General features: G+C 30.9%; 2 protein-coding genes across 2 annotated transcripts; both read left to right on the top strand.

The window, feature by feature from the left end:
* Nucleotides 1-43,887: 43,887 nt before the first annotated feature.
* On the top strand, nt 43,888-114,881 carry LOC122272635 (nose resistant to fluoxetine protein 6). The gene is made up of 15 exons (XM_087163427.1): nt 43,888-43,906; nt 61,438-61,667; nt 63,386-63,494; nt 65,155-65,242; nt 67,998-68,095; nt 71,548-71,727; nt 73,665-73,749; nt 80,165-80,257; nt 85,754-85,919; nt 88,011-88,090; nt 89,728-89,850; nt 96,695-96,815; nt 100,759-100,933; nt 111,685-111,827; nt 114,619-114,881. The coding sequence occupies exons 2-15, from the start codon at nt 61,485-61,487 to the stop codon at nt 114,808-114,810; spliced, it is 1,836 nt and encodes a 611-aa protein (XP_087019553.1). The 5' UTR covers nt 43,888-43,906; nt 61,438-61,484; the 3' UTR covers nt 114,811-114,881.
* LOC147808593 (uncharacterized) lies at nt 52,256-55,660 on the top strand. The gene is made up of 2 exons (XM_087162629.1): nt 52,256-52,361; nt 52,410-55,660. The coding sequence occupies exons 1-2, from the start codon at nt 52,256-52,258 to the stop codon at nt 55,658-55,660; spliced, it is 3,357 nt and encodes a 1,118-aa protein (XP_087018755.1).
* Nucleotides 114,882-122,347: the final 7,466 nt, after the last annotated feature.

Raw genomic sequence — 122,347 nt, 5'->3', positions numbered from 1 at the left:
AAAGACCTAATATGTATTTATTTCAATTACTTGAGATTTAATTCTAATGAATTAAAATATTAATATTATCCACTAGAAAAAAAAAATATTTTCCGAAACTACGGAGAATCAAGTGACATAGGAGTCTCTGATTTTAACCTATTTCCAGTAATATTTTGAAGTGTCAAGAAAAATGAAAAATAACTGACTTCAACAAAGTTATCTTATAGCATTGAATATATAAATTTATTTATTATAATAATGTATTAAGTTGGGCAGAAACATTTTAACTATACAAAACAAATTAGATGATGATGATGATCATCATTATCATTAAAAATTTATATGGGTGTCTGAGGCCGTTAGCGGCCCTTTTCTCATGCATCTTGAAATTTTATCTTTAAGGTGGCTCTTTTCAGTAGTTTGATTGCAATTAGGAGTGAAAAGAAAATCAAATATTTTGTATTTTTGATAAAGTTGCATTTCTACAAACATAATACTACCATGGCCTGAGGTTTATGTCTTCTCTTTAGTTTTCAAAGGTAAAAATTTTCTAAAAATTCTGCGGTGTCACAATTTATGGTCTTATCAAAAAATTTGCAATTAAGTTTTGTAATATGATAATCTAAAAAATCTATGTTGAGATCGCGATGTTGGATAAACCATCTTGCAACAAAAAAAGTAACTTTAAATTATAACAAATAAAACGTAAACTGATCTTTAAGATCATCTAAAGAATCGAATTTACTTAATGCTTGAACATTCTAATCGAAATATATTCACATCAAGTATAAAATGTTATCTAAATATATCGACTGTCAAAGTGATCTAAACAACTAAGAATTTGTGGGAAGTCAACTTGCTTTCCAAAATGGCAGTCAGCGAAATCTATCAAAAACATTTTTTACATTTGTTTTGATTTTGTAGTCAAAAATAAAACGATATTCTACTGCTTTAGCGTTTTCAGAGTACGGATTTTTATGAAACCTCTTATTTTCTTTTACGTGAGTTTGATATTTTTTCAAGGCTCATGCTCATTTTGCCAGAACTGAGGCATGCGCAAAATCGTACGTGAGAGTACGGAAGCTAACGTAAATTTGAAAAATCTCCCTATTTTAACCTTAAATATCGTCTTTTTAAACTGATTAGCATATTTAAGATTTACCTATGAAGAACTATTAAGACTGCATCATTTCAGTCCGATTATTCCTATTATTAGTCCGATTATTTGACAAAACATTATTTAGCAGTAATTTTTTCTTCCCTTTTGTGTAAAACTTTACATAAAAAAAACTGAGAAAATAATACATTAAAAAAAAAGTAAAATGTGTTGTTCCATACTAGCTGCCAAAAACACTCTGGAAGTTGCTGTTGCACTTTAAAGTTTGTTTTAAAGTGCAAAACTTTTTTAAATTCAATAAAATGGTATCGTTCTAATCTGACTCTTATAGAAGAGTTCGCCTTCCAATATGGTGAACCGGGTTCGAATCCTTGCAATGGCTGGCTGCATTCTTCTCGCACTGACTGCAGTGTCGCCGTAAAATATCCTCAGTGGTAGACGGATCACGGGTTAGGGTCCCCTTGTTATCAGACAAACATGAGAGGTTTTTGTGCTTTTCCTCTCCATGTAACGCAAATGCAGGATAGTTCAATCAAAAATCCTCCATAAAAAACAAATTTCTGCCAATGCTTGATTCTAGAGTTCCCTTGTCTTCTGGATTGGGATCAAAATTACAAGGCAGCGGAGTTGAACGATTAATTATTTTTTAACTACCAGTATATCAAAGAAAATGCCGACCAGTCTGTGTAGGGGGCAGGGAACTGTCCTTGCATCAGAAAGGTTCTGGGTTCGAATCCCGGGCAAGGCATGGATGTTTCTTTCCCTCTATCTGTGTTCTATGTCCTTTCTCCTTTGTGTGTGAATGTGTGAATGTGACCCGCCCTATAAACGGGTTGTGGTAGTGTGGCGTGGGCGACGCTGTTCCACCGCCGTGGCTTAGCCACAGGTGCCCACTGGGTAACGAAAAGAGAATTAGCAGTTCTGGCACTTTCTGTGGCCAATGGACAATAGCTCCAAGTGCCCGCCATTAAAAAAAAATATCAAAGAAAATTATATTACAACTCTGCGTTAAGTATAAGATATTTATCAATAAAAATTTATTTACATAAATTCAGAATAAGGCTCGTGTAAAGCTAAATATAAATTTATTTATTATACGGGTAGCTCGAAGTTCTAACTAGGCTGAGTAATTTGTGCAGGTGATATTTTAAGTTCCGAAATCAGTTTCACAAACATTCACTGAATAAACTTTTTTTCACAGGATTCTGATTCTTAAATCTAAAATAACAGGAAGCAGTCGCAATCTGCAAAGCAGCATGATTCCCATTGTTTAGGCGGGAGAGCAGTCAGAAGTTGTTATTATAACTTTTTGCGGATTTATTATACCTCTAGAAATATTTAAAAGAGCAACAACAACAAAATTGCACTCTAATGTAAGCCTCGTTAACTAAAAGATAATACTTAGAAAAAATTTTTTTTAAATAATTTATTCAATAAGACTCATAAAAATGTCAATTCTCTCACTACATAAAAAATTATAACAAACATTCCCTGCCCATTTAAATTTTAAATGTCACAGTCCTGTTCTATCAAGAATGTTGTCCTCATCAATGCTTGCAATAATAACTGTTGTTTTACTATTACAGACCTGCTGATACCTGATACAATTGTGGTTTTCCTCTTTAGGTAAAATTCTTAACAAATGTGACTACTTTCTAATGTTACTATAATTAATACAGCTACTTCAAAAACTACCTAAGCTTAAACTTTCAAATTTTTATGTTACTCAGATTTCTTGTAATCGCACTTGTATCTGATCAATTATTATTCCAACATTTTTTTTTGCATATATCACACATTTTACTGTTCTGTATGTTAGTCATTCGACCACATTCGCCCGTTGAATTTGGCAATTTAATCTCAGATGAATAGGCTAGAGACGCAAGACAGGTACCTCGATCAAACACTTACATTGAAGCATTAGAAAATGGAAACGAAATTTCATTATCTACCACTACAAAATATTAATTATATTTAATAAAAATTTTAATCAACTTCATGTATTCCAATTAGTTTGAATTTTATCGGTCAATTAAATGACACATCCGCCAGTGAAAACTTCAGCTGGTAGATGTAATGAGTACATTATGAGAATTTATTCCTAGTCAGCGGTAAAATTCAATGCATAGAACTGGACTCGTCGGCATGTAATTCAAATGTTACATGCGCTGAAATAGAAAAATTGTGTAGGTTTCTTTAAAATTGTATGTGGACACTTTTTGTGAGAACGCGTCTTTAATACAAATAAAGCATTACTTCGATTTGTGTGTGTAGAATATAATGGATTAACACCCAATTAGAAGGTCTTCAATCTTTTATTTTGAGTAGCAAATCATGAATCAAAGATTTCTACAATAAAGATAATTTTGAAATGTACCTTTGCAGTGTTTTTTTAATGTAAAATGTTAACACATTTGTCAAACTAAGGCAATTTCTTTTAATGTTTCTGACTGCTTTTTAATCTTATAATAATGTCACTTCAAATATTATAATAGTCTAAGACTTCCAAATAGGCTGTTTCGCTACCACTAAAAAAATCTCCAAATGAAAGTGCTGTTGTTGGCAGCTCTGTTCTTGGAGCTAATTCATTGTCTATTAGTTAGTATACGATTCAAAAGTGTCAGACTATTAATTTCAATGGGCAGAATTTGCATAGTATTAATTTTGAGTAAGCGTTCAAAATACATCAGAAACAATACCTCTCTTGCCTATCTAGATGAAATTCCAGTTTTTCTCTCAAATCACTCTCTCAAACATCTCTTTAAGAAAAGGGGGAGAAGCCTGCAGAGGGGGATTGGGTAGTTCTGAGGTGCGGGGACATATGCTGAGCACAGGAAGGCAAGAGCCTTGAAGCTATCAAAAAAAACGAGAGCGATGCTTCTCTCTCATGGTGGCTTCCTCGACTGCCGCCAAGTAGGCAAGCGGAAAAGAGCAAAGTGAAATGCGGTTAAAGTTAGGGTGGGGATAATCGATAAGAAAAATTAGTTGATCAAGTTAAAGTAGGGAAAGGCTATTGCGGTTAAACGAACGAAAACTGAAAAAACTATTGAGGAGTAAAAAAACAACGCACGTGTGATGTAGTTACATCACACTATCCCCCTTAGGAAGAGAAAAAAACTTACCTGACATGTTAAAATTAAAATCGATTGATAAAACCAATTACTTAAAGTGAGTGAGGACCACGAGGAGCCAGCAACATCCTTTTAACCTGCCAAAACAAAGAATACAAAAGACAGTATTGTTGACAATAGCAACATAGCAACAAAATTATCAAATACAAGCAATGTGTAGTTCTTGGCTATACATAAAACCTGAGTTCCATATCACATGCAAAATATCATTAAATGCAGAATATTATAACTGCAAGATTACCAAAATTAATTATCAAAAATTAATTTTCAAATGCATTTGTACATACATTCGTTACTTAATCTACATAATTGTGTTAAAATAGTCACATAAATTTCAGCTTTTTTTTTCATTATTATTATTCTTACATTGGCCTTACATAACACTGTAGAAAGCTGCATAAAACTACTTACAATTTTTGTACAATAATTTGTTTTGTGAAACTATCAGCCAAAAAGAAAATCCCTTTCTTTTTCCAGAAAGTAAAACATCAACACCATACTTTATCCAATTCTTTAACACATTTTTAAGTAACATAATGCTGTACATAAATTACATATTTACATATATACAAAAGGAAAAAATAGAAAAAAATGCATGCATTATCACATGGCTTTATAACATTATAAAGCTTAAATACTGAAATTGGATAATTGTATATTAACATATTATACCTTAGAAATTTGGGTGGTGGATTGTTTACCTACTCAAATAAACATATGCATGCCAAATTTTTAAATAAATTTTGCAAGCATCTATAAACATGACATAAAATTTATTATTACAAGTTCAACATATTAAACTAAGTTAAGATGAAAAGGCTTAAAATTGATATATATATATTAAAATCATCTATATTAAAATTGATATAGCTGATACACTTTGAAAAAAGTATTATTATATTAAATTTAAAAGGTTAAATCTAGCAAACGTTAGCTTAACCATTAAAAAATGAACACTACAAAAGCTTTTCAGTTGAAGAAACCGATCGTATTTCCTCCAACAAAAAACTACACAACCGAAAGAAAGTATGCCAGCATACTCACTTTAAAATGAGGTAGTACAAATGATTCACAGGTAAAGCTAAGTCGAAAGACTGGAAAAATAACTTTTGCGGAAATTACTGGAAAATTATTTTTTGTCTTAAAGAGTAATGATAAGGAGCAGTGCTCACAACAGGATTTTGATCAGATACAACTAAATGAGGGAGTCTTGGTAAACAAATCCTTAAACGGCTAATATTAACTTTAAATGCATCTTGCACTGGGGAATTTAATCTCTTAATTGAGACATGGATGTCATTATGAGCTTCAGTTATGATAAATAGACCCAAAAATTTAGGTTTAAACGTACTACCAGAATGTAAATAAACAATATCCTTAACATTAAATATCCTATGTTTTGCTTTAAGCTGAATTTCATTTTGTCGTTGTTGTTGTTTTTCCAAATTACTAAAAGTTTGTTTATATATAATATTTAAATCATCCAAAAGGTTTTTTGACATATTGGGTTTTATCTAACTGCAGAGTTTGAATTTTAGGGTCAAAGGTATCAAAAATTAAACTTAATTCTCTTCCAAAATGCAAAAGATTAGGGGTAAAATTGGTAGATGGGTGTACAGTACCATTATACAAATTTTGATGAACTAGTATAGAATTTTTAAATGACACACCTGCTTCATTTAAGGTAATTAAAGATGTTTTAATAGACAGATTAATTCTTTCTGTCGCACCATTACATTTCGGATTTTTGGGAGTAGTATGGGCCACATGAATACCAAGTGTTTTATTTACACAATGAAAAATCTCACAATTGAATTGTGTTCCCAAATCAGATAACACCATAGCAGGTCTACCATTATTAGCAATATAATCAATTAAATGTTGAGAGACAGTTTCAGCCGTTAAGCTGTTCAACGGGTACAATTTTACAAATTTAGAGAAGTGATCTAAAATGGTGAAAACATATCCACAGTTTTTTATGGGGCAAACAATATCAATTGATATAAATTCATTGGGTACCTTAGGAATAGGTAAAGACTTAAAAGGAGGCTGGGGTATGCTATAATTTTTGGTACGTAGACATACATCACAAGAAAGAACAAAATTTTTAGTGTCTCTATACATATTTTCCAGAAATACCTATTAGTTATAAGCTCATATGTTTTTTTCAGACCAAGATGAGTAATGTGAGCAATCTTTAGTATCTTGGCCTGTAAACTTTGAGGTACCACAATACATTGAGATAAATTTTTATCATTGCAAACATGCATTAATAACTTAGTATCTGAATCAATAATAAAATTTTTAGTTTTCTTAGCATTAATTAATGAAGGTGAGTGAATCATATCAACAATTTCTGAAATATTTGGATCCTTTAGTTGTTCATTAAAGAAAGTGGTTATAGAGATTTCATTTTGAGGGTCAATGTTTTGAATAGAATTTACAATTTGGTCATCAACATTAGCATCAACAAAAGGTAAAATTAACTCATTCTCTGAGAGTGGATCAAGAGCAGGGGTGTAATGGTCAGGGTCTTGACTTCTACTAAAGTAATCGGCTAATTGATTCTTTGGACCAGCTATATATTTTACTTCACATGTGAATTCTGACAGCTGTAGAAGCCAACGAGTAATAATATCAGCAAGGGATGTTACCTTTTTATAGTGAATCAATGGTTTGGAATCAGTGAGGATAGTAAACTTTTTATATGCCAAATAGTGTTTAAATGCCATTACTGATCTATAAATAGCATATAGCTCAAGTTTTATGGGGGGATAATTACGTTCTGATTGGGATAAACCTTTACTAATGTAAGATATGGGTTTAAGTTGACCATCAAATTCCAGCATTAAAACACCTGAAATAGCAGTACTACTGGCATCAGTATTAAGGATGAACTGCTTATCCCATCGGGGAAGATGTACAAAAAAGGTTCAGAGAAAAAGATATTTTGTAATTGATTAAAGGCATTTTGATGGTCTTCTCTCCACTGAAATTTTGAGTTTTTAAGGGTTAATTGAATTAGCACACTAGTTGAGCATAATTGGGAATCAGGTGGCGGTAAAAACCACAAACACCAAGAAACTTTTTGACATGTTGAGAAGTTTCAGGGGGCTTAAATTAAGTTATTAATATCATTATAGGAAGCATTTAAGGCACTAATGGCAATGTATAATATAAAAGTGAAAACATAAAATGTGATCGTATATTTAAAAACAGTGTTCAAATGAATTTACCTGATCCTTCGTTCCAGAAGGATCTCCAGGATCGTGTGGTCTAATGGTGCACCTTGGATTTGAAACATTTAAGAGAGTTCTTTCAGGAAATTTTAAGAAACTTTATTTCTACTGGTTCTTTGATGCAGGTGGCTCCGGACAGGTGGTGTTAACACATACGGGATCTCGTGGGAAAAAACTCACATCTTAGACGAAAAGGATAATTTTCATTTTGAATGAAGATGGATTCCAGTTCTTATAAAATCAAAAAATTATCTGAGTCGTGCGGCATGCACACTTGGGCTGTAGAAATCGCACCACATCAGGAACACGTGTCAAACTTCATCGTTTTATATTAATGGAACGTGATAGTGTCTTGAAATTATTTTGTTAAATTTTGACTTAATGAATCTCCATAGTTATTTCTTGTAAAAAGGGACAATTGCTGAGCAGAAAGGCAAGAGCCTTGAAGCTATAAAAAAAAAAAACGAGAGCGATGCTTCTCTCTCACGGTGGCTTCCTCGACTGCCGCCAAGAAGGCACGCGGAAAAGAGCAAAGTGAAATACGGTTAAAGTTAGGGTGGGGGTAATCGATAAGAAAAATTAGTTGATCAAGTTAAAGTAGGGAAACGCTATTGCGGTTAAACGAACGAAAACTGAAAAAACTATTGAGGAGTAGAAAAACAGCGCACGTGTGATGTAGCAACATCACAAGGGGTCACTATTTTAACTAGATAAAGTTTTTACTCATAAAAGTATAGCAATTTTGATTTATCAGCAAATAATAGAGTTTACTTACTAAATTCATAACCATCCATGTTTAACAGAAATAATAGGAAATTTGTAAGTCCGTACTCAATTTTCATATAAGGCATAAAAAGTGTTAAATTTTACAAATAAGTAAACAATATTGTAACATTACATTTTTAATCCCTGAAAAATGTTTTAAATCACACAAGAATAAAGTAAAATCATTTTTCCCACCACTGCAGAATAAGGATTTAAAAGTTGATATTGAATTCTTACTGTAATCTTATTCAGGATTCCCTCGGTCCTTGAAAAAGTTTATTAATGGTAATAAATTAATTTTAATTCTGGAAGATATTTAATAATTTAATTTACTTATTTAATATACAATTCGTTTATATTCATATAATTTAATCATTTTGTCAATATGTGGTTTAAAAGATGGAATACTCATATACGATGGTTTTCTTAGCATCAGCTCCACTAGGGGCTTTAACCCCTTGGGGACGGGCAATTCAGAAAAGCATTCGTACAAAATCAGAATCAAGTTGTAATTAAATAAAAAACGGTAACTTAAATGTAGTCGTTGCTAATTTGACAGACATACTTTGCTTTTACGTTAATTATTGTTAGTTTAATCATTTATATAATCAATGTTAATTCAAAGTATAACTAAATAGTTTTATTTTGAACAAAATAATGGTGAATTAAATAAATCAAACAATTATAACTCCGCCCACAAATAAACTGCTAAAGAAATACTTTGATTACCAGTTTTATATTTTTACCCTGATTGATACGTTTTTATGCTGTCACGTATTTGTGACAGTCGGCGCGAAAAAATTAACTTTGCAAGTATACTTTCTTACATTATATATAATTTTTTTCGGAAAAAAATTTTTAGTGGTTGATACTTAGAAATTAAATTGTTGCCATTGTTTAATTTCTTAAAATTTACAAGGCCCGCGGGAAGAGTGTTTTTAAATTGCTACAAAATTATGCAGCATTATTCTGACGTTAGGTTAAAGTCGTTACCCCATCATAATTTATTTTATGGATAGTGACGCATTTACACTTCTTCGAGAGATTAAATCTTCTTTAATGAGAGTAAAAGTAAACAATTACGATTTTCGGTATTTTATAATTTATTGTATGAAAGGCAATCATTTGCTATAGATTTTATTTTATTTTAGTTTATCGATATTTACTCATACTATATTATACTCACACTCACATGCTTTTCAAATGGTTCATCCATTTCAGCAATTAATTTGTCTTGCCATTGTTGGTTCAAAGCCAGGGCATAAGCCACGTAAGCTAGTGTTGATGCCGTAGTTTCATGAGCAACAATGTAAAGTAAGACACACTGTGCTACAAGCTCAACTTCCGAAAGCCGTCGAAAAAAACATTTAATATATATTTATTTTTTTTAAATGCACGCAAAAAGATATTTTACGTTGTTATGAATATATGCATGTAAAACTATTTTTTTCCCTCCCTCCGTTCATTTCATTTCAACTTAGCCCATTTCTTGAGGAATACATAAGTTATTTGAAATAGAACACATAAGTTAACCACCGAAAAATAGGAAAATAAAAACCTGGAAAAACAGCTAAGGAACCACAACTATATATGTATGTAATCGTAAATAATCGAAATCAAGATAATGTCGACTTTCAACAGTGAAGTTCAACTATCACATAGTCGATTTAGTGAATGTCCGAAATATTTATATCTGATATGATATTAATTTATTCGTGAATATTTTCAGATATTTGAATTTCTGGTTAGAATAGATAAGGTGAAACATCACTGTTCGCAGTACTGGTTAAATACATACTGGGCAGTGGCACTTGATCTTAAAAAATATGTAAGGCATATCGGGCAAATGTATGCCGAGTAGTGGCACTGAACCTTTAAAAAAAGTTTAGGGTATACCAAGCAAACGTATAAAGGACAGTGGCACTAAACTAGAATTAGTATATATTTTGTACATCTACCAAAGCGACAATGCGATTGTCAACAACATTCGCTAGTGGAAGTCAAGAACCACCAGTGCTTTATATATATATATATATATATATTAGTACTAGTTGAAATGAATATCTTGGTGCAATGAGTGCGATCCTATTTTCTTTTCTTTAATATAAATGGCATAAAAGTTTAGTAATCACTATATGATATAATAATAATAACTGTATTTTACCTGATAATAACCCCAGAGATGTATAATTCATTGCACGGTATTCCTTACACTGATTTCCGGAATTCCTATAAACTGACAATATTTCTAAACGGCTATCATTATTAATTACCAATTGAAAATAGTTATTGATTGAGTAAAGAAATTTTTTTTTCCTTGAGCTGGAGGAGAGCTTGAGCTTATTGGGAAAAATTTGCCTTTGTGGAGGACTTTGGATCAAACTAAGCCGCATTTGCGTTACACATGGAGAGGAAAACGACCCACGGTTAGTCTAGTGACAAAGGGACTTCTACCCATGATCCGTATATCACTAAGGATATTTAACGTCTGAACTGTGGTCGTTGCGAGCAGGGTGCGAAATTCGTATCCACTAGATATTACTGGAATCCAGGTCACTTCATTGAAAAGTTAGAGCGATATCCCCTGAGCCACCATGCCTTGCAATACTGGCATTGTCGACAACACTTAAACGAGATTGAAAATCATGCTATGGAGTTATCAATAGTTTTTAATATTAAGAATAATGAACATTTTTTGATGCTTTTACGCTGTCTCTGATTTATCACCGTATAAAAATTGCAAAACACATAAAATTTTAGCTTTTTACCTATAAGTGCTTAGTATGCCTTGGAAAATTTTTGTTTTCACTAATATTATTATTCTCTCACAGATGTATTGATAATGGTTAGCTGATAAAGTATATATACTTACAAATATATTGATAACGAAATGGTTACCATTCTTTTATTTATTTGCTTTTTTTCCAAACGGTTCGCCACTTAATCTTGTAAATAGTTGTATATATTTTCACTTCTTGAATCAAGGCTCCTGTCCTGTGCACCAATGAAGCCCTTCGGGGGGGAGGCGAGGCAGGTCAGGAGTTGCGATTCTACTCTTATTTTGTATATACCCCTCACTTAATGTATTTATATGTACCTATCTAATCAAGTTCTATTTTCATTCATTGTGTTTACGTACTAAGGCAATTTTGCTACTTATTTTACCCCTTTGATTTGAGCTCTAGCTGCATACACTGCTACCCCACTCAGATGAATGAGTTAGGGCCCCTTCGGGGCCGATACTTAGATACACACCTCACATAGGCATAGGCATAGAAAAGGAAAACGAAATTTGTTTATAGTTCGTTCACCAGGAGTTGGCATTTGGCTCCGCCTTCATCACGTGGTATCAGATGATACTATTTCGCATTTTTGGGGAGAAGGATGTGAACAAGGCTGCTATTTGGCGATCGCATGAAAGAAATATTTATTTCGCAATCTTCAAGTGCATATTTTGAACATGTGCATTTTATTTTTTTATAAACTTGTTGATATTTCTCTCTTTTTATTGAATAGTTTGTTCTTTTTGAGATATTTTGAAGGGAAAAAGTTTTTAAATATAAATTAGCCAGAATAACGAAAGGTATAATAGCTGACGATAAAGCGAAGTAAGTGACTGAAAAAGAAGTCACTGTTTGTGTTTGACCATCACCATCTACATCAGAAAGAATCCACACGGTTTCTTATAAAATTAAAAAAAATTTTTAGACATATATTTGCTACCACTTTCTTATTTCTACTAGATTTTATATTAAAGGGCTCTTTCGTTAACTGGTTTGCTTTCATAGTGGTCTGATCGGACTACATATAAAAGACCGTGTGGAGGCTTTTCGCGCATTAGAGGTTATCTCGAGTTCAAGCGGGGAAATGTTTTTCCTGTTACTCCCCCGCGCTGAAATGAAATCTGCGTCCGAGGAGGTGGAGCCAAGTGCCAACTCCTGGTGAACGAACTATATCTACCGCACCAAAATATTAATTATAATGAACATGTATTTTATTCTACCAAAACGTGTCTGAATTTTACTTGGGTGTGGAGAATTTAAATATTACATCCGCCAGTGAAAACTTTTGATGGTAGATGTAATGAGTACGTATTGAGAATTTAATCTTAGTCAGCGGTAAAATTAAATGCTTAGAACTTGACTCGTTGGTATCTAATGCAAATGCTACCTGCTCAGAAATCATATAATTGTTTTGGTTTCTTCACAATCATATGGTGGACACTTTTTATTGAGTACGCGTTTTTAGTACAAATAAAGCTTTAATTTGGTTTGTATTGTGCGTGTAGAATATCATAGATAAACCACAGTTTGAATGCCTTAAATCTTTTATGTTGAGTTACATATATATTGAAAATATATATATGTGAAACCGTGAGGGATCAGTTGTTTGCTGACATTGCAAAGATATGCTGTTCAATTCTCAGCGGAGGCTTTTCACAATGACAGTTGACCACTAAGGAGACATTTGGGACCCTCAACCTCCATGTCCTGATATTTTTGCAGGAATGTTTATTTTTACCAATATATGAAATCTGGAATTTTATAGCATTATATAGAATGCCTAAAATTGACCAACGAAGTTCAAAATGATTATTCTGATACTAATCCGAAATAATATATGATGTACTTATCCGAAATGTACTATATGATGTACTTATGTTTGTATGATGTATGTTTTTATTGCGGATAAACCATCTTGCTTTTGTTATTTTCCTGAGGATTTTATTCTGGCATATTTTGAGTTTTTAAATGAGTGATGTGGAGATGTTGCACCAAGCTGAACAGTGTTACCAACAGGCCTAAAATTCCCTATATATAAAGACGGAAAAGAGTAAAAACAGGTAGAAAATAAATTTCGTTTTCAAGTTTTTTTCGGGAATATTAAAATATCCATAGCCACCAAATTTTTGTCACGGATACAATTTATATATTGAATTACTTCTTTCCCTAGAAAAAATCAACAACAATGATTTGTTTATTGCTAAGAATAGATTTACTCCTCCCGAAAATTTTCTATCATTGAAATAGTATTTCCACTACCAGTATTTCCTCTTTTCCGTCTCGCTTTCAGGTGTGGTTACCAGATTTAGAATCAGATATTTTATTAGATAAAATGTAATATTGTTTATCGCAAACTCTATCGCTAATTCAAAGATGCATGGTCAAAATTAAAGATCAATCCCTGCATGTTTAACACGTTGGGCGCCACCAACGCTTGCGGTAATATTGCGGTCATGGCTTGAAACTTGTTAAAACTGAAATCAAAGTACTTTCGCGAGGGAAAAGTCGCGGGTAACAGCTAAACGAAGAAAATATTTGGCTAATGCATTGTTTAAAACTAATTTACTTGTTAGGATTGGAAAACGGGTTGAAGAATTAGAATATTCAATTAACCTCAGTTGTGTTGTACGTAAGACATGGATATCATTAAAGTTTATATATTGTTAAAGATTGCTTTGAAATTCTACTAAATATGATCACCGAAGGCGGTTGCTAAAATATTAAGGTATATATTAAGGCTTGATATAAACCTTAATGAAATCCCTAAACAAATTATTAGACGCACTGTAAGATTTCATGTAAAATCTTAATTATCATGTGATACTATACAGCTTTATTGTTTTTACTCTGGTTTGGCACTTGCAACCAGCGTTCGTGTATCATTTGATTAAATTAGACGATATATAATAAAAATTCGATGAATCGATAAATTTAGACGATATATCATATAAATTTGAAATAATTATTATATTAAGTATTATATTTGTATATAATAATTAAACCAAATTATTAGATGCTCCGTAGTGTTTTAATAATTGCATGTTTTGCACAAGTATTTTTAACTTTTATATTTAAACATATAAGTAATGGGTTTTTATTCAGGAGATTTTGTGTATACTTCTTATTTGTATTTATTTTTAACGTATTGCATTACAATATTAACCAAATGATACACCGACATAAGCAAGAACAAACCGGTTATATATAAAATTATTTATTATAATAACGCATGAAGTTGGGCAGAAACGTTTTAACTATATAAAACAAATTATAAGGATGATGATGATCATCATTATCATTAAAATTTATCTGGGAGCCTGAGACCGTCAAAGGCCCTTTTCTAACTCATCTTGAAATTTTATCTTTAAGGTGGATCTTTCTGGTAATTTGATTGCAATTTGGACTGAAAAGAAAATCAAATATTTTGTATTTTAGATAAAGTTGCGTAGCTGCAAAAATAAGCTACCGTGGCCTGAGGTTTATGTCTTATCTTAAGTTTTCAAGAGTAAAAGTTTTTTTTTAAAACCTACGGTGTCATAATTTATGGTCTTTTCAAAAAATTTGAAATTTAGTTTTGCAATATGATAATCTAAAAAATCTATGTTGAGACCGCGATCTATGCTCTTATTTGGGATAAACAATCTTGCAACAAAAAAAAAACTAAATTTTTATTATAACAAATAGTAAGTAAACAGATCTTTAAGATCATCTAAAGAATCAAATTTACTTAATGCTTGAACATTCTAATCGAAATCTATTCATATCAAGAATAAAAAGTTATCTAAATATATCGATTGTCAAAGTGATCTAAATGAGTAAGAACTTGTGGGAAATCAACTTGCTTTCCAAAATGGCCGTCAGCGAAATCTATCAAAAACATTTTCTACATTTGATTTCATTTTGTGGACAGAAATAAAACGATATTGAATTTTTTTTTATCTACCACATCAAAATATAAATTATAATGAATATAAGTTTTAATCACATGGACTGGTAAATACTTTGTAAATATTTTGTAAATAATTTTTCACTTGTTTCATTTATTAATTTTCACTTGTACTTATAATATGTTCAATTGCGATATACCTACGTACTTAACCCAGATTATACACTGTTTTCTTTATTTTAATATACTGTCATTAGTGACTAGGCACCCCCCTTTTCCGCCCCACCCATTATTTATTTCAATGCGATGAAAGAGCAGATATCCCCTAGGGGATAGGCACTCTGTAAAATATAATTAGTTAGTTAGTACTGGTAAATTTTTAAATAATTCATTTATCAAATTTAAATAATGCATCCGCCAGTGAAAACCTCAGCTGGTAGATGTAATGAGTACATTATGAGAATTTATACTTAGTTAACGATAAAATTCAACGCGTAGAACTTGACTCGCCGGCATGTAGTCCAAATTCTACCCTGTTCTGAAATCGGATAATAGTTTAGGTTTCTTTAAAATTTTGGGTGTACACTTTTATGTGAAAAGGCGTCTTTAATACAAATAAAGCATTACTTTGATTTGTGTGCTTAGAATATCATGGATTAACCCCAAGTTCGAATGCCTTATATCTTTTATTTCGATTTACATATGTTGCAAATAATACATTAAGAATTTCTAAAATAAAAGTAAGTTTGAAATGCGCCGTTGCAGTATATTTTTTACTGCAAAATACTTAACGCACTTGGCAAACTCTTTGGCCAGGGACTGTACCTAAGGTGGTTTAATATATACCGTTGGTAATATATTTAGGTGAAATATGTTAAGCTAATATATATTAAGGTTTAATATATAAGATAATATATAAGATATCTCTTATATATAAGATTCTCACTTATAACTCCAAAACCATTCTGGCTAGCGTCCTGAAATTTGGAAACCGGTACAAAAATTTAGAATAAGAGAATATAAAAGATAATAGCTGTGATGTTTTCTTGCTTTTAATTTTGTACATGATTGCGTACTTCAAGATAAATACCGATTTAATAATTATTTACTTTTTTTCACACCATACCAATGAAAGGTATTCAGCTTGTACTTTAATAAACTCGGAACCCGCTTCGTGCTTACAAAACAGCTTCACCGTGCGAGGGACAAAACATGGTATCCAAAACTATTTGTAAGAAAAAAATAATTATTTCCCATAATACACGAGTCTTTTTTTTTCTTTCATACTAAAGTAATTTATTTCCTGAAATGACTTGAACCATTCACGTTCTAACATGTTTTCTCTGCCATCATAGAAGACACGCAAATGCGGCCCTTTTGTTAGAGACAGCTGCATTTGACTACGCTTTTCGCTCCCTTCAGAAAGATTTTCAAGATGTTTTAGGGAATGGCTTAACATATTGAATGTATGGAGTCAAAGTGGTGATGGCCTCATTCTTTTGTTATTATAACGATAAAATCATGCGGTGGAGTTGAAAGAAGAAAATATAGTGGTAGTTCCAGTGGATGGACCACGTGGGTTCGCAGGATCTATTCTGAAAATATCAAATAGATCGATTCTAGTGTAGTCACATAAGAATGACATTTTTGTTAGAGAATTTATGATATCAGATTGCTTTTAATAGACAAAATATTTTTATGCTTCATACCTGAAAAATATTAGTAAGTATATAAAAAATTTTGATGTTTTTTTTTTAAAAATAATATATTAAAATACATATTTTTTTTAAAAAATGTGTTTATGAATAAAAACACTTAAGCATATGTAGGTAATATTTCATTACAATTGACACATTTTCGGGTTTGTTTTTATTGAGGTAAGGGTAGTTTTGTAATGGTGAACTTAACCCAGAAGACGAAACCCTTGGATTAAGCAAAGGTACAAATTTCATGGAGGAATTTTTTTGATGGAACAAGCCCGCATTTGCGTTACATGGAGAGGGAAACCTCTCTAAAATCTCCTGCGGTTAGCCCGATGGAAAAGGGATCTTAACCCATAATCCGTATACCACTGAGGATAGCTTACGTCAATACTGATCAGTCTACCACAGAATTCTATGACGGTGCGAGCCGAGAGCAAAAATCGAACGTGGATAACCTCATCGGAAGACGGATGCTCTATCCCCTGATCCCCTCCCGGCTCCAAACATGCATGATTGTTACCAAAATCGATATTATCATTGAAAATAAAGACCAGAAAACTAAAATATCAAGCGAAGGAACTGTCATGGGTGTTTAAACGTATACATTAAATGATTTCTGATTAAAAATACTTTTATCGCAAGGGTAATGAAAAGCAGAAACGATCTGAGTTATAAGTTGGGTAAAAATAAAAGCCTAAAAGCGAACAATTCACATAAAAAGAAAGTCCATTCCATATTTTTTTGCCCAATTCTGAAATTACGACAGTCAATGTTTAACCCCATAATCTTGTCATTTAAACACAACCCTGTAGACAAGAGAACTCCAAAATACAGCATTGGGATCTTTGTGGAGGGATTCTTGCTGGAATTAACCCGCATTTGCGTTACATGCTGAATAAAACCACGACGAACTCCCAAGGTCAGCCCGATGGCTAAGGCATTCTAACTCATGATTCGTTCACCACTGAGGATATTTTACGTCAGCACTGTGATTGGTGCATACTAGAAGCAGAATTCGTATCAACTAGGTTTCGCTGAGGTTCAAAACTGCTTCACAGCATTGGCAGATGAACGCTCTATTCTTTGCTCGTCAATTATAGTACGGCAATATTTACGGCTACTCTAAGCCATAGGTTTCCTGCCCTTTTTTAGTCCACAACCCACATTGTAAATCAATAATTTTTTACTCCCCCCAAAACAAAATGTTTTATGAAAAAAACTTCTTAAACAATTCAAAAAGCTTCTTTTTTTAAATTCCTTAACATTTTTTAAATGATTCACATATAATAATTATGATGATTCACATTGGAAATTCCTATTGAGCAATGATTTTATATTTCAATTTTTATTCTGCCAATTTTATTGTTTGAAATGTTTAAATATAAAAAAATAAAATAAATAAATGCTTACTGCGCGTGTGCGGTATAAAAAAGCTGCTTTAAACTATCATATCTTGCACAATTTTAATGATTTTTTATCAAAATAAAATCATAAATTTGTTGCTAATTAAAAATCAATCCAAAATTCTCATTTAATTTTACTGAATACTTTTAAAAATACAGCAAAAAACATGAGACAAAAAATTGTTTTTATAAAAATATCCGTATATCTATAATTTTTTCAACAAGCCTTATTAAACTTTGTGCAAATATTAAATGTAATAAGAAAATAAATCAATGCAAATTATAAGTTTGATGTCCTGTTTTCTGAAAAGGTTGTTCGAAAACAATTTTTTTCTTTCTTAATTTTTCACCGATCCTCCCCCCCCCCGTTACCTAATTAATTCGTAAAAAATTTTATCATAATCGAATTTCAATACTATCTTTATTGAAATGAAAATTCGTTTTGACCAATGAATTTATCTTTTAACTTTTACTTAAACAATTTTTATCAAAGTTGTCCTCAAAAATATTACGTGTTTGCATGGAAATGAATTAGATGTTTGAACTATCTATTTGAATTAAACGATCAACTAATTATTATAAATGATTTTAAATATTAAACTACATATTCTTATAGGTCTCGGGAAGAATTACGAATACTCTCGTATTTGTGTAAACTTGTGACTGTTCCACGTTTCCAGTAAATATATTAAGCAAACGTTTTTAACCATCAATTCAGACAATTCTAATTTATATGCTAGTTGCAAAAAAATCGAAATTTCCAGATATAAAGGAGTACATAAAAAGTTTAAGTACCTTTCGATTTTTAAAAAAAATTTTAAAAAAATAGTGAGTTTAGTTAAATTAAAGACTATATCAGCTGTGTGGCTGAAATTGTATACATTGTCTATATGGAAATGTCAAATAGATTTTAATTTTATTAGAATATCGCAGGACACTTAAACATAATATATATATATATATATATATATATATATAAAGAGAGAGAGAGAAGGAAAGAGAAAAACGAAGAAAATTAATAAGTTTTATTTACTGCGCATAAGATTCAAGCGTATAGAACTCATAAAATAAGTTACAAAATATCGAGAAAAAATGGAAAATATTAAAGATCAATGAAAGGAGAAGAGAAGAAAAATTACGGAAATTATTTTAATAACTTTTCCTTTTCTCTTTTAATTAATCCTTAATATTTTCAATGTTTTCTCTATATTTTTATCCAATAAATGAATCATTTCAGGTCAGATCAGTCACTTTTGAACCGACTTCTCTGATTCTAATGAAATGTAGTGGAATAAACACTTATGATTAAGTAAGTACTTCTACCAATTTTTGGATTTTTAATTTGAAAGTCGTCTAAATTATGGACATTTGAAAAAAACAAATTTTCATAAAAAAGGATAAACTAGCATACATATAAATTGCTGTAACTTTTTTCTAATTTTCAGGCTAAGTGATGCAGATTAAGTTCAGCGCTTAAAGTTATTACTTGATTGTTTGACCCTCTCACAACAAGTGATCTCAAAAAAATTATTTTTTTACTGTAACATTCTTCTACAAATTTATATCCTGGAGTCTCAACAGGAAGGGTATACAGAACTAATAAAAGTGAAATACTGTATAGTTAAAAATGTTATGCTGTGCACACAGCAAATATTTCTTTCTTTTCTTGACTGAAATAATTTGAGTTTAATGTTTAATAATTTAGAGCAAATATTTTGTATCAAATCAACAGACTTGACACACTATTTGCTACAATAAAGAACTAATTTAACATGATCATCACAATTTCTAATCAATATGCAAATAACAAATCTTTTAAATAAACAATTATGAAAGCATCTTCCCTTTTTTCAAACTTCTCATTTTTGGTTAAAGTTCTTCCTTTTCTTTTAGCTTTCTTTCAAAAAATAAGATATTGTAGTCCTAAATTGTGAGTTATTAACATTTACTAGCTTAATAACAAATTTTTAGATGTTTTAAAAATAACAGTGAAGTTTCTTTATTAAATAAAAGCAAGTATTGTAAGCAATTCTAAATGGAAAAATAAAACACCAATACAATTAATGAAATAAACTTGTACTTTGTAGAAAGAAAAAAAAAGGAAAACATGAATCTTAACAAGATAAATTTTAATTATGTTTTGATTATACAAAATTATCATCTGATGTGAGTGTAGATTTTTGAATTTAAAATACAAGCATCCTGACACTTTAGTTCTGTGTGTTTCTTTTTCTTTGTGTTTCTTTTTCTTTGTGTTTGCACATTTATTTTTTATTCATTCATTTTTTTAATAACCTGTAAAGATTTTCGAAAGACTCTTTTAGATTTCTCTAATTTAGATTACGATTTTGAGAGCTTAATTTTGCTGTATGAGATAATTGATTCAATTTCCGTAATGAAAAGTTTCATTTAAATTGGGGTCGAAATTTAGATCGCTAATGCCATTCCTTCTTACACCATCACTATAAAGCATAGCAAAGACACAATAGCAAAAAACAATAAATGCAAAACATAGCATTAAAATCTTAATAGAGAACACTCTGTTTACATAAATAAATTCATTACAAGATTTTTTTTTTTTAATTTACCGCCAAAATAGCGATTCCCCATTGTAAATTAAATAAAAATGTTTTATTTAAATTTATTTGATACACTATATTATGCAGACTAAAACTTTCTCTTCTTTAACGATATTTTAGCAAACAATTAAATAATTTGATTTTTGTTAAACTATGAGCTAAGTAAGAAAATTTAAATTCTAAAGAATATTTTCATTTTCTTTATTTATATCATCAGCAACAAAGAAATCTAATTTGTCAAAAGCTTACTTTTCTTCACGTGTTTGTTTAAACTCAGATAAGATAGCTTAATGATCTTTCTCTATTGTTATCTAAAGTCTCTGGAGCAGTGGTTTAGTTATTTACTTTCATTTTAAAATTCTGATTAATTGTAAGGAAAAAGAGATAACTCCGAATCTTTCATACTTAAAATCGAAAATTCACAGCTTTTTAAAAGCGTTCTTTAACTGAATTTTTCTGGTTGATAATATTTATTGCAATTTAATTCTTATTATTGTTTCTCTGCATATCAAAGACATAAAAGCTATTAAACCGTTTATTACTATTTCTCTGGCGAACTATTGATTGGATTTCTTATTTAACTGAGATAATTTAGATTTATTTGGTTGTCATAAGCATAAAGCCTCATATATTGGTCTTACATCACATGATATTTCGGCCAGGTGTAGTATTATTCACTTTCTTATTTTTTTTCATTTGCTAAAAAAACCGTTTGTCTCTTAAACTGTGTAGTTAACGGTATATATGAAAAATTTTACAAATATTTCTAAGACATTCTTTCGGACAAATTTTTAAGTTTCTGAATTATTATTCTTACAAAGCTTATTAATTTTTTAGGCATTCATCAGATACTTTTTTCTATTATGTTTCTCATATATTTTTTTTTATCCTTCTGAAGCATTCTTCTAGATTCCTTTTTAAGTTTTTGAATTATTCTTCTAATACAACTTATAAATAATTCTTGAACATTCATCTTATACATTATGCTCACCTATTATGCTTCTGATATATCTTTTTAATTCTCCTAAAACATTCTTTTAACTCTCCTTATTATAATTACTCTAGAAACTCTTTTTAAGATCAAAAATAGTTAATGATATACTTTGGAATTTCCAGAAATGTCGAGAAATTCTTCTAAATTCTATTTTAAGTTTCTGAATTATAATCCTAACACAGCATTTAAATAATTCTTAAACATTCCTCTGATACATTATTCTATTATGTTTTTGATATATCTTTTTTATTCTCCTAAAACATTCTTTTAACACTCCGTATTATAATTTCTGAAACTTTTAGATGATATATTACTCCTTTTTTAGGTTTTTGAGGTCCTAGGCTATTAGGTCCTAGATTCCCTTTTTAGGTTTATGGATTATTCTTCTAACACAGCTTATAAATGTTTCTTAAGCACTCCTCTGATATATAATTCTATTATTCTCTTGATATATATCTTTTTCATTTTCCTAAAACATTCTTTTAACACTCCTTATTATAATTTCTGAAACTTTTCGATGGTATATCCTCTTAATAAATGCGGAACATTCCCCTGACGATGCTGATAATCTTTTATAATCTTTTCGCGCGTTCTTTTCGCTTTTACGATTTGTTCTACCTCATTCACCGCTAATAGTTTTGAGACATTTTTAAATCTGATGATCTAAAATGTTTCTGAATCAGGACTTGAGGTAACTGAATTAAATCAAAGTGATTGGCGTTCGAAATATTTTTTTCTATTTTTTTTATTTTGTTGACAGAAAAAAAATTTAACTTACCATACATTTTTCTTCCCTCGGCGCAATTTATTTCAAAAAGAATTTTCTTTTTTAATATCAATCTGTCACATTTCTTATAAACCTTTTATTTCTATAAACATCTTTATTTTCGTTTCATGAAAAGGATTGTTTTGAAAACAAGTGACATTTTTTTAGCTTTTTTTTCCTCGGAAAAGTAGTATTGATCGAAAGGTATATTTCTGACCAAATAAAGTTTTTTTTTCCGAATCGAAATGACTAAAAGTTTAACTTTCGAAAATCATATTAAAGTCGTGATAGAATTTGAGGCAAAACGATATAGAAATGGGAAAACTTCAAATATATAAACTCTGAAATGATTCTTTTGGAAGTGTTTGTGTTTGTTAGCTTAGAGTCAACGGATTTTTAATTTGGTAAGATGAATGAAATTAGTTAGCAACATTTTATCAAAATGTTTCTTACAATATTTGTACTGAGTGCTACGTTACCACCGCTCTTAATATACATTTTTAAATTCTTTCTCAAAAATGAGGTCAAAGAATATACGCCTTAATTGCCGCCGTAAATAAATATTTAAGATGAAAAACTAAAGCAAAATTATTTATTTTAATAGAAATTAATTTTTGGGGTTGATTAAATAGAAACGAAATTAAGAGATTAAAGATTCTAAATAGAAAGAGTTGACTTGCTAAAGGAAAAGCCATAGAGAATAAAATAGACGTATAAAGTATGTTCAGTTCTATACCTTTACTTTATATTGTAACAGTCGTTCAACAGCAGATCCAATTGTTTTTTGGGTTTGCGAGTACCAATGTTCAACTCCGCAGCCTTCTGATTTTAAACCCGATCCAGAAGACAAGGGAACTCCTGGATCTAGTATTGGGAGAAATTTGATTCTCCAATCCAACCAATCTAAACCTAATAATTCACTACTGAAGAAGGCAAGACTTATATCACAAAAATCTATGTTATAGAGTGAAGAAACAGAGAAATTGAAAGATGCTTTTGAGTCACCTAAAAATGTCATCAAGCTTTTTAACTGTTTTTGATGCGAATTCTTTTTTTCATCCGACAATCTTCGTTTCTGATACGACAGATTTCGATAGTGCTTTTGCTTCCTCCTCTCTTAACTATTAAAAGATATAAATTAACTATTAATTTATATCTTTTAATGTTTTCTATTTTTTATTTCATTTTTAAAAAGGAGTCGAGAAATATATATTAAGAACGCTGTTCACGGAACATCATGAATGTAGCGAATCTGACTATTTATATGACTTTTTTTGAAGAAAAAAAAACTGCGTAGTTTTTAAATTTAATTGTTTAAAATTAATTGCTTAAATGCACTAATATAGGGTAAACCAACCAGTGAAGGAACACTTCCCAGTGAAGGAACATTTCATATATATTGATTAAAAATAAGAATTTGAAAGTTTTTCTTTAGATTGATTGGTAACAATAGCTTAATGCCAAACAATAGGAAGTCATCTAGCAATGGTTTGGATTACCTGGTCAAATATACTTCTCTGGAAAAAATTTTGAATTTGTTATTATCTCTACAACACCTTGTTTCTTTGGAAAAATTATAAGGTGAGTGTTTGTATTGATATGTTTGAAGTGGAATTAATTGCATGTAATAGTTTATTTTTCTCTCTGTGAGAAAGAGAATTCAAAATATAGTTATTAAAGTTACGTTTTTTTTAAGTATCATAGCATAATAAAGTACTGAGGTAAGGGGGTGTTTATTCACTGGATCACCAAACAATGAAAAACCAGTGAAGGAACACTTGTTCCTTCTTGTTCCTTGTTTACTGGGGGTTTTTCTAAGTTAATGAAAATAAAAGATAAACTTTAATTTAAAAATACGAAAAACAACTTCTAACCAGTGAGGGAACAGGCATGTTCCTTTACTGGGCATACATTTCCCAGTGAATGAACAGTATGTGACATGTTATATGTTGACACTTTAATTTTCTATTCATGATTACAAAAAAAAGTTAACATTTTTCAAGTATTTATATGTTATAACTTCAAGAATAGGCTTGTTTTTAAATATTTGTATGGCTTATAAATTCATAAAGAGCATTAAAAAATAACCAAAATTAAGTGTTCCTTTACTGGGTGTATACACTGGTAAGAGCTGTTCCTTCACTTGGTCTTCTTACTACTTATTATTAGAACCTCCAAAACTTTAAAACAATATTATGTAAGTTCTCTGCAATCATTTTTACATAATTTGCAACTAGTAACAAATATGTTGACACTGTCATTTAACTAAAATTGTGAATTTTGAAATTAATATGATTTTTTAAAAGGCAAGTGAAGCTTAAGTGTTCCTTCACTGGTTAGTGTACCCTATGCATCGTAAAAATATTTTTTCTCTCTTGCGGTACACCAAAACTCGAGAATTTTTCTGTCTGAATTGGCAACACTATAGTCATTTATAATAAATAATTCATTTTATTCGGTTATCTGAAGAAATAATTTAAGAAGTGTTAAATAATTAGTTATACGTTAAGAATTTTACAGATTCATTTTGTTAGGTTGTCTCAAGGGATATTTTACGTAGTTTTGAATAGCTAGTCATACGTTCAGTATTTAATTAGAAGAATTTTTTTTCCTATTTCTAGAAATAATTTAATTACGAAGAAATTATTTAGAATTATTTTTTAATCTTTCTAAACTGACTGTAGAAACTTTAAACATAAACGTTGTCATGGTACCGCATACTTTATATCAATTATTGGGTACAGAACCTGCCTTTTTCAAGCAATAGCATACTTATTTTATATGATGCTCAATTTATGGCTCGAGAGGTGCTCGAGGAAGTAGTGCAGCACGTAATGGAGCATTGAAATGCTTTTTCTATTAAAGATGGAAATAATTGGAATACTTCAGATGCCTACTGTGCTGAAATGTCTCGAACTCTGTAGTTTGTATGATTTAATACCTGTCGATCAGATTTTAAATTATTACTAAAATTAAATATATAAATAACTTCGACAATATCATGGACATCAGTTGAAAATAGTTAAAAGGAAAAAAAAATGTACTTCCGTCCGGGAAAAGCTGCAGCTAGTCATTACACAATTTCGTTTTACTACTTTTACTTTCTTAAAAAAATCGCTCTAACGTTGACCCATCTTGATTCATAATACGGTTCAAGCTTTAGAGAAAGTATTGAATTGAACTATGTTTTTGTTCGAATTAAATCATAGTATTGTGCAAGTAATTTACATAAGTATGATAATAAGATTCAAAGTAGGAACATTCTTATTCAACCCATTCCGGAATGTCTAACAATATGCCTATGATCAAACTTATAATATTCCACTGCAAAAATTTATTTGCTTATGTCCTTCGCTTTTTGTCTATACTTTATTTTTCTGTTGAACAAATTTTATATTTCATTTCAAGAACATCAGGGATTTGAATTGTGACATATTTTTGAATATTTTTACAATAAACAATATTTTGAAATACTACACTATTTCTGGTGCAAACTTTTTTGTGAAAGTTAAAGAAATTTTTTAAAGAATTAAATAAATGAGCGTTAGAGCGTCTTTACATTGACAAGAAGTACAACAGCAAATTTTTAACTTCTGTTAAAAGCTTCACCAAAATTTATGTATGATTAAATAATTTTTCGGTAACTTATGAAATTTATAATTTAATTTTATTTATTATTAGTGTGGAGAAAAATACTATACTATTTCTGGTGCAAATTTTTTTGTGAAAGTGTAAGGAATTTTTTTAAAAAATAAATAAATAAGCGTTAGAGCGTCTTTACATTGACAAGAAGTATAACAGCAGATTTTTAACTACTGTTAAAACCTTCACCTAAATTTAAATGATTAAATAGTTTTTCTGTAACTTTTGAAGTTTATAACTTTATTTTATTTATCAGTGTGGGGGAGAAATACTATACTATTTCTGGTACAAACTTTTTGTGAAAGTTTAAGAAATTTTGAAATATTAAATAAATAAGCGTTAGAGCGTCTTTACATTGACAGGAAGCACAACAGCAAATTTTTAACAACTGTTAAAACCTTCACCTAAATTTAAATATGATTAATTAATTTTTCTGTAACTTTTGAAATTTATAATTTTATTTATTTTTTAAAGACAAGTTCAAAAATCTTTGCGAACATATGATTAATAGTGCATAAAACTCAATATTAATGTAAGCATTAGTTTCTTCAATAACTTTAATTTAAAGACATATTAGTGGACAGTAGAAAAAAACTGTTCTTTAATTTTTCCTTTTAAAGATAAAATTACTGAGTTGTCAACCAAAGAGAAATGGTAATTTCCTTTTTCTATAACTTAATTATTTAAAAACGAAAATTTCCTTTAAACATATCACTTGCTTAACATTGATAATATCTAATTAGAAAAGAGAATCAGTGTAGGGAATACCGGGTCGTATACCTTAAAAATATCAGTGTAAGGAATAGCAAGTAATTGCTCACCTAATTCTACCTGGCTAATCCTAGGTTATCTGATTGCTATTGCTTACGCGTGAGATTTACTAAAAAATTTTCAGTTTTTTATTTCCTATTTTGACGGTAGATTTTCAGCATCGTATACAATTCCGGCATTGTTTAATTCCCTTGTCTTCTTCTTCTATATATATAAAAATGAATGTGTGTCTGCGTGTGTATATGTATGTCCTTCATAGACTCCTAAACCATCCGACGGAAAGCGATGAAATTTGCCATACAGATAGTTTCAAGCACGAGGAAGGTCACTGTCAACATTAGAGCATTCTGCAACAAATCGTTCTTGCAGGATGAGCGAAAAACGAAATGGAATTTTCTGATTAGTTAAGCGTTAGCCATTGTTTCAAATTTAGCTATTCAATTTTCGCATATTTTAAAGATAACATCAGTAATAATTGCTAGCATATAGATCTGTTTGTTGCATATAGTTATTTTTCCGTTTTTTATTTCCTATTTTGACGGTCGATTTTCAGCATCGTATACAATTCGCGATCGCAACGCTCGAGAACACCCTCTAGCGGGAGCCTGTAAATATCAGGCATTAATTTATCACGTTTTCATTCAGTTCCATCAGAATCACTGGCAGAGTTGGTCGCCATTTTCTTTGCACGAAATAAGAAGCAAAATTTCCCTAAGGAAAAAGCCGAAAAACTTGAAAAATCTCTCCAGAACATTGTTAAATCTTTCAGAAACAGAATACGCCAAACATTTGAAGAAAATTCCTCAATAATTTTCAACTTCTATTATCAACAAACTTGCAACTGATAACTTCCGATTTCGCTATCGCATACTGTTACAGATGTGTGTTTTAAGGTAAAATGCATTTCTTCTGTCTTCAGTTCATTAAAAATTAAAGTGAAGTCAACATTGCTTTCGTCATTCCAATAAATAAATGGGAATTCAGAACGTCAAGGACAGCAATTGTTATAGAATATTCTTCTTTGTTATAGAACGGTATATATTTCTGTATCTATATAATTCGGAAAAAAACAATAAAGAATCATCCAAATTACTTGAAATAGTGTCATTTGTGCTGATGATTAATAAATTTTTTATCGTTTTCTTGGTAAGTATTTCTTAGTTTTGAAAGAATAGATAATTTCAACTAGAATTCAGCTGTACTGTTTTTAAGCTACATATTCAAATTCATATCGAGATCTTACAATTATAAAATTTTGATGTGTGGTATGTTATCTAAAAGTAATAAAGGGATAATCTATGTACATATTATTTGAAAATAAAACTTTCAAACGAAGAACATTTCATTTGTAATTCTGCGGATTTATAAAGAAGGTAAGTGTCATGATTAGGACTGGGCGATATTAGAAATTATCCATCGTGATGCATCGTCAGTTTTACATCGCGATATAGCGATGTATCGCGATATAGTATTTTTGAATTTCATTTACTTGTAAGGCACAGAAAGTCAGATTTCTATCAAAACTTCATACTCAGATTGATTTAAATCAATTTATAAATTTGAAGATATATATGTTTTGCTTAAGAAAGATATTAAATAAATTGACTACAATGTACAAATCTTACTTAAAATATTTATTGAAATGTTTGTTTAGAAATTCATAATACGCGTAAAACAAAGTGTTAAAAACTTTTTAAGAAGATTTTTTTACAAATTAATATTTTCTTGTTCTATTATGCATAAATAATTACATAATTATTAAGTTCGATCGTAATGTTCAATTTCTAAATGAAACGTTAAAAATTATTTGTATGTTTAAAACAAAGTGCCAAATAAATTTTAGAAAAAAAAACGCTTTTAAAACACTATTTTTTATTATTATCATTTCAGTTATTATAGTTCTATTATAGTTCATTTACGTGACACTAGAGCTGCACAATGGGCTATTGGCGACGGTCTGGAAAACATCCCTGAGGATGATCCGAAGACATGCCATCAAAATTTTGATCCTCTGCAGAGGGGATGGCACCCCCGCTTCGGTAGCCCGGCGACTTGCATGCGAAATCGGGCACTTCGCTACGGTAAAACAGTTTAACAAGGACCAATACCGCACTCCCTCAGTCCCTACGCAGACTGATCCAAGTGGTCACCCACCCACACACTGACCGCAACCAGTGATGCTTGACTTCGGTGATCTGCTGGGAACCGTGTCTTAACGATCAGTCCACTGCGGGACATCATGCATATAGACAATCACTTTTGGACGCATTAAATTTACGACGCTATTATCATAAATCGATGCAATGTTTCGATTGTATTTTCGGAAATTTATTGATATTGATTTTCACGTGGTTCTGAAATGTCCCCATATATTTCAATATGGAAAATTCGAATCTTGCAAGGCAAATGTAAATTCTGTATCTGCCATTAAAAGAAGCTTAAAAATAATGCTTTAAATCAATTTGAAGTCACTTAAATTGAGTTGTTGTTTTCTTTTTTTAATTTCAATTTTTTTAAATTATCTGACTCAGCGAATATAAAATATTTAAAGGTTCATAATAAACCATTTTTCTGTTCAAATAGAGCTATAAGATAGAAATTATCACTGATGTTCTTTTTAAAATATGTGAAAAACTGAATCACTTACAGTAAAATTTGAAACAATGACTAACGCTGAACCCATCAGAAAATTACATTTCGTTTTTCGGACATCCCTATTTTATTAATGAATTAATATTACAAAAAACTGTATTAACATCAAGTGTCAACCATTAAAAGTTAAAAAAATTTTATTTGAGCTAGAGTGGACAAATAAAAAGTATTTTATTGAAAATTTGAACAAGAATATAGGGAGAGTGTGAGTGGGAAAATAATAAAATGGTTCGTATATGTCAAATCAGATCAATGGATTAACCATTTAGTTGAACACTAGTTTTTTATGACAGTTGCTTTATTTTGATCTTATTTACAGGACTCGCAATTTTAATCCATATAAGAACATATGATTTCTCTCAAATGAAATAATCACAGATTTTACAAAGTTAAATTTGCTAAAAACTATTTCATGTTAAAAAAATTTAAAAATTACTCATCAAAAGTGTTTACTTCAGTTGTATTATTAATTTTTTATAAATATCTTCAGAACCCTTTATAATAGCAGAAAAATAGAAATAGAGAAACATATACGTCACAGTGTTAATAAAGAAATATATATTGAAATGGTGCACATTTGGTTAATAATGTTACAGATTACACATATAATGTTACAGCAATAATGTCACAGTCAATTATAGTAATAATAATGTCATATAAATTTTTTTCTTGCACACCGCCACCTCAATTGACTTCAAGCCTACACAACTACTCGTCTTGTCGACATGGGTAGGGTGTACTGATAGAGTTTAATAGCGGTAAATTAAATAACTTACTAATTACAAATTAAATTTTTATATACAAATACTTTTTTTTTAATTGGAACAAAACAAATTAACGCTGTTCTACAAATTGAATCGCAAACTGAAAAAAAGTAAGATTTCAAAAATAGGAACATTACATTAGAAATGCAGAGAGAGAGAAAGAACTATTTAAAACAATAGATTGATTTTTATTTGAGCTCAAAACAATTGTTTCATTTGCTAAAGTCTGGCGTTATCTCTTAGGCATAGGTTATTATTTCTGCTGGTTATTATCGTTAGGAAAGGTATTCTTTAGGTTATTATTTAGAGATTTGTTGGTGTTTATCGTTAAATTATTATTTAAAGATTAGCAATGTATTACAGATTGAATCACGATCTGAGAACAAAACGATTCTAAAGAATGGAACATTACATTGGAAATACAGAGAAAGCGAACGATCTATTTAAAACAATAAATTAATTTTTATTTGAGCTCAAAACAATTGTTTCATTTGCTAAAGTCTAGCGTTATCTTTTAGCATGAGTTACTATTTGTGCTGGCTACTATCGTTAGGTAAGGTATTCTTTAGGTTATTATTTATAGATTTGTTGGGTTTTTTTTGTATGGTTATTATTTACAGATTAGCAATGTATTACAGATTGAATCACGAACTGAGAACAAAAAGATTCGAAAGAATGGAACATTACATTGGAAATACAGAGAAAGCGAACGATCTATTTAAAACAATAGATTAATTTTTATTTGAGCTCAAAACAATTGTTTCATTTGCTAAAGTCTGGTGTTATCTTTCAGGCATAGGTTATTATTTCTTCTAATTATTATCGTTAGGAAAGGTATTCTTTAGGTTATTATTTAGAGATTTGTTGGTGTTTATCGTTAAATTATTATTTACAGATTAGCAATGTATTACAGATAGAATCACAAACTGAAAACAAAACGAATCCAAAAAATGGAACATTACATTGAAAATACAGAGAAAGAGAAAGATCTATTTAAAACAATAAATCAATTTTTATTTGAGCTCAAAACAATTGTTTCATTTGCTTAAGTCTGGCGTTATCTTTTAGACACAAGTTACTATTTCTGCTGGTAATTATCGTTAGGTAAGGTAATCTTTAGGTTATTATTTAGAGATTTGTTGGTGTTTATCGTTCAGTTATTATTTACAGATTAGCAATGTATTACAGATTGAATCACAATCTGAGAACAAAATGATTCCACAAAATGAAACACTACATTGGAAATACAGATAAAGAGAAAAAAACTATTTAAAACTATAAATTAATTTTTATTTGAGCTCAAAACAATTGTTTCATTTGCTAAAGTCTTGCGTTATCTTTTAGGCATGGATTGCTATATGTGCTGGTTATTATCGTTAGGTAAGGTATTTATAGGTTATTATTTAGAGATTTGTTGGTTTTTATCGTATGGTTATTATTTACAGATTAGCAATGTACTACAGATCGAATCACAAACTGAAAATAAAACGATTCCAAAGAATGTAACATTACATTGGAAATACAGAGAAAGCGAACGATCTATTTAAAATAATAAATTAATTTTTATTTGAACTCAAAACAATTGTTTCATTTGCCAAAGTCTGGCGTTATCTTTTAGGCATAGGTTATTATTTCTGCCGGTTATTATCGTTAGGAAAGGTATTCTTTAGGTTATTATTTAGAGATTTGTTGGAGTTTATCGTTAAATTATTATTTACAGATTAGCAATGTATTACAGATTGAATCACGAACTGAGAACAAAACGATTCCGCAAAATGGAACACTACATTGGAAATACAGAGAAAGAGAAAGAACTATTTAAAACAATAAATTAATTTTTATTTGAGTTTAAAACAATTGTTTCATTTGCTAAAGTCTGGCTCTATCTTTTAGGTATAGGTTACTAATTCTGCTGGTTATCATCGTTAGGTAAGGTATTCTTTAGGTTATTATTTAAAGATTTGTGGGTTTTTATTGTAAGTTAAGGTATTCGTAATGTTATTATTCAGAGATTTGTTTGTTTTTATTATTAGGTTATTGTTTGCAGATTAGCAGTGTATTACAGATTGAATCACAAACTGAAAACAAAACGATTCCACAAAATGGAACATTACATTGGAAATACAGAGAAAGAACTATTTGAAACAATAAATTAATTTTTATTTCAGCTCAAAACAATTGTTTTATTTGCTACAGTCTGGTGTCATCTTTTAGGCATAAATTATTATTTCTAAAAACTTCATAGAGGATATAATCGTAGTTAATGAACAATTCAGCAATGTATTAATAGTCACCGAAACACAATTAAAATTAAAAAAATTATTGCGGTTATGACAGTATGTAAACTCTTTTGTTTTTTAATTTAAACTAAAGTGACATCTTCGAGAAGAAAATATTAATGTAAGGAATGTCCGGTAATTACTCATTTAATTCTACCTGGTTAATATCTTAAGTAATCTGATTTTTATTGATTATGCATGAGGGTTACTAAAGATTTATGCCTTTTTATTTTCCGTTTTGATGGTCGGTTTTCGGGGTCGCATACAGTTCCGGCATTGTTTTATTCATCTTGTAATACATAAAAATTGTTACTTTATTGCAGCAATCAGCAAAAATATTTACCTAGGCAACAGAAGACGCAAAAACATTTTTTTATAATTACAAATTTTGACTGATTAGTTTTTAGAAATTTAAGATACAATTTGTATGGTATCATAAATCGGTGTCGGAATTCTCTTTCAAATTTCAAAGTTTACCTCAGAATATTTTACGAAATACATCATTAGAACTCCTTTTTTAATGTATGTTTTGATATGGATAAAACTCTTTTGGATATTGATAAAACTTTATAAAATTTGAAAGCCGGTTTTTTAAAAAAAAATTTTAAAAGCTTGAGAAATATATGAACTTTAGTTTTTTTCTTTCTATCATTGATTTGGCAAAAATTTACTGGTTAATTTATATTTGCTAAAATATCAGCAAAATTTGCAACCTTAAAAAATCTAACACTCAGAAGTTTATTAACATGAACTATAAATAATGTATTTTATCACACAGCAAAAGAAAAATATTACCGAATATTTTGCACCATTTGTAAAATTAACACTTAAATAAGCCACCTTAATTTATATTTAAATTAAAAATCCACATTTAATGGTAATATAAATTACAATAAACATCATATAGAAGGAAATACTATACTCACTCACTCTCAAACCCAGAAAAAAAAAATTTTCGAATATTTTTCACAATTTTTCTTAAGTTTGTAATATAGTTAATTGGAATTTTCTTTCTACAAGAAAGTCAACCAATAAGGGTTGAAAAATAAAAGGAAAAAGGAATAGTTAATTTTACCTAAAAACAAATTAAAATCCCATTGATATTAGAGATCAACCCATTCGATTCATTGCAAACAATAATGCTCGTTTCTCCTCGTGCCTTCCACCCGTTATTCTTATGCATGTCTTCCTGCCAAATAAGGAAAATATTTCATGCAAATGATTTGTTTTTCATTAAAAATTGTTCTTAATTAGATCATCTTACGATAAGTACAGAGTCTAAGAAAAGAAAATGTTTGAGTAATTTTTCCTCTTCTTTCATCATGCTTCATTCTTTTCTTTTTTAATTATTCGTGACTATATCTGTAGTCTGCGTTCCGGGATAGCCTGATTGGTAGGGCACTGGGCCTATGTTTAAGAGTTCGTGGGTTCAATCCCCGCCGGCCGAAGACTAATAAATGGTGTAGTAAATGGTGACCGATGCACGTTACGTCTCTCGAGTCGCAAAAGTCCTCCGTGTTCCCTTAACAAATCAATACCTCTGGGGGTACTGGTCCGGGAGTTTCCTTGTCTCCTATTCTGGTCTAGTCTTCTGGATTTTGGACAAAATTGCAAGGATACGGAGTTGAACATTAGTAGTCGTTAACCAAAAACTTGATCGGCTGTTCAACGCTGGATATAAAAAAAAATCTGTAGTCTAGTGTGCTTAAATGGCAAGCAAATTAATAAAATTTCAAAATAAATAAATAAAATTGCAGAAAGATATAGAAAAGAGAGTAGTAGTACTTTGTTTATGTCCCGCTTGAGCTGAGCAATGGGCTTTTGGCGACGACATGAGAAACATCTCAATCAAAATTTTGATTCTCATCAGAGGGGACGATTCCCCGCGTTGTTAGCTCAGCGACCTTTGTTCGATGTCGAGCACTTTATAGTAGAACACTTTAACGAGGACCGACACAGTATGACTTCTGCCGCTTTACAGGCTAATCAAAGAAGTCACCCAACTGCTTACTGACCACTGGCAGGGTCGCTTCTAAAACTATAAAAAAAAAAATGACAAAATCTTCTGTCTAACTAGTAGTTAAGCTTGTTTCCGCTTCGTGCCGCTAAAACTAATATGGTTACACTGTTAGAATTTTCATTCTTGAATTATGGTAAAATAACTGGCAGCTGTCTGTCTATCCGATTAACCGAAAAGTTTACGGCATAGAACATTTTTTCTACTTTATGGTTTTGAAACCAGTTACAAAAAGTATGATTATAAAACCATGAATAGAAAACTATACGGTTTTTTAACCCTTTACAAGTAGCATTTTTAAAAAACGTAAAAAAAGAAAATGTATTTTTTAATTAGACATATGAGCTCGGCTTTTCATAAGGTAATGGGTATTGGAAAGTGCCGGACGCTGAAATTCTTCATGTGTTGAAGGGAATGGGGGAAATAGTGAGTTGCCAACACTTGGACTCGAACTCCAGTTCTGCCGGTCATATGATTGACAGATAAGCCCTCTCGACTATGATAGGCACGCATTTGCAAAGAACTAAGTAGCTTCATGAGGTAGTTTTAGTTTGTGCGATAAAATTCTAATTGTTAAAACGGATAAGGGTTTTTTTTTTTTTTTGTTGTATGCCTGTAATCGGATTAGGTGAAAGCAGCAAATAAACAGTTTTTCTCAAACTTAAAAGCTTGATTACCATTTTATTTATGGTTATTCGACTGTTTCGATTAAATATAGTAAAGTAATCATTCAATAAATTGTTATTTAACCATTTTTTCCGAGAAATTTCTGACAGACTAAAGTATTTCTATTTTGGCACGCAATGACAAAAATATGTTTCGTCGTTTTGTACGTTGAAGTATCAGAATGAAAAATCTTTATATATTTCTTTGTGAAGCTACAGAAAAAAAATTGTCTTTTGTGCTGTTAAAAAATCCATCGCTAACTTCTTTTTCCTGATTTCAGTTTTTGTAACTCTCAGAGCTAAGAGATACTTATAAATATTACTATTTTTTTTTATAAGGTATGGTTTTGCTAAGGTAGAAGTTTTAATTCTTAAACTATTTAAAAATGCTAATAACTGGTGACAGGCAAATCAACACTTGCTTATCCCGACTGGCCAGTGGACACCTGAAAAGCCTCACATTTTCTGCTAATCAAAAGATCCTTCCTCTTTGCCCAACAAAACCAGGCATCTCCTGAGCACATCTTGAACTGTTTAGGGCTGGACTGGAACGACATTCATTCCTCTCCCATTCTGGTTTCGGATTTTCTTAATGTTAACGGATTTATTGATCTGGTCTGACCCCGTCAAACCAGATGGGAATTAGCAACAACAACAAAAATGCACTAATCATTCATATGAGAAATCTATATAAAACACCAGTTCCTGTAACCAGAATTAATGTAAGTATTGAAAGCTGTATTGCTTTAATTTATTGAAAATGTTGTGCTCTAATTAGATAAATTAAATACAATTTTTGCATAATTCAAATAAATCACTAAATTTGGCAAATGAAAATTATTACTTAGCAAAACCACAAGAAAATGATGCAAACAACATGTTTAATGATAATGCTTTTTCACGTTTATGAGAAACTAGCTGAATGCCCGTTCTTCGCACTGGGTGAATAAAAAATAAGTAAAGAATCAATAAACCAGAGTAGAGAAACACTGTCAGTGACTGCAAAATACTACAGCTGAAATTTAAAAAAACAAATTGAATTCTTGTTAGAACTTGTTAAGGATTTTGGAGCATGACCATTTCTCTATCTAGGCTTTAATTTTCTATTAAATTATTTAGTAGTGGAAGAACAAATTTCTATTAGTCCTCATTCATTAAAATATTAATAAACTATCTTTGAAAATACGGAATAAAAATATTTTTTGAAATTACGGAAAATCCGTTGTAGAACTCTTATCAAAACTGCAACAATTAGCATAATACCAGTACTACATATTACTGTCAATAGTATACAATAATTAAGCATCATCTGTGAACAATGATTTTCGACGGTTTTCCTAAACAAATTTTTTATTAATCTTTTCTCCTTTAACTTTGCTTTTTAGCGCATAGCTTATTTTATTTTACTTCAATTAATACATATTATCAATATTAATAAAGCATTAGTGTGAGTAATAATATGTCGATTCAAAATTAATAAGTATCTTTTCTTCAATACTTTTGCTACATTTTTGATCAGTTTTTTATGTCAATTAACATATTACCAACATTAATTAAGCATCATTGTCGTCATTGACGATTATTATTACGATTTTTTACGGTTTTTCTAGACAATTACATTTATTAACTCCGTTACTTTTGCTTTCTAGTACACAGCTTATTTCTCTTATTTCAATATGCTTATATTACTTAAATTAATTAAGCATCATTGGCATCAATAATAATGTGGCGATTTCATATGTTTCACCTAAACATACAAATACAACATTCCCATTAATTTTACCTTTAAATACATAAATATTTTTTTCTATTCAATTACCGTTGATTTTAAATAAATAGTTATTTTTAGAAAAACATTTTAACTATTTCAATTAATAAGAAATTAATAGGAAAAAAGGGCGCGGTACCAGACAACTTTAAAAGTAGAAATTTAGTGACGTAGCCTTCCTCATGCTTCAATCTATCTGTAAGCTAAGTTTCATCGATTTCAGTTGGATGGTTTAGGAGTCTGTAAAAGACACACATACACACATTCATTATTATATCTATGGATTAGGCAGTGGTAAATAAATTTAAGCAAGGAATTGTTAGTCCCAACTTCTAATAAATTTTTAATAATATAATTCGGATACATGTGCTCTTTTTTCGTTCTGAAAATGGCACTTACCTGGTCCTTCTACTAAGTATTTCAATTAATGCAGCTAAAATAATTTCAATTTTTTTTTAAATTTAATATTATATGTTGCAACCTTTGGTGGCTTAACATTATTGAAGTAAGATAAACTCTTTGCTCGTAATTTATACCATTGGAATAAATATAAAATGTATTTAGCATCTCTTTGCATGATACTATTATGCATGATGCTATTGCATGATGCTGATAGTTTACCCCTATTAAGTGATTTTCTCAGGTACATGTCCCTTTCGAGGGGTTGCGAAACACTTGATTCTAAAGTATAGAAACTGATTGAAGCAGTTTTAATGATCACCGAATATATAAATATAATATGTTATACTTATATAAGTACCTATATTAAGAAATTATTACATAACCCTTCAACATTTCAGTTTATACAGTGGCAGACAACTACTGAACTTGTTTTATTATATATATGAGAGCGGAAAAGTATGAAATGCTGGCATTATATATAATGCCTGACGTTTTTAGGCAAAGTATTAAATAAACATCCTGATGAGGTTATTATGTAAATGATGTGCATGTTACTGTGAATGACCGAAATCTATGGTTGTTGACTTTCACCGGTGAATGTTGACAATCACATAGTCGCTTTGGTGAATGTCCTAAATATTTATTACTTCCGATTTGATATTAATTTATTCGTAGATATAATTACATTTATTCGATATTTCAATACTTACTGACGATAGATAAGAAGAAACATCAGTGTTTGGAGTATCGGGTAAATATATACCGGGCAGTGGCCCTTGAAATTAGAAAAACATCAGTGTAGGGCATACCGGGCATGGTTTTTTAAGGTCAAGCGCCATTGCCCGGTATACCCTACACTGATGTTTAAAGTCAAGGGCCACTGCCCGGTATACCCTACACTGATGTTTTTAAGGTCAAGGGTCACTGCCCGGTATACATTTGCCAGGTATACCCTACACTGATGTTTTTTTAAGGTCAAGTGCCATTGCCCGGTATACCCTACACTGATATTTTTTAAGGTCAAGGGCCACTGCGCGGTATACCCTACACTGATGTTTCCTCTAATCTATTGTCAGTAAGCATTAAAATATCGAATAAATGTAATTATATCCACGAATAAATTAATATCAAATCGGATGTAATAAATATTTCGGTCATTCACCAAAGCGACTATGTGATAGTCAACAATAAGTTTCATTTATTGCGCATAAGCTGCAAGTAAAGAGAACTCATTAGATAAGTTCAAAATGAAGATAAAACAAAGGAAAATTACAGACATATGGAAAAAAGGGGGGTAATAATAATAAAAAAAATAACAAACAACTAAGGGAAAAAAATGATAAATTTTTTTTAAAAAATCCGGAAAATAAAAGATATAATCTTTTCATCAGCCCACACGATTATATCCGCAAAAAAGAGTGCTTTGTGATATTGTATCAATATAGCCAAAGCAAAATATATTAATACAATAGTGTGAGGAGCATTCAAAAAAAAAAATTTTACAAAAATTACAACAAATTAAAATCGAACACAATAAGCAAAAATAACACGTAAAAACATAAAATAAAGTAAAATAAAAATAAAAAACAGAATAACACATAATCTATAACGCGAGTAGCGAATTCAAATGTACTTACATGAACGGGAAATTTTTCAAGAGTGATTTAAAAAATATTTTCGTAACAAGAATGCCATCTATTTAAATACCACTTATAATGAAATGAATAGAATTAAAAGAATATGTAGCAATATTTATTTATCCAAAAAACAAATCGAAAAATTCTGTTTCTAAGCTGCATAATAAAATTCGTATAGAGATCTTACAATTTTGGTGTGTGAAATGCCGTCTGAAAGTAATGAAGGGATAATCTATGTATATATTATTTGAAAATAAAATTTTCAAGCGAAGAACATTTCATTTGGAATTCTCCGGATTTATAAATCAGGTAAGTGTTATGATTCTTATAATAACAAATTTGCTTGTGGATAATTTCTTTTTTATTTTGATGATAGTTCTCTACAGAATGGTTTTTGCGTCTGATTGAGAACTATCAGAATAAAAAAAAAGAAACAGTGTGAAAGTTTCTTATTTCAACATGAGGAATTTTTAGAATCGTATTTTTATCCTAAGAATCCTATTTTTACGATTTTTAGTTTTTTGATAAAAATTGTAGTCAAAATACTTTTTTTGAAAAATTAAATGATATTACATTACATGTTTATGTATACTTCTTGCATATTCTAATGTTTGAAGTAATATGATTCAGAAAAGTATGAAATAAAAATTCAACTTTGAAATCAGAAATTCTGTTTTTAAGTTACATATTGAAGTTCATATCGAGATCTTACAATTATAAAATTTTATTGTGTGGTATGTCATCTTAAAGTAATGAAGGGATAATGTATGTATATATTATTTGTGAATAACGTTTTCAAATGAAAAGAACATATCATTTTTGAATTCTCCGGATTTATAAATCAGGTAAGGACTGTAATTTTTATAAAAAAAATTTTACTTGCAAATAATTCTTTTCATTTGATGATAATTCTCTATAGACTGATTTTCTACGCCCGATTAAGGATAAAAAAACCGTGAAAGTTTTTTTTTTTTTTTAATTTGAGGAATTTTTAGAATATTATTTTGTAAGCATTCTTTATTTTACGTTTTTCAGTTTATAAATGATGATTTTTACTGAAATTTATTTTTTGATAACAATTGTTGTCAAAAAACTTTTTTTGCAAAATTAAATGATATAAAGTTATGGGTTTATGTATTCTCTTTGCATATTTTAAAGTTTGAAGTAATATGTTACATAAAACTATGGAATGTAAAGTTCAAATAGGCCTTTCATGTTATATCATTAAATTTAATAAAGCAATTTCGCAGGCATTAGGATTTAACTCTAATAAGAAGAAACATTTTTTTCTGTTTATTTACAAATATTTTTCCGGTGTGTTTTGGATGTTCCGTCTCTAAAAAAAGATATACCATTTTGTTTTAGCTTGCATAAGAAAAAATATCAAACATTTTCATTTTTTAAATTTAATAAGCCACAATTAAGAAGGAGCGTTACAATGATCCACGCTACATTAAAGGCGTCTCCAGAGCAACTGAATGACTGTTCATATAGAAATTGCAGGTATTAGTCTCATACAACAACGCCCCCTATAGTTCGTTGCGATCGCGAATTCCGGTATTGTTTAATTCCCTTCTAATATATAAAAATTTTTACTGTTTTGCAGCAATTAGCAAAACTATTCATCACGGCAATAGAAGACTAAAAATATTCTTTATAATTATGAAATTTGTCTGATTTCTTTTTATCGGTTTAATTAAATCAATAAAATTCGATAAATTTAATTATTCAAAATGTATTGTGTTCAAGTAAAAGAATATTTGAGGGAATATTTGTAAGGTACCATAAATCAGGGTAACTTTTTGAAACTTTTTTTCTTTTTTTTTTTTATATCTCTTCTAAATTTCAAAGTTTAGCTTAGAATATTTTATGAAATATATCACTACAATTCTTTTTGAATATCTTTTTGGATATGGATAAAACTTTATTCAAATTTTGCACCTATTTTTTTTTAAAAAAAAAGGAATTTTTTCTATGTGCATATCAAAATATGATCAAACCATTTTAAAAAGTTTGCGAATATATGAACTTAAGCTTTTTTTCTATCATTGATTTGGCAAAAATGTTCTGGTTAATTTGTATTTTCAAAAGTATCAGCAAAATTGCAATATTAAAAGTTCAACACACAGAAGTTTATTAACAAGATCTATAAATAATCTATTTGGTCACATTGCAAAAAGTTCTAAATATTTTGCACCATTTATAAACCACCTTAGTTTATATTTAAGCTAAAAATCCACATTTAATGGCAATATGATTCACAATAAACATGATATTGAATACTGTACTCGCTCACAAACCCAGAAAGATATTTTTTTTCGAATATTTTTCACAATTAATCTAGTAATTGTGAAAAGTTTGTAATATAGTTTATTAGAATTTTCTTCCTGAAAAAAAATCAACCAATAATGCTTGAAAAATGAAAGGAAAAAAGAATTGAATTGTTAATCTAAAAACAAATCAAAATCCCATTGTTATTCGAGAACAGCCCACTCAATTAATTGTAAACAATAGCGTTCATTTCGTCAGTCGCTTTCCCCCATTATGCTAATGCTATCATGCTCTCTGTCGCATAAGGATAATACTTCACGATCTCGAATTACGCAAACGTAGTTAATATCTTTTCTTAGTAAATTATAATTACAATTTGTTCTTAATTAGATCATCTTATGATAAGCGCAGTGTCTAAGAAAAGAAAATATTTGAGTAATTTTTTCTCTACCTCCATCAAGCTTTATTTTTCTTTTACCATTCATGACTAAATCTATAGTCTAGTGTGCTTAAATGGCAAGCAAATTAATAAAATTACAACAAATAAATAAAATTACAGAAAGACATCAAAAAGAGAGTAAAAAATTGATTTGGATCCATTGCCTGTGTTACGCAATCGTTGGGCAGACGTCAAACTCACTCGCCCACATTCAATTGACCCGTTTTCACTTGCTGTTTGGTGAACCTCCTCTGAGCACATGTCCAAGAGTTCGTGGACTCGATCCCAGGCCGGCCGAAGACTCCCCGTCTAGTAAATGGTGACTGATGCACGTCAAAGCTGTCGAGACGCGAAAATTACCCAATGTTCACATAACAAATTATACCTCTGGGGGTACTGATCCATGAGATCTTCTGGATTGGTTCAAGTCGTAAACTCAAAATTGGGTCGGCTGTTCAACGACGAATATAATATAAAATACTTGCAATGTTTTACTCACGATCCATCACATTTTAATTTCTTGCCCATCATCGTTTTAAATTTTTCGTTTGTTCTATTTTATGCTTAAAAGATTTGTTAAATAAAGAGCATCACCCTTAACCTCTTAGCATTTCTATGTGCAAATGGTATATTATATTGTATATAACCGCTTTTACCCAAATTTACTCGACTTTTATGTCATTACAACGTACAGTTTTAACTTGATTAATGCAATTTTAATCTATTTTCACCTTTATCTGATTTATTGACTTCTGAATGTTTTGCGTATCATGCATACTTTTAACAATATAAAGTATTTTGGCAAAACAAATATGCTTTATCTTATATTTGTTGGGGGAAAAGATATTATTAATAGATATTTGTTTGGGGCAGCATGTCCTTTTTAAGACCTTGTGCCATAAAAACCCCACATTCATTTCAATTCAATTTAAAAAGAGAGAAGTAGTACATAATTTCCGTACCGCTAGAGTTGCGTAATGAGCTATTTTATTTTATTTCATAGCCGTCGTTGAACAGCCGACCCAATTTTATTGGTTTACGACTACAGATGTTCAACTTCCCAGCTTTGTAATTTTGACGAGGACAGGGGAACTACTGGATTGAGTATTGGGAGAAAGTTTGCCTTCGTGGAGGAGTTTTTTTGATGGAACTAACCCACACTTGATTTACACGGAGAGGAAAACCACGAGAACCTCCCACGGTTAGCTTGACGGCAAGAAGAATCTAACCCATGATCCGTCTACCACTGAGGATATTTCACGTCATCACTATGGTAGGTGCAAGCCGGATGCGGAATTCATATCAATTGGGATTCGAACCCGGTTTGCCTCATTGGAAGGCGAATGCTCTCTCCCTGAGTCATCGCGGCTCATATGGCCGGATGCGGAATTCATATCATGTAATAAATAGGAATTTATTGGAGTTTTTTTTTTTTATCAATACTTTTTAAAGAAGGGTTATTGTTCAATAGATGGCACCACTATGATAAAATTTAAATGCAATCAAAATGATGATATTTTATGAAAGTTTTTTCTTTATCCTTTCAAAATGGGATTTTTGGGGTAAATTGTGAATAGTTAATTGTATTAACATTTAAGGAGGATCGTATTATCACTTTTATAGCGGATTAGTGGGTTTGAGACTGTTTTTCCTAATGGATCTTTTTTTTTGTTCTGGCGTCCACGGGATACGGGATGACTTTTGAGCGAGTAAACAGGTCAGTATGGATTATTTCGCCTTGCTGAAAAGAGTATAAGAGGCGTGAAGAGTGGCTGAAAAGGCAGTATGACGGGAGTGCGGATCGTGCCCTATGGAATGTTGGGTTGAGGCATCACCGCTGACAGGATCTATCATGGCTGCTAGAAGTGTGTTCTGAGCCGGTATCATCGAGAAAGAGTTTAGATATAGCTGGAGTCTCGGAGTGAGTTGATCTAGGCTGAAATGCTGAAAGGTTGATGTTTGGAAAGAGTCTCTGGATGCAGCGACAAGGTACGCAACATTGATCGGATGAGCTGTTGTCTGGAAGAAAGTTGATCTGAAGCCTCAGAATAGTTGACGGGAAGTGATAGACTGAATGTCGCTAAGTTCAAGACGGTTGGCAAGAATTGAGCGTTCCTCGGCTGAAAATCGAATGTTTCCCTGCTGCACTCTGTCTTACTAATGGAGGGCCTAAGGAATTGAATGGCGGTCGGAAACTCGAAGTTCCCCTAGTCCACAAGTCTTGAAGCAAGCCCAGTGGGCGTTCCAAAAGGTGATCTGCAAGTTCCTTTTGTATTTATAAACTCTAATTTCTTACCTTCTTAGTAACTTTTTAGAAGAGCATTTTATCCCTAATTTTAAATTATTTCTATCAGGTGTTAAGATACCTGTTTTAAGATGAGCCTTGGATATTTAATTTTAATTATCGGTTGTAGGAATATAATGACCTGAAGTTTAAATGTTTTTGTAAATTTAGAATGAGCTAGTATTTTTATTTCGTAAATGTCTCTTTTAGTGTGAATTAAATGAATGTTATGCATATGAAATTTAAGAGTGCTTTTTTTCGAAAAGTTATATCTTGAGTATAACAATTTGGAAATTTAAAAGTGTATAAATTTGAAATTTTTGTGCACATGAAGGTATCTGGAGATGATTGAAGTTGTGTTTGTTGTAAATTTATAGTTATGATAAAATTTAATTTTAATTGTTAAATGTTTCATGTAATTCATTAGTTATTTGTCTATTTTTGAACCTGGGTAACTGTTACCAAAATTCAATTATAAGATCACAGCCTTGCCAAAGTTTGAAGGGTAACGGTACAATCAATTGGGATTCGAACCTGGTTTGCCTCATTGGAAGGCGAATGCTCTATCCCTGAGTCATCGCGGCTCATATGCCGACCATCTGAGAGACGTCTCAATCACAATTTTGATTCTCAGCAGAGGGGGCGATTCCCCGCGTTCTTAGCTCCATGACCTTTGTTCGATGTCGAGCACTTTAAGGTAGAACAGTTTAAAGAGGACCGTTATAACTTCAGCCATTTTGCCGGCGGGACAAAGAGGTCACCTACCTGCTTACTGACCACTGGCAGAGATGCTTTGGATACAGAAAATAATTTGTATTTTGTGCTGTTAAAAACTCCATAACTAATTTTTTTTTATCTAATTTCAAATTTTATAATTTTCCGGACTAAGATATAATGAACCATTTTATTACTTTTTTTTTCTTTTTTTATGAAGGATGTTACCCTGAGGTTGAAGTTTTAATTCTTAAACTATTTATAAATACACTCCCCATCCATTTGAGATATCTGTATAAAGTTTCCAGTAACCAGAATAAAATGTAAGTATTGAATGCTGTATTGCTTTAATTTATTAAAAGTGATGTGTTCTTAAGTATATTAAACATAGTGTTTACATAATTCAAAAAAATCACTAAATTTGGTTAATAAAAATTATTATTTCGCTAAACCACTAAAAAATTCTATTAAACAGTATGTTTTATAATATCACTTTTTCACTTGTATGAGAAATTATTCAATTCCTTCCATAAGTTCACACTCACCCTATTATCTTGTTCAAATTTTCAATCCTTCATAAAATACTTTTTATTCATCCACTCAACTTCAAATACATTTTCTTTTAAACTTGTAGTGGATGACACCTGATGTTAATACAGTTTTTTTTCAAATACTAATTCATTAATTAAACAGGGATGAGCAAAAAACGATATGGAATTTTCTGATTGGTTAAGAGTCAGCCATTGTTTTATATTTTACTATAAGCGATTCAGTTTTACACATATTTTAAAAATAACATCAGTGATAATTTCTAATTTATAGCTCTGCTTGAACAAAAGAAATATAGTTTCTTGAGGCACATGTAAATTTTTAATTATTTTGTATCCGCTGCGTCACATAAATTCAATAAAGAGCATTAGTTGGTAGCACGTGTTGTTCACGTCTCCAAATTTATACTTTCAAAGTTGTCTGATACCACGCGCTTTTTTTTTTCAATTCCTACTAATAGTTCACACTCTCCCTATATATATATATATATATATTTATATATATATATATATATATATATAAATATATATATATATATATATATATATATAAATATATATATATAACGTCGTTGCCGAGTGGAAGGATTAAAACAGGTCATAGGTCGGGAAGGAGGGTACAAAATTTATTTATTAATTATTAGACAAGAGCAGTCATGAGATTGAGTGAAAGTGTACATGAAAAGTTGCGCTCCTTGGTTATATGTTAGGGAAAATCTTGCAAAGTAAAATCCGTAATATGTCTTGATTTAGGGACAGAGGGAACTCTTAGTAGTTGCTATTGGTTTATGAAATGGATCGAACGTTTCCCACACAAGAGCAAAGGGAAAAATGTCCTGCTCTTAATTAAATGCATACTTGAGCCAAAAATAGATTTAAGAACAGGATGTGGCTTTTAAAAGTGTGAGAAAGTATTTCAAATAGAATAATTAATTAGGAAGAAGTTTTATAGCAGAGAAACTAACATAAAAAGATTAATTGAAGCTTTTTATGTTACATCCCCCCTCGCCAAAAATGTTTAGTTACAATCCAAAAATTTTAAAAATTATCCATTTGCAAAATCTTCCCTTTGGTAGAAGCACAATCAAAATAACCAAATTTGTAATGGTAACAATATATAAAAGTAATATAAATTATATAACATTTACATATGTTCTCATTGTAAAAAATTTAACACAATCAAAAATCTGTAGTAGCATTATCAGCAATTTTAAAATTTTCATTTTCAACAGTTTCTTTTTTTTTCTGAATTAACAGCTTTTTCTATTTCAAAAGTATTTTGTTTAAAGATCACAACACAGCTTTTTCACTATAAGAATTCTTCATAATAATACAATTTAAGTTAACTCTTCAGTCATGATAAAAAATAATAAACATTTGTTAGAAATGTGTAATTTAAAATGTAAAACACAAAAAACATTTTTACAGGAAAAATTTCAATCTGGAATTAGACTTGAGTTTTGTTTACCTTGTTTGAAAACAAAAATGACACAGTGGTTGTTATTCTGAAGTCCAAGATTTCAATATTGTCTTTATTTCACTTTATTTACCTTTCATTTTTTGTCACTTTAATAACAAAATTTTTGGAATTTTATTTATTTATTTATTTTTTTTTTTTTCAAAATCAACTGAAGTTAGGAATTAATTAATTTTCTTGGATTTGCACAATTCTGTCAACATAATTTTGACAATGTTACGCACCATTATCATATTTAGTCTCAAGAATATTAGAAAACACAAGATCATTTTCAATTCTGCTATTTGAAATTTTTTTTTTTTTTTTTTTATGTCCAAAAATTTACCTTCTATACCCTTTTTTCTTTTCTTTTTCTCTCTTATTCTTCCATCTACTTTCTTTTCTTTCTACTTTCTTTATATTTATTTATTTGTACTTTTATTTTCTTTCTTGGTATTTTTATTGCAATTATTAACCCGGATTTCAGGAAATATGTGTACAGACAAATTGCTTTTATAATCAGAAAAGGTGATCAGTCTTCTCAGATTTTACATTACAACCCGTTTAACACAATTTATCACTAATTGAAATCCAAAACAAAGTTTTCAAATTTAATATGGTATTAAGGTAAATCAGTTTTTAAAATTTGACTGACCTAGCTATTTTCCTTATTTTTAATCTGAAGTGCAAGTTTGGTTTATTTGCAAATTACCTTCTTTTTTTTCTTTTTGGACATAAATTTTTTTTTCTTTTTTTTTTCAAAAAATTTTCGTTTGGATTTTTTCTTAAGTAATTTTTGTGCAGAGATCTTAATTGGTAATTTAATTTGTCACAATTGTTAGGGAATTCAAATATTTTCATTTCTATTTTAAATGTGTTTTTGAAATGAATTTGGTTACTATTACTTTTCAAATTTTTTTGATCATTTTCCTATCTTTATGTTGTTTGTCTATGGAAATGTCTGAGCTACAACTTATTACCAACGTTGGACAAAAGCATTAATGTCTGGTTGCACTTCAATTTAAATTCTAACAACAAGTATTTTATTCATTTTTCCAAACTATTTGTAATAGTTTTAACATTTCTTGATCTAATTTTTGCCACACCGTAATAGCATTCATATATTAAAAGTGAATCTCAATAATTATTGCAGTTGCATTACGAAAAGAAAAAAAATTTAAATAGCATTTTCATCTTTAACCCTAATCACTGTAAAACAAAAATATAATTTCTACTACTCAAAAAATCATAGAAGCTGTAACACATAAAACATTATGAAAATAATTTCTCGAAACACTTTTCAATCAAATAAATCAATTAACTGAAAATAAAAATTTAAAGAAATAAAAATTTCAACAGTAAATACTATCAATATATAAAAAGTAGTTTCACTTTGAAACATCAAATATGGGAAAAAATTAAAATCATAATCATTTAAGAAATTGATTTATGAGAAATGTAAAAAACTTTAACTCAAAGGATACCTGAAAAAGTTCGAATTAGTCCGAGATATTTTGAAAACCACAACAGAGATGGGAATGCGTTGAAATTCCGTAAACACAATTCCAAAACCAAAGACGTGAGCTGCTAGGGAAAAAATTTGTTTCTTCGTTAAGATGAATCGTAAATTAACACCAATAGTGACGGAGAAATTGAAGCTTATTTTTCTTTTGAATGTCGAATATTTAAGTAGACCATCGTGGGTGTGAGAACAATTATTCATCGACGATAAGATCCAGCTCAGCACTTAAGAGTGGCAAAATCAACGCTTTCTCAAAGGGATAGTTTCAATAAAACATTTTAATTAACAGGAATTCGATGCAGTTTTTCTTTTTAGTTCAAGGAAGGAATTGAAGCTCAGCTTTCTAGTATTCTCAGGAACGTAGACAAAATATGCAGCATAGACATGAAAACGGATGATCGTTTAGTTCCACTGTGCGTAGGTATAATTTATAATAAACTAAACGTTTGATGATTGAAGAGATTATTTTTTTTTTGATGAAGATACAGGATGAATTAATTATTGCCATAAGTTGAAGAAGAATTTGACTGCTTATTTACCAAATGTCCATTTGAATAAATGATTTGAAGTTATTCCATATTTTTGATGTACCCTCTTCCGAAGATGATTTATTTAATTTCACATGAGATATTAAATATCTTTAATGTACCGTACGAACTGTACCCCTTCCCGACCGTTCAATCCTGTCGACTTATAACGTCGTTGCCGAGTGGAAGGATTAAAACAGGTCATAGGTCGGGAAGGAGGGTACAAAATTTATTTATTAATTATTAGACAAGAGCAGTCATGAGATTGAGTGAAAGTGTACATGAAAAGTTGCGCTCCTTGGTTATATGTTAGGGAAAATCTTGCAAAGTAAAATCCGTAATATGTCTTGATTTAGGGACAGAGGGAACTCTTAGTAGTTGCTATTGGTTTATGAAATGGATCGAACGTTTCCCACACAAGAGCAAAGGGAAAAATGTCCTGCTCTTAATTAAATGCATACTTGAGCCAAAAATAGATTTAAGAACAGGATGTGGCTTTTAAAAGTGTGAGAAAGTATTTCAAATAGAATAATTAATTAGGAAGAAGTTTTATAGCAGAGAAACTAACATAAAAAGATTAATTGAAGCTTTTTATGTTACATATATATATATATATATATATATATATATATATATATATATATATATATATATATATATATATATATATATATATATATATATATATATATATATATATATATATATATATATATATATATATATATATATACCCTGTGTCTCCCCGTGTAGTAAAGTGACTGATGCATGTTAAATATGTCGAGTCAAAAAAGTCCCCCATGTTCCCATAACAAATCAGAACCTCCGGGGGTACTGGAATGGAGACCGATCGTTTTCTGATTCAGGTCAAAATTACGATATGTGGATGAATGAATGGGTCCGCCCTATAAACGGGTGCGACGAATGGTGTGGCAGAAATCGAATTCTTGTCCATAGATGGCCCCACTGAAAAACAAGAAACGTACACTCAGCCTTAAATTTGCTCGATTTCACCAAGTAGGCTTACCCGTGTGGCAAGTGACATTAGAAACAACATCAACAACAATATATATATATATATATATATATATATATATATATATATATATATATATATATATATATATATATATATGTTTAATACTACAGTCCACAGATGGCGCTTTGCGCATCCTAATTAATTATTCATTGAGCTTGAGAAAATAAATAGTGTATGTGTATCGATTCCTGTGTGTGGAGTGTTTCAATGTTTTCGATGTATAATTCAATATTCTAAGTTCATCTCCGATTCCAGTAAATTGTGGCAAATTCTAACTGAATTGTGAGATATCTAAACGTTCCACCTTTAATTATAGTTCCAAGTCCATACAACAACCGAGTCAGGTAAAAATTTATGAAACATTCTTTTTCCCGCTAATTGCTAAATCATTTGGTCAAGTCTCGCCGGAACCCAGCTGAAATATTCTAATTCAAAATTCCTGGCTTGTTGTTGTTTCGGCAAATATTTTTTCTAAAATATTGTCATAATTCAATAAAAAAGTAACATTCGAATTTTATTCATACATGCTAAGCTTTAAAACGAAAGAAATGTTCGAAGTGTAATATTTCAAATTCCAGTGTATTCAAAAGGGTTTAATCCGCTGATTTACTTAATTGATTGATTAATTACTTATGTGCTAAATTACTGATGTATTCTGCCATTGTCATTCCTGTAATATAATTTACAAAAAACTTTCGTTTTCCCCTTCCCTTTTATTATTGTTTTCTTTATTACTGTTTCGTTTTATACCGCTGTAATTCTTTTTGCAATTTCGCATTCTCCCCCGTTCACGTTCACAGGCGTCAGTGGAATCATTTTTGTTTGGGCTAGACAGTTAGACTTTTGTAAACAGCTCTGTTCTGTGGTTTTTGATTTAATAAATTATTTTTCTTATTCTAATATATTCTAATGGATATGGAAGCCTTGTTAAAGAAAAAAAAGAGTGTTAAATCTTCGATTACTAAATTACAAAAGAAAACAGAAGAGGAAATTGGGAATTTAAACAATGCGGGTTTATTGGCTCGGAAAAATAGATTTTTGGAATTTAGAACTGAGGCAAAAGATATTTTAGATTCTATTATAAGTATTTGCGAGGAAAAGGATGAGGAAACTTATTCTACGGAAAAGGACGACATTTTAGATGCGTTAGAGTCAGTACTTGTCGATATCGACACCCGGCTTTTGCCTCCCGTAGTGAATTCTAGTTTTGAGGTTAAAAACCAAAGTTCAGGCCAGGCTTCTGTCTCATCTCAGTTTGCTGAAGTGAAACTTCCTACGTTATCTTTACCTACATTTTCTGGTGCGAATGAGGAGTGGCTTGCCTTTTCCGATCTTTTTGAAGCTGCAGTTTCGAACAATCAAAATTTGACGAGAGCGCAAAAATTGCAATATTTAAAGGGGAGTTTAAAATCAGATGCCTTAAAAATCGTAAACTCTTTATCCATTACCAATGATAATTTCGAAATCGCTTGGAAATTGCTAAAAGATAGATACTTTAACAAAAGGGAAATTATGTCCTCCTTAATGAAAAAGTTTATCAATATAACGCCCTTGAGTGGAGAATCATCCACACAAATTTTAAATTTGATAGATTCCACTAAGGAATTCGTAAGAATGTTGGAGTCCTTGGAATACAAGGTTGATCCAACTACAGATACCCTTTTAATGCACATGATATTGTTCAAGCTTGATGCAAATTCAAGAACTTGGTTCGAGAGAACCTTTCAAACTGATGTCATTCCGAAGTTGGACGAACTGTTGCAATTCCTTGCAACACAAGCTAGATCTATCCCGAGTTCAACTACTAAGAGATACATTCAAAGAAAGGTGACTTTGGCCGCGTCCAACGCCCAGTCACAATGTCCTCTGTGTAATGGAGATCATACATTGTCGAAATGTGATACGTTCTTAAAATTATCAGTTCAAGGCCGTTTAGATTTCGTTAAATCGAATAATGTTTGTTTTAACTGTTTAACTCGATTTCACAGTGTGAAAACTTGCAACAGCAAGTTTAGATGTAAAAGGTGCAAAAAACCCCACCACTCTTTACTTCATATCGAAAATGTTAGCGATAGGGGAAGACAGGGTGCTGTAAATCAGTCAAATTCTAGTGAACTTTCTATCAACGCTCCTGTGTTTTCGCCTGCCCTTATTCCAAGTACTAGTCAATTAAGTGATAATTCTAGAGTGGTAGATGTTACAACGTGTATTTCGGGTGTGGGGCCAGACGTTCAAACTCTCCTCTGTACTGCTCTGATTCAGGTGAGAGATATTTGGGGTAACTATCAGACCTGTAGATGTCTTCTGGACAGCGGTAGCCAGGCTTCGCTTATTACAAATGAGTGTATTGAGATGCAAATGAGTGTATTACAAATGAGTGTATTCGCATTTCGTGCTTAGGCGCATCCAATACGCGTACAAATGGGGTTGCTGAGATTCAATTCACCTCACATTTTTCATCTCAAAATTCCTTTCATGCATTCGTCTATGTGATTAACAAAATTGTAGGCATGATTCCACATCACGACTTAGATTCCTCAATGCGCGAATTATTTGGGGATATTTCTCTGGCTGATCCAGCATTTTACAAGAGTGCTCCGATTGATGTACTCCTTGGTGTTGACCTTACTTTGCCATTGCTAAAGGGTTAAACATTATCGTTAGGTAAGGATAAGCCATTTGCCATTCGTTCAGAACTGGGTTGGATAATTGGTGGTAAGGCAAATTCTGGTGGTCAAAATTCTCTACATGTCAATCATATTCAGTTAGAATCGGATCTTCTAATCAATAAATTCTGGGAATTAGATTCTGTACCATGCGTCAAACCCTTAACTTCTTTAGAAGAGGCTTGTGAAGATCATTTCGTAAAGACACATTCTAGGGATGAGAATGGCAGATACAAAGTAAGGTTGCCTTTTCACACTTCTCCCACGCGGTTAGGTAATTCAAAACAAAATGCAATTCGTAGGCTAATCAGCGTGGAACGTCATCTCATTTCTAATCCTGAGAAATACAACCTCTATCGAAAATTTATGAAGGAATACCTTGATTTAAATCACATGGAACTGGTTCCGGACTCTGACATTAATAAAATCGAAAGTTTATACCTTCCTCACCATGGAGTTGTCAGAGACACTAGCTGCACAACAAAGCTTCGTGTAGTTTTTGATGCTTCCAGTAAAACTTCATCCGGACTCTCTCTCAACGATCTACTCCTGGTTGGTCCAAGAGTGCAACCAGAACTTTTCCCTATTCTCATCCAGTTTCGACTTTTCAATGTAGCCATTTGCGCTGATGTTGAAAAGATGTTCCGCCAGATTAAAGTTCATGAGGAAGACGTAGACTGGCAAAGAATTCTTTGGAGGGATTCTCCAACCGAACAAATAAAGGAGTATCGTCTTATTACCGTTACGTACGGTACGTCCTCAGCACCATTCCTCTCCACGAGAACCTTACGACAGCTTGCCATAGACGAACAAGAAAATTATCCAAACGCTTCAAGAGCCACCCTTTGTCATTTTTACGTTGATGATTTGCTGAGCGGGAGTGCAACAAAACAGGGAGCCATCCAACTGGTGTCCGAACTGCAGGAGATGATGAAGAGAGGAGGATTTTCTCTACGCAAATGGGTGTCAAATGATTCTGACGTACTAGCAAACATTTCGGAAGAGTTAAAGACCGTTGATTCCAAACACATGATCAACGACGACCAACCGGTCAAGATTCTGGGAATAGCTTGGCTTCCAGATGTTGACACTTTCACCTTTACCATCACCGTCAATGAGAGCGACGTATGGACTAAACGCAAGGTACTTTCCGAAGTCGCAAAAATCTTTGACCCCTTGGGCTGGTTGGCACCTACAGTTATCACTTCCAAAATCTTCCTCCAAGAGCTTTGGAGTCATCATCTAGACTGGGATGAAGAGCTACCAGACTCTCTGGCAAGTCAATGGAGAGTATTCCAAAAACAGCTTCCTCTACTTACAAATATCAAGATTCCACGCTATATCCTCATTCCACAGGCTACAGACGTACAAGTACACGGATTCTGTGATTCTTCAGAAAAGGCCTACTGTGCTGCTATATACATTCGTTCCAAAGATGCAAACCAAGCCGCGACATCTAGACTGCTAACTTCCAAGACACGTGTCTCTCCAGTAAAACCACAGTCTCTACCTCGACTGGAACTCAGTTCTGCCTTACTTCTGGACAATTTGTTACAAGCTACCTTGCCGACACTAACTGTGCCAATCTCTGAGACATTTGCATGGTCTGATTCCAAGATCACACTGGCATGGTTGAAGTCCGAACCAAGAAGATGGCAACCGTTCGTAGCTAATCGAGTAGCACGAATTCAAGAGCTGACTCCTAACGTGCACTGGAACTTTGTGAGCGGTTTGGAGAATCCTGCTGATTGTGGAACGAGAGGGATACCCCCAACTAAACTAGAAAGGTGCGACTTGTGGTTCAACGGACCTGATTGGTTAAATAGTTCTACTTTTCCTAATGGAAGGTTTGAAGATGATCCACAATTAAAAGAAAACATGACTGCAGAAGCCAAAATAACCAAGATGGTAATGTTGAATGCAGTTGATGCTACTTTCAAGGCAGAGTTTTTCCAAAAATTTTCGTCTTGGAACAAACTGAAAAGAGTATATGCCTATTGTTTTAGATTCATAAAGAACTGTTCCGTTGCTGCAGATAAAAGAAATAAGTTCTTCTTAACAACGGCAGAATTGAATGAAGCCGAGAAGAGAATTGTCAAATTCATCCAACAAGATCATTTTCCGAGGGAAGTCTCCTATCTCTCAACAGGCAAGCAACTTCCTTCGAGTAACAAGCTTATTCCCTTGACTCCGTTCTTCGATGATTCCGGAATAATTCGTGTCGGTGGTAGACTGAAAAATTCATTGCTTCCAGAATCAAAGAAGCATCCCATCCTGCTTCCTAAAACCGACCATATTGTGAACTTACTTATCACGGATTATCACTTGAAACTTCTTCATGCCGGACCGCAACTTCTCCTAGCAACTCTCAGAGAGAAATTTTGGATTCTTTCAGCCAGAGATGCAGTTAGAAGAGTGGTGAGAACATGTATCCCATGCTTCAGAAATCGTCCAAGGCTCGCCGAGCAAATCATGGGAGATCTTCCAGAGTCCAGAGTTTGTTCCTCTTCTATATTTCAACGAACTGGTCTTGACTTCGCCGGCCCATTCTTAATACGGAGCTCCAAGGGAAGAGGCAGCCGCAATACTAAGTGCTACATATGCGTCTTCGTCTGTCTCGCAACGAAGGCAGTTCACCTTGAAGTCGTCAGCGACTTAACCTCAAAGGCATTTATTGCTTGTGTAAAAAGATTTGTGGCACGCAGAGGTAGACCTTCAGATATCTTCTGCGATCAAGGGACAAATTTCTACGGAGCTAGCAGAGAGCTCAAAAAGGAGTTCCGGCAGTTGATGAAGGAAGATGCCCTTCAACGATTCCTGGTAACGGACAACATCGCCTTTCACTTCAATCCTCCATCTGCTCCCCACTTCGGAGACATTTGGGAGGCTACAGTGAAATCGTTCAAATTTCATTTGAAAAGAGTTGTTGGAGATGCTAGTCTCACCTTCGAAGAACTGGCCACGCTGTCTTGCCAAATCGAGGCATGCCTTAACTCAAGACCACTATGTGCATTATCTAGCAGTCCAGATGATCCGTCTGTTCTGACACCAGGACATTTCCTGATAGGAAAGGCATTAACAGCTATTCCACAACCTACGATTCCAGACGACATCCGTCACTGCGACGGTTGGCGATTACTTAATTATTGTTTAACTAAATTCATTAATTTTGAAACCCCTCCGTGTTTCAAGGGGGGCGGTATGTTTAATACTACAGTCCACAGATGGCGCTTTGCGCATCCTAATTAATTATTCATTGAGCTTGAGAAAATAAATAGTGTATGTGTATCGATTCCTGTGTGTGGAGTGTTTCAATGTTTTCGATGTATAATTCAATATTCTAAGTTCATCTCCGATTCCAGTAAATTGTGGCAAATTCTAACTGAATTGTGAGATATCTAAACGTTCCACCTTTAATTATAGTTCCAAGTCCATACAACAACCGAGTCAGGTAAATATTTATGAAACATTCTTTTTCCCGCTAATTGCTAAATCAATATATATATATATATATATATATATATATATATATATATATATATATATATATATATATATATATATATATATATATATATATATATATATATATATTTATATATATATATATATATATATATATATATATATATATATATATATATATATATATATATATATATATATATATATATATATATATATATATATATATATATATATATATATATATATATAGGCCAAAAGTGTGGAAATTTTCTGAAAGTTTCATGTTCTTCAACTTTGTGTGCTTGTAGAATATATTAATTTTCGCTTAAATACAAAAGTTTATATATCAAATTGAAGGTAATTTAATGTAGAATTTAATAATAAATACAGTTTTACAGTATCTGTATTGCAAAAAAGTTATGCAACTACTAGTAAGATCTATCTCAGATTTGCATTTTTGAAAAGTGATACTTACACAATCAATACTTAGTAGGATAACCCTTATTTTTTAAGACAGCTTCACAGCGTCTTTTCATCGAGTGAACGAGTGTTTGGAGTTCATCTTTCGTAATCACATGGTGCCAAGAATCAATTATAGCTTCACTTAGTTGTCTTTTATTGGATGGACGTTTTTTTCGTACAAGAATTTTCAAACGCCGCCACAAATTTTTAATTGGATTGAGATCAGGGCTGTTTCCTGGCCATGGTAATATATCTATGCCTTTATTTTGAAACCATGCTTTGCATACTTTTGCTGTGTGGCATGTAGCCGAATCCTGCTGAAAAATAAATGGTGCGTTGTTGGGGAAGAGATCCCTGATGGAAGGTATCAATTTTGGTTTCAGGACAGTTTAGATGTATTTTTTGGCATTCAGGAAGCCAAATCAGGCCAAAAAAAGTGCACAAGTGCTACTACCGATAGAAAAATTAAACGGCTATGCCTTCAAGGTAGAAAAATTTCCTCAGATGCCATTAGATGTGAAATGTGCACCGGGTATTGCAGTAAGTTCAAGAACAATAAGAAGAAGGTTATCAGGATTTGGACTACAAGCTAGAATTCCAAGGAAAAAACCATATTTAAATCAAAAGCAACGCGAAAAACGAGTTAAGAGGGCAAAAGAACACATTAAATGGTCAGAAAATTAATGGTAGCAAGTAATCTGGAGTGATGAGAGTAAAATATCGCTCTTTGGTAGCGATGGTAGAAAATACGTGAGACGTAGAGTAGGTGAAGCACTTCATCTTGATTGCATTGAAGCAACTACAAAAAATCCAACAAATGTCATGATTTGGGCATATATGTCTGCAGATGGTGTGGGCCGAATTCAAGTGATTGATGGCATCCTGAATGCCAAAAAATACATCGAAACTGTCCTGAAACCAAAATTGATACCTTCCATCAGGGACCTCTTCCCCAACAACGAACCATTTATTTTTCAGCAGGATTCAGCTCCATGCCACACAGCAAAAGTATGCAAAGCATGGTTTCAAAATAAAGGCATAGATATATTACCATGGCCAGGAAACAGCCCTAATCTCAATCCAATTGAAAATTTGCGGCGACGCTTGAAAATTCTTGTACGAAAAAAACGTCCATCCAATAAAAGACAACTAAGTGAAGCTATAATTGATTCTTGGCACCATGTGATTACGAAAGATGAACTCCAAACACTCGTTCACTCGATGAAAAGACGCTGTGAAGCTGTCTTAAAAAATAAGGGTTATCCTACTAAGTATTGATTGTGTAAGTATCACTTTTCAAAAATGCAAATCTGAGATAGATCTTACTAGTAGTTGCATAACTTTTTTGTAATACAGATACTGTAAAACTGTATTTATTATTAAATTCTACATTAAATTACCTTCAATTTGATATATAAACTTTTGTATTTAAGCGAAAATTAATATATTCTACAAGCACACAAAGTTGAAGAACATGAAACTTTCAGAAAATTTCCACACTTTTGGCCTATATATATATATATATATATATATATATATATATATATATATATATATATATATATATATATATATATCTTGTTCAAATTTTCAATCTTTAAATAAATAAATAAATTTTTTTAACTTGTAGTGGATGACACTTGATGTTAACAAAGGTTTTTCAAATATTAATCAAGTTTAAATAATTTATTTTAGTTTTATATGGGAGAAAAAAATTTTATTATTTAATAAAAAGTAAAAAAAAAATTCTTTATTTACCAAAGTAGGAATTGACTTTAAAACAATTTTTTATATTAATTGCTTATCAACTTACATCAGTGAGAAGTAACAAATAAGAAACAGAAATTAGAAATAAGGAAAAGTTTGAAATTATATCGACTGCCTTTCATTAAGGAAGAAGAAAAAAAGTCGTCAAAATTGCCATGACGCGCATACATCCTCATGCATCCATTATGCAACAAACAAATGAGGAATTTTCTCAAGAGTGTCAAGAAATTGTATGTGTGCAATGAATACGCCATTCCCCATCTGTAAAAGCCTGAAATGGTTAATTTTTGTGATTATTTTATTCAGTTTTAATCAAAATACTATTGGTCATAATCTCGCCAATAGATGTACATCCTTTAGTGAAATTGGAACGAAAAATATTTGTAATATAACTGAATATCTTACAATAGATGTGTTTCCAGAAAATGATTTTAATGAAGCACCGTTTAATTATCAGTTATTCAGCAACTTTTTAAATATTAACATAAGTAATCAATGTAAAGATGGGATAATTACGTATTTTAACGAAGTTATAAATTTAAAGCCATGGGCCCTAGAAAGTAAGTGTATATTTTTACTTCGATTTAATACAGAGCTTTTTCTTAAATATTATTGAAAAGCATTTCATGTTATTATATTTTTTTAAATAATTATAATTTTATAAGGATTATTGTTTTTTTTAATGAAATTTTTAATTCAAAATGTAAATACATAATATTGACGTCTATTAATTAAAAACTACAATCGTAACAAAGGAAATGAATTTTAGAAATAATCTTCGCCCCCGACTTCAAAACGCTCACCAACCCCGCAAATATTACTCCACAATTTTGTATGACTCAGGTTGCGAAATTGTATCATGAAAAATAAAGATTAATGAAAAGAAGAAACATTTTAAAAAATAAAACACATTTAAAAAATATTTTTTAAAAAATATATTAAAAAGCCAAAAAACAAAAAAAATATAAGATAATCTCTTCATTAGCTCAGTAGATTTTATCAGCAAAAAAGGAGTGCTTTCTAATATTGTAACAATATAGACAAAGCGAAATATATCATTACAATAGTGTGAGGAGCACTCAAAAAATAGAAACAAAATAGAACACATTAAGTAAAAAAATATATCAGCCAAAAAAAAAAGAAAAAGAAAATGAAATGTAAAGAGAAAACAGAACAAATTACAAAACGAAATCTATAAGGCCAGTAGCGAAGTCAAATGAAATTACATCTACCGGTATACTTCAAGAATGATTTAAAACATTTTCGTAATTGCCAGATTACAAAATGTGAAAAAATAAGCTCAAATGGAGTTAAAAGTGTAAATAGAGGGTGGATTTCGTTTTATGGAGCGTTCTTACTGCAATACTAAAGCACATTTGATTTGTTAGTTAAAAAGAATTAGCCCAAAAATGGATGTGTGCAAGGTAATAATATTTACTAGATAAGTTAACAAAGCATATAATCAATGAGTTCGATTTTAATTTGTTTTTAAGATATTTGTTTCAAGGATAAATAAACGCAACTAGATATTCTTATAATTCTATTCATTTCATTAAAAATGGTATTTAAATACTTGTTTTTAGAAACATTAGAATTCCAAATAATTCGTTTATTCATAATAAAATAAAAACTATTTATTTATCATATAAATCAACAAAGTTGATATTTTCCTCTTTTTCAAAACCCAAATTCAAAAAATCGAAGATATTATCATCATGGTTGCGAATCAAGATTAACTCCTCGGAGTAAATATTATTTAATAAAATTGTATAATCTCGAAAATTAAAGATAATTTATCAAATCTGAAAATCGTCATCAATAAATCTAATAACAAATTTAATCCTAACAGCATAATTTTTTTCTTCATAATAGTGTAAAAATAAGTTAATTAAAGAGATGAAAAATTAGATCCTTGTGGTTTTTCTATGTTTATGATCCATATATAAAAAGATTAATTTTGATTTTACATATATATATAATATTAGTTTTCTAGCTAAATACAGACTCTAACTGGTAAATTGAATTGGCATAAGCTTTCACTGTAAAAAATTTCTGGATTAGGATTTTCCTCAGTTATAACTGTAATTCTCAAAAATAATTAATAATAATAGTGACATTCTAATAATCAATTTTGGTGAACTAATATCATGACACTTTTTATAGGCCTGCTAAAAATTATTTGAGGCCCTTTTCTACTAACTTCTAATGAGCATAATGTTTTGAAAAATGGATAATAAAAGTATATGAAGTGCGGCTATTAATTTCCAAGACTCATCTAAATAGGCTATGGAAACTGTCTTCCGAATTGCGTAACCATTTGGAATTTTTCTATATTTACTCCGCATGCTACTGCACACTTCCGAACTAGGCTTTAAAAATTTCTAGAATTTAAGTTCTGTTTTAAAATGTTCTTCAATTATACCGTTTTCAACTTTAGAGTTTTTTTCCTTAGCAAATTTCTAGGTTTTAGAAATAAAAGTATCACAGTGGACTTGATCGTAATGACCCGGTTCCCAGTAGAACACAGAAGTCAAGGCTGACAGAAGGCTGTCAGTAAACGGATGGATGGCCTTCATCAGCCGCGTAGGAGCCGAGGGTGCGCGGTATCGGTTCTCGTTGAACTGTTCTACAGTAAAGTGCTCGACCAGCCCTCGCTGCGATTCGAACCCGATTCACCTCAACAGAAGGTGAACACTCTATCCAAATAGCCATCACAGCTCAAATACCATTTATTTTATTTTATAACCGTCATAGAACAGCCGACTCAATTTTTGGGTTTGCGACTACTAATGCTCAACTCCGTAGCTTTGTAATTTTGAACCCTTTCCAGAAGACAAGGAAACTCCTGCATCAAGTATTGGGAGAAATTTGACTGCGTAGAGGACTTTCTAATGGAACTAACCCGCATTTGCGTTACATGGAGAGGAAGACCACGAGAACATCGCGAGGTTAGCCTGACGGCACGGGGACTCCAACCCATGATCCGTCTACCACTGAAGATATTTCTCGTGAGCCTTGTGGTCGGTGCAAGCCGGATGCGAAATTCGTATCGACTGGGATTCGAATCCGGTTCGCCTCATTGGATGAATTTAAAAAAATTCTATTTTTTCGAAGGAAGCTTCAGTTACATGATCAAAAGATTACTTAAAAAAATATAACGTAGGTTTCAAGTATCGAGCGCATCGATTCAGTAGAACAAGAGTTAGCATTTCTATTTTAACCATCTTTTGTTTTCCGGAATCAGCACCTGGACATTAATAACCACACCTTATATATTAAGGCAAGTTATTATGAAACATGCTGTATTTTTGCATACATTTATTTTGTAGTGTTGGATGCATCAGGAAAACTTCCCAGCAGTTTCTTTGGTCAAACAATGATCGACTATGGATCTCTAGAAGACTGCATCAAAATAAAGGCAATTTCAAACGATGGGGCTGGATTATTTACAGGCAAGTATTGTATGATGCATTTGCGTCATCCTCTCTTCCAAACACCGAACCATAACCCTCAATTTGAAAAGAGCTACAATCAAGCATTCGGTGTACCTCCTGACTGGGTGAGTTTTTGTTTATTTATTTCGAAATTTATTTTCGATATGACTATTTCATTAAGCAAAACGCCAGTTATTATTTACTGTTTTTTTTTATTTTTTAAAACGAAAACAAATGCTTTATAAGTGCCATAGTTAATATAAAACCAAACAAAAGACTCAAAAGCTTCTACCAACTTGGTGGTGATTAGTTTAATTTAGTGGTTAGTTTAGGTAGCATCATTGAAAGTATTAAGCATATTTTTGGTCGCTTCGGATATCTTAATTTGGATATGATATAGGGATATTTATCCTAGAAAGTTGAATAAAATCGTTTAGGAAAAATTTATTTATTAAGTAAATATTAAATAGAATATGGCCACAAAGGCCCACAGTCCAATCGCCAATGATTAGAAATTGAAAGTAAATGAATTGTTTCCAAAGGGCAGTTGGTGACATGGAAAGAGATCGATGATTGGCGATTTATCGAAAGATATCATAGCCAAAAATAAAGCCAACCTCAAAAAATCAATATTAAATTTGATAATAATTCGGCGAAAGCGAAGTACCAAAGAGACTTAGTATAACCATGTAAACTGAAACATTTTTTGTGGTAAGAAATAAAGAATAAGGAGTTATAAATTGATTTTTGTTATCGATTTAGTCGCGACATTGAATTAACGAGTCTTACATTAGTATTGAAGTAAAAAGTCATGTCGCCTAGTATACTAACCACGACTTTAGAAAGGGTTAAACTACTGGCAAAATTACCAAAAGTTCAGAAAGCTTCATATTTTAAGAGTCTACCACTTCATAAAATATGTAGTTGGCCACTCTGGAATGCCTAAAATATCCTTTAACTTGTTATTTATTGACTTTGTACCAATAGGGTTAATAAAAAAAAATGCATGCAGTCAAGTCTTTTAAGTGATTACTGAATAACTTTAAAGCTTACCGATTCCTAAACAATTTGAATCACATCACTGAAAGAAAGTCAATTATAAAAACTCCCCTAGCAACAATTAAACCTTGGCCCCAATTTGGCTCAAAATTGGTTCAATATGGGTCCAATATGAACCAATGAACCAATATTGGGTTGTCTAGATTTTTTAATATTGGCCTATATAGGGTTAATATTGGCCTATAGAGTCTGAATATTGGATATAAAATATCGGGTCAGTTTGAAAATTCTATATAAGGCCGATATTGACTGTAAAGTGGCAGTAAAATATTGGACAGTTCTATATATGCGCCAATATCGGAAAATAACGGTCTTTAGAACCTTTGTTGAGACAAAATTCGTGAATATTGATCCAATGAGGGTCAAAGTTATTTTGCTGTTAGGGTCATAGTGCTTGTTGAAAACTACAATGATTAAGAGAAGGTTTCGTTCAAAATTAAGCTGCTGTAGCTGTCTCATAGTAAGAAGATTTATAATAGAGTCTGCGCATGGAAATTATAAAGAAAAAGATGTGTTCTAAATTAAACTGGCACAGTTGTATGAGAATTTAATATATAATCTGAAACTACCTTCATGTATTTAAACTAAATGTAACTATCAGATTTCAATCTGTAAAAATAGTCATTGTGAGATATAGCATGTGATTTCTTTGAAGCAATTAACCTCTAAAACCTATAAAATTTCTAAAACAACGATTTTTATTTTTGGTACTAAAATAAATAATTTAAATGCATTCTTACTTTTTAAAAAAATATTGTATATGTAGTTTTAATTTTTTTTGTAGATTAGATACGATATTGAAAATGACTTACCACTAAGATTTGGTTTCTATGGCGGAATTTGCATGCCATCGTCATGCACTGATGAAGACCTAAACAAAGCAATCAGTACTCGTAAGATATTGTTTATTCACAAATTAAATCTTTGAATGTGTATATGTTACCGTGGATGACCAAAATCAAGAGAATGTCGACTTTCACCGTCAACAATCACATAGTCACTTTGGTGAATGTTCTAAATACTATTTGTTATATCCGATTTGATAGTTATTTATTCGTTGATATTATTATATTCAATCGGTACTTTAATATCTGCTGAGGATAGATGAGGAGAAACATCAGTGTTCGGAGTACCGTTTAAATGCATACCGGGAAGTGGCACTTGATCTTAAAAAACACTGATGGATGTAGGGCATACCGGGCAAATGTATATAGGGCAGTGGCACTTAACTAGACCTAGTATGTATTACCAAAGCGAGACTATGTGGTTGTCAACATTCACCGGTGGAAGTCAACAACCACGCATTTCTGTCATTTCACTGTAACACATACATTATCCCCCACCTTTTTGAAATTTGAGACCAGTTATAATTTTTTCAAGTGTTTAATATTTTACTTATAACTTTATATGCATAAGCCTCCCATGAAAATTGTGGCATATTTTCAGACTTTTCCTCACTATATATTACAAAAAAGCAGATTGATCTATTTTTATTCAAAAATTCAGGTATCCAGCTTTTTAACCTCTTATTTTATGTTGAGATTTAAAATCACTACAGTTAGATAAATTTGGTGTTTTGAATCATCTGCTTTACCAGTAATAAAATAAAATAGACTTGATATCAATTCAAAATATATTTCGCTTGGCGTTTTATTTTCTAACTCAGCTTACAATACTATTTGGTTACAATACTCTATGAGTAGAGACAAATGTTGAACGATCACGCATAATGAAGCTGAATGTATAATACCGTAGAAACATAAATACTATATTAAAACCAAAAATGGGCGAAACTAATTATTACAGTAATCAATTACTGGTAATCATGATTACAGCATATCACGATTTTGATTACAAATGTAATAGAAAATACAATTATAAACTACAGTTATAAATAACTTGTAATCGTGATTACAACTCAGCATTATTTTGACTACACGTAACCAAAATATGACGCATGGTTCTACGCTGTAGATGAAATAGAATAGAATACAGACTGGATATGAAATATTTTGAGTTTTTTCTACCTTTAAAAATATCAGTTACTGATATACACTGGTGTAGGAAATTAAGCAGACTTGTTTGATTATCTCTAGAACTACTGGAAAGATTTTAATGAAATGTGATATTTACATACAATACAAAACAAATAAACATTCAACAATTGTTAATACACACGCATGATCGTGCGTAACACTCGTTAGAGTCGGAAGGTATGAAAATCGCCACAGGAAATTATAATCTTCTTTTCTTCAAGTATGAAATCACACTACAAGACCTGTAACCATTTTTTTTATTTTCGTTTATTCAGCATCCGCTGTTTCATACTTTGCGATTCCAACTAGTGTTACGCAAGATCATGCTTGTGTATTACAATTGTTGAATGTTTATTTGTATTGTATCAATGTATGCACATATCACATTTCATTAAAATCAGTCCAGTAGTTCTGGAGATAATCGAACAAGTCTGCTTAATTCTCTTACACCATTGCAGATTAAGCAAATACTCTGGCCCAATAACTAAATTGATTTTCATGCAGTTTCTTTTCTCAGTTTCAGAACCGTTGAATTTAGATGTTACTCTCACGGACTGCCAGGTAGAGGAACCTCTAAGATTATCTGTTTCAGCAATACTTTCTATGTAAGTAGAATATATAGATCAAAATCGAATGTAATACTTTGAAGTTTGTAATATGAACGTCTTCTGATGATATATTAGATTCTTTAAATATAATATACAGAGTGTTTCATGAATACCACTCTTAATATATATTTTTTTAACCTTCGTCAAAAGTGAAGGCAGAAACTCGTACACATTAGAAATATATGTGTATATATAATTGTGACACACAAACAGGTTCAGGATTTTAAAAAGAGCAAATTAATTTAATTTAATCATTATGTGATGATGAACGAAAGAGAGAGACACAAAATCGTAGTGTTGCTCCATAGAAGTAAGGTGAAATCTTGCAAAAAAAAATCCGTAAAATATCTCATTTTAGGGGAATAAGGGAAATCTTAGTAATTGTTATTGGTTTATTAAATAGGTCGCGAATTCCCACAAAGAGCAAAAGGAAAAATGTTTTACTTTTAACTAATGCATACTTGAACCAAAAATAGATTAAAGGACAGGATGTGAATTTAAAAGTATGAGAAAGCGTTTTGTTTTGAATAATAAATTAAGAAAAGGAATAACATAAAAAGATTAATTAAACCTTTTTATGTTACATTTACAAGTATATATATATATATATATATATATATATATATATATATATATATATATATATATATATATATATATATATATATATATATATATATACAACTATGTGGACAAAATTAAAAGAACATCAGAATTGGACACAGCTTCAATGGGCTAATGTTCTCTTCACCAATGAGTCCAGATTCAGGCTATAACCTGATTCTGGACGGTTATTGATATGGAGGGAACCTGGAACACGATACCATCCAAGCAACTGTATCGAAAGGCACCATTATGCTGGTGGAGGACTCATGGTTTGGGCAGGGATCATGCAAGATACCCGCACACCGCTCCATGTGTTTGACAATGGTTCCGTGAATGCTCAGGGTACAGGCAGGAGGTCCTAGAGCCCTATGTGCGTCTTTTCAGGGGCGCTGTTGACCCTGAGTTCATTTTTATGGACGACAATGCACGGCCACATAGGGCTCTTACGGTTGATGAGTATCTGGAAAGCGAGGATATTCAACGAGTGGATTGGCCAGCCAAATCACCTGACCTGTATTCTATTGAACATGCTTGGGATGCTCTTGGGAGAGCTATTGCGATGCGCCAACCTCCCCCCAGAACCATTCTGGAGTTAAAAATTGCTCTGGTGGAAGAATGGAAGGGTCTTCCACAAGTCCTCCTTAACTCCTTTATTAACAGCATGCATACTCGTGCATGCTGTCTGTCTGTCAGGGATGACCATACACCATACTAGAGGCAACACACACTGTACAAGCCTCGCTGTTATCGTCATCTTTTATCCTTAAGTTCAGACTACATTGGATTTATTGGCAATAGGTCTTGCCACTGAATGGCACTTTCATTTTTGTTTTGCATACTTTATTATCATGGAATAAGCTATTTCCATACCAAATTTCATTTATTTATATTCAGTATTTTCTGAGATATTTGGGAACATGTCTTCCATCTCTTAATTTTGTCCACCAGTGTGTTTTGGGACTCAAGGCTGAAAACATACCATTGAATTATAATTAGATTTATATTTCAAAGGAGTTATTTTTACATCTTTCCCTCTTTCACTTCCATATTAGGAAGCATTAAATGATTATCGGTGATGCGTAGAGTTACAAGGTATGTATGAATTGAGCCTTTTCACCTCCTTCTGTGTTAGTATTTAAAGCAGGAGCGATTGTTTTTGAGTGTCTTTTGCTGTACGATGTTGCCAACATAACCATCGCCACTACTGTCTTGATATTAGTCCACCCCCCTCCAGCTGGGAGAGTGGATGAGACTTCTGTTTACACCATACTCCAGTAAATAAAGCCTGTTAAAGTCTATCGGCTTATTATTTCTACAAATGTAAATTAAAAACACTACCAAAATAACGGGGTTGTTGCCCTGTTATTACAAGCCTAGCATGGTATTTGCTTCGTGGTGGAAACCTTTTGAAGAAAACCAGTGTTTATACATTTGAATCTTAGGCCTATCGTCAGGCTGACTGCTACGTTGAAGTTTTCCCCATCCCATCACACACACCGGGGGAAAAAAGAAAATCACCTAATCGGTGCTGAAGGATGAAATCACACCCCGTCTGTTCCAATACCTGTACCTTCGTCGCTACTGAAATGCTGATGCAGAAGGGAGCTTGACATCCCGGAAACCATTTAAATGCAATAGTTTTAAAAATAATGTACAAAATAAGATGTAAGGGGAACCGTACAAAAAAAATGCCGTGCTTGCAAAAAAAATTAAATTTGAAAATATTTCCAATCATTGGGAAAGAGTGGGATCAATACTAAGAGTGGAAAGGGTGGGAAGAGTGGATTCCGTAGATTGGGAAAGAGTGGAAAGATCAATTATTAAATTTTCGTATATTTTTTTTAAAAAAATACGAGATGATTCCCAGACATCGAGTTTTTCAAAAGAAACTTTACTATGTTGGGCAAAATTTAACGATATTTAGAAGGTAGTTTTATAGCTGTCTCTGAAAAATTTTACAGCCGATTAAAGAAGCGACTCTCCTCAGATGGAGATTGTTTTCAAGCAACTTAAATAGTCACGCAATTCACATAATATTTTAAGGATTTATTAGACCGATTCTGGAAATTAACAGCAGCATCTTTTGTTATCGAAATAATTTGTTTTCGCTTTATTAAATTAAACAAAAAAATAAAAACATTTTCAGGATTTCTCTAGTTGTTTTGTTACTTGTTTGCGCAAGTGGTACAATACTGGATTTAAAGGACAGAAAAAGGAAAGAAAATAAGCTGAAATATCCAGAAAGTAAGTTATTACTTTTGTGTATTTTATTAAAAGTTTATAACCACGGATATTCACAATTCGTGGTCAACTAGAAAATATGTAAGAATTTAAGAATCTGATAGTAAAAACTACAGACGAATTTTTTGATGATAAATATGTTCAATTCGAAAAAAGCGAATAGGAATAAAAGGCCGAAAAAATTAAAAAAAAAACTTTTTTTTATATTTTAAGCAGTTTAAGTTGATTTTAACATTAGATAACTAAATATTTTTTCCAATGCCTAATCAGTCGTTATATCATATAAAGATATCAATAGGGCAGACTTGTTGGCCACTCTTTCAGGGGCCCCATATTAGGTGGCCAACGTTGCTCCCTCTGTGAGGACAGAGAATGAGGAATATCCAATGCCTTGTCCGGGATTCGAACTCAGGACTTTTCTGGTGTGAGGTCAAGACCCTGACTACGACACAGTTCGGTCGGTGCATAACTAAACATTCATCCAGCAGAATCTCACCATTCACAAAGTCGGACTGTTACCGTACCACTTTTTTAGAACATCTAATGGTTAAAAAAATATGTCTAAAAAGAGGCTCATTGAAATGAAGGATGACATAAGAACCCTTTTAACCATGGTTGAAGTATCAAACTGTATTTATAGCTTTACCATCAAAGCCAATACGAGGGTTGCTATTTATATTTCTGGCTTTGGCAACAGTAAGTGTTGCTAGGCGACCGCAGACGATTTTAATTGAAAGTTTGATATTTTTAAACATAAATTCAGCAGACGATTTACCATTATAGCTTCATTTGTGTTGTTGACAGTAAATTGAAAAGTTCTTCTCTTTCAAAAAAATGGAATTGAATCGTGAACATTTTCGTGCCATTATTTTTCATAACTTTCGACGTGGATTGTCAAGACAAGAGTGCTTCGATGAACTTAATTCTTTATTCAGCGATAAAGCGCCATCCGACAGCACTGTAAAAAATTGGTATAACGAATTTAATCGTGGTCGATGTTCGATTCAGGACGAATCCCGTGCAGGTCGTCCAAAATCCGTTGTTGTTCCAGAAAAGATGGATGCTGTGCGTGAACTGATAAAGCAAGATCGTCATGTGACATACCGTGAGATAGAGGCGTCTTTGGACATTAGTATGACTAGCATCAATAAAATATTGCATGAACATTTGAGTGTAAAAAAAATTTGTTCGCTTTGGATCCCGCATAATCTGACAAACGCTCAAAAAAAAAGGCTCGTGTCGATTGGTGCAAGGAAATGTTGGAAAAATACGTTCAAGGTACATCAAAGGCTGTGTATAACATCTACACAGGGGACGAATCATGGATCTATGCATATGAGCCGGAAACAAAACAGCAATCAACTGTATGGGTCTTCCAAGACGAGACAAAACCAACAGAAGTTGTTCGAGGAAGAAGCACATCGAAACAAATGATTTCCTGTTTCTTCGGCATTAACGGTCATGTGGCAACAATGACGTTAGAGCAACGCAGGACGGTCAATTCTGAATGGTACACGACCATTTGTTTGCCAGAAGTCATCGGAGAAATTCGAAAAAAGCAGAAGAACAGGCGAATCATTCTTCATCATGACAATGCGAGATCTCACACATAGACTCAAACAAAGGCATTTCTGACGGAGCGAAAGATCGAACTGATGGGTCATCCGCTGTACAGCCCTGATTTGGCACCCAATGACTTCTTCTTATTCCCACACATCAAAAATAAACTACGTGGACAACGATTTTCGACCCCCGAAGAAGCGGTTGATGCATTCAAAACGCATGTTTTGGAGTTACCTCAATCGGACTGGAAAAAGTGCTTTGAAAATTGGTTCAAACGCATGCAAAAGTGCATTGATCATCATGGAGAATATTTTGAAAAACAGTAAAACCAATTTCGATCCTACATATTTGTTTTTTCATTATTAGGCCAGAAATATAAATAGCAACCCTCGTACTCGTGTAAATGCTTTACGTCAATTTTTTCTCTTCTTCAAATGCTGATAATTTTTTTCAGCTGTTTTTGAACGAATGTTGATTGTCATAGATATATTTTAACGGGGTCGACCCTCAAATTATAGAATGTAGCCGCAGTTTGAGAAATATAGTCTCAATATTTTGGTCTGGAGAGTGCTCCAAAGTTTGGACCCCTTATATATCTCTAGAACATTTTAGGTGAATTGATAAATATTTGCACCCAGTTATAAAATTCTTTTATCCAATAATAATTCCATGCAAAGAAAAATAGCTTTTAGTATTACTTTTTTATCATTTTATTTAATAATACTATTTATTTAATAATAATTACTGCTCCATTTAATAAAATTTTTTGAATAAGCAATAAGGAATTTGAATTTCATTTTAAGGAATATCATTTTGCGTGGCAAAATGCTAAATTTGAGCAAAATCAGTTCAAAAATTTCTGAAAATTTAATTATCATGAAATAAAAAAGTCAGATGTTTAAAATTCGATTTCTCAGGAACTATTCGACCAATTTTGCTCAAATTTGGTAATTTTCATTGTAAAATTATGTTCTTTAAATCGATACAAAAAACTGCATACTTTACAATTCCAAATTTTTAGACCATTATTAAATATAATTATAAAACATAATCAACATTTACAAAAAACTATTTTTTGCTTAATGATTATCTTTCACCAAATTAATTTTATAATTGTGTGCAAAAATGTTTCAATTCGGTTAAACAGTTCTCGAGATAAAGTGAAGTACGCAAAAAGTAAAATTAACATTACGGAGCCCAAACTTTGGAGCGCTCTCCTGACAAAACTATTTGGGCCCTATTTCCCAGATTGCGGCTACCCCCTATGTTTTGGCGGTTAGAAATCCGAATCAGTCGAAAAACGTGTAGGCTTCTTCAGCGAAAGTACGTTATTGTGCCTAATTTCCTAGCTCAAAATATCATCTGCACTTATTAATTGGCTTTTTTGAGATCATCCTCTAGAGCAGTGTTTCCCAAAGTGTGGTACGCGTACTCCCAGGGGTACGGGAACAGTTTAGCTGGGGTACACGTTCTTATGCGAAATATCTTGCCACAAACGAAAATTTCAAAAATTTTTATTTAAAAATAAAGTTAGCTATTAAAATTTAGGATAACGTATTTTTCTATTTGCTATTTTTTGCAGAGTTAACAGTTATTAGTGATATCAACAGCCAGTTGTGATTTTTAACTTTTCATTAACCATTCATTTTTTTATTAGTGGTACACACAGCTTTATGAAAAATTTAGAAAGGGTGCACAAAAGTCATAAGTTTGGGAAACACTGCTCTAGAGCCATTAAAATTGAATCCTAGAAAGCGAAAATCCGATCATTAGATCAAAGTTGTTAAGAGGTCCGTTTTTTTTCTTCTTCTTTTTTTTCTTTTTTCTTGTTTCATTGTACATAGTTATCAAGCTATACATTTTAACGAACGAATATTTGTCTTCTTTGTCAGGTTTAACCCGGCAAGTTGTGAAAGGTTTTTCGCTTTATGCTAATACGAAAGAGTTATTTACGGAGAACGTCAAGAAAACATCTTTAGACTACATTAATGGATTTCGGGCTCTACTTTGTGTATTGAACGTATGGACACATGCCATGATATATCCGACTTTTTGGAAGGAATTGCGTTATAGTAAGTATATTTAACAATAAACATACCTCAACCGGTCGAATGACCATTGAAGAACATTTGCATGGAAAATGCGCTTATCGTTTTTGCACATTTCACTTCATGACTATTTCTAACAATTATATACAGTTGATATTCTATTATTATTATTATTTTTTGTATTTTGTTCACTTCGAATAATACCTATTTCTACCACAACGAGTCATTTGACAGGGAGAACAATTTATTGCTTTATAAGGTTATCCGATCAGAAATTATGATGTAATGCGTGTTGCATTCGATTACTTGCACATTTCTGCAAAGACTGTTACGTTCAATCAGAAGAACTTTTAATTCAAATTTCAAGAAAGTACCCTAAATTTTAGATTGCCATTTTTGTGTAAGAAAAAGTGACGAAAACTAAATGTTTTGGTAAGCAGCTTATTATTTTTTTATATCTTTACTTCATTTCTAACTAGCTGTTAGTTTTTACCCAGAAAAATGTCGAAACAATCTAGACAGTTCTTACAAGAAATAATATTAATTAAATAATTATAAGATTTATAATTCTTATAAGAATTATAGAAATAATAATAATTAGGCCAAATATGTTTGCTGAAAATGTACAATGGAAAGACCCTGTATGTGTGAAAAATGCGTTGAGCAATGAGTTAAAAATTCTTATTCTTTGTGTTTGTAATACATAAAAGTTTGCAATATACAATTTCATATAATTATAATAAAGTTTATTTAGTTTATTTCCTTCCTAACATCCATATTCCATACTGTCAATCTAGAAACATTAAGTCCGTTCTTTTGACCGGCAGTGGAAGAAATAGGTATACATTAAGAGTTGGTATGTTTAGTGTTAGCAAAATGCCTGAAGCATTTGTCACATGGCGATAAAGCGTTGCTATCTGTAGAATTCTTTGGACGTTTCGATTAAAAATTTCGCCAAAAATAAAAAGGATAAACGTTCGAAAAAAAAACATTAAAATTGAGATAAGGAATGTCTGAAAAATTCTTTATTGGAATCAACGCCTTTGTCAGAACATTTTGAATAAACCAATTCATAACCTTCTGGTTAAAATTTTCGACGACGAAATTTGAAAAGATAAACTTATGAAAAATTCTTCATGGGTTGACAATGACATAGTTACATAAAAATATCATTGCCATATGGAAAACATTTTGAACGTCAACCAGAAAGCATAATACCTTGTGACGAAATTTTCTTTTTATTTTCACGAAAATGTTTGTACTAAAAACCTTTTTTCAATAAAGCAAAAATATTGCAGTTTGAAACCTTTCATCCTAAAAGGATTAAAAATAATTTTGTAAAACTTTTTTTAAAAAGTAATGTCACTTAGGTAAAATGGTCACTAAAGGTCCATCATGACGTTCTAGCTGACGTCACACTAGTGATGGGATCCAATTGCATTGTCCATTAAAATTTCAAGACAAGGTGGATTTTAGCTGATCTTGCGAAAAGAAATTTTATAATTACCTAGATTTAAAATTATTTTCACATTGAAACTAGCTTTATTTAAGGATTTTTTCACACTTGAAAACCCTAAGTCAACCTCGATTTGAGGTTTTTATATAGAAGGTTGTTTTCTAAGGTATTGTAATGTACGTAGAATAGAGCAGATTGTCCAAGTTCTTGTTTTAAGGTTAGAAGGTTTACACGTAAACCGCATGGCAAACCATTTTAGGTTTACGTTAAAAGTTTTTTACTGAGTGAAAATAAACCTTATTTGGCTATCTGGGTCACTAACGATGAGATTAAATTTTCTAATACATGAAAAAATTCTGTCTATGTAGACTTTGCTGTAGACACACTGATGTTTAAAAAAGTAACAGAGAGTGGATTTCTAGATCATAACCCTTCTGAATATAATTTTTTCAGTATGATCCATATTGTATCAAAAACATTTTTAATTTTTTTTTTCCTTTTGTAGGAAATTTTCACTTAATATTCGAATTTATGGATTATATTTTGGAAAATAACGGCCCAGTTATGGTGGACTGCTTTATTACTATCAGGTACTTAAAATATATTGTACTCTATCTTTACCCTGTTAGTACGCTTTCTAGGTTTCCAATAATAATTTACTTAAAACGCACAATATTCGAAAAGTATTGAAATTCCTAAATATCTCAAGGAACGCACATCGGAGCAAAGAACTGAAAATACGCATCATATCAAACACTTGTACATCTGGTTAAAAGTATACTAATACGCATCGGATAAAATATCTGAAAATATACATCGGGTCAAAAATGTACTAATGCACATTGGATAAAAAAAAAATCTAAAAATGCGCATCAGATCAAAATTATAAAAATAAACCAGTGAAATATATTTAAACAATGTACTCAATGATACCAAACTCGACCTCAAAATCTCAGGTCAAGAGATAGCAATTTCAAAATTTTAAATAGGAACCGTCATTTTAGTATCAGAATTTTGAAAATATTTCACGTGATTTAGTTTTAAAATTCTTGACGTTTGACTGTTTCCATATTATCAATCACCCTGTATGCTCTTCAGGAGCAATGTCCAAAATTTATTTTCTCTCCTGTTCATTTAATCAATGTGAATCAAAAGTTTAATTTTTATCAATGTTTTAATTAATATTAAGATTTTCTTCGAATTAAACAATATCACGCTTTGAATTATGCTTTGGAGTGCAAGAAGGAATACTCGTATTAACGCTTATTTTCAGACAGAGTAGACTAAAGAGTACTTTACTTTATCAAAAAATTCTACAAAAATACACAAATGAGAAACATTGACATATTTCAATAATACTCTTTAGAGATCGAAAGCTTTGCGACAGACTTAAGGACAAAATTTTAAGGATTTGTAACTTTTAACAAATTTTTTATTAACAGTTTACATAATTTTTCATTTTACTTAAGTATTCAAATAGTAATTAAAGTGACTTCATGTCAAATCGTACTTAACCATTTCCTTCCTAGTTCTTGGGAACATAACTTTGATAATTTTTCTACATTCCAATTCATTTGGATGGTAACTTTTCTGGTTATTACCTTGTTTATAAAATGTTTGCCAAAATATACTTAATAAAAATATTTGTAGATATTGGTGAAAGGCAAGAGCATAACGTCTTTTTAACAGGGTACCCACTCAATTTCAGAAAAATTTCCCTAACTTTTCCAGGTAAATAACAACTAAAATCAATACCATATTTTATCTATATCATTCAATTTTTCATCAGAAAAATTTGATTATTTTATTTGCAATGGCAAACATTAGATTGTCTGCGGTGTAAAAAAAATATCATTAAATGAGGATGGGAACATTTCAGTTTGACTAAAATGTAAAAATTTTTGTAACAAATAATTGTAATAGATTTAGAATAATTTAACTCGATTCTCAAGAACTAACTACTGTTACTGACAATTTTAAGACTGGTTATTTTACAGGTATAAAATAGGAATTCTCCAGGATTTTGTGGAAAAAATTGCAACTTGCCCTGACTATTGCCTGATTTTTGGAACTAAAATAAAATTCCCTGACAATGTCAGGTTTTCCCTGTTTAAATCGTTCATTCGTTTAATTGTAATTTACAAATGAACTGAACGCAATTTGATTGTAAAAAAAAACATAATAGGTTCTTTGAAAATTTTTAACTTGCTTTTATATAACGTTATATGCATGTATAACGCAACTCTAAAAATCACATTAAGTCATCAATAATTATTGAAAATATGTAACTTTCATGTCCGCAAAATTATGCAGGTCTTAGTTTTTAATTCTTTACCACTTTATAAAATGTCTTTTCGAAGTGGAGCAGTCAGCGTCCTTGAAAAAGAATTGGTGCCTGAAAGCTATAATACAACTGCAAATTAAGACTTTTAACATAAAATGTAAGAATGCATTAGTGAATAAGACAACTAAATTACAGGAAAAAAAAAGATATTTTATTGTATATGTTTTCTTATACATATATTCTTTATGTGTTCACTCTGTATAGTATAATATTTAAGTTTTCTATAGCACCTTTTTCAGCTCATAGAGCGTAATGTGAAGAAACGAGAAGAACATAGAGCTTGATTTACATTGAAAACAAAGTGACTCCTAAACAAAAAGTCAATTGCTCTTATAAAGCAAGTGTCTACGTCTACAATCATCTTATCCAATATAAGAGAAATCCTCTGTTTTCTTTTCCATTTCACAGATGAGCTGGGCAATCAAATTTATTTAGCTCTTCATCAAAATTCACTTTTTCCAAGAAAAAAAAAACATTTATACATTATGTAGACAATTTTTGAAGCATAAATACTAGTTTTGGTAATGAACTGACAAATTAATGAGTTTTTTTTCCCCATTTCGCGCAGGTGAAATACAAACTGTTTCAGTTAAAAATTCAAAATACTTTAAAAAATCTTAAACATTTTTGTAAACTTAAAAAAGACTTTTATAGCATATCTGTTTTTCAAAAAAAACTATTAAATAAAATTTATATCATTTTTAAAATTCAACAATCAAACAAGACATTAAGTCAGAAAAATGTAATTTATGTACATCACATTATTTACTCCTTTCACTTTAGTATATAAAAACACTATTATTTATTCATTTATTTCTGTTTAACTCACTGAACTGCGCCCCCCCCCCGTCACTGAAAAGGAGAAGAAGATTAAAATCTGCCATTAAAACACACATTTTAAAAAACTTGACTCGGTAAAAAAAAAATTGTCTTACTTTTTTTAGCTATATATAACTTTTAAAATATTCAATAAAATTTTAAAAATTTCAGTTTAAAAAAATTTTTTTTTAATATTTTTCTTTTAAAATTTGAAAAAAAAATTGTTTAAAGCTGTGCAAAATCTAAGTAATTAAAGTTGCTCTCTTATACAGGGCATGCGCGGGGAAAAAAATTAAAAAGAATTTTCATACTTTTTTGGAGGGAATTGTCTAAATTTTAATTTATTTTCAATTTAATGAGAAAGAGAGTACTCTGTGATTTGACACAAATTCATTTATCATTCTGCAAATTTCAAAGTTAATTTTATCAACATTCAGGTTTTTTTTCTTGATTCGCCTTGAATTTAAAGCCTTTTCCAGTTATCGAAATAAATTTAGAAAAAGAAGTCTCCGTTGTCTCAATCATATCTAGCATATGATTTAACCGTAGTGGTAATCCTTCGGTCACGAAATATTTCATTTCTATGTATAGTTTAAATAACTATGCTATTAAAATCCTAGAGAAGTGGCACTTTATAGTTTTGCCCTTCACTTTTATATAATTAATAGGAAAGTCTATTAAATATGCTTACACCAGGAAATCTTACTACCCATTCTGAGGGGAACTTGTTTTGAATCTGATTACATATGAGAACTTGAATGTGATTACTATGTGAGAACAAAATTATTTTTAAAAATGAAATAAAATACAGGGAATCTATAAATGGAGTTTACCGGCAAATGGCGCAGCGGTCAGCGTGCCTGACTGTGAAGCCAGTGGCCGCAGGATCAAATCCAGCTCACAGAGCATGGATGCTTCCCTCTCTGTATGTGTTGTTCTCTGTTGTGTGCTGAGTGAATGTGGCTCACCCTATCTACCGTTATCTGCAACAGTGTGGCGTGGGTAATGTTGCACGCCTCCGAAACTTATGTTCACTGCTGTTAAGGAAGAAAAAAAATGGAGTTATTTCGCACGTGGTTAAATAGCGTCAAAATAGCTTACATGCATTAATTATCTCGTAATAAATATTATTTTTAATACTGATCCCCTTTTTTTGCTATTAATCTATAACTAGTGCTAAATTCTAATTTATTTGTATTTTAAAACACTTTAATTAGCATTGTACTTTTAATTAAATATTAATTCTGCATTTTCAATTTTGCCTCGAAAATTGAACTTGAGGAAAAGTGGTAAGAAATTTTATGCTAGCAACAAAAGAAAAATAATTTGCATAATGAGACAAATACTTTACGAAATGCGAAAATAGCATTAATTCTGAATTCCAATTAAATAAAAGCTAAAAACAGGATTAATACGGAAAAATTCAAAATACTATTTAATTTCTTAAAATATAATATTTTCCACTTTTTTTATGATAAATTTATAACAAAATACATAGAACATCTGAAGATACAGATTTGAATGAATGGATCTTGCAAATGTGAACTTTCATAAATTAAAGATAGTCAACTTTATTAATAGAAAGCAATTTAAATAACAGCAATTATAGATTGTATGAACAATAAATTATTTCATAAATATATTTTATAAAAGAAGTATAGAATGATATGAAATTAATTATCCGCAAATATTTTGTACAAAAATTATACATCAAAAATCTGAAACATGGATATAAATTTATTATATTAAAATAAAATGTTAAAACTTGAATATGAGATCTGAAAAAATTCTAAAACTCTTTACAGATATAAAATATCACCACATGCTTTGACAACGATTCTAGCCTGGAATCAGATTTTTCAATATTCCATAATCATCCACATTTAACACTTTAAATTTAATAAAAAATTTTTGACAAATAATTTTAATGAATAGTATTTTATTTAAAAACGTTGAAAAACAACTAATTTAAATGGAATGTGAATATAACACACCCTAATTAAAAGTATTTTAAAAATAAAAACAACAAAGTATATCTACTTACCAAAAAGTAAAACAGCATCTTCTCCAGAAATACCGCTGTGAACTAAAAGTTGTTTTAATTTTTCTTAATTCAAAATATTAAGCGACAGATTCTCCAGGCGAAATTAAACGTAAAATAAAAGCGAATACATAATCTATTTAGATCACAGAACAAAATAATTTTATTTGGATTTATTATCGTTTGCTTTTTAAAATAAAACGATAGAAACTCCAACTTATAGCTCGCACACAACTGAACAATAAATAAATCACTCAAATATTGCGAAAAGCACTCAAATATTACTTAAATAAATACCACTCAAGTTTGAGTGAACGCAAAGCAAGAATATCGCTCAAGTAAAGGTGTATTTCACTCAAGTTGAGTTAAAAAAATTTCACTCTTTTTTGAATACAGAAATCACTTTTTCGTTTTAAGAGAGTGTATCTTAAGTAGCTCTGATTCTCTCGGCAATCATATCTTCTGTTGATGCCAGATTACTCTAACTTTCGGGTGACGCATACGCCTAGGGTTAACCAAATCAGGTTTTTTTGTTCAGTATTGGAATATTCATTATGGCATCAGTGATTTACTGGCTTATGGCTTCAATATAGCTGAGTTCCGCAGTGGACTGATCGTTAAGACACGGTTCCCAGCAGATCACCGAAGTCAAGCATCACTGGCTGCGGTCGGTGTGAGGGTGGGTGACCACTTGGATTAGACTGCGCAGGGATCGACGGTGTGCGGTATTGTACTCGTTAAACTGTTCTACCGTAAAGCGCTCGACTTCGCGTGCAGGTCGTTGGGCTACCTAAGAGGGGGTGCCATCCCCCTGCAGAGGATCAAAATTGTGATGCCTTGTTTTCGGATCATCCTCAGGAATGTTTCCCAGACCGTCGCCAATAGCCCATTGTGAAGCTCTAGTGCGACGTAAGTGAACTACAACAACAATGAATATAGCTGAGAGAATAAGCTTTAGGGATTCTTAATTTTAGCTTTTTCACATAAACATCTTTTTTTTATTAAAGATTAACTTTTAATAGATTTTTTTTATGCCGTTTTCCATAATTTTGAAAACAGTGATCAATTTAGAGACATATGCAATGCTTTGAGATTGATTGTTACGCAAAACAATTCTTTAACATGATTGGTTCTCAACTTACCAAGTGGTCGAACGTTCAATGTGTCACAGCAAATGGCTGGAGTTCGACTCCCTCTCAGGGCATTGATGTTTCTCTCTGTATATATAACGGGACTTGACTGTATTACCCTTATAGAAATTTTGGACCGTATGGAACAATGAAAACGATTAAATTAACAACCATTTCAATATATTGCCGAAATTGAACCTTATTATAATTTAAATTAATCATCCCTAAACTTAGTTAAACGATTTAAAGCATAAACTGGGCGGAAAACGTGGTCCCATTCAACACTTTATTAAGGTTGTAATAAATTTGCACCGTATTATAGTTCAAGACATCGATATTATTGTTCAACATTAAAGTGATTTTTCCGAGAACGTAGACAGGTTTAATTCTTTGTTCAAAAAACATTCCAATTCAAAAACAAATTTGTATATATTAAAATTCTGTAAATTTCATAACTGAAGCATGACATTATGAGCAACAATTTTTTATTCAACTCCAGAGGAATCAAGCGTCGAAATTAGTATTCAACTAATTTCTCTTAGACAGTTAGAATAGTTCAATGTTTCAGTAAATGAATGTTTGGTTCAGTTTGAAAACAAATTTATATTTAAAGTTTACAAAATTCAGAAACTGAAATGCATGATGCGTAATAATTATTAATTCAATTTCAGTGGGTTCTTGCTTACCTACACTTTATGGAAAAAAATTGAGCAGTCTAAAGGACATTTGAACGTAATTGAACAGATTTTACAAAGATATTGCAGGTATGTAATTTGTACCAGAGCATTTTAACATTATTTTATATGCGAATCATGTGTCAAATTTGCACATAACTTCCAATATCTAGAATGATGGATACTTCATTTTAAATTCAGTCATATTTATAGTCCCCTTACGCAAAATATTGCAGATATTAAATCCTTTTTTATTTTATTTTAGTTCCGATTCTCATTTTTCTAAAATTGCAGAAATGCTACGACAAAACAATGCAATGTTATATACCAAAGAGAAAGGCAAGTATTTTTAACATGCGGTTTAAATATAATACAGCCCACACCTGACGATAATTTTTGCCGTCATAATGAAACCACGTGACTGTTGTGCGAATCGAGAAAGAGTATTTTCAACCTCCGTTTCTCCTTGCTATTTCAACCGAAGAAAAGTGATTCTGACATTTTAAAGTCAAAAAATTTGTATATGTGGGGATTTATTATGCCGCATTTGGCAGCAAAAGCAATTTTGTTAGAAGAGAACCTCATACATTTCAAGGGTAAGTTAATTTATCACCTTTTGTAATTATAATTGTTTTATTTATAAATAAACATTTAGGCTCTTTTTGTTTTCCTTTAAACATCATATTAATCCCGATTATTTCATTTTATTCCTTCTAAAATCCAAATTTATACTTTTAAATCTTTCTTCCGTTTAAATATAAAAAAATACGAACACAACTTTACCATAAACTAATGATTATATAAAATTATTCACTATAAATACATGATTCTTTCTTTTATTTTAATGCTTAAATACAGTAGGTGAAGATTTTGTTTGCTGTTATATATTTTTTCTCTCGCTAATGTCTTCATCAAAAAAAAAAATCCCTTCTACAGTCAAACCCGGCTATAGTGAACATGGTTTATAGTGAACTCCCGGATATAGTGAATGAAATGTTCGCTCCCGTGCCTTGCTATACACATATAATATTATTTTTTGTGGATATAGTGAACCAAAAGAAGAGAGTTATTATGAACTTTTTTCTGTCTTCGACTGATTTTTTTTCTTCATTTTTTGGTCATTTTGAAATTTCTACATAAAATACACATACCGATTTTTAAAACCATCTATTAAGTGGAGTGTAGCCATAATTATTTTTTCTTGTTTGCTTCTTCTATCTCAGCTTCTTCTTTTGTGCACAAGACGAAGAGTAACAAAAAATTAAAAGTTAACACATTTTTTCTGACTACATATTGTTTTTTAACCATTTTTTGTACTTCTTTTTATGGGTCATTTATTTAAATAATGTTTCATAAAAGGGAGCAGTTCGGAAAAATTAGCTACAATTGATTGCAGTAAGAATATAGTGTACAGTGAACCGAAATTTCTGTTCCTTGCAGGTTCACTATAACGAGGTTTCACTGTATGTATATAATTTCAATAGCTTTCTTTGGATTTATTTTGTTCATGTCATAAATTTACTCACAGAGAATATTGGTTATGAAATAGTAATTTAAAATGACTAGATAAATAGGACAAAGATTTCAACTTTTAATTATTAAAATCATCTGGTCTTTTCTCTTGAAAATTTCATATTTTTCTTAAATGTGATTTAGATCATACGTGGAAAAAATGGACTGTAAAAACTGGTTCAAAAAGTTTTTTTAAAAAAATCGGAAAATTACAAATAGGGAAGATTATTTTTATTATTTGTAATCATTGAATCATTTTTTTTCTCAAATTTAATTTAATTTTTTGAGTTTTTGACGAGTCTGTAATCTTTTTTTTTGCATACGGTTTGAAAAATTCCCTGTACCTGAAAAAAACTAAGGTTCCTGTAAAATGTTATAGTGGCTGAATCGCAGCGACACGGCGGTGTAGTCGTTGAACGCAGAAAGATTTTTCTTTTGAAAAGTTTAAAAAAAAAAGATAACTTTTTTTTTCTACAGAAATTTACACGTAACATTTGAATCATGCATTTAGATAATCACTTTTTGATGCGTTCAATTTACGTCGTAAATCGATGTAATGTTTCGATTGATTTTTACGTGGATCTTAAATATCCCGATATATTTTAAGCAATATGGAAAATTCGAATCGTGCATTGAAGTATTTACTTTTTAAGGTGATTTTTAGCAGTTATTGCTATTGATTTCTCCATAGTTTTTAAATCCGATATTTTTTATACGATATTATTTATTACAACAACTTGATATCGAAACGAAAAACGCATTTTTAGAGTTAGATTCACGTAATTTCGTCGTCGAGCTATTTTTCGGCAGTTACTACTGCGGATTTCATGATTTTTAATTATTTTTTGTATTGTGGTGATTATTTACGAAATGCGAAGGGAAAAAGGTGTGTCCCCAACAAAATGCGAGAATATCACCCATAGTATTAGAATGAAAAATTATTATATGTTTAATTAAAATAAATTAAATGGGGTTTTTTTCAGTAAACACAGCATTTCCTATATTTTAAATTAGTAATATGTTTGTCACTATTAAAAGTATCTTTCAGAAAAATATTAGTACTAGAGAGTTTTGTCACAGATAGCTTGAAAAAATCCTGCCACAGGGATTATAGTACTGTTTTCTATGCTGAGCTAAAATGTAAACGTGTTTTTTTTAAACTAAAATAAGTTCTTAAATGAGATACATTCCTTATAATTATGCTCCACAAGAATATGTAACAAATATGAAACAATTTAAAAAATTAAACAAAATTTGAATAAATTCAATTTTTTTTAAATTATATCAAAAACATTATTAGATGAAGTTATTAGTAAAATAAGTTTTAACGAAAATAACATATTAATTAATTAACAAATAGCTTTTTGATAATTTTAAAATATGAAGTTTAATAGAAAAAAAAACTTTTATAATTAATAGAAAAAGAATTTTTAACTTCTGTTAGAAATATCGTATATGGTCAATTGTTTTGCTGGTGTATTTTTTGCTATTTCTAAAAAAGCTTTTTTTTTATACCTGATCGGTAAAATAATAAGCTATGTATTTAAAGGCAAAATTAATCTAGAAATTTTACAAGATTGCTAAGGGAGCCGCAATGGATCAGGGGATAGAGCGTTCGCCTACCAATGCGGCGAACCGGGTTCGAATTCCAGTCGATACGAATTCCGCATCCATCTTGCACCGACCACAGTGCTGACGTGAAATATCCTCAGTGGCAGACGGATCATGGGTTACAGTCCCCCTTCCGTCAGGCTAACTGTGGGAGGTTCTCGTGGTCTTCCTCTCCATGTAACGCAAATGCGGGTTAGCTCCATCAAAAAATCCTCCACGAAGGCAAATTTCTCTCAATACTCGATCCAGGAGTTCCCTTGTATTCTGAATTGGGTTCAAAATGACAAGGCTACGGAGTTGAACATTAGTAGTTTTAAACCCATAAAATTGTTTCTGCTGTTCAACGACGGTTATAAAAATAAAAATAATTTTTTATGGTGTACGTAAAATATCGGCAAATGATATTTCAATGATGTTAATGATATTTAATGAATTCTCCCAAAGGCTCAGGAAAAACAGTCCATTTAGCCAAATAGTTTTTCAAAACCTCCTTGTCGATAATGTAGAGCCACACACCCTTCACAGTTCTTTGAACCCTTCTGAAGATCTTCCAGAAGTTTTCCTCCATTTTACCCTTCCTGCTCCTGTCAATAAGAAGGAATTCCTGCCCGACCATCTAAAGCAACTGGCTCTCGAAATTATTCCCTCTATTCTAAAACAAGACGCAAAAATTTTCACTGACGGCAGCAAAATCGATAGTCATGCTGGTAGCGGAATTCTACATCGAGACTCCTGCTGATGAAAAATTTTCTCTCTGCCAGCGACTTCTGCTCCGTTTACAGAAGTGAACTTCTGGCTATCAACAGGGGTCTGGAATTTGTTATGCAAAATGACCTTTATTTTAAAGACCTTTGGATATTCTCTGATAGCCGCAGCTCCCTGCAACATCTCAACAACCGGACCCAAATTGGCGACAAGACCAGTATTTCCATCGTAAACAATCTAAAACTCTTGTCCCTCCAACATAATATTCACCTGCAGGGGGTTCCTTCTCACGTCGGTCTCTATGGTAATGATTTAGCGGACAGCTTAGCTAAAGAGGGTTGCAGCCAACCGCACCCTACCTCTTCTGATCTTACATATCTTGAACTTTACTCCCTGAAGAAATCCCAGCTTCTCAGAGACTGGTTGATTCCCCCCACCCACCATTGGTACAAGGGAAATAAGCCTGGAGCTTCTTTGACCCTTCCCTTTGAAAGGAGAGTCTGCACCACCATCTCCCGCCTAGCTACCGGCCAACTTAAAGGTTTTCTATTTTCCGAAGGAACTAAAATCCACCCCATCTGCCCTAAATGCCACCATCTACACCGGGCTTCCGCCGATCACATCCTGAACTGTCTTCTCTGGGAAGACATTTACTCTACTCCTCTTTTGGTATTTGATTTTCTTCAGGTCAACGGGTTCATAGATCTGGTCTGACTTTGTCAGGTCAGAAGAGGATAAGCAACAAAAACAATGAATTCCGGTAATTGGTATTTATTAAAAAATAAAAATAATAATCTGTGAACTAAAAAGCAAAATAATTGAGAAAATGTACTTATTCGATACGGGGAACCATAAAAATTATCACACTATTATTAACACAAAGGATGCTTAACTTTGGTAATAGGCACTATTACCATTATGGTAATTGGGACAATTTTAATAGGTACCAAATATAAACTTATGCAAGTACAAAGTATTTTTAGAGTACATTCCTGCTCACAGTTGCATCATGATGCATGTACATTTTTATTATTGATTTCTTACTGCCCCTCAAAGACATAAGTATAGAAGCTTGATCGTGGTCAATTTTAAATATGATGATTTGCCACGAGCAACAGCATTATGCGAGATTATACTGAATACAGTTCATCCTTATTTTGATAGAATGAGCAACTAAATATGTGCTTTGCTTAATCTAATAAAATAAAGCAACTGAGATACTTTAAATTCCTTCATTTCCCACGTTAAGTGCCACCTTATAAAGTATCCTTATTTGACCTTACGAATAATTAGTTTGGGTCTGATTTGGAACTATTTTCTCTTTTATTTTATTTGAATAGTACTTTTCAGATTTAAGAAATACTGAATCTTATTGTTATAGTTTTAATCTTCTTAGAATGAATAGGTGTGCTGTTGATATTAATTGTGTCTAAGGTTCTAATTTACTCATACATTCCCTCTCTTTTCATCCACATACAAAATTTATCAAAAGTGCATACCTTTGTTTTTCTTTTTCAGATTAACTCTCTCAGTCTTTTTTTGTGACCTCACTTTACTTCGTGTGTCCATTAATTAGTTCGGGTCCAGTGCTAACGATATAAATTGTGGCTTGGGCTCTAATTTACTCATACATTTTCTTTTTATCCCCTTTTAAAAATGTATTCCTTGATTTTTTTTCAGATTAACTCCTCCAGTGCTTTTTTAAAATTTTTAAATTTTTAAAAATGCATTCCTTGATTTTTTTCATTTTTTTTTCAGATTAACTCCTCCAGTACTTTTTGTGACGTCACTTTACTTCGTGTGTCCATTAATCAGTTCGGGTCCAGTTTGGAACTCATCTTGGGCGCATGAACATGAAAACTATTACCAAAATGGTTGGAAAAATTTACTCTACATTCAAAATTACAGTTTTATGACAGAAATGGTAAGTAAACGCCATGATCTATTCCTGTTTTAAAAATCACTGGTCAAGTATGAAAACAGTTATGTATGTGAGCGTTAATGAAAGGGCTGCTAAATATGATTTTAAATCAGAAACTACCATCTACTTTCCCATCTAGGTTTCATTTGAGAAACTGAGTAAAAACCAACACTTTTCTGTCAACATAAAAAGCATAATTATTTTTTGAATCTTACTTACAATATAATTTATGCAGTCCTGTCAACTTGTCCGTTAATCTTATAGACGTGTATTATTTTATGACTTCACAGTGGATAATCCCTGTGATATCCAATGCTGTATTTGCATTGAATCTTAAGTGAGACTCTCGGCTTTCAAAACTTCATTACAAGGAAACAGTAAAAGTTCAAAATCCACAAAAAAGTTGTGATCTTCTTATAACGATCTCTGGTTGCCCACTGGTCAAATGCTTTTTCTTTCTGGGTGGACTCCATTAAAAGCCACAACATTTCAAATCATGAGTTGCAAAAACTGTCTCAATTGATGATTGATTTTCATATCTCCTGCCTATTGTACGTGTTTCAAGACGTCACAAAATACTTTTCCTTCTTCAGCATTCATATTTATAATGAAATCACATTCAAGCAGGTACGCTAATAACAAAAATAATATAAAAATACTTTCAATAATTATTATGTAAATGCATTAAAAATGCCTGCTAGTGAAAATAAAAAAGCAGCAGCGGTCGCCATAGCAATGCATGCAATAACGACGCATGCGCACTGTTTACTATTACTCTTGAACACAGTTGAAAAGTGAGGACGCCATCAAATCCAAACGAAGACCGATTTTACCGATGGGTAATAAAATATTGAAGCACATACTTTTTGATAAGTTACAAGTTTCAATCCATGAAATCCTAGTTTTTGTACAAAAATGTTTTAAGAGATGGCGCTTCAAGTCCTTTTCGTTCATTTTATACGCTCCAATTCGGGTATGATAAATGTTGCTCTCCGATAATGGCATGTGACTGTGACAGGTGTTGAACATTTCAAATATGCGTAACGTATTGGCGCCAACGATGCTTAACTACTTTTGATATAATTGGCACTAGGGGTGTAATGGCAATTGACGCCAATTATGCTAATTAAGTACGAAGTATTATATCAGTATATTTGGTAACTCTTAAAACTGCACTAATTATGTGCAGTTTTAATATAGATACTGTGGAAAGAGGTGTCTTAGTTCTGATCCTCGAGAGGGATTGGTACCGGAGAATGTTGTTCGTTTGTCGTAAACTTCGACAATCTTAAAAATTGCTCCTTGTAAGGTTTTCCGCCTCTAGAGGGCGCCACGATATAGCAACAAAAACAAAAGAATTAAAATTGATGGGGAGGACGAGAACGTTTTTGGAGATAGCGGAGCGGTTTTTGAACGATGTCACTACTACTATTTCTTTATTTTTTATTTTATGTTTTTTATTTGTGATGCGGCATAAGTATGTGTAATAATACATTTGATTTCCGCCACGGAAACAATTTAGTGTAAAATCAATTTCACATGATGGAAATTTGAAAAAAGAACCTGCAAGTGTTACTGTCCTTAAACAACACCATCATTTTAAATTATACTGAATTCAGTTAGTTTTAATTTTGATGATATGAACACCTAAATGCCTCAGTTGCTTAATCTAACAACGTATAGGCACTAGGAAGGGAAAAATGATAACGAATAAAAATATATTTATTTTATTTTATTAATTGTGTCGTAACGTCTTTCAGTTTTGAGAATGATTTCGTAGCGTTATTAATTAATTAATAAGATTTAGAATTAATTACTAATATTTCAAAACTTAGCAGCTTAGAATTGTATGCTTAAATGTGCATATTTAAAAATCTGACATTGCTATTTAATAGCAATATTGACCGATAAGATCGACAAATCCCTGCCAGCCATGTTATCCCAGTCTCATCAGTCAAAGTAAAAGAGTGATTTCGAAAAAAACCCGTTTTTGTCCCTTCCCAATAAAGTGCGTGTAATTTATTGAAAATGTGGTTCTTAAAAATGTCCTTTTCTTATTGACGTTAAAGTAAGAAACTTTAATTTTTATTTCAGTGCATGGCGCATACGTGGTATATAGCTAATACGATGCAGCATTTGATTATCTCCCTCCCTTTAATGATTGTTACTTACAGGTATTTATTCACTTCTTTTAATTTATTTATTAACATGAGTTTAGAAGTTTCAATGTCAATCAATTTAATTTTGAATGGATGAAGTAAACGGGGTGTTCCGTAATCACCTCCCTTAGTATATATATTTATAGTTCCTTTTTAAAAAAAGGCAAAAAATGCATTTATTATGGGTCACAAACTAATATTTAAGCCTTTTCGGTCGTGAGTCTATTTTCAGCCACTACAGTAAAGAAACAAATTTATTTTATTTTGCTTTAGTTCATAGACTTTGCACCAATATTTTAAAATTATAATAATTCACAATAATGTTTTAAAAATTGAGCTTAAGGGTGATAACATTTTACTTTCTTTAAAAAAAATACTAACCGGTTTCGATCGAATTTTTTGTTCTGTCATTTAAAATTATGTAAAAAATTTTGTACTTTACAATTCTATTTTTTTTAAACCCTGTGAAAAAAATAATAAAATATTATCCAAAAATTGTTCTTTTACAATGAATTATATTTAAATAAACGAATTTAATAATTGTGTACAAAATATTCTCAATTTGACAAACTTTCTCTCGTCTTCTTGACTTAACCATTGAAATTGCGACCATATGTTCCAAATTGCAGCTCCACCCCCCCTATATTTTGAGTCACCTCTATCGAAAACAAATTATGTTTATTTAGAGGAAATATGTTGTTATATCAATGTCCTTAACATAGTTAATAATTAAGATTAATTAATAGCATATCATCTTTTTAACTTTTAAGATTGGAAGGTACTTCAGGAAAATTTGAGCTTCAGAACAAAGGTTATTTAAATAACGTCTTTGTATGCTGCACTCAGTATCCTAATGCAATTGAATTTTAAGGTTTTTCTCAAAATAAAAATATGTTATAACTGGACTAATAATTTCTTTTTTTTTAAAAATATTATAGCCTGTCCATCCGTTCTAAAGGCCAGATTAATTTTTATGGCGAAATGGTTCAGATATTTTAAAATTGCAGTTTTTTTTTCAAGTTAAAGGAATTTAAGCTCGTGCATTTTTTTTTTCGGAAAAGCTTAGCAAGATGTTACCATAACTTATTTTCACAACTGTATGGGGTAGCCGTAATTTTTTTATTTTATTCTTATTCTCCTATAAAAAGGAGGAGGAACGAGAAAAAAACTTTCTCTGGATTGAGTAAAAGGGTACATTTCTGCAGAATTCGTTATTCATTGCTGCAAGATATGCAGCAATTTTTAAAAAAGAAAAAAAAAGAAAGCCAATTTTTTCTGTAGGAGTAAATAAAAATTTACTCCTCTAATTAGTTCGCAGAAGCGGAAATTAGATGCCTATCTGCTTCTGCGATTGACAATTTCGCCCTGGGAAGATTGACTGCGAGGATTTTAAATCAGCAAACAGTGACGTTAAACTGCTGATGCTAGTAAATCATCAAGATGAAAAAATGTATCGCAACTCATTTTAGAATAACTTACAAAATTTCTTGCAGTAATAAAGATAATTTATTCTTTTAATCTTTAGTGCAATATCTATTTCAACCCAACAGGTGTCATGTAATGTCTCTTCCTTTGCTTTCCGACCCGATATATTTTTGCTTTCATTTGCTTAAATTGTTTTTCTTATTAAATAAATGCATTATCCTTTGTAGGTACCCCAAGACTGGAATATTTTTGGGCTTGCTATTTTACTTTGGACCAAGTGTTTATTTCTTTTATCTTTCACTCGAACACCAATTTCCATTTGCATCCTATAATTCACTAAGATATACCCAGTAAGTCAAAAATTTCATTGATATTTTTAGATAAAGGTTGTGACATAAAAGCAGGAAATTCTGAGAGTTACTGGTTACTTGCTATATATTAGAGAGCTTTTGCATAAAGTTATTGTTATCTGATAACGCAAACGCTTCATAACATTTGCGGGAAAATTAACGTAAAAAAATAACTCATTCCTCCAAATATAGATTTTGCATAACGTTTGGCAAAACGTTTCTAAAATGTTTTAACTTTTAACGTTAGAAACTTTTATTGTGTGTGTTAATTTGGTTGCTTTGTGAATCGTTTGTTTGCGTTTCTGAAAGCTTGTTTTCTTTATATTCATTTATTTCATTTTAACCTTTTTTTTTACATTACTCTTGATTTTCAGTATTTTTTTTTAAAAGGGTGACCAATTTGAAGAAATCGGTGATACAAAAGAGGGGGGAAACAGATAAAGCGTTTTTGGCTGAAAGTGCCGAGTTTTGTGGCAAGAAATATACTTCAGATCGACGAAATTGGTCAGAGTGGATTTACTTTAATAAGAAAGAATATATTTAATACTAGCCGCTTAAGGCGGCCAGCTGTCCGCCACGCTAAAGGTTTTCACAAATAAAGTTTTTTAAAACATAGCAGGAAATCTAAAGATTAGTGGACAATTAAAGTGTTCCTGTCCTGCAATTTTGTCTTCATATCCAGTTCTGCTGCAGATGTGTTATAGCTCTTGAGGATGTTTGAAGATGTAACTTTGCTATGTAACCTAAGATCTATGGTAACCTAACCTATAATATAACAGGAAAAATATACTTGAGGGTGTCCCTTGGCGAAACTGGCGACTTATGTTTGGCGCCATACTTGTTTGCCCGGAACGCCGTGGTAACCCACAAACAGGACATTTATATCTATTACTAATTAAACCGTCTTTCAGACACCAGTCAATCACTGTTTTTTTTCATTGTTATTCAAATCGTACAGAAACTTTAGATTTATCTTATTGACAGTATTCATTTTTAGTACCAGAAGCAAAAATAACCTTACCAGCCGGTATCCAAAGTAGAACTAACGGATCTCTGAAATTACATTTAAAAATTCATTTAAAAACAATGCTAAATTCTAAACTAATCAGAATCACGATTGGTTTTCAACATCGCCCAGCTTGGCGGTCAATCGCGATCGCAACTTGGCGAGGGCACCCTCAAGTATAGTCTACCCCAAAAGTTACTTTCGAAATCATCATTGGTCAATAGCTGAAAACCTCTTCTAATCTTCTTTGACGTCTCTGATACTTCTTGGGCTCTAGAATTGCTTGTCGAAATTCGGTCATGTTCCATCCTTCTTTGACGTTCCACAGACGTTTCTTGGGCCCTTCTTCTTCTTTGAGAATCTCTTAATATCTTTTTCTTTGACAAAATACAAAGTTTTTTGGAAGTCGGTTCTGCCATGTCAGTAATCGGGTTTTTAAGAAGTCAACGAATACTTTAGAACAACAATTACTATGAAAGCAAATCATGAAACTTCAATATTAAAATCTAAGTGCTTACCTGCAAACTGAAACTTTCTGAAAATAACTAATTACATTTAATAAAAACTGTTAAAATAAAGAATAGAAAAACCAAAGAGATCCAAGGTAAGTGTAACGCTACACGACTTAAGAAAAAAAAAACTAAAATGCTAAATACATGAAAAGAACACGAAGACGAATTAATTTTTTATGGTATCAATTTCTATTTCTATATAATTTTTTATGGTATCAATTTCTATTTCTATATCGCTACAAAAATTATCGTCTTCGCTTAAGAAAAAAAAATAGAGCGTGGAAAGACGAAGAAAAACTGATTATATCAATTATGAACAGCGACAAATATATCAAAGCGAAGCGTTCTATTTACGTTTGCCACATTTTTAACACAAAAGTTAAACTTTTCACCACTTTGATAAATGTAAACTAATGCGAACCTTACAACTAAATTATTAATTCCTTCGTATATTATTGGTTTAAGTTGTCGAAAATTAATATTTCAATTGTAAGGTTCGCATTAGCATGCATTTATAAGAGTGGAGAAAAGTATATGCATTTTTTAATATTTTTTTGAATATGGCTCTTTGAAGACGAAAAAGCATAGATTTTCTTACAAAATGACTGATAACTAAAAAACTAATCCAAATTTTTGCAAAAGAAAAAAAATACTTCTTCATTATGTCAAAACCCAATTATGTGCCGAGTTTCGTGCCTGGGCGAGGCTTCTGGGGCGATATATTGTGATTACAGACACACACACACACACACACACAGCCGCTTTTATTATTATGTATAGATGTATAGATGTATAGATGTATAGATATATATTTAAATTATGCAATTTTACTTTAACTGCAATTCTTTACTTTTCTTTTTTTAGTATTTTATTGCTTACTAGCTGAATTCTCGTTCTTCATATGGGGCGAAAAAAAAGTATCAATTAATCAATACTGAACACTACAAAATTATGCACAAAACTGTAAGACAATACGTACACAAGTATTAAAACTGAAATAATACCAATGTTTATTATTATTATTTATTGCCTTTCTCCTTGATTTTACGTTATTATAAGAAGCAAAACACGTACTTCATCCTTTATTCCATCAAAATAATGATTTACAGTATTCGGTATCATCTGACATAATGCTGTTGCTATAACAACCGATGATATTTAACATTTAAGTTACTTCCTCTTGTATTTTTATCTATCAGTAGCCGTGAAAGCCTATTTCTTCAGTATGTAACATATAAAAGATGCAGCTGTAATAGATAATAGACACAATGCAGATAATAGACACAAAATGTACTGATACAATACTTTGTACCTATATAAGGGCATATTTAGTACATTCTAAAACTACATTAATTTCCAAAATGCTTGTAGTACCTAAAACCAAAATTAAACATCATTGGTGTTAATAATATGTAGTATGGTGACTTTCTACGGTTCCTCATTACTTTATCAACTTCATAATTTCCTTTATTAATTTTGCTTTTTTGTACACAGCTATTTTTATAACAATTAGTACCTATTACCAAAATTAATAAAGCGTCATTGAGATCACTATTAACTTGCCAATTTTTTATGTTTTTCTAGGCGAATTATTACCATTTTCCCATTTACTTTGCTTATTATTACATAGTTTATTGTTTAACTTCAATTAGTAAATATTATCAAAATTAATATTCAGTGGGATCAATATTAATACTTGCTTATATTTAGCATATTTTGTAAATTTTAAAGCTGCATTAATTTCCAGAATGCCTGTAGTACCTACTACCAAAATTGCGAATCATTGGATTCAAGAGAAATATGGCTGCTTTCCACGGTTTCTCGTTACTTTATCAATTTTACTCTCCTCATAACTTTATAATTTTTTTTATTAATTTTGATTTTTGGTACCCAGATATTTTTATCACAATTAGTACCCACCTATTGCCAAAATTAATAAAGCATCACTATTAACTTGCCAATTTTTTATGATTTCTTAGAAGAATTATTACCATTTTTCTATTAATTTTACCTATTATTACATAGCTTATAGGTTGCTTTTTTTTCAATTAGTAAATATTAGACCCGCGAAGACCCAAGGGATAAAGCGTTCGCTTTCCAATGAGGTGAACCAGGTTCGAATCTCAGCGATGTCTGGTAGATATGAATCCGCATCCGGATTGCATCAATCACAGTGCTGACGTGAAATATCCTCAGTGCTAGACGGATCACGTGTTAGAATCCCTTCGCCGTCAGACTAACCGTGGGAGGTTCTCGGGGTCTTCCTCTCCATGTAGCGCAAATGCGGGTTAGTTCCATCAAAAGGTCCTCCACGAAGGCAACTTTCCCCCAATACTTGATCCAGGAGTTCCCTGGTGTTCTGGATTGGGTGCAAAATTATAAGGCTATGGAGTTGAACATTAGTCGAAAACCCAAAAATTGGGTCGGCTGCTCAACGACAGCTATAAAATTTTAAAAAAAAATTTGTAAATATTACCAAAATTAATATCCACTGAGATCAATAATACTGACAGTTTTTTTTTTTTTTTTTTTTGCGTTTATCCTCGATAAATTAGTAAAATTTCTCCATTAATTTGTCCCTTCAGTACAAAACATTTTATTTCTATTACCTGGGGTTTTAAATTTTTTAGATTCATTATAATACGTTTTAAACAAAATTATAAGCAAAATGAACTCGAAGCTTCAGATAACCTTCGAAATACTAATTCTGTTGTCCACCTGTCACGTTGATTAATTAGAACACCTGTCATAACGAAAAAAAAAATCCTTACAGAATTGCAATAATTTTTTTTATTAGAGCTGAGGAAAGTGCTGTTTCCGACAATGTCAACCTTCATCTATGAAAAGGTACCCCACCATAGAATCAAATTAACATGTCTTACATACTAGTAAATTGGAATTACATTTTTGTAGTGAGAGATACATTGCAGTACTCCCTCACCAGAATTATATCTGTGATAGAATTCGATGAAGGGATACCACAACTGATTCATTGCTATTTTGTGAGAAGCCGGGAGAGTTGTATTAAGATCACCGTACTTTATGAGTGCTGATCGTGAGAGCTGTATTAAGTTCGGGGTTGTGGTCACTCCTTTGTTGCCTTTAGCAGTAGAGTGTATACGTTGTACGTTGTGTGTGAGAGAGCCTGAGAAGCAACAACGTGAAAAAGACAATGTCACAGTCACAAGTAGCAAGTCAACTGCTCAATGAGGACCATCCTTTGAAGTAGGCGTGTTCAAATCGTAGTAGGTGTTTCTGCCAAGGTAAGCGTGTTCTGATCGTAGAATGTGTTTCTGCCAAGGAAAGCGTGTTCACATCACGTATGAAAGTCACGTGGGAAAGACCTTTAGACAATGTCAACTTTCATCTATCAAAAGTTACCTCGAGATAGAATCAAGTTACCATGTCTTATATACTAATGAATTAGAATTATATTTTTGTAGTGGTAGATACACTACAGAGGCTAGCTCAAATGCCATCATTAAAATATTTGATTATATATTATATTATGTATTAATTATAATTATAATTATGTATTTATTATAATTATAATTATGTATTAATTATAATTATAATTATGTATTTATTGTAATTATAATTATGTATTAATTATAATATAATTGCAATTATAAACATGAAATTAATTACAAATTAATTATAATTAAAATTATGAAATTAATTTTAAAATTAATTACAACTAGGAGGCTTTGCTCCCTGCTCACTGGCGCTCACCAACCCCCGGAACTGCTTTCGCAGTTCATTTCGGATTGCTTCGCAATCAAATGCTTGCTTTGCTCGCTCATTGGATACGTTCTTAACGTCTAGCTTTTGTATACTTTTTTGAATACTAAAATTCCGAAAACTTTTCACTGTAGAAAATTCTAAACCTGTACATATCAATATTAATTTGAAATTGCAAACAGTTCACATATTTTTCTTAATCACATTATTCTAAATTTCAGTTGTTGAGAAAAGTAACTGTTGTAAGTTTTGTTTTAAAGTCTTTCCCACCAGAGTGTTAAAGCCATGTGTTGTAAAGCAATATGAAATAGTAGTCTGAATAGTAGAGAGAGAGGGGGAGAGGGAGAGAGATCTTTTTTAAAAACACAATTGTTAATTTGGGCATTTGGCGATAAAACACTTATAGAATTGAAGGATTTGTTACGTCAAGCGCTCAGGTATCTTAATTTTGATCTAGTTGCGCTTCTATATCATTATGATTTATGTTGCTAAGTTAACTTTCAAAAAATGCTATGGCTGACAACAGCATTTTTATTCTTTAAGTTTTTTTTTTATTTCTTTTAGAATTCGTTCTTTTTTTAGCGAAATGTTTTTTAACCTTACAGAATTCTTTGCCGACTGTTCTTTCTATAAATGAAGAAAATAAAGTAAATACTTAAGTGTTGTGAAAAGAATCTTATTTAGTTGTACAAAGTACTTCAGCCAAAATTTGGGAGCCACGTAAGAGAATTATATATATTAGATCAGAAACACATCATTAAAAGGCAGAATGGTGTTTTCAAAACGTAAACAAAACAAAGCAAACGTTGCCACCGGCGGAAAAGAAATACAGCCAAAATTTGGGAGCCACCTAAGAGAATTATATAAAATCTTATTAATAATTATACTAATTTATACTAATTTAATTATATATTATAATAATATTATATTATTAAATATATAATTAAATTAATTGTAGCTATGATAACAATAAGAGTATGAAGACAATAAATGACTTTCGATCCGATTCATCAATTTAAAGTTTCACTTATAAGGCGTTCTCTGCTGTCTCTGAAAATGAATAAACTTGGCATGTTATTTTTGTTTACAATAAGTTACAAGAAATACTGGTGAGGAATTATTATTTAATGATGATACATTTTGGTAGATTGCGTTCTTTACTGAAGATTCTGTATAGCTGTTATTATTTAGCTTGAACTATTTTGAAATGAATTTTTTAAGTTGCAAAACTATAATTAAAAATTCAGAATTTTTGTTATTACTTAATTTTTTAGAGATATTTTATATCTGAATTCGGTAATTTATTTTCTTCCATCTAAATTGCCTGTTAAAATACCTTAGAAATACTGAAAATACAAGTTAATTATTAAAAAATAGTAAATGAATTCAAAAATTTTTAGATTTTAAAATCGTTTTCTTTTAAAGATGTACTCTACAATGTATAAATATTAGGTTAAGTTACGATAACTAATTTAGCAGTATTTTATAAAATTTAATTTAACTCCATATACTTATGTTACTTACAGAAATGATATTATCTTGATTTTGCAAATAGAATTGATAAATGAACAATTCTCTCTTACAGTTTAGCCGAAAAATTCATGTCAACTGTTTACGTATCCTCTCCTTACCACCTTCCCGCCAATTTAATTGGAATGTTTGCAGGTTGGACATGCGTTAAATTTGGAAAACAGAAACTAACGAAGGTGAGTACGCATTCAATTTCTTCTATCACAACTCTTCTATTATAAAATCGTAAGTACTGATGCCACTGTTCTAGATGTTAAACATAACTTTATAATTAATTTTGCTGCGCAAAAACTATGAGTTTTAAAAGCTTGGAGTTACGCAGGACAGTACACTCTTGTGCAAATTAATTGAAACAAACTTTTTTTTCGTGTTTTTTAAAGAAGATGTTTTGGGGTTGTTTCGGTTACAATGGGGTTGGACCTTTGCTGCCTATTGACGGTATGATGCGTTCTGAGCAGTACATTACTATTCTGGGTAAAAAAGTTGTTCCAGAGTTGAAGAAACGATACCCTGATGGAACAGGGATTTTTCAACAGGATTTAGCTCCTTGCCATACGTCCAAAATTGTCAAGAAATTCACATCTGAGAATCAAATTGAGACATTGGAATGGACAGAGAACTCTCCGGATATCAACCCAATTGAGAATCCCTGGGCCATATGCAAGAATCGCCTATTAAATATGGACTGTACAAATATGAAGAAGCTAATCACGGCGTTAATTCGTGCGTGGTAGAAGGGCACAAATATTATAAATGACAGTAAAAAATTAGTGGAATTCATGCCGAATCGTGTCCAAATGTTAATAAAGTGTCGTGGAGATCATATTATGCACTAAAAATTTTTGAGTTTGTATGAATTTAAATAAAATAGCATTTTCTCTTAGTTTTCTGAATTTATTGAGTTTGTTTCAATTAATTTGCACAAGGGTGAAGGTAAAATTAGAGGAAGTGGGATGGTACAAAAAACAAATTTAGAATTAAGTTAATAGTTCGATAAAATAATAGCCCTACTAAAATATTACTTCAAAGTTGAAATTTGAAGTGAAGAAAAAGCTATTTTCACTTGAAAAAGTAACACATTTTTTCTTTTAAATTAAAATTTGTTTGGAAGTTATAAAAAAAAATTTTCTTGGATAGTTTTTTTTTATTAAGGATTCTCTCTAAGTTTCTTATACTATATATATATATATATATATATATATATATATATATATATATATATATATATATATATATATATATATATATATATATATATATATATATATATATATATATATATATATATATATATATATATATATATAAACTCTTCCTCGACGATGTAAGCAAAAATCAAAAATATGAATAAATAAAATTAGATATCAGTGAAGCTTGATTTTACCAGATATAGAACTTAACATTTATATCGAAAAACTCAAGCGATATTTCAGTTTGAACTGTTATATGATATAAAGTTATCTATAAGCCTGAATGTATGCATGCAATGTAAACAAATCCACTATTCCAAACTTTTAAGCACGAAACTCGAAGTAAAAACGTGGTGGATGTAATGTGTGTAAATACGTGTAAGACAAAGTGGACCTAATTGTCTATTTTAAAACTACCTCAAACAACTGGTTCGCTCGCGTGCAACATCCCAAAGAATAAGTTTTCTGCAAGATTAGATATATATTTTACACTGATGTGCAAATCTTAAGTAACAAGTAGTTTTTCGGACACAGCTCCCCAACAAAGTATTAGATAGCGATGAAATTGCAGTATAATATGCACGTAATTCAGTAGAAAGATTATTTGTATGCAAATTTTAGAAATAAAGCGTGGTAGGTGATGTAAGTGTACGTAAAACTTGTGGGTCGGCGCTCGCAGGTCAAAGCTGTGATAAAAGGATGAAGAGCACCGTAGTTAAAGACATCCGCTGCAAGTGCAAGTGATTTGTTTTGTGAAACATGTCTTCAAGAAATCATTTAGACGACTTTACTCGAGGAAGAATGATTGGGAAGCTTGAGGAAGGGCGTAGTGTGACCAGTGTCGCCGAAGAGTTCGGGATCAACAAAAGTGTTGCTTCTCGTGCTTGGAATGCCTTTAAAACTACTGGTACAGCTGTTCGGAAGGTTGGTGGTGGCCGTTCAAGGAAAACAACACCAAAAGATGACCGTTACATTGTCCTCTAGGCGAAAAGAAACCGTTTTCAGTCAGCGAGCGCCACATCTCAGCAACTGTGCACAGCCACAGGACGACAAGTATCAAGATTTACAATGGCCAGACGCCTCCACAAAGGTGACTTATTTGCTAGACGTCCTGAACGCTGCATACCTTTAAAAGGTAGCCATCGGCGGCACCGTTTATAGTGGTGCAGAGAACACGAAACCTGGACACCTCATCAATGAAGTCGCGTCCTCTTCACAGATGAGAGTCGTTTTAGTGCTACAAGCGATTCTCAACGTCAGTTGATCTGGAGAGAGGTTGGAGCTCGATTTCATCCCAATAACATCGCGGAAAGAGATCGTTACGGTGGTCTTGGAGTTGTCGTCTGGGGTGGCATTATGTTGAACGGGTGGACTGAGCTTCAGATCTTCGACCGAGGTTCTGTAACTGGAGACCGCTACTGCAATGAGGTAATCCTACCCCATGTGCATCTGTTCCGAGGGGCCATTGGACCAGACTTCATTTTTGTGGATGACAATGCCCGGCCACACCGTACTGCTAATGTTCAAGAGCTACTGGAAAGTGAAGATATCACACGAATAGATTTGCCAGCTTACTCTCCAGATCTAAATCCCATAGAGCATGTGTGGGATGCATTAGTGAGACGTCTTGCGACACGACAGTATCCTCCTGGTAACACCCATCAGCTGAAAGATGCGTTAAATGAGGAATGGAGACGTTTACCCCAAGAACTCCTGGATAATCTGGTGCTTAGCATGGAGAGACGATGCCAAGCAACAATTACAGTAAGGGGAGGGCATATCCCATACTAGGGAACATCTGCCAGTTGTACTTACGCTTCTTCAGGCAATCATGTGTAACGCCACTATATGTCAAATAAAGCCTTTTTTTGTTCCATACCCTACTTTAAACTTTATATTCATTTCTGCGCCATTATTCTTTCACCATCGTTTAAGTACAAAATAATGTGCATCATATTCAACTTTCATGTCAATCGGATGATTTCCTGTAGAGTTATGACAAAAAACGCACTTGTTGCCTAAGTTTTGCACACCAATGCATAATAAGGCGATTTTCCAGCTAGGCGTTATAATAGGTCGAAAATTAATTTTATCTAATGATTTATTTACCCTTAATTTCCTATATTAGGTTATTACAAGTCAAATCATCGTTAATAATATCATTATGTATGGTAGTGACGTCATCGAATTCGTATTTTAAATGGTATAAGAAAAAACATGTCTGAAGCATGTAATTTTTAATAATATATCTGCAGTTAGGCAAATAGTTATAGTTTGTCCAAAAAAAACATAGTATTTTATCGAAAATAGAGCTAAATTTTAGTAGCAATTAATATAAATTCCCAGATCAAATTGATTGAAAAAGATTAATCAGCAAATCTCTTTAGCCTTAAATTCTGCATTAGTATCAGTTGTCACAGGCGTCATATACATATAATACTGAATTCAAAATCCCTTCATAAGGTAGTGGCGCAAATAAATAAATTTTTCTGAAAACCTGAAATGGTCTGCATTAGTACAGCACGTAGTATCAGTTGTTGCAGGCATCAACTATATAATACTGACTGTAAAATTTCGTCACTGGGTGGTGGCGCAGATACTTTTAATTACCTGAAAACCTTTAATAGTCAGCATTAGTATCAGTTACAGCACGTAGTATTAGTTGTTGCAGATATCAACTATATAATACTGAATGTAAAATTTCTCGACCGGTGGTGGCGCAAATAATTGCACAGATTCAAAGGTCAAAACTTATCCTTACTGGATTCATTCTATTCGTATTCACAATAATGTTTGCAAACTATCATGTAAAATTAATCTTGGAGGTAAAATTTGTCTTAAAACCTTTTCACGCTATTGCTTAACATTTTACATGAATTAAACAGTATAATTATTGTATTTTGAAAAATGATTTCATTTCTGTTTATAGATTTGGCTTCTTGTTGGATGGATTGTGTCTATACTTTGTTACGCCTTTGCAACAGCTTTAAACTTTATGCCAACGAAAAACTTCAAGATAATGGCATTTTACGACAGTTTAAGAATCACTGGAATGGCATTGGCTACTAGTTGGATACTGTATATTTGTGCGACTCGTCAAGGAGGTGCTGAAATATTTATTTTTTGTTTCAAAATCAAAGAAAGTATTTCTTTAATTAAGTGGAAGGTGTTGAAATTTAATTTTTTTCCGAATCTATTTTTTCTATTTTAAAAATAGATTACTTGCTAAATATTTTTAGAATGATTCCATTGAAATGAAATTGCTATTCATTATCATTCAAACATTTGACCAGTTGGTGATTTTTAAAATTAAGTATTTGACAGCAAAAATTTGCTCTCTCAGAATAAACAAACCTTTTTTTTTATTTTCAATTTCATTTTTCACTATTAAAGTAATTTAATGCGATAAGATTCAAAATTTGTTTTAAATCGGCTTATAGTTTTTTGAGGAAAAGTTTTGTCCCCTTAATATAATTTTTTTTTTTCGTATTTTGCTTATATCTCGAGAACTTTTTAAGCGAATTTAAAAAAATTTGTGCACAACTATAAAATTTATTTATTCAAAGATAAACCCATGCTACTTATTATTTTTAGTAAATATTTAATATTTTTAATATTTTATTTAATTATAGGTGGAAAAAAAATTTAATTGAGCAGGTATACATTTTTACAGAATTTCCAAGGATGTAATTTTAAATAGCGAAATGCAAAATTTGAGCGGAATTGATTGAATAGGTTATGAAAAATCAGATTTAATGAATATAGCATTTTTATAATTCAATTTCTGTTGTACTATGGCAACCGATTTCGCTCGAGTTTTGTATTTTGCAGTGTAAAATAATTTTTTTAAACGATGTGAAAATTATATACTTCACATTTGAAAATTCTTTCAGCCATCATTAAATAAAATAAAAAATAATAAATATTTGCTAAAACATTTTATGGAATTAATTTTGGACATACGAATTTTATAAGGGTGTGCAAAATTTTTTCCATTCGTTTAAAAATATCTCGTGACATGGCGAAACACGCAAAAAATTAAATTAATATTATAGGGGTTAGGTAGGTATTTTATTTACGTCACACTAGAGCTGCACAATGGGCTATTGGCGACGGTCTGGGAAACATCCCTGAAGATGATTCGAAGACATGCCATCACAATTTTGATCCTCAGCAGAGGAGATGGCTCCCCTGCTTTGGTAGCCCTACGATCTACGTTTCAAGGTTGAGCACTTCACGGTAGAATAGTTTAACGAGGACCGATACCGTGCACCCTCGGCCCCTACGCAGTCTGATCAAAGTCGTCACCCACCCGCTTACTGATCGCAGGCCACTGAGGCTTGACTTCGGTGTTCCACTGGGAACCGTGTCACTGCGGGACTTATAGGCGGTCAAAAATCAGAAACTATGGAGGAAAAAAAGTATGTTTAATTAAAGAAAGTACGTTTTGTGTCCGATTTTGTCAGTATATTTCCCTATATTAATTATATTAGCATATTAATTATATTAGCATATATTATTATATTCAGCATATTAATTATTGTTGTGTCACAACAACCAGAAATAAGACGTGAGTTGTACCAAATAATTTATTTAAACATTCACACGAACAATCACAAAATATTACCCAAAGAAATATCTCTTCTTAGAAAAAAACTCTCTTTTCAACTACACAAAAAAAAGAACATCACTTCTCGTGTGTGTCTCTCAAGCAACATCATTTTAGCATTACCTCTCGAGGAATTGATGCTTTTAGCTCAGTTGTCACACACTGTTACGTTACATTATATTAGCATATCCAGCACATATTATATTCAGCATATATTATTATATATTAATTATATTAGCATATCCAGCATATATTATATTCATCATATATTATATTCATCATATATTATTATATTCAGCATATTAATGATATTAATTACATCAGCATATTAATTGGCATATTTCAGGTCACCTCCTCGAAACATTAGGATTGAGTCCTAAAACATGAAGATCCGATCATTAGAACAAAAGTTATTCTGGGTGTTCCTTTTATTATTTTGTGTGGTGTACAAGGAAATGCGTATTAATCTTTTAAGTTTAAAACTTTAGAGAGAGCAGAATCACTTTCCTAAGCTTTTCATTTAATTAACTGCAAACAACTTTAGTTGTAACTGTCGTTTTACTACAACTAAATACCTATCCACTACTGTAATGGGAAAATGTTACAATTTAGAAAATAGCACATCTCATACTGTTTAACATTAAAAAAATCACGATAACTTTTAAATTACGAATTTTATCATGGAAAATAATTAAAAGGAATCATAGACTAAAAATCTAATTTATACATTCAATCTAAGATTTACTATGACTAACTTTGCCACATTTTTGACAAAGGTTTTAAAATATACAGTTCGTAAAAAAATAACCTGAATAACTTTTGATCTAAAGTTCGGATAACCTAATAACCGGATCTAATAATTTGAATGGATATCCTAACTTGATCTAATTCGGATATTCTAATTTGATCTTATCGGAAATTTGATCTAACAATTGAATAATGTTTGATCACGTTCTAGGACTTCAACTGGTTTGATGGGGGGGGGGAATATGCTAATTAATTAGCGAAGATGATACTTAAAGTTACTAAATTTAACACAAACTTACTTTTTCTGAATTAGCATACTTTTTCTTTAACGGATTAAGATTTCTGACTCTCAAAATATATAAACCCAGATATCAAAATAAGGTTTATTTTAACTCAGCAAAAACCTTTTAATGTAAACCTAAAAAGTTTTGTGATGTAGTTTACGAGTAAATATTCTAACCTTAAAACGAGATCTTTATGCTACACACATTATCCTAATCCAAAACCTTTTGGAAAACAACCTTCTATATGAAAACCTCAAATCGAGGTTGACTTGAAAAAACCCTTTAATAAAGTTACTCTCAAGTTGAAAATAACTTTAAATCTAGGCTTGCAAGGTCTTTTATGTTCAGCTGAAATCCACCTTGTCTTGAAATTTTAATGGAAAATGCAATTGGATCCTATCGCTAGTGTGACGTCAGCTAGAACATCATTATGGACCTTTAGTGACCATTTTACCTAAATGACAATACTTTTTAAAAAAACTTTGAAAAATATTTTTTATATACATAATTATGTATATATATATATATATATATATATATATAAATACAAGAAAACACGAAGAAAGTTAAGAAAGTAAGTTGATCTGATTTTGCTACTCGCTTTATAGCCCCTTTTTAATGTTTTTTCTTTTTATTTCATTTTATTTTCTGTTTTTACATGTTATTTTTACTTTTTGTGATCTATTTTATTTATTGTTATTTTTATTAAAAAAAATTTTGAGTGCTCTTCACACTATTGTATTAATATATTTTGCTTTGGCTTTATTGATACAATATCAGAAAGCACTCTGTTTTGCGGATATAATCGTGTGGGCTGAAGAAAAGATTATATCTTTTTTTCCGGTTTTTTAAATAAAATTTCATTCATTTTTTTTAATATATATATAAACTGTTGTTTGTTATTTTTTACTTATTATTCCCCCCCCCCTTTTTTTTTTCATATGTCTATAATTTTTCTCTGTTTTATTCTTCATTTTGTACTTATATATGTATATATATATATATATATATATATATATATATATATATATATATATACAGAATTTTATATACAGAAACGTATTTTCTCTGAATAAACATACTTTCTTTTCAACGGATTAAGATTTCTGACCCTCAAAATATGAAGCATAGTCGCATTCTAGGAAATATGGTCCTTAGACTTTGGTCAGGCGAGCGACTCAAAGTTTGGACTCCATAATGTTAATTCTACTTTTAGCCTGTTTCCTCATAACTCGAAATTTTTTTAAGCGAATGCAAAACTTTTTGCGCACAATTATAAAATTCATTTATCTAAATACCGTGCCAAATATCACTTTTAGTAAATATTTATTATTTTATTTAATAATAGTCTAGCATTTTTAAGCTATAAGGTGTACAATTTTTTAAATCAATTTAATGACCGTATTTTTGAATGACAAAATACAAAACTTGAGTAAAATCGGTCGAATAGTTCATGAAAAAATCAAGTTTTAAAAAAGTCGTATTTTGAACCATGTCCTCTCGCATTTTTAAAGGCCCGGTGAAAAGGATAGAAGAAACTTAATTATACTTATTTAACCCATGCATTGGAGGGTAAAGAAAATTCAAAAATTGTCTCAAAACCTTACCATCCAAAAATAAAATTCTACCCTGCAACAAATTGTTTTGAAACCCTCCTCGCAATGTGTGGTAAATTATTGTACGGCATTTCCCATCATAATTAAATGGAAGGGAAGAGGAAAAAGCACTTTATTATAATATAAATGAAGAAATAAATACAGCCAAACCCCGCTATAATGAGCACGGTTTATAGGGAACTCGTTCGGTTTATAGCGAAAACGTTCACTCCTGCGCCTTACTATACACATATAATGTTATTTTTTGTGGATATCGTGAACCAAAACAAGAGAGTAATTTGGATAGTATGATCTTTTTTCTGTCTAAGGCTGATTTTTTTCTTCTTCATTTTCTGGTAATTTTGAAATTTCTACAAATAATAGATATACCGATTTTAAAGCCATCTATAGAGTGGTATGTATCAGAGTTGGCCGTTGATTACAGTAATCGATTACAACTGTAATTGATTACAGATAATTACAGCTATGTAATCAATTACTTGTAATCATGATTACAAGTAATCAATTACTTGTAATCGTGATTACAACTTTCAAAAAATTTTGATTACAGCTGTAATCATGATTACAATTTTGATTACAGTAATCAATTACTTGTAATCACGATTACAAGTAATCAATTACTTGTAATCGTGATTACAACTTTCAAAAAATTTTGATTACAGCTGTAATCATGATTACAATTTTGATTACAGTAATCAATTACTTGTAATCATGATTACAAGTAATTGCGATTACAAGTAATCACAACAAAAACGATTACAAGTAATTATGATTACAAGTAATCAAAATATATGATTACATGTAATCATGATTACATGTAATCATGATTACATGTAATTTGATTACATGTAATTGTGATTACTTGTAATCAAACTATACGATTACAAGTTATTACGATTGTATACTATAGTCAAATTTTTTATGTAAGTATTCATGTGTTTACATATTTTTATGTACATAGAATGTACGCACGCATGAACGTACAATTTGCGATTCCTATGCATACAATGTATGCACAAACGTTGTTTGTACGTACAATATTCATAATTATATTGTAATATACTTAATGCAATGCGCATATGCTTAGTACATATAATTATGCATTTATGATACATGTACGCATGTATGTTAGTTTGTACAAAAAGGCAAAGTTTTGTATCTTTGTATACATAGACAATGTATGTATGAACGTATATGAAAATAATGTTTATGCGTTTGCATGCTTTTATGTACTTAAGTGCATATATTGTACAAATTTACGATAATAGCACGTATATACAATGTACGTTTGTATATAAAATTGTACGTATTTGCGTACAATATGTAAGAATGTTATTTAAAGGTACAATATATGCACATAGTTGCGTAAGTAAAATGCGTACATGTATACATGCATATTTATATGTACATCGATATATGTGCACGCAAAGTATGTACTTATGTACAACTTACGTATGTACTTGTATAACTACATACTTTGTTAATACTTATGCGCATGTAATGCATGGATGTACAAAAAAATAGTTATATGCACAATGTACGCATGTGCATACAACGTATACATGTACATAATTACAAGTAATGTACAAATACATGCGTACATTTAAATATACGTAATTACAATATACACATACATTGTGCATACATTAAAAAAATTTATATGGGTAAAGTTATTAAAATTTGTTTTAAAATTTATTCTAAGGCATATGAAACTCGACCACATATTTTTTAGAAAGCAAACGATAATTTTATTTGGAATTTCTAAATATTAATTCCACACATAAAATTTACCGCTTTTCTTACCATTTAAAAAATTTCTATGAATCATACATTATGTTATAAAAAAAATAAATCTGTATTGTCAAACATTTCATGAAAATACCTGAAAATAATTTTTTATTCAGAGAATTTCAAAATGATTTAGAACAATTAAAGCTGAAAACTAAATTTAAATATCGTTTGATTTTGTCATTTAACTTGCTTGAGTCATTAAAAGTTAACTTACATGCATTTTATTTATTGCATTGTACACATATTTAGACATAAATGTAATGTACATATGTATACGTGTAATGTATGTACGCATGTACAATGTATGTACATACATTCATGTATTGTACGTGCATATATAGTACATATGGATATGCATACATGGAACATACGTGTATTGTACATGTGTGGATACATTCATTGGACATATATACATTGCACCATATGCATAGATAGGGATAGCATGCATGTACACATGTAAAATTTGTACGAAAGAATCATGCCCAATATATTTATGCACATATGTACTGTATATGTACACACATATGTACATTATATGTTCATTTCATCATATGTACATTATATGAATATACAACTGTACGCTATATGTATATACATCTGCACGTTATATGTATATACATCTGTACAATATATGCATCTCAAATGTGTGTATGTACGTACGTTATGCATGTCGAATGCATGTATGAATATATGTGAAATATAAATACGCCCAATGTACGTACAATCGTACACAAATGTATTATGCATATTTGGATACTTACATTGAGCATGGACATATTATGTACATGTACATAAATACACTGGACATGTATATCATGTACATGTACATAAATACACTGGACATGCATATCATGTACATGTACATAAATACACTGGACATGCATATCATGTACATGTATACATACATATATTGTACATCCTACAGATATACCTATATTGTACCTGCATACATATATACCTATATTGTACATGCATACATATATTGTACTGTTCATAAATAAATTGCACATGCATGCATGGGACATACATTGTACAGACAATGTATGTATGTTCGTACAAACACAAGTACTTGTATATACATGCGTACATGAACATAGATATACATTTTACGTACACAAATATTTGCACAAAATGCATATATTCATTGTGTATAAATGTACATGTCTACATTGTTTGCACATACATACATAATTATTATCTATATACATACGTACATATACTTTGTACCTACAATATAAGTGTATGTACATGTGTGTGAAACTAAAATGTCTGAACATATGCACTAGATAAAATCATATGTACATACATTTTAGTTACATTCATTTGTACGTATACAAATACGTACAAAATGCGGTACATGTTAATACGTGCAAAATGTATCATTATAAAATACATTCTACTATCTACTGTAAAATATAATCATTTATAAGAATACAATTGTCTTGTAATCGTGTAATTAGATTACATGTAATCATAATTACATGTAATCAAATTACATGTAATCATATATTTTGATTACTTGTAATCATAATTACTCGTAATCAATTTCGTTGTGATTACTTGTAATCGCAATTACTTGGAATCATGATTACAAGTAATTGATTACTGTAATCAAAATTGTAATCATGATTACAGCTGTAATCAAAATTTTTTGAAAATTGTAATCATGATTACAAGTAATTGATTACTGTAATCGACTATGTAATCATGATTACAGCTGTAATCAAACTTTGTAATCACGATTACAAGTAATTGATTACTGTAATCAATATTGTAATCATGATTACAGCTGTAATCAAAATTTTTGAAAATTGTAATCATGATTACAAGTAATTGATTACTGTAATCAAAAAATGTAATCGATTACATTTTTGGCCAACTCTGGTATGTATCCGTAAGCATTTTTTCCTGTTCGCTTCTTTTATCTCAATTTCTCATCTCTAACTAAAGGCCATCCCTAAATTTTTTTGTAAGCAGAGACGAAGAGTAATAAAATTTAATTCATTTTTTGTTACTACTACATTGTTTTTTAGTCATTTTTGCATTTCATTTTATGGGTTATTTATTTAAATAATGCGTAATAAAAGGGAGGAGTTCAGAACCTATAGTTAAAAGGGTTTGCTGTATGGATAAAGTGAACTCCCAGTTATAGTGAACCAAAATGTCGGTCCATTGAAAGTTCACTATAGCGGAGTTTGACTGTATTTAATTATCAAAAGCTATAACTTCTAAACTATTTGTCCTATCTACTTATTTTCATTCACTTTAGCATTACATTAAATTCATTCACTTTAGCATTACATTAAATACACAAACACTACCTTTATTTTGATAGCACTGTCAAAAGTCTAAATAAGTAAAAAGCCTTCCAATTCAGCGCAAAAGAAATAGGCAACAAGCACTTTTTTACCTGTATCATTAGCTATGTTGAATAAAAAAAGAATCAATCAAAAATGGTACTTCTTATACATAAAATCCTCATAAAGCCTGAGCAATTACCTGTTAAATCTGCTCGAATTCGGTATTTATCATTTTAGCGTAAAAAATATGTATATATATATATATATATATATTGGGAACAATACCTCATATGTCTAAATAGCAATATGTAAGTTTCTCCTTAACTTTACCTCCCCCACTTAAAACCCGATTCCTGAGATTATGGAATTTTTTACCTGTTACTAAGAGGATGGCATTTGATAGTACTTTTACTGGTACTAGGTATCACTTTTATTTATAATGGATAGTACTGGGTAGCACTTTTATATCTGGATATCCAGATCGTGATAATTTCGGAGGTATGAATACTGTACTTTGTAAAATTTTTATAAAGTTTTTGTTGATAAACACCACTGTTCTTATGTAAGCATTATTATTTTTTTTTTTTGGTGCTGCAATTTAACACTTAACATACCATAACCGGTCAAATAACCGTTTAAGAACTTTGACATCGAAAATGCGCTCACCATCTTATCTTTTTTGCACATATGACGTCATGACTTTTTCTAACAATTATATACAGTTCATATTCTATTATTATTTTCGTATTTTGCTTGCTTTCAATAATACTTGTCATATACCTATTTCTACCACAACGAGTCAATTGACCGGGAAAACAATTTATTGCTTTATAAGGTTATCGGATCAGAAATTATACGTGTTCAACGTATTGCTTTCGATTAGTTGCGCGTTTCTGTTGCGTAGTTAGTTCAATCAGAATAACTGTGAATTCAAATTTCAAGAAAGTACCTAAAATTTTAGATTGGCATTTTTGTGTCAAAAAAGTGGCAAAAACTAAATGTATTGGTAAGTAGCTTATATTTTATTTCGATAGCTTTATTTCATTTCTAACTAGCTGTTAGTTTTTGCCCAGAAAATATCGATACAATCAAGGAAGCACAAGTTCTTTGAAGAAAAAATACTAATTATAAGAATTATAATTATTAAAATTAGTCTTATATATGATAGTCATAATGATAATTGGAAGAAATATGCTTGCGGAAAATGTACAATGGAAAAACCCTGTATATGTAAAAAAACGCGTTGTGCAATGAATTAGCTATGGTAGAACTATGGTAGACCGGCTATGGTAGAAATAGGTATATATTAAGTGTTGGTATGTTTGGTGTTAAAGGAAATTCTACAAACTTGTAAACTATTCATATGGAAAGGAGAAACTGCTGTATAAACTGAAGGCTCATTTCTACATTTTCACAAAATCGTTAATGCATATACTGTCATTACCTAAACACTCTTAGCCCATTAAATAATACTTCAAAAATTACTTTTGTTTAGAACCGACATTAGTTTTGATCATTTACAAATTTAGCACAATGCATAAAAGGATTTTTATTACGAAAAAAAATTTTTAGCTCTTATTTTTGCAAATTAATATTACAATATATTAAATTTAAATACTAATAAATAATTATAATAATTACTAAGTTTTTAATAATTAGTTTATAATAATCAATTTTTATTATTATTTTTTAAGATAAAATAACTAATTATCAAAAACTATTTTTCGTTCAATTTATTTTTCTCAAAGTTACAGAGAGAGATGCAATTTTTAATTTTTTTGTGGTTTTTCATTGGATTTTATTAGCATTTTTATCAATATTACTAAAATCCACTAATTTTTAAGTATTTTTTTTTTAAATGTAAAAAAAAAAATTTGAAAAGCTTCCACGCGCCCAAAAATTGAATATTCGAAATAAAAGTTAAAATTGGGAAAAGAAAAAGATGGAAAAAATTTCTTCTACGAGTTGATCACAGAAGAAAAACACAGCAGTTTCTTAAGTAATATTCAACTCAAATTTTTATAAACTGAATTAACCATAAATCTTGTTTTTCGCAAAGTTACAACTTTTATTTGAATATTGTCCTCTCAATTAAATTACCACCTTAAGAGTCATAATAAAAGCAAATTAAATAGAGAAATTGAGACTATTTTAAGTAAGCATGGAGGTTTGCTTACTTCTGGATGAATATCGAAATTTTCAAAAAATCTTCAGTAATAATTAAACGGCCATAAAATGTAGAAGCAAAAGAATTAAAGAAACCACATAAGAAATGAAAATGGTTAAATTTCGCTATGCGATGCAACTCGTTTTTAATTATTCAGATTTTTTTTTTCACTTCAATTTTGTGTTTCGCCACCGAAAAAGTACTTAAATGTGCTTTCTATTTTATATCATATTATTTTTGCTTTTACACACTGCTTCATTACTTTTTTATTAGTTTTCTTTTTTTTTAGCACTGTACAAATTAAATGAATGCCGTTTCTTTAAATACTATTTTCTTTTTAGGTATTGTTGAGAAAGCATTTTCTTCAAAGTCGTTAGTTCCTTTAAGTCGCATAAGTTATTGTGTTTACCTAGTACATCCTATTTATTTGGTATTCAGGGATGCTATTATTACTGAAAGATACTACATGGATAGAATTTCACAAGTAAGTTGGCATTATATTTTTAACAACAAAAAAAAGGTTGTGAATGAAACAGCCTGGTTGGCAGGGTGCTGAACTCTCGTTCGTAAGGACGGGAGTTCGAATCCAGCCGGCCAAAGATGACTGTGATTCTCCTTTTGTTCTCCTTTGTGTGGATAACATCAAATATTTGATGCCACTTATCCTGACTCGTGTTCTGCATTTTGTTAATTTGTGTTTTTAAATTGTGTTTTCGTGTATTTGTGTTTTTAAATTGTAATGTACAGAGATATAGGAAAGCCAGAGAACTTATGGTGTCATAAGCAGTCTTCTGTGCATTTGTAATGAATGAAATAAATGTTCACATTCCGCCGTTTTTCGAGACCTTTAAGGCAAATTGAGAATATTTTGTACGTAATTTTTAAATTCGTTTATCTAAATATAATTCATTTCAAAATAGTAATTTTTGATAATATTTAATTATTTTTTATAAGGTTTAAAAACAAATTGAATTGTACACAAATTTTTACGTAATTTTAAAGTATGTTATTTCAAATGACAAAACAGGAAATTCAAACGAAATCGGTTAATAACTTTTAAAGAAGGTAAATTTTATCACCCTTAAGCACAATTTTTAAAATATTATTGTGAATTATTATAATTTTAAAATATTATTGTGTCCGAAGTCTATGAACTGAAACAAAATAAAATATATTTGTTTCTTTACTGTAGTGGCTGAAAGAAGACTCACGACCACAGTTTGTGACCCATAATAAATGCATTTTTTGCCTTGTTTTTTGAAACGAATTTTTAATACATATACTAAGGGAGGTGATTCATCCGTTCAAAATTAAATTGAATGACATTAAGACTTCTAAACTCATGTTAATAAATAAATTAAAAGAAGTGAATAAATACCTGTAAGTAACAATCATTAAAGGGAGGGAGATAATCGCATGCTGCATCGTATTAGCTATATACCACGTTTGCGCCATGCACTGAAATAAAAATTAAAGTTTCTTACTTTAACGTCAATAAGAAAAAGACATTTTTAAGTTCACTAAGTAAATAGCTGTCGCAAAATTTGAATAAATTAAACGTACTTTATTGGGAAAGGACAAAAACGTTTTTTTTCGAAATCACTATTTTATTTTTACTGATATGACTGGGATGACATGGTTTCCAGGAGCCTAGATCACATTCGTGAGAACGGGTGTTCGATTCTAGCCAGCCGACGAATCCCCGTGTTGTAAATGGTGAATGGTGCCCGTTAAATCTTTAGGGGCAAAAAGTCCCCCATGTTCCCATATCAAATTACACCTCTAGGGTTACTGGATTGGAGATTGATCGTTATCTGGTGTAGGTCAAAATTACGATCTGCGGGTGAATAAATGGATGTATCAGTGGTTACACCATATAAACGGTTGTGACGTATGGGTGTGGAAGAAGTCAAATTCTTGGCCATTGCTGGTGGAAAGGGACAGCAAGAGCCATCGCACTCCTTGCCTTAATGGCCCACTACAACGGCTAACAGCAAAAAAAAAGTTAACTATTTCTGCTTCACTAATGTAGCCAAAATTACGCATTGCTTGTTCCCCAGCTCACTATTATATTAAATATTTTTATTCAATCCTACTCTAGTTAGTCAACAGAGGCGAATCTGCGCACTGTAACTGTTAGTACACGAACTAGAATTGGGTATAATATGAAAAAAGCACAACTACTTCCACTTACTAGGAATAACATTTACCTTTTAGTTTAATTAATAAACTGAGTTTTAAATATGTTTACTAAATTCATAAACTTCGGTAAAACAACAATATAAATTATTTCCAAAGGAACTAGACTAATACAATTCCAACCTGGTGAGTAGCGACTTATAAACAACACACTTCGTTTGATGCTTTTACTTGTTGCTAGAAATCAGGTTCGCAGAAAATGCTGTTTACTAGTTAAATTTAGTAGGAATAACACGATCTGTGACGTAGGCTATAGTATACCCAATTGATTCAAAACACGACTGAAATATTAAAGTACGAACTAGAACATAATTAAAACACAACTCTGTTTGAAAAAACTACCCATACTAACATTAAAAACTTAACAACTTTTTAATAATCTTAAACACAACTTTTCAATCAAATAATAATCATCATACTCAACAACTAATCAAAACTAAAAAAACATCGGTGGCGTAACTAGATCACTAAAAAAATACAACAATAACGGAGGCGCAACTAGATTACCCATCAATTTGTAATTTATTATAGTTTTAAAATTCCAGAAAAATAAATGATCTAGTTCATCGCTTTTTAACAAGAGCAACAAAAAAGAGTGGGACCAAATTTGTGTTGAAAATAAATTATAAAAAAACAGATCATTTCTTGAGAGAAAGAGAATTTTAATATTTTGAAAGAAAAGAAAAGAACCCTTCTATTGATATATTTTCCATAAATTAAAAAGAACAGTTGCCAAAATCAAGCGAACAAAACAAGGCAATACATCATTCAGACTGGTTACAACAACCTCGATTTGCTGATTCCATCAATAATTTCCTGTCCTGGTATTTTATATTCTTTCAATTTGCTCCATCTGTTTTTCTAGTATTCAAACTCCTGTCAGAGGTGTAGTAGCCGAAGACTAAATTATGACTTATTATAGGGTAGTGTACATCTAAAAGTAGTAATATCGAATGAAACAGTTTTTTTAAAACAGATTTACTATTATTATTTATTAAAAATGAAGAGGTTGTTATCTGAGGTATATAATAGCTTCCATTCTAACTTTTTAGATTAAAGGTGTGCTTCTTTTGCAGGTAGGAGAATTTACACTCTATTTCCTGTTCTCAATATTTGCTGGTTTCATCATTTACATCGCTATAGAAGAACCTTTCAACAAAATGTATAATATTTTGAAAAAAAGAGTTACTAGTTCAACTCCACCAAATGATGCGACTCAAATTAAAAATGACACAGTATTGAAACAAAATAGAACAGAGAAACGTTGATGTAGAACCTTTTTAAACTCTGCTTTGCAAATGTATAGCTTAAAGGAATAAAACTGGATCTATCACAACTCTCCAAGTGTTTATAAATTTCATTTACCCAATTTAGGCCAAGCATAGAACTTTAATAACATGGTATTACTTTCAGAGAAATGTGCTAAAATTACATTCAATAAGACATAAAAAAGGTTTTGTGTATGAAATATAATAATTTCAAGAACAAGTAATATAAAAAAAAAATCAAAGTCAATTCCTACTAAATTTCAACGAAGAAATATTTTACTTTAGTTACTTTTTATTAAATAATTATAATTTTTTCTCCCATATAAAGTTGAAATTGATTAAATTTAAAGAATTAATAATTGAAAAAATAGTATTAACATCAAGTGTTATTCCCTACAATGTTTTTGAACTTGAGTGGATGAATAAAAATTATTTTATGAACGATTGAAAATTTGAACAAGATTTATAAATATGTATAGAGAGAGAGAGAGCGTGAACTAATAGTAGGAATTTAAAAGAAAAGTCTCGTATCAGACAACTATTTATAAATTTGGTGACGTGGACCACGCGTAATGTTTTTTATTGCATTTATCTGACTCAGCGAATATAAAATATTTAAAGGTTCATAATAAACCATTTTTCTGTTCAAATAGAGCTATAAGTTAGAAATTATCACTGATGTTATTTTTTAAATATGTGAAAAACTGAATCGCTTACAGTAAAATTTGAAACAATGACTAACGCTGAACCCATCAGAAAATTACATTTCGTTTTTCGGACATCCATATTTTATTAATGAATTAATATTACAAAAAAAATTGTATTAACATCAAGTGTCAACCATTAAAAGTTAAAAAAAAATTTATTTGAGCTAGAGTGGACAAATAAAAAGTATTTTATTGAAAATTTGAACAAAATATAGGGAGAGTGCGAGTGGGAAAATAATAAAATGGTTCGTATATGTCAAATCAAATCAATGGATTAACCATTTAGTTGAACACTAGTATTTTATGACAGTTGTTTTATTTTGATCTTATTTACAGGACTCGCAATTTTAATCCATATAAGAGCATCTGATTTCTCTCAAATGAAATAATCACAGATTTTACAAAGTTAAATTTGCTAAAAACTATTTCATGTTAAAAAAATTTAAAAATTACTCATCAAAAGTGTTTACTTCAGTTGTATTATTAATTTTTTATAAATATCTTCAGAACCCTTTATAATAGCAGAAAAATAGAAATAGAGAAACATATACGTCACAGTGTTAATAAAGAAATATATATTGAAATGGTGCACATTTGGTTAATAATGTTACAGATTACACATATAATGTTACAGCAATAATGTCACAGTCAATTATAGTAATAATAATGTCATATAAATTTTTTTCTTGCACACCGCCACCTCAATTGACTTCAAGCCTACACAACTACTCGTCTTGTCGACATGGGTAGGGTGTACTGATAGAGTTTAATAGCGGTAAATTAAATAACTTACTAATTACAAATTAAATTTTTATATACAAATACTTTTTTTTTAATTGGAACAAAACAAATTAACGCTGTTCTACAAATTGAATCGCAAACTGAAAAAAAGTAAGATTTCAAAAATAGGAACATTACATTAGAAATGCAGAGAGAGAGAAAGAACTATTTAAAACAATAGATTAATTTTTATTTGAGCTCAAAACAATTGTTTCATTTGCTAAAGTATGGCGTTATCTCTTAGGCATAGGTTATTATTTCTGCTGGTTATTATCGTTAGGAAAGGTATTCTTTAGGTTATTATTTAGAGATTTGTTAGTGTTTATCGTTCAGTTATTATTTACAGATTAGCAATGTATTACAGATTGAATCAAAATCTGAGAACAAAACGATTCCATAAAATGGAACATTACATTGGAAATACAGAGAAAGAGAAAGAACTATTTAAAACAATAAATTAGTTTTTATTTGAGCTCAAAACAATTGTTTCATTAGCCAAAGTCTGGCGTTATCTTTTAGGCATGAGTTACTATTTGTGCTGCCTATTATCGTTAGGTAAGGTATTCTTTAGGTTATTATTTATAGATTTGTTGGTTTTTTTCGTATGGTTATTATTTACAGATTAGCAATGTACTGCAGATTGAATCGCATACAGAAAGCAAAACGATTCCAAAAAATGGAACATTGCATTGGAAATACAGAGAAAAAGAAAGAGCTATTTAAAACAATAAATTAATTTTTATTTGAGCTCAAAACAATTGTTTCATTTGCTAAAGTCTGGCTCTATCTTTTAGGCATAGGTTACTAATTCTGCTGGTTATCATGGTTAGGTAAGGTATTCTTTAGGTTATTATTTAAAGATTTGTGGGTTTTTATTGTTGGGTAAGGTATTCGTTAGGTTATTATTCAGAGATTTGTTGGTTTTTATTATTAGGTTTTTATTTGCAGATTAACAAATTATTACAGATTTAATCACAAACTGAAAACAAAACGATTCCACAAAATGGAACACTACATTGGAAATACAAAGAAAGATAAAAAAAACTATTTAAAACTATAAATTAATTTTTATTTGAGCTCAAAACAATTTTTTCATTTGCTAAAGTCTTGCGTTATCTTTTAGGCATGGATTGCTATATGTGCTGGTTATTATTGTTAGGTAAGGTATTTATAGGTTATTATTTAGAGATTTGTTGGTTTTTATCGTTAAATTATTATTTACAGATTAGCAATGTATTACAGATTGAATCACGAACTGAGAACAAAACGATTCCGAAGAATGGAACATTACATTGGAAATACAGAGAAAGAGAAAGAACTATTTAAAACAATAAATTAATTTTTATTTGAGCTCAAAACAATTGTTTCATTTGCTAAAGTCTGGCTCTATCTTTTAGGCATAGGTTACTAATTCTGCTGGTTATCATCGTTAGGTAAGGTATTCTTTAGGTTATTATTTAAAGATTTGTGGGTTTTTATTGTTGGGTAAGGTATTCGTTAGGTTATTATTCAGAGATTTGTTGGTTTTTATTATTAGGTTTTTATTTGCAGATTAACAATGTATTACAGATTTAATCACAAACTGAAAACAAAACGATTCCACAAAATGGAACACTACATTGGAAATACAAAGAAAGATAAAAAAAACTATTTAAAACTATAAATTAATTTTTATTTGAGCTCAAAACAATTGTTTCATTTGCTAAAGTCTTGCGTTATCTTTTAGGCATGGATTGCTATATGTGCTGGTTATTATTGTTAGGTAAGGTATTTATAGGTTATTATTTAGAGATTTGTTGGTTTTTATCGTTAAATTATTATTTACAGATTAGCAATGTATTACAGATTGAATCACGAACTGAGAACAAAACGATTCCGAAGAATGGAACATTACATTGGAAATACAGAGAAAGAGAAAGAACTATTTAAAACAATAAATTAATTTTTATTTGAGCTCAAAACAATTGTTTCATTTGCTAAAGTCTGGCTCTATCTTTTAGGCATAGGTTACTAATTCTGCTGGTTATCATCGTTAGGTAAGGTATTCTTTAGGTTATTATTTAAAGATTTGTGGGTTTTTATTGTTGGGTAAGGTATTCGTTAGGTTATTATTCAGAGATTTGTTGGTTTTTATTATTAGGTTTTTATTTGCAGATTAACAATGTATTACAGATTTAATCACAAACTGAAAACAAAACGATTCCACAAAATGGAACACTACATTGGAAATACAAAGAAAGATAAAAAAAACTATTTAAAACTATAAATTAATTTTTATTTGAGCTCAAAACAATTGTTTCATTTGCTAAAGTCTTGCGTTATCTTTTAGGCATGGATTGCTATATGTGCTGGTTATTATCGTTAGGTAAGGTATTTATAGGTTATTATTTAGAGATTTGTTGGTTTTTATCGTTAAATTATTATTTACAGATTAGCAATGTATTACAGATTGAATCACGAACTGAGAACAAAACGATTCCGAAGAATGGAACATTACATTGGAAATACAGAGAAAGAGAAAGAACTATTTAAAACAATAAATTAATTTTTATTTGAGCTCAAAACAATTGTTTCATTTGCTAAAGTCTGGCTCTATCTTTTAGGCATAGGTTACTAATTCAGCTGGTTATCATCGTTAGGTAAGGTATTCTTTAGGTTATTATTTAAAGATTTGTGGGTTTTTATTGTTGGGTAAGGTATTCGTTACGTTATTATTCAGAGATTTGTTGGGTTTTATTATTAGGCTTTTATTTGCAGATTAACAATGTATTACAGATTGAATCACAAACTGAAAACAAAACGATTCCAAAAAATGGAACACTATATTGGAAATACAGAGATAGAGAAAAAAACTATTTAAAAGTATAAATTAATTTTTATTTGAGCTCAAAACAATTTTTTCATTTGCTAAAGTCTTGCGTTATCTTTTAGGCATGGATTGCTATATGTGCTGGTTATTATCGTTAGGTAAGGTATTTATAGGTTATTATTTAGAGATTTGTTGGTTTTTATCGTTAAATTATTATTTACAGATTAGCAATGTATTACAGATTGAATCACGAACTGAGAACAAAACGATTCCAAAGAATGAAACATTACATTGGAAATACAGAGAAAGAACTATTTGAAACAATAAATTAATTTCTATTTGAGCTCAAAACAATTGTTTCATTTGCTAAAGTCTTGCGTTATCTTTTAGGCATGGTTTGCTATTTGTGCTGGTTATTATCGTTAGGTAAGGTATTTATAGGTTATTATTTAGAGATTTGTTGGTGTTTATCGTTAAATTATTATTTACAGATTAGCAATGTATTACAGATTGAATCACGAACTGAGAGCAAAACGATTCCAAAGAATGAAACATTACATTGGAAATACAGAGAAAGAACTATTTGAAACAATAAATTAATTTTTATTTGTGCTCAAAACAATTGTTTCATTTGCTAAAGTCTTGCGTTATCTTTTAGGCATGGTTTGCTATTTGTGCTGGTTATTATCGTTAGGTAAGGTATTTATAGGTTATTATTTAGAGATTTGTTGGTGTTTATCGTTAAATTATTATTTACAGATTAGCAATGTATTACAGATTGAATAACGAACTGAGAGCAAAACGATTCCAAAGAATGAAACATTACATTGGAAATACAGAGAAAGAACTATTTGAAACAATAAATTAATTTTTATTTGAGCTCAAAACAATTGTTTTACAGTCTGGTGTCATCTTTTAGGCATAAATTATTATTTCTAAAAACTTCATAGAGGATATAATCGTAGTTAATGAACAATTCAGCAATGTATTAATAGTCACCGAAACACAATTAAAATTAAAAAAATTATTGTGGTAATGACAGTATGTAAACTCTTTTGTTTTTTAATTTAAACTAAAGTGACATCTTCGAGAAGAAAATATTAATGTAAGGAATGTCCGGTAATTGCTCATTTAATTCTACCTGGTTAATATCTTAAGTAATCTGATTTTTATTGATTATGCATGAGGGTTACTAAAGATTTATGCCTTTTTATTTCCCGTTTTGATGGTCGATTTTCGGGGTCGCATAAAATTCCGGCATTGTTTTATTCATCTTGTAATATATAAAAATTGTTACTTTATTGCAGCAATCAGCAAAAATATTTACCTAGGCAACAGAAGACGCAAAAACATTTTTTTATAATTACAAATTTTGACTGATTAGTTTTTAGAAATTTAAGATACAATTTGTATGGTATCATAAATCGGTGTTGGAATTCTCTTTCAAATTTCAAAGTTTACCTCAGAATATTTTACGAAATACATCATTAGAACTCCTTTTTTAATGTATGTTTTGATATGGATAAAACTCTTTTGGATATTGATAAAACTTTATAAAATTTGAAAGCCGGTTTTTTAAAAAAATTTTTAAAATGCTTGAGAAATATATGAACTTAAGTTTTTTTCTTTCTATCATTGATTTGGCAAAAATTTACTGGTTAATTTATATTTGCTAAAATATCAGCAAAATTTGCAACCTTAAAAAATCTAACACTCAGAAGTTTATTAACATGAACTATAAATAATCACATAGCAAAAGAAAAATATTACCGAATATTTTGCACCATTTGTAAAATTAACACTTAAATAAACCACCTTAATTTATATTTAAATTAAAAATCCACATTTAATGGTAATATAAATCACAATAAACATCATATAGAAGGAAATACTATACTCACTCACTCTCAAACCCAGAAAAATAATTTTTTTTTTCGAATATTTTTCACAATTTTTCTTAAGTTTGTAATATAGTTAATTGGAATTTTCTTTCTACAAGAAAGTCAACCAATAAGGGTTGAAAAATAAAAGGAAAAAGGAATAGTTAATTTTACTTAAAAACAAATTAAAATCCCATTGATATTAGAGATCAACCCATTCGATCAATTTCAAACAATAATGCTCGTTTCTCCTCGTGCCTTCCACCCGTTATTCTAATGCATGTCTTCCTGCCAAATAAGGAAAATATTTCATGCAAATGATATGTTTTTCAGTAAACTGTAATTAAAAATTGTTCTTAATTAGATGATCTTACGATAAGTACAGAGTCTAAGAAAAGAAAATGTTTGAGTAATTTTTCCTCTTCTTTCATCAAGCTTCATTATTTTCTTTTTTAATTATTCTTGACTATATCTGTAGTCTGCGTTCCGGGATAGCCTGATTGGTAGGGCACTGGGCGTATGTCTAAGAGTTCGTGGGTTCAATCCCCTCCGGCCGAAGACTAATAAATGGTGACCGATGCACGTTACATCTCTCGAGTCGCAAAAGGGTTCCGTGTTCCCTTAACAAATCAATACCTCTGGGGGTACTGGTCCGGGAGTTTCCTTGTCTCCTATTCTGGTCTAGTCTTCTGGATCTTGGACAAAATTGCAAGGATACGGAGTTGAACATTAGTAGTCGTTAACCAAAAATTTGATCGGCTGTTCAACGACGGATATAAAAAAAATCTGTAGTCTAGTGTGCTTAAATGGCAAGCAAATTAATAAAATTGCAAAAGAAAAATAAATAAAATTGCAGAAAGATATAGAAAAGAGAGTAGTAGGGCTATTCCACGGTAACTTACGTTACATTCACATAAACTTTATTGCATTGAGAACTTAGAAGTAAACAAATAATATGAATACACATATTAAAATAAAGTGATTTCTTAAAATTGCAATCAAAACCAAAAGGAATCTAATTAAAATAATTATTATTTTTCAATTTAAACAGTGCAAAAGCCTAAAATTAGTGTGGTAACTTACGTTACCGAAAAAGGAATGGCATAAATTTGCAATATACTTGAAGGCAAAATTCTGTTCTTATACAAAAGTTTCATGATTAAGATTATATGTATCACTTTTCTGACATGTTTAAATATTTCTTATGCCTAGATTTAAGATTTTATTTCAAAAGTTAAATTAAATATAATTTTTTAAGTGGGTAACTTACGTTACAGTAACTTACGTTACAGTAACTTACGTTACGAAATTCCCTTTGTATCAAACTTTTATCAAATAATGTACAAATGCAAATTAAGTTA

The sequence above is a fragment of the Parasteatoda tepidariorum genome, chromosome 5, assembly GCF_982258835.1.
Source record: "Parasteatoda tepidariorum strain Cologne lab strain chromosome 5, Ptep-v5.0, whole genome shotgun sequence".
Taxonomy (NCBI): domain Eukaryota; kingdom Metazoa; phylum Arthropoda; class Arachnida; order Araneae; family Theridiidae; genus Parasteatoda; species Parasteatoda tepidariorum.
Note: the sequence above shows the minus strand (reverse complement) of the source record. Positions and strands in the feature narration are given on the sequence as shown.

Bases quoted from the DNA above. Each gene is read 5' to 3' on its own strand.
- LOC147808593 (XM_087162629.1), top strand. From the start codon at position 52,256: ATGATTCCACATCACGACTTAGATTCCTCAATGCGCGAATTATTTGGG. The intron at 52,362-52,409 runs GTGTTGACCTTA...CATTATCGTTAG, and splicing joins TCCGATTGATGTACTCCTTG to GTAAGGATAAGCCATTTGCC.
- LOC122272635 (XM_087163427.1), top strand. From the start codon at position 61,485: ATGATCGACTATGGATCTCTAGAAGACTGCATCAAAATAAAGGCAATT. The intron at 61,668-63,385 runs GTGAGTTTTTGT...TTTTTTTTGTAG, and splicing joins TCGGTGTACCTCCTGACTGG to ATTAGATACGATATTGAAAA. The intron at 73,750-80,164 runs GTACTTAAAATA...ATTCAATTTCAG, and splicing joins GACTGCTTTATTACTATCAG to TGGGTTCTTGCTTACCTACA.